The following is a 144,179-nucleotide window of genomic DNA, read 5'->3' on the forward strand; positions in this document are numbered from 1 at the left end:
CTTTGTCTTCTGCATATTCATCATGAAACCAATTCTTGCACTTTCTCGATGAAGGTCCTCAATCATTTGTTGTACTTCCTCTCCATTGTTGCTCAATAGGACAATGTCATCTGCAAACCGAAGGTTGCTGAGATATTCGCCGTTGATCCTCACTCCTAATCCTTCCCAGTCTAAGAGCTTGAATACTTCTTCTAAGCATGCAGTGAATAACATTAGAGAGATTGTGTCTCCTTGCCTGACCCCTTTCTTGATAGGTATCGTTCTACTTTTCTTGTGGAGAACCAAGGTAGCTTGTGGAATCCTTATAGATATTTGCTAAGATATTCACGTATGCTTCCTCTACTCCCTGATTACGCAATGCCTCTAAGACTGCTGGTATCTCTACTGAATCGAATGCCTTTTCATAATTATGAAAGCCATATAGAGAGGTTGATTGTACTCCGCAGATTTCTCGATTACCTGATTGACGGCATGGATATGGTCCATCGTAGAATATGCTTCCTGAAGCCAGCCTGTTCTCTTGGTTGACTGAAGTCAAGTGTTGTCCTGATTCTATTGGAAATTATCTTGGTGAATATTTTATACAATACTGAAAGCAAGCTAATGGGTCTGTAATTCTTCAATTCTTTAACGTCTCCCTTCTTATGGATAAGTATAATGTTGGCGTTCTTCCAGCTCTCTGGTACACTTGAAGTTGTGAGGCAATGCGTATAAAGGGCCGCAAGCTTTTCAAACATGATATCTCCTCCATCTTTGATTAAATCTACTGTTATTCCATCTTCTCCAGGTGATTTTCCCCTGGTCATGTCTTTCAAGGCCCTTCTAACTTCATCGCTAGTTATAGAAGGAGCTTCTGTATCCGGTTCATCACTATTTCGAATGAAAGTAGCTTGGCTGTTTTGGCTACTGTACAGGTCAGTATAGAATTCTTCTGCTGCTTTTACTATGTCATCGAAATTGCTGATGATATTACCATGCTTATCTTTCAGTGCATACATCTTGCCTTGTCCTATGCCTAGTTTTCTTCTTACTGATTTCATGCTGTGTCCATATTTTACGGCTTCCTCAATTTTTCCCACGTTATAATTTCGAATATCCCTTACTTTCTTCTTGTTGATCAGTTTTGACAGTTCAGCGAATTCTATCTGATCTCTTGAGTTGGACACTTTTATGTTTTGTCGTTTCTTTATTAGGTCCTTTGTTTCTTAGGAGAGCTTCCCTACAGGTTGCTTTGGTGCCTTACCTCCCACTTCAATTGCTGCTTCTGAGATCAGCCTAGTTACGGTTTCATTCATTAGCTCTATGTTATCTTCATCTTCCTGTTCTAAAGCTGCATATTTGTTTGCGAGCTCCAACCTGAATTGGTCTGCTTTCACCCTTACTGCGTCTAGGTTGGCCTGTTTTCTCTTGACTAATTTCACTCTTTCTCTCTTCAAATTGAGAGAAATCCTAGACCTCACTAACCTATGGTCACTGCACTTTACCTTACCTAACACTTCTACATTCTGCACTATGCTTGGATCGGCACAGAGTATGAAATCTATTTCGTTCCTTGTTTCTCCATTAGGGCTTTTCCAGGTCCACTTCCTGTTGGTGCGCTTCCTGAAGAATGTATTCATTAGTCGGAGCCTATTGCTTTCCGCAAATTCCACCAACATCTCACCTCTTGTATTCCTAGAATCGATGCCGTAGTTTCCAATTGCTTGCTCGCCAACCTGCTTTTTGCCCACTTTTGCATTGAAGTCGCCAATGACTACAGTATACTGAGTTTTCATCTTTCTCGTTGCTAATTCCACATCTTCATAAAACTGTTCTATCTTTCATCATCGTGACTGGAAGTTGGGGCGTAGGCTAGTACTACCTTCATTTGGTACCTCCTATTCAGCCTTATTATGACGACTGCTACCCTCTCACTAATGCTGTAAAATGCATCAATGTTGCCCGCTATGTTGTTATGGACTAGAAATCCTGCCCCGGATTCTCTCTTATCTGGAAGACCTCTGTAGCAGAGGACGTGGCCGTTAGTCAGCACTGTGTAAGCTTCACCAGTTCTTCTAACCTCACTAAGGCCAATAATATCCCAGGCAATGCCTGATAATTCCTCAAATAGTCCTGCTAAGCTAGCCTCACTCGAGAGGGTGCGCGTGTTGAACGTTGCCAGGTTCAGTTTCCGTTGGCGGCCTGTCCGAACCCAGAGATTCTTAGCACCCTCTGCCACGTCGCAGGTCTGACCGCCGCCTTGGTCAGGTGCTCCGCAGCCACTGGGGACTGAGGGCCATGGGTTAATTATCGGAGTCATCAGGGAGGTGGTGGCCGAATACTGCACCAGGGAGACCAATTTCCTGTTCTTGTGAGGGAGTGACTTTGATGAAGCTAGTGGGCCTGCCTAGTTTGGTTGCATCTGAACTAGTATAGCCCCACTAGCTCTCGGCAATATGTATTTTTTTGCCGGTGTCAGGCACCACTCCATGCCTGAAAATGTAGTGGAATGGAGCAGGATTCGAACTTACGACCTTCAGATTTGAAGTCGGGTGTTCTACCTCTACTGCACGCCACAACAACAATATTATGGTCGCTCAAACCAGGTAAAGCATGCACATCTGATACAACACCAGGCTCATTACTCAACAGCAAGTCCAAGACATGGCCCGTACCATCATCTCGCGACGCACTAAGAACATACTGTGGAAATGCATGAGTGTCCATTAGGTCAAAAAAGGCCGTGTATAAACAACCACTAATGGTATTTCTGGGAATCTCGCATGACCAGTCAATTTCAGGAAGGTTAAAATCACCTCCGATCAAGACACGGTCATTTTTCATACTCTCAAGAAACTCAGGAAGCCCAATGAACTGCTCATATGACGCGTTTGGCGGCCTATAGTACGAGCCAATCACCAAGCCCTTGCCATTCGCCAGCCGCATCTTACAAAAAACCGTCTCGACATCAAGCATGCCACTTGGACACAGAGTATGCTATTTTTCACAAGAATAAAGACACCTCCCCCGTGAGAATTTCGACCGCGTAGAAAACAGTGGTAGCCTGCCGGGAAAATTTCTGAATCAAAAATAGAAGAATCTAGCCATGACTCCGTGCCCAGAACAATCGTAGGCTGAAGAGTGCATAGAAGGCATTGAAAGTTGTCAATTTTATTCTTTATGCTTCGGCAATTTATCAACAAAATTCTGAGCGGCTGCTCTGTTTAACCCAACTGCGAAGGTCACACCTGTGCTACATCTCCCGTTACATTATCGAGTCGAAAACGCTTTCCCTGGAGATAAATCGTATCATACTTCAAGACAGCACTCTCACCTTCCTGCTTGTTTAGCCTCGCATAGTCCCATAGCTTCTTTCTTTTGTCCCTAATTGAGCGTGAAAAATCTTCAGATATGCTGTAACTGGTGCCTCTGAGTTTATAAGCTTTCAACAGCACTGATTGACGGGATTTGAAGGAACAAAAATTTTCTATTACTGGACGCGGTTTTCCTGCCTTATATGCCCCTATGCGGTGCGCATGTTCAATACTCAGGCCTGTGATACCAAGCGTGCTTCTGCATAATTCCAAAATAAGTTCTTCAGATTTGGCTGCTGTCTCGTTTGCAGTAGAATCTTCTATACTGCGGAAGACCAAATTGTTCCTTCTTTGTCTGTTCTCGATATCGTCAATCTTTTCTGTGAGAGCCGTCAACGCGGCACGGTCATCCCTTTGTTGGCCTGCAATTGTCGCGAGGGCATTGCGTACGTCATCAACTTTGTCGATCTTAGCTTCTAGTGATAGAATTCGACCCTTCAAGTCTGTAACGTCTAGAGTAAGTTGGTTTTGTTTTTCTTCAATCGAATTTAGCTTCGGCATCATTTTACTCTGGCCAGCTAGAAGCTTTGAAAATTGCTCTTCGGTTGGCCCTGGGTTCATTTCGATATCCCCACCACACAGCAACAAAAGCAATAAATAATGCGCTGAACTGCGAAAAATTACAAAATGCTGTGTATGTTGCGTTCTTTTCGAACGTGACCGAGAAGAAAACATAAAAAACAGCACTTGGGGTGGAACCGGCACCGCAGAACATGGTTTATTGCAGGAAATTGCAAGAGCACCAACCTGCGTAAGCAGTAGAAAACTGGTAAGCACTCCCAACATACCGCCGGTTCCACATCCCGTCATCGAAATGACGTGGCAGTCTGTTTGTACCCATGGTAGATGACAGTCATTGTTATCAGGCGCACATTGTTGTCCTCATGAGTTGAGGAAAACGTCAAATTCCGCCGTGGGGGAGCATACTCGAAATGACTCCGGTAAAAGACCAGGCACGGCCTCGCTCGCACGACGAACCGGGCACACGTCAACGGGAATGGATGCTGTAGGCTTTGCAGAAGAAATCCCGCCAAGATCCTCGGGTACATACTGTCGCCGAAAATTGATGCTGAAAACATCGCTGCCGAGAAGCCATGCGCCCAGATAGCCTGCGTAAGCAGTAGAAAGCTGGTAAGCACTCCCGCCATACCGCCGGTTCCACGCCCATGTAAATGCGGAAGGCAGCATCACAAGCCTTCTCCAAATAGGTTTTCTGGGAAAGATGTTTCCTTTCTCTAATCACAGAACTTAAGGTAAAACATCCTGTAGTAAGTAGATTGAGTGTTGATGGCCATAATATAGTTATAACATCATATAGCAGTTCAGTTAAACCTCGATATGCAGAACATCAGCATAATGAAATTGTCGATATAACGACCTATATAACTTTTCTTAACATCTTGTTCATGGAGCCCCATGTATTTAGAGCTTCAATATAACGAAGTCTGTTTGTACGCGATTTCAATATAACAAAATTTCGCTTCCGCCGCGAAGGAATACCGAGAGAATAACTGGAAACTTCCACGCACACAGATGATCAAATGATTGAGTTACAAGCGGCTGCTTCCGAACGTAGCTTTCAAATCGCGCGCCACGCGACAAAAGCGACCGCCGAAGTCCCGTATAAAGTCCCAGTGCGATAAGATCCTATCGCACCAAGGGCACTGTGTGCTTTACGCGTCAGTAAAAGCGTTTGAGGGTGAGACAAGAAAGATGGTGGCTCCACGAGTGCCACCTTCCCGCCCGAGCAAAGAGAAAGAGGGGGTGGGGAGTGAGCTCCTGCTAAAGGCTGTTGCACATGCTGCGACTGGAGCGAAAAAAAGCGGTGCGATCGCACGCGTCGCAATGCGATTTTTGAGGGCTCAATTCGCATGATCGCGATTTCAGCAATGCACTGATGCGACGCCCAGGGTTGCTGATTGCCAAATTTTGTGGCATAACTTGTGTAATTTTTCAAATGAAATGGAAACACCTGTGCGTTACAAAATTATTGACCAGTCTTTAATAGGAGAAAATAATACGCGTGTTTTGTATTTTAAAAACGCTTCAAAGTTTAATTTGTTTTGGAGTGCGTAACAGCGGTTTATGAATTTCAATACGAGGAGACATGGCGGACGTAAACAGCTGTTCGTAGCTGGTCGTTCAGCGCTGCGTGCTGTCTCGTGTGGCTTTTATGCCCGTATCGTTCTTCCTGCGATACAACAAATCACAAGAGGACCGATCAACAAGCCCATATAGCTGTTGTCATCGCATATGCAGTATTCGGAACGTGGCTGCAGCGATGTCAACGCAGAGTGACCCTCGCGCTACCCGTGCTTAACGTCAGCTTCTGAAGAAAGGATGTGTGTGTATTACTCGTGATTGCGCATAAGTGGTTCCTGCTCGTACCAATATTCTTGCACCAAACCTAGCAGCAAGCACCAACCCAAAATCTCACGTCTGCCAATGAAGGAAGCCGCAAATGATCTGTGTGTAATTGCTGAACGTGGAATGAAATTTGTGTTGTGAACTTTAACCTTAGCGCCAGCCAGGTTCGTCCGTCGTGGCGCGTATGCTGTAATTATTCATACAAGTGCTCTCTGAATATTTCGGAAGGCGTAAAAGCCGACACCACATTTTTTTAGGAGCTGCAGGCATTTGTGCACGTAGTATCATAACATTTTGACAGACATGGGTGTCGTCTACTTTCTCGTCCTGTTTCTCGCGCTGTTAGTGTGCTGTGAATGTGTATCAAGGAGCTTAATATGGTGCAGTGCGTAGCGCGGTCGCGTAGCCCCACGGCTAACACTAAATACCTTGTTAGGAGTATGTTTGTTTGTTTAATAACAAAATCGAGCACTAAAATTTTGTACTCCTTGTATTCATAGCGGCAAGTGTAAAGTAAGAAGTTATCGAAACTAACCACTAATAGCAAGCATGTGCTTCTACCTGCTTGATCGCATTATCTTAAAAGTGAGGCTGAAGACCCCAGATAAACAAACACATATGCAACTGGAGCAGGGACTATGGTTCCTTTTCTGGCAATGAAAGCCAGCATCTAAATCTGTTAAGCTAGTCATGTACTTATCCTACATTAGACCAATGTTAGAGCATACTAATTGGGGCCATTTCAAACTAGATTATTTGACCAAATAAGAAAGTGCAAGGAAAGCGTCAAGGTACAATCTAAGCTGGTATTCCCGAACCGATTGCATTACAAAACTTCATGCCTCCCTGAATTGCCTGCGTTAACCCATGCTGAAAACAGGGGAAGCTGATTCCCTTTCTTGCTGTTGAAAAGCTGCTCGAATGTCAGTAACAGACTATATATGTTCTGAGCGAAAGTGAGGGGCACTGACCATATCTCTAAGCTTTTGTATGAGCTTTCACCTTGAACAAGAATGGAATCAAAATGTTTACCTTTGGGAGCCTCAGAATCAAATCATTCTCAAGTTTTTGAGGAGACCACATAAAATTTTTGTGATATAGACAATAAAAAGTGTGCCTAAGTGCATGTACACACTGAAGACACTGAATGGTTGAGTGGCCAGCTGCGAATGCAAAAGCGTCCATAGCTCATGTCCTACCTTGAGGTCACTGCTAGGTTGAACGGGTGCTTCAGCTATATCCCCTGTACCTGGCAAGGGGAATGGTTATGCGTGGTCGTTGCAGCATTGGCCTGTGCTTTTTCTTTCTTTTTTCAATAGGTGGTGGCCAACTGATTCAATCTGTTTATGTATTTAGCATTTGTGTGCATCTTATGTGCATGTGTTTGTATCATGTTCTGATTGTTGTACCTGCAGTGATGCAAGCATCTTTTTTGATGTATTGCACCACAGTCCTTTATTCAACCTTTTGTTGAAATGTACAATATGTAGCCACCCATCAGTGGCCAAGATAACCAGTAGCATTGGCAAAATGTATGATGCAGATCCAATGCACTTGCTGGAACCGATATCAGGCAAACCTTTCCCCGCAATGGTCAATTAAATTCTAGAAAATTAACTGCATTGTGTACAGTTGTCCTTATTTTAAACGATGCAACACGTACTCATATGCAATGTTTGCTTGTGCATCACACAGGTCACATAATGTAATGTATACATAGCTCGTTTAACTCAATCAAACGTCGGCTCACTAATACTTTGAACTAACTAAGAGTCTGAGTTCGTGTGAGCCTGGCTGAGTAAAATTTTGGTGAATACGAGTAAGAGCAAGCTCACTTGAGTAAACTTTTGGTGAATATTGTCACGTGCTAGTCAGGGCAAGCTCAACTGAGTGTAATTTTGGTGAATATAAGTCGAACCAAGCTCGGCTAAGCAGATTTTTGGTGAATAGGACTAAATGAAGCTCGCCTGAGTAAAATCTTTGTGAATATTAGTCAGAGGAAGCTCGTCCGAGTACAATTTTGGAGAAATTTCAGTGAGAGCAAGCACGGCTAAGTAGATTTTTCGCGAATATGACTCAGCGCAAGCTCGCCTGAGTATAATTTTATTGAACATGAATCAGAGCTAGCTCAGCTGAGTGGAATTTTGGTGAATACGAGTCAGAGCAAGCTAGGCTAAGTAGATTTTTTGTGAATATGACTCAATGCAAGCTCGCCTAAGTAGAATCTTTGTGAATATGAGTGAGAGGAAGCTCGTTCGAATATAATTCTGGTGTTTATCACCCAGAGCAAGCTCGGCTAAGTTTGATTTTTCGTGAATATGGCTCAGTGAAAGCTCGCCTGAGCAGAATTTTGATGAATATGAGTCAGAGAAAGCTCAGCTGAGTAGAATTTTGGTGAATATGAGTCAGAGCAAGCTCGCTTAAGGAAATTTTTGGTGAATATGGGTCAGAGCATGCTCAGCTGAGTATAATTTTGGTGAATATGAGTCAGAGCAAGCTCGGGTAATCTGAATTTTCGTGAATATGACTCGGAGAAAGCTAGGCTGAATAATTATGGGATATAGTTATACGAGTTTATGCAGTAATACATATAATTGCAGACTCGTTAGCAACATTACCTCCATCTTGATGGGCAAGGCCTACGCCTCGTGATGAGCCTGCACACTTTATGAGCTGTGGATATGCAAGAACCTACCTCACTTGAAAAGATGCTATCATTCACAGGAAGGTATGCAACCGGCTGACTTGACTGCGCAATTTTGATCTGCTTTTGTTTAATGTGTTATCTAGTGCTTATAAAAACAAGGTGTTTGCCTGCTTTTCGCATTGTCGCATGTGTTTCAAAGGAAGTAGAGACAGGGTATCAAGGAACGGCAGGGATGATTATAGCGAAGTAGTTTCTTAGAATACTGCGATACGTTACGACCGGCATACACAAAAGAAGTTCGATGCACTGAAATAAGCGAAATATGCAATTACCTTTTAATGTGAGGGTTAATACAGCTGCAGTAAGGATACAAAGTCTACAACACATCGAAGGGTTATTGGTTTTTGTGCAGGAGAAAAATGATAACACAGGAAAGTGAAAAAAAGTATTTAAACAATGCTTCGAAAACAAATTGACAATGCTGTTTGTTACCAGTCAAAGCGTTAAGTATGGTATTGTAGAACATTCATTACGATATACAGTTTGCACGTACACTTTGCGAGCTTCATAAGCAGTCGCGTCTCGCAGCGGATGTAACAGAAACTGGAAATGAGATAATTCATTGGGGGAAATGCGCATGAAAGCCCAAACCAACTGACTGCAAGTAAATTGTCGCACGCATAGCGTGACCATTTGACCATAGCATTGTCCGTAGTTGCATATTCTTTAAATTGTTCCGTCCGTAAAAGCATACTGCGCTACAACTGTGGCGTTTTCGTATATCGCGAGTAGCTTATACAACCAGAAAATTGGGACGACATCCGAAGGTCGTGTCTTCCGGTGAGGGACACCTCGTTGTATTTACCAACTCGCAGCGCGTGTGAATTACGGAAAAGCAGGTAAAAGTACGTACTATCAGCACCCGAAGCCAACGTAAAAAAAGCGTCACGTGATTTGCAACTTAGCGTGTCAAGAAAAGCGCATAGAAATCACAGAACCGAATCGGCCCTACGAGTTTTTATCTGCGCTGTACGCGTGTCGGTGCTGATGGTACGTACCGATAGCGCAATCCACGGCTCCACTCAATTAGTTGCACTGTTCGAGGCTTGTTGAGGCAAAATTTACAGACAAGAAGGTGTTTATAAACGTTATGCTGAGCGACCGACGCCATTTTCCAAAACAGACCGCGAAATAGCTCTCGGCATAATTTCGACGGAAAATCGCAGCGATCGCTGCGACGTGCGCGACGCTGCGACCAACCGGTTGGTCGCAGCCGGAAATTGCAGAATCGGCCATGCGACTCCGATTTTCGTCGCATGCGACGGAAATCGCACCTGTGGTGCGATGAAAATAGCATCATGTGCAACGGCCTTAACGCTATCAAGCGCGCGCGTCTCGGCCGTGGTTGCGCCTCGCTGTAAGCGCGGCTGAGCGCGCACGCAGCCGCGCACCCCCTGCATTAGAGGTAATCTGCCACGTGGGCAGAGAGTGGGCGTGGCGAGCCGGCGTAGCATCATGCAAGCTGCCTTCTCGCACGTTTAGTACCGCAGGAGGTTGCGTAATCTAGAGTTTTGGACACTCGTTGACGCGAGAGGCCGACTAAGCATTCTCTCCCCGCTGCCAACGCTCTTCATGACAGCGTCGGCCCAAAGTAGGCGACGCTCTCAGCCGCGGGGGCGGAGCGGACGCGACAGCGTGGCTGGCTTCGCCTACTTCGTACCACCGATCTGAAGATATCGTCAACGTGCCATGAAACCGTTTCATTCATCGCCGACACTGAAATTAGACAAAATAAATTGTTTTCTCATTCAAATTCGCTCTTTTTTGAAAAATCTTGTGGCCCCTTCCTGCGCAAAAAAAATGATCAGCGACTGCACTTATTCGCATAAAAGGTTGAATTTCAATAGAGCGAACTTTCGATAACGCTAACCAAATTTCCGATTTTACCAACTTACTTATATCGAGGTTTCATTGCGTTCGAAAAATACTCTACCGTCCTCTTGCACCGTCTGTGACGATGCAACGCCAGTATGAAATGATGCATATTTTACGAAAGATTATGGCAACAGTATGCTAGTTCAACATTCATTCTGCTCGATATGCAAGATTAATATTGACGTAATCGACTGCGAGCTTCCTTTAATAACAACTGACAAAAGTGTATTCTGATTTACAAGTGGTCACTGACGCTACGTAGATCGAGCCTTGCAGGCACGTGTCAAAAGTTAAGTATTGGAACTGAGCATCCATAGCAACAAGCAAGCCGCTAACACGACAACAAATCATTTTTGCAGAGAATAAACAGCATTTTCAAATTGCGTATAGTTGGCACAAGACAACAGCAGACCAAAAAATGTGGCAAATAAAAATGCACGTCTAATTGTGCTCTGCAAGCAAAACAATTATAAAAAAAACGGCGATTGCTCTGTGCCATCACAGAATTTCCGTTCTTCTTGCAAACCAGGTCATAGAATGCATGCGTGTATCCATAAAATCAGCACGAGTCAACTTTTATTTGCAGTAAACATTACCCAAACTCGTATGAATGACGGCTTCATTCAAAGACAGTTTTCCGGAAAACAAAAAAGGGTACCGAGCACGACGCCGTGCGGCGCCTAATATAATAGAGAAAATATATGCCCCTAATAGTTTACTCCTATGTTTCTTAATGACGTAGTCATGTGACCCGTACGTTTTTTTTCTTGTCTTTTTACTATTTATTTATTCTATTAAAAAAGGTCGGCTTTCTGATCAGATTTAAAAAAAACACCGTTCCTATGTACGAAGTATTTTGATGGTGGTTATAGTGCTACTACATTGTCATGGGCTAAACACATGCATTCAATTTGAAGGGCACTATCTAGATTGAAGGGCATCATATAGATTTTTAACAGTAAATCTAAATAAAAACTTGTCAAACGGTATACAGTGCATAGCTTCAGGCTACACCTGACCTTGCTTTATGAAGTGAGCGAGTTGGCACATTGTCTGGTTTCAACAAACCACTCTTACAAAGGTGGTTTTGGAATTTCTGGTGAGCTCCAAAGTCGCTCCTTATAAAGCACCAGAAATTATTCCCAAAGTCAATATGCCATGTGTTCCAGCACCTACTTCTCTTAAAAGGCTTCCATTTCAGAAACCACATCAGCTTCTTTTTTTTTTTTGATGAATAACACTTTTTTCAGTGGCGCCTTATGGGCAATATAATACTTTGTTTAAATATTAGCTTCATAAGCAACCTACAATTTAGAGCACACACAAGGTTTCTTAGCGGGCAGGCAAATAAGCAAACCTTATAAGCGGCGCCTGATAAGTAATATCAAATGTGTTATACTATTATCTTCCTAGAGCCATACACCTCAGAACACAAACAATGTTAACTTGGCGGGCAAGCTATAGGAATTTTATTGTAGTGCCATAAAGTATCGTTGCCTATAGTAACTTCACTGAACTATGCAGGAGTATACTTCTTGTTGGACTGGTTGGTGAAATCAAGCTATTCACAGACATGATGAGGATGGGACCAGCACTTGCGCTGCGCTCATCCTGTCCACTTCATGTCTGTGTGCGTTAACTTGCGCCCCTCTTATAGAAGCTAAAGCTCTTATAGAAGCAATAGAAGCACGCACGTGTGCCAGCGCTGGCTCTCTCCTGGCCTCTTCTGGTTAGACGCCTTGGCAGACTTTGAAGCTATTGATAGCGCTTCAAAATTCGGAGGTTGGAAGTGGTTACTATCCGTCGGTCAAGCTGGTGCATGACAAAACTGGCCCACACCACGCAGCAGGATCAGACCCGAGCGCGAGCGCGCTCAAGCAATGTCATGCTTAAAGCGAACGCTTTGCATACGCCCCAAGGCACGCATGGTAGCGAAGCTGGCATACAACCCCATATGTCCTGCAATGGCGTCTTGATAATGAGGGTGACGATTTACAACCATCCGTCTTGAAACAGGGCGCAGACAAATAGTCACCTAGACTGCTTGATTTATTCATGAATGCTATACATCATTTTTTATCAAGCATTTTTGTGTACATTTCATTATTGTTTCTTTTTTCCCTCACAATCTACCTTGTAGCGCTACCTATGGCTGTAAGAGATGAGATCGTATCAATCTCTTCGCTGTTTTCTACCTCTCGGTCCGCGACGATAGATCGCCGAGCGTTTAACCCATTGCGCCACAAACGCATCTGCAGAGAGCTACACAGACGCGCCTTATATATCTAACACTCCTCCGTGTACCCGCGCTCTTGCTCGGGGCGGTGCCGCCGCCTACGAGCAGAAAAGAGAAGTACTGCATTATGACACTAACGCGCACCGACAGTGAACGCTTCGGTGGTCTCAGCACAACGACGTCTCGATGCCAGCATTCGAAGGGACGCTGGCATCAAGAAGCACTACCAACGCCACCTAGGTGGTGGCGTTCACCGTACTCAGCACAGCGGAGCTTGGCCTCCGCAATTAGCGCTGAAAATGGTTCTGAAGTTGATCGCGGAGGCTGCAATTACGACGCGCTGTACGCGCTGATTTGACTCGGTGACGATTCAGTTACGTGCTTTGTCTTGCGCGTTGTATTGTGTGTCAGTTACGTGCTTCGTCTTTCGCGTTGTGCTAGCGTGTGCAGCGTAGTGCAGCTTCCTTTTCACCAATAGTCTAAGCGTCTCTTGCTAATCTCGACTGCTGGCGGGTTGCTGCTTCCGTTCACTTTAAACCCAAGCGCTTCAGGAATGTGTACGTTACCTTCCGTTCACACTGGGTGAATCCCTTCGCATTTCATTGGGTCAGCACATTACATGGGGCCAACTTAGGCCGATGTTGATTTTCAGCGGGCACTGGCTGGCCTGCGAAGGCCCGCCGTTGCCTCCTTAATGCCAGTGCTGGCAAAGCCACGGAAACATACAGGCAGCGCTGGCCCTGCCTTGCCGGTGAATGCCCGTTAATGACTAAGCTCAGCAATGCAACTGGCTATCGCGAGCCTGCTTTGCCCTTAGAGTGCCGTCATTGGCGATACGTCTCTAAACATTGATTAGAACGCTCGTTCAAAGCTATAGACATTACGACATTGCTTAGCAGTTCTGATAGACCCGTCAATATCAGCCTGTTAAACAGAACGGCATTTCAATTTTAGTTTTCACGTAGCATTCGCTGGCCATTGCTGATTATATATGTTATACAGCACGCAAAATTTATTGCAATTCATTTCAATTCGAAAGTCAATTTGTCCGCCGCTGCTGGCGGGCTTTCTCACTCCGGCATTTTCACGGCGACTTTCCGCAGTCATCGAACGAGATGTGTTCATGTTTACCTCTGCGCGCGTGACACCGTGCTTGTCTATTTAGTTAGTAAGCGAATGTTTACAAAATTATAATCATCATCATCAGCAGCAGCAGCAGCCTGTATTTTTATGTCCACTGCAGGGCGAAGGCCTCTCCCTGAGATCTCCAATTACTTCTGTCTATTTATACGGCCCATTAAACTACTATCTTTGCTTCGTATAGCTCTCTACTAATTTGCTATCGCCATCCATGCTTCGCCTTTCGGGCAAAACTACGACTTTTTTCTTCATAAAGAGCATATCGCACTGTGTAGTAGTGTCTCCTGCGGCCATCCTTACTGAAGTCTTTGGTGCCGTTCCCGGAAAGCTCTGTCTAGCGTTTTTCTTTATTTGTTTTATTGTTTTTTTGATGCCAGATGATTTTATCAGGCCAACTGGCACAGTAGGTGGGAATTCCTACCCGCAGAAAGAAACGGGGGGAAAAGAAGAGGCACCATCCTCAAGAAGCGGTTCCTGTTGGGCTATTCGGTACATATTGCTTAAAGGAATAACAGCAAAGAGAAGGGACAAGAATGTGTGACAAGCGCAACGCTTACTTACAGCTGAATGTGTATTTTGCGTGACGCCCGCTTTATATGCACTGAATAGGAGGGAGAAGGCAGAGAGGCTGCGAACAGAGACAACGCCACGACAGACAGGGGGAGGGGGGCGAGTTTGGTGAGACGAGCCACGACGACTACACAAGGCGCTCTCTGTTGAAAGGGAACAGAAAACAAAAGTCGCAGTTTTGCCCGCGAGGCGAACCATCAATTGCGATAGCAAATTAGTAGAGTAGTAGTGTTACCGGCTGTATAAACTTGGACGCCTTCGCTTACTAACTCATTCATCAAGCTTGGTGTAAGGGGTCACAAGCAAACATGAATAGATCACATTCGATGACCGCAGACAACTGCTGTCAAAACACTGGCGTGAGCAAGCACGGCTGCAGCAGCAAGCGAAGGTTTGTGGGGTCTATCGCTTCAATTGAAACTGAGCGGCCAAAGCACAGCGCACACAAAGGTAGGAGCCATGTGCAGATACGGTGCGCGCGACCGGCCACAGCCACGTAAAGTATAAGTACACAGTTTCCGGCAGAGTAGAAGCAACACCCCCTCCTTCCCGTGCTGCCATCCCGCTTTGCGACATTGAGTCGGCATTTGACCTTGCGCCCGGCCGTAAGATACGCAGTTGGTGCCGCAGCACAACGTCACCTCCTCTCCCTCCCTTCCTCCCTCCAATTCCCCCACTGTCTTTCGCGTGGCGGAAGACGTCGCGTTTGCTCTCCAACGTGCGTTCGCTCTCCGTGAAATTGCACGTCCCTCGTGCGCTTTCACTCGCACCTACAACGCACGGCGCGTGGCGACGATTTTATCGCCCTTGGACTTTATACTGAACCTCACGGCAACGATGACGCCGACGGCAGAAATCCGCTTGAAGTGTCCGTATAATTGCTATCGCAATAAAATAACCGGCATGTTAACGGCCCGCCGCACAATTGCGAATCATGACGGACAGCTTAAGTTGAAGTTACCGACCTAAACAGCATTTAGGCAAGGCAAGGACTGAGAACGAAGATCGAGGCTAAGATTAAAGGAGTATAAAAGAATATAAAATGGTACAAGAAAGAAAGTGAACGCCACTGGATACAAATGTAAGTTACTGACTGAACCTAATGTCCCAAAAAAAGAATTTTAAGCAAGCACGACCTAGCGTAGCAGCAACCAAGGTAAACACCAGCAGCAGCCACTAAGACTTGAAGATCGACAGTTTCGCTGTGCGTAAGCTTTGCACGACCGAGTGCAAACTTGCCCGTCTTTTTTAACAGTGGAGCTGTTTATGCGGGCCGTAATGTGTGCCGCCTGCCACTGCGTTGCCAAGCAACCACCTCGCGGAGCGTCGCGCGCTATACTCGAGAGAGAGAACGAGAAAATGAGAGCAAGAGAGAGTGCACACTATGCTCGTTAGAGAGAAGCAACCAGCTCGCGGATCGTTGTGTGCTATACTCGGGAGAGAAAGAGAAAATGAGAGCGAGAGAGAGTGCGCACCTCGCGCGCTATGCTCGGGACATATAAAGAGAAAATCAGAGCGAAAAAGAGAAAGAAACATATTCTAGCAGCACCAACGAGGCAACGCGCACAGGCGCTGCCGATGCCATCCGCGCTTCTCCATTTCCTTGCATTAGCGCCGAACGCCCGTAGTGTGCGTGACTGCAGCATCCGCCTCTGGTGGCAGATAGGGCGGAGGGGTGGATGGCGTCACTGCCCGCTCACTGTGTGTGGGCGGACAGCCTGCGGGAGCCGTTTTGTGGCTGCTTCCTGTTGTGCCACATCGGTAAAGCTGTTGTCTGGCAGGTACGATAATCGCCTTTCCGCCTCCTTGAACAATATACTTTCCTTCAATTTGATTGCGACAATTTCTTTTTCCTTTTTCCACTATGGAGAGAACCGCGAGTAACCAGCGTGCTCACTATCACAGTTTACAGAGTGACGAACGTTCTCGCATGATTCAGCCGGATGCTAAATGGAGCTACATTTGGAGCAAGTCAGTCAGCCTTGGCAGGAATTCTGTAAACTGCGGCCAAAGCTCTGGCACACAAAGAAATTGCCATAACTTAGGCAGCAAAGCCAGCTACCCACCATCAAGCCCAACGAATGGACGCTACAAGACCTGGAAAGGACAGGACGTGCAAACACCAGCTCTAACCCACTACAATAACCAAATATAGAATAGCCAAGGCTGTGGACTCACACGAGGTTAACCCTTGCTACCCGGAAATTGGAAATAAAAGGAAATATAGAGAGGACCGGAAAGATTGAAAGTGAGAGAGAAAGGCGAAGATTGGGGAGGAGTGTGGGAAAAGGCAACTACCGATTTCCCATAGGTGGGTTAGTCCTCAGTTGCCGTCGAGGTCAAGCCGAGGGCGAAGATCGAGGGGTGTCGCCTTCGCCGAGGGGCCATAAAGGTACAAACACCAGGCAGCCGCTCCAACCCCAGGAACCCCTTGCCCCCGGACTAGGCTAAGCCGCACACGGTTAAACGCGGAGTGGAGGAAGAAGGGTGTTCCCAGCCCCATTAACCATACATTAATGGCTTACCGTCTAACATTCCATCCTGCATGCGAGTTTTCGCCAGTGATTGCATTAAATTAAGAACTATTAAATGATCTGATGACCACATCTGCCTTCATAATGATCTTAACATAGTCTATTCCTGTGGTTGCAATTGGCTAATGACCCTGAACTCGTCAAAGTGCAAAATAGTCTCATTTTATCGTAAACAATCGAATTCAAACTTTTCCTACAAAATAAACAACACTCCAGTGGCTCGCGCGCAGTCATATAAGGACTTGGGCTTAAATTTCACGCATAATTTTTCATGGAAAACCCATATCATGAGCATATGCGAAAAGCATCCCAAACATTGGGTTATTTACATCGCAACCTAAGTAACTCACGTCCTAGCACAAGCAAATTAGCTTATGTAACCTTCGTTCGTCCTCAGCTTCAATTCGCCTCGTCAATCTGGTCACCTCATCAAGATTACATAATTTCAAAGAAAACAGAGCCACCAGATTCATCTCATCCAACTACGACTGGTATTCCAGTGTCACTCGAATTAAAGTAGTCTATTCCCTTGAAGCATTATGCACCAGTTCAAAAATCGCTCTGTTATGTCTGCTACACAAATACATTCACGGCACAACGCAACACAAATTACCCCTAGTAACCCCAATACGTACTTCTAGGCGTTTTCATAATCACCTCAGCCTCACGCGAATATTTGGCAGAACCAAAGCGTTTCCTTCATCAGCGTTGCCACAAGCCATAGCACTCTGGAATGATCTTCCTGGTAACCTTGTTTCCATCACTAACCGTGAAACATTCCGCGAGCATTTGCACTCTCACTTCTTGTAAAAGTCGTGTTCAGAATTGTATAAAATTTTTGTAGTCATTAATAATGTTCGCTTCTTCCTGTTTATTCTTTATGTAATTTTGTTGTATTTCATTCCCGATCATTCAATGTTCCGATTGGAACCTGTGGCATATTTATAAATAAATAAATAAATAAATAAATAAATACATAAATAAATGGGCTCAGGCACATGGTGTTAAACACACCAAAGACCTGCTGACGCAGACGCCCCTGGCTGGCGTGGCACCATTTGCAGAGACACTCTTTTGCGCTCGGCGTTATCGTCCTGATCCATAGTGCAATCATCGACAGTAGCTTAGAGTGAAATTCAGTAATAATTTGCTATAGTAACACCATTTCGTAGAAACGTAGCTTTATGCGCTACAAATGAAATGGACATGGGGTAAAGTGAGCAACTCAACGGGTGAAAGCAAACTTTGAACTAAACCACAAGTGATTATTTGCTAATATGGTAGCACAAACGTGCATCGAAATTTCCTGGGTCTCCATTAAGAAAACTTAGCATTCGTAAATGGCATTTGCACTCTCCTGCCATCATCGATATAATTTCTTATTGAGCTCAGTTTTCTGCAGGAAAATCGGGATAGCCTTCATTATTAAACGTTGCTCTACGCTGCTTGACTAGGTCCCTGAAGATCCTCACAGTGGCACATACAATGCTAACAAAACAATGCCGTCAAGAAAACAAAAATAAGGATACCTACTTAGAATGAACACTGCATCAACAAATGAACAATATAATCATCGAAAATTATTTACAATAGCAGAGCTGAACTCATCGTTGTAATCTGCGCACTGTTAATTCACATATTATCTTGTCAATTATTACAAACAAGTTTAAAACCCACACTACAGTTATCCACCTCCTAACCCAAAATTAAACAGATCTCAGGCGCTTGACTGGAGGCGACTTCAAACCAGAACTTACACGAACCCGGTACATCTTAACCGCATATTTCCAGATTTATACCCTGAGGCCAAATGTAAGGCATGTGATGATAGAGGATCCACCCTAGAGCACATACTCTGGGATTGTGAAATAGTTCAGAGGAGAATTTCAGTCCCCCCGGATGAAATATGGGCCCTCCAGCATGCCCGGGTAGCTACCCGAGAGACAGGGTCTCCATGCTGCCCCCGGCGCGACCTAGACCCAGGCCATCAATTTGCAGGATATTTATTAAAGTTGTCTCACACACACATACACACTACAGGATATAAACGTACAAGGAATGGACTATAAGTACACATTGCAAAGGAGATGACCAGTGAAACACAAAAATAAACAAGGTAAAACAATTATGCGTGGGTCTGCTATTCCGAACACCAGAGACCACCGGAGCCGGGGAAAGCCTAGTAAAGTACTGGCAAACCACACACTTAGTCCAACTTTTTCTTGGCTTCCCCTATCTCCGCTGGTCTCTTGTGTTTGTTATAGCAGAGCCACGCATATTTTTTTTCCACTGCCAGAAAGACGACCGCCGAAGCGAGTGCCCGTTAGCACCGTTAGTCCTAAGTCGTTGCGTGTTGCGAAAGTTCCTGAGCGCCCTCAACCCAGGATCTTCCAGTGTCCTCTGTTTCCTGGCGTTCAGGATTTCTTCGCAATGTTCTGCGTAGTATCGCGATGAATTCAACCAGCCACATTGACGAGCCTCCGGATCTTTGTTTCTTCGCCTACGCGAACTCTCGGCTTCACTCAATCTAAACTCGGAATGTTCTCTTCTGCGACGCTTGGTTTCAGCTTCACTAGCTCTCGCCTCAGTCTTTCGGAAGCGACGAGTGTCCATTTCTCTGGTACAAACCTCCCGAGCCGCCGCCAGAGGCATCGGCTGCAGTCACGGACACCGGGCGCGTTAGGTGTGAACGCGGTGAAACGCGTTCGGCGCCGGCAGCAGCTCTACGCGTCCCACTACCACCTGCATCACTCCTCCTCTCCACCTCGTATCCGCTATACCGCGCGATGCTATTTTTATACTTTGCTTTCAATCTCTCTCAGCTCTCTTACCCCCAGCTCGGCGAAGCTGCGGACGACGGAATGATTATTATAGCAAGGTTCCAACACGTCCGCTGTAAAAGCGTATACGAGTAGGGCTTAAGTTGACCACCCCAATAATTGCAAACTCAGAGTGATCGTTCACGACAATAGTACAAAATGTAGGCACGACGTGTGGTGGAGCTTAGATAATTCCTGGAAATTCATTCGAAATTACTAATAAGCGAGAACGCAACACTCGTGATTCATTGTTAATTTGAGAACGAGGTACAGCTATAACTGTCACGCAGCCGTTCTTACGAACAATTCCCAAAAAGTTTTTTTTTCTAAATAAGGGTCCAGGTCTCTGCGGTTTCCAAAACGTTCAATAGCATAAGGGCGCATATACAACAGTTAAATGACTGCGCAGTAAATATCACTACCTTTGGAGAACCGGTTAACTATTTGTTCTCATCCCGTCCGTGTCTGAGCACTGCTTTCACTGATTATTGTTGCTGCTCTTGCAATGATGCATGCCATTTTTATATTATGATGTTCCGACAAAGAAAAAGAGAACTCAAGAGACAAGAGGGACACGTAGGAGAAGAAGACCAGGAATCAGTCAATAGGGATCCTTGTAAATAAATGAGTGTATTTTAACTCCTACTCAATATTTGGCTCAGTGGACCATGTGGCTTCGAGTAACGTTGGTAAGCCGAGCAGACCGGCATGCGACCGTGAAGACCTACCAGCTTGATGGCGAAGACCCAGCGCTTTTTCAGTAATCATCGACTTCATCGGAACTCATTCGCATCATCACTGAAAAGAGTCAGCTGAGTGAGGAGGCCCTTGTCAAGAAAGGTGCGGTACGCATCGATGCTTCTATGTCCGAATTTGAGACTTTGTTTCCGGCCCATTCAGATATAGACTGCAAGAACGAGACTGAGCACAGGAATAACGTTTTGCTGCAAGCGTTGTTGCAACAGCAGACCAAGCAGTGCAAGCAGCAGCTACGGATTACGGAAACAGTTCGCGACTATCTAAATGCACAGAAAACATATAGAAAGACATTAAGCCTGGTAATTTCGATGGGGCGTCCAATGTATCCAATTAGTGCCTCATATTTTATTAATACGCATGTACGCAAAACCAGTGGACGTTATCGGACAACAAAGCGTGTAACATGCCCCGAGTTTTACCAGGAAATGCCAGAAAATGGTATTACATGCGAATCGCAAGCCAATGCTGTGATCCGTGGCACAAATGAAAATATAGATTTTGTTCCACTTTCAACCGAACTCCGATTGACAGCTGGGACGAGGCAATAGCGTTCAGAAACAAAGAAGGGACACTTCTGAATTATGAACTTTTTCCGGAAGAGACGATTACTGTACATTGCTGAACCTAGTCTTTAGAACTCTGCAATCCTGACGTCGATAATTCAAGGCATGACTTACGAATCGCAAAGAGGCGTTTGTGTGCACTGTACAAGCTCCACAAATGAGTTACTGCTTGCTTTAAATGTGTCTTGCGATTGTCTGATGTGTAGTCCCCGCAAAAGGCGTCATACTTTATCACTGAACACTGACGAACATTGCGGAACGGTCAAATATTTGAATACCGAGTCTGACCATTGGGAAAATATGAAAAATGTATACCTTGTGAAATCAAACTTTTATAGGTTAAAATAATGGTAAATGGAAAAAGTGTAGAATCTCTGGTAGATACTAGAACATCCATAAGCCAGGTAAATCAGTAACTTGACGAAGCGACCAAGGTGTATGAAGGAAGAATAGTTAAAGTTCAAAGCTGTGATGAAAAAACTAGAATGTTGCAAAACGGGACGGAAGTGGAAGTTACATTTGGTGGCCGTCTTCTGAAAGTGGAAGCACTGGTCATGCAGGGTGGTCATTTCGTGTTTGTTTTCTATAGACCTGATACGAAGCGATTAAAGATAAATATTTCTTGGAGAGACGAATGACTATTGACGGATCAGCTAAGCCTAGTATGTGTGGAATGTCAAATCCACATCGATGAGTTAGAAGTGATGATGAGAAACTGGCAAGTCTTCCGTAACTAATTTCTGTCGAGACGTACCCGCCAGCAGCAGATGTACTTGAGGTACCTTTTAAGCTTTATGACAACACCTTAGTGTGTAAAAGCCGTACAGTTTCTCCCACGAGAAAACGATCTGGCTAAAGGCCGAACTCCAGCAAATGTTAAATGCCGGTATTATAAGGCCTTAAACATTCACATTTGTGTAGCCAATCACCATAGTACCGAAAGATGATGGCTCATTTGCTTTGCGCAGATTATAGGCAAACAAACAGGCAGTCTGATCTGTTTCCTTTTCCCATGCCCCGAATATACAAGATCAATGAAACTGAAGGATCAAATTTTATCTCTCGAATTGACCTCTGTAAAAGATACTGGCAGGTGCCACTACAAGAAGGCCACAAGCAGTGCACTGCTTTTGTAGCGCCTTTTGATGTGTACGAGTACAACAGCTCACTGTTCGGTTGGAAGAATTCTGGAGCTTGGTTTCAGAAAATGATGAATGGCATTCTAGATGAGTTCCTGAGAATGTTTTGTAACGTGCGCATTGACGACATCATCATATACTCACGTACACGAGAAGAACATTAAAAACCCATTTCGGGTGTGTTAGAAGCCCTCTGCAAGTCAAAGCTAAAAATTAACAAGAAAAAGAGTGAATTTTTTCAGACGAATGTTATCTTTCTGGGAAGAGATTTTGACGGTAAAACTGAAACAACCAAAGAACAACCTGTATAAAGAGATGAAGCCGTACGAACTTCACTCACTCCATGTTTTCCTTGGACTCGCCAGTCATTTCCGTGCGTTCATTAAGGATTACGCTGCAAAGACACGGTGCCTCACTAAGCTGACGCAAAACGATGTGCCATTTGGGTGGAGTGAAGAGTGTGAGAAGGCTTACCAGTACCTGGTTCAAGCTATATCGTTCGATCCTGTACTTGCTGTGCCCCATTTTAACAAACTTTTCGAACTGTGCACTAACGCTTCACAACAGCAGTCACAACCGTACAGGGGCCGTTCTATATCAACGAAACACTAAGGAGCAGCAAGCACGGAAGCTCAAAGTGATAGGACATAATTCTTCCACGTCCTGAAAACCCCAAGAACATTACACGACCACAGAAAAAGAGGCTATGGCTGTTGTGATGGCAGTCCAGTATTTCAGAAGCTACATAGAGGGTCGCCACTTTCGGCTTTTCACCTACAATTGAGCATTAACCTACCTAGTGGGTTTAACTCAGCCTAAGGGCAGGGTGGCGCGTTGGATCAGTGAAATACAACAGTTCACTTTCGAGGTAGGCCATCGACCCGGTGACAAGCTCCCTGACACAGATGCTCTTTGCCGGCTCCACATCACAGAAGTCAACACGTCTGCTCACGTACACGTTTACAGCTTGTGGGAAGGCACCGAAGACTTGACTTGCGATAATGGTAAGTTCTGAGTGCCAGAAAGCTTGGTGCCAAAGGGTTTCAAGCTGTATCATGACAGTCCAGAGTCAGGTGGACAGGACTGATTCCGGAACACTTATCGGAATATGAGAAGTCGATTCACATGGGAAAATATGAAAAGAAGTTATCAAGAACTACGTCCAAACCGGTCACCAGTGTCAGATTATCAAGGCGAAGTATCGTCCAAGAGGGAATCAAATGGTGATTGCTTATGATTCCCAAGTACCCTTTGAAGTAATTCATCTAGAAATCGATGGAATCAAAAAGTGGGGCGAGGTAGTCAGTAAGACTCAAGCATTCCTTATTGCCATAGATGACTGCACACGCATGGCAGCCCAAAGCTAGGAAAGGAAGATGCCAATTCTGTTGTGACGTTACTAAAGCGAAATATGTTCAGGAACATCAAGGTGGTGGTGTCCGACAACGGACCAGCTTTCCTCAGTAAGAAAGTCCAGCAATGGGCCCGTGAAAAATGAATTACCTTTAGCATATATATTAACCATCTAATGGATGGTGTTTAGAAGACTTTGTTGAGATCTGCAGCATGAATCCCCGACGCGACATTAGAACATGTGACCAACGAGAAAAGACTGAGTCAAAGATAGCGTGATTATTGGTTACTACGAATTCGAAAGCTAGCACGAATTCAGAATGTGTAGTGCATAAACATTAAAAAAGTCGTGTTAATGAAATAACAACCACCTAAAGTTTTAAAATATTCTGCAATATGTGTTGTGAAGGCGGCCGTCAGTAGGAATCGCATTAAAATTATTTTGTTAGAGACCGTTGTTCCTCCTAATAATCCTCACAGGTACGCGCTACAAAAGGTTAACACCAGCTAGCCGTGAAGTATCCAGCGTTCAGGCATAAATAGTGGCGAGCAATGTGGCTTCACTATGTGCGAAGTGTCAAATATGGTTTTAGAACATGTGACATAAGGAAGCATAGCGGGAAAAATACTGCCGCTGAAGCTACATATTGTCCAAGAATGAAACCCCAAGTGCCACATTTTCGGCAGGCAGGAGTGTCTGAGGTACGTTGTGCGTGACTCATAACCATTGCTATTTTATTGAAGTGGAACCTCTAGACAAGTTTCGCTTGTCTCCTGCCATCCACATTGTTTGACTTCAAGTGAACGTCTAGCATTAAACATTTCACATGCCTAGATATCTACAATGTATATTAATTGTTGAAGATTTATTAAACTGCGCAACCTCCAACACTAGGTTTAAGATACGCGTGGTTTCTAGCACGCTTGTGGAGTACACGTTCAATAGTTCTCAGGGCTCAAATTTAGAGGAAGAACTTTTTTTCAATAAACATACATTACTATTGTTAGTGTGTCTGAATTTTCTCTTTACAACCGCATCTCATTAGTTGAAATGGCGTTACGGCCTTAAGTGTTACATAAACAAAGTATTTCACGTTCCACCAACACGACGGTCTAAAGTGGTCAATGGGTGTCTCTTTCTATAGTTTTATGATATGCAGCTCATTAACTCGAGCTAGAATTGCTCCAAGCAAAACCATCGCCTCCGTCACAATGCCACATAACAGGCGCACGTCTTTTTATTCATTACTAACGTCATTTATTGCCACTTTGCGCGCCCTATATAAAGCAGTCCTTGCATCTAACAACTCACCTGCAAACAGCAATTGGTCTGAGAAGAAATTCTAGAGGTTCTGCGACAAGGAACAGTCATTTCCTACCACGACATTGCAGGCTCCTTTTTACCTCGCCATGTTGCTTATTTGGCTGGTGCTTTCCGCTGCATGCGCAGCAAAACTTGCAGTGGCAGACGATGCTATGAAAGCTGAATGGGAAGAGTATAAGAAAATGTTTAGTAAGTTATTTAATCACATATAATTCTGTGTGTAATTGAAATTTCAGTACTTTTATGCACGAGACTTTCTAGTTGTGAAGTGGGATCATGTCATCATGTCAAGGTAAACGAATTCCAATTGATCTATGTATCATAATTTTATGTTCAGTACAACGGCTAGTACAACATTTTGTTCGGAATAGTTGAGCTCAATAACATGTTAACTAGAATAAAAAAAAACGGCAGGTCCCACGCCCTGTGGTAATCGATGTTATGCGAAGCAGTGTGTGGCGAGCCTACCAAGTTAACGAAATGACCATGAGAGCATCAAGACTTAGGCGGCTATTTCATGACCTACATGACACGCATGTCGTGACATTCATGTTATGAGTCCTGAGGAGTCCCTTTAGCTAGGCCTCAGAGAACTTAAGGCGAAAGCCTTAGTCATGCTCATGAATATGACTTCGACCATCAATATTTAGCATTTTCCTTCACTTAGTACCACATACGAACCCATTACGTTTTTTAGTGTTAATCTTCATTCGCTGAGTCATTAATTTTTCCTGAGTCATGGTCACGACTATGGCTCCTACCACCATCCTTTACTAAGTGAGTGTTCCCCTCACTTAGTACCCACGTGTGAACCAATTTCAGTGATTTTTGAGTGTTAATCTTTTTTTCCTAAGTCATTGTCTTTTTTGCTTAGTCATGGTCGTGGCTAGACTTCTACCACTATCCCTTAGTGTTTCCCTCACTTAGTAGCCACGTCAGCAGCCATTTCAGTGGTTTCTGGGTGTTAATTTTTTTTTCGCTTTGTCATTGTCATTTCTGCTGAGTCATGCTCGTGAGTAAGACTTCTGCCATCATCCTTTAGAGTTTCCATCACTGAGTACCCACGTCAGAACCAATTTTAGAGATTTTTGAGCTTTAATCGTTTCTCGCGGAGTCATGGTCGTTTTTTGCTGACTCATGCTCATGACCATGACTTCAGTCCCATTTTGCCATGCGCGGTATACTTTTACCACGGTGGCACGAGAACAGTCCACAAACATAGCCGTTTCGCAAATGCTTCCACCCTTGGCCCGAAAGCCAATTATCATGCCCTTTTGGCGGTAGGATAAATCGCTCTGTTCTGCATTGCACCAACGATTGCAATGTTTTCCGAAGCCTTTATATACGCTCAACTGCACTGTGCTACGACCTGCCTTCGGCAATTGTTTATTTATGGTCGACCTCAAAAGTACGTGGTGGTCACATTAATGTGACTGGACTGTGTATGTTTTCACTGGGTCATTGTCATTTAAGGTGGCTTTTTCATGACCTAAATGCACGCATGTCATGTAATTCACATCATAAACTATCATTTATCTTTGTCATACACTCTTGTCATACTATACCAATTTTTCTAAATACCAAGTTAACGAAACGACCATGAGAGCACCATGACGTAGGCAGCTGTTTCATGACGTACATGACACAGATGTCATGATCTTCATGTCATAATCTATCATTTATGTTCGTCGTACAGTCTTGTTGTACTATACCAATTTTGGTAAATGCCATGTTAACGATACGACCTTGAGAGCACCAAGACGTATCTGGCTATATAGATAGATAGATAAATAGATAGATAGATAGATAGATAGATAGATAGATAGATAGATACTGTCAACGTTGCAAATGTTTGCCAAAAATGCTTCGCATTTAAAACTCGCGGAAATACAATGAACACATTGCAGCGCAAGCTTTATAATATAAAAAAAATTACTTTTTCCGTATAGATAAGCGAACCTTCCACGAAACTGATTTTATAATGTTTATTGCTTTTATTTTTCAGACAAAACATATCAATCAAAGGATGAGGAAAGTTCCAGATTCAAGAAATTTTACGCAAACAAAAAGTTCATAGATGAGCATAACAAAAACTTTACCAATGGTGGTGTGTCATACTCCATGGGATTGAACCAGTTTTCAGACATGGTGAGCGAAACGATATTGTTGCAAAAGGAAGGCAGGTACACTGGTGTAATTTAAGTACACCGGCGTGTATTTAAATAAGAAGGAATTGCCGCCTAGGCAGTGGCAACAGTCTACGCCGTCGTTAGCTCCAGTCACTTTTCGTTCTCTTCAGCGCAACACCTTCTCGATGGGGCTCGCTCTGTCCCGGTGTAGGTTAAAGCCATTCGTTCTACAAAAAAAGATACATTTTTTTATCTCGTTGTCAATCTACGTGAGTGGACGACAACTTCAATGTGGCGCTCTGTTTAGTCCAGAAGCAATCAGCGGGCGACACGCGCCTTGCACGGGTCAATCGTTCACAACCAAAGCACACGTTCAAGACCAGGCGCGCCCTTGTATCCTACATGATGGTCGTTCTGCTCGGGAAACTTGCTTTCGAAAAATACGGCTGCATTTGTGCGACTCCAGCAATAACAAGGTCAGTGAAAGACTACATTCCATTCTGTCATAAACTAGGTCATATTCGTTCACGTTTCAAGTCAAATATACTATTCTACTGGGCCCCTTCGACAGTTCGTGACAGTCCGAGACGCTACACAGACAGCGCTCATTGGCTTAAAGCATCACGTCAGGCAGTCCGAGGCTGTCAGGGAATGATAATTGAAGAGGCCCATGGCCGCCCAAGATGATGTGATATCGCCCGCGGCGGAAGCTATTGTCGCAGCCGGGATCTTGTGTATTTGCTCACGTCAAAAGTAGGTGAAGAGCGAACAACTTTAAAAGAGTCACCGAACTCCTGTGTTCGCTACCTGATGTTTTACAGGTGCTTAAAGTGACACAGTGAGCCAAATGTTCGTTGTGCGAGGGCGATAATGCGAAGGCGTCGAAAGAATGCCCCAAGTAATTGCTTCCCGCTCGACGCTCATCGCACAAGCCGCGCAAGAAACAGGCACACAAAGAAAACACGACGGTGGAACAACAGGGCGAGGGTTGCAGCAGCGATCGCGATCTTGGGCCCGCTACAAGTCAACACCCAGGGCAACATGAAAACAACGAGGCGGCAGCAGATGCAGGTCAAGAGCAGAACCAGGTGCGGCAGTAGGGTCGGAAACCCTAAGTCACGCGATCTCCAAGAAACAACAGGGGAGCTGGGCCAATGCCTCCTCTATTTTTTCAATGCCAGTGCAATCGCTCGCTCTGCAATGGGAGCCACTGGTCCGCTTTAGTTCAGTGAGTGGCCGCTATGTGACGCTACCCAGAGGGTACGACTGCTTGCGTCACACTACGACTGCTTGCGCCACGCGTGCGTCTGAGCCACTGAGCGCGCGCCGATGCCGTTCCGGAGGAGATGCGGTAGACGCTTCACACGTCTTTCAGATTACTTCCATCGACTTCCGTCGTGAGGCGCCACAGCAGAGGGTACTCTCCCCCACGACCGTAAAGCAGGCGCGAGCACTAGCCGACGGGAGAGAGTAGGAAAGGGTAATCGGAGAGGGTGGTGAACCGCCCGGGTGGTGAACCGTTGGATCAGTCGCATCTGTCTGGCATTGTAAAAATAGAGGAGGCGCTGGCTGGGCAGAACGCTGCCTCCCGAAGTCACAGAGACAACATGACAAAACGAAGCAACCCATGCAGCCACCGCGAAATGAAGACACAAACTAGAAGAACACTGTACAGACGCTTGTGGCCCTAGGGCAGGAACTGCGCGTAGAGATAACCCAATCGCACGCACAGATAAAGGAGGAACAAAGCCGAAACAAACCACCAGCGCAAGAAAGTTCGCCCGAACCCCGAACACCACCACCACCTCCGTGGCGCGCGTCCACTATCTCGGTAGTGAAGGAAAAGATCGCGAAAATAAACACCGAGACGCCGCCTGAGCCAAATCCAACAGAGCAACCGTTTGAAGCGAGAGTAACGGCCTCCGAAATGAGCTAGTGAGGAAAACGTGCAAGCCATCCTAGAGCTTCATCTGCAAATGGTGAAGGGTTTCGACGAGCTCCGACGGATGATAACTCAAATACACGAACTTTTGACTGCTCTGATAAACGACCAATGCTATGAGAACCCGCAAGTCAATCCCCACAGAGAGGCAGCCCTCCAGCAAATCCTACAAAGGATGAAAAAGGCCAGAAAAACCAATCATGAAAGCGAACGGATGACCATTTGGCAGTTGAATTGCCTTGGCTTCACTATTAAGAGGGAGATGCTGCTTCAGTACACTGCCAAACAAGAAACACCACCGGACGTAATAGCCTTAACTGAAACCGGAAAATCAGCGATAATCAACGGGTACCACACTCGTGCGATAGCAGTAGCATGTACGACCACACTCACGAGCGAACACCTCACCACAATAGACCCCACTTATGCGCACACGGGAATCGATCACCTGTTCACGGAAATAGTGCCGCAGCGCAGGGGAAACACGAATCTTTTTTTAATTTATTATATAAAGCGGGCCAAAGGAAACGCTGGGATCTCTAGACAGCTTCGTGCAGCAAGCGAGGCAGCTAGCTGGACAAAACGGCCTCCTCATATTAGACGACTTCAACGCGGCACTAGAGGCGTGACAGTACGTCAGACACACCAAAAAGGGATCAACCTTGTACAACATCATACATCACCGACTTACGCTAGTGACGGACCAGACATATCCGACGAGACACCTGTCCCCATCTTGCGCACGCGTCCAGACTTCAGAACGTCGACCCGGAAAACACTAAGGGAGGTTAGGAAGTGACCACTTCATACTGGGCACCGCAGTACACGCGGGAAACTTTCCAAAAAGAAAATACACTCCACAAAAACCACGAACTGTGCAAAGTTCCTGAGCGACAGAGAAACTCAAGATGCCACGCGATAAGCGATCTGGAGGGCTGGGTTAAAGAACTGCGGCAATCGATGGCCAAACACTCCAACAAGGTTGCACTCACCACTGACAATCTGGCAGTGGACCTGCGCCTCTTACACAAGTGGGAAACGGGCAACAGTGCCACGACCGAGCGCAAACTCGGTCGTGCGAAGCTTAGGCACAGCGAAAGTCTCATGCCGCAAGTCTTACTGGCTGTTACTGCTAGGTATTACCTTGGTTTAAATTAACTGTGCATGTAGGGAAGGTATTCTCGAGCTATCATTTTCGGTGTTACCTTCTTTTTCACGACATTTGTCATAACTAGCGCTGGACACGTGGGCGCCTACGAGCGACAGCATTCCTGGCATGCTACAAACGCGGGCAGGCAGGCAGGCAGGAGCCGTGTCTGTGTCGGGCGAAGCGAGGGCGCACCTGTGCCGGCGGTTACTAGACAACTCGAGGTGACGTCATCGCTACTGCTTCGACGCATCCACTACTAGGCAACGCGCGCGGCGTCGGCAGCAGCTGTGCGCGTTGCCTCGTTGCTGCTGCTACAACTTCGTTCTATCTATCTCGCTCTTACTTTCTCTTTCCCTCTCCCGAGCATTGCGCTCACCGCGCGCGTGCTCTCCTTCCCTCTCCTTAACGTCCCATGTCAAGGCAACATGTGCACGGCACGCACACGAGGCGAGGCACACGTCGCTCCGCGAGGTGGTTGCTAGGCAACGCAGTGACGTCACAGCTCGGCGAGGTGTTGCGACCGGAGGCGCCACTTTTTACGGTTAGCTAGAACAGCTTCGCTGTTAAAATTCGCATCGCGAACCTAATGGACATGGCACAGCGCTACCCAGCGCCACTTGCACGACAGAACTGGGACCAGTTCTCTAAGTCCCTCCAAGGAACGCTGGGCACTGCGAAGACGTGGGCCATACTCAGACATCACTAGATCCGACCCAGAGCAATATCGAAAGCAAGCAGACGATGAGTCGTGTACTACACAACTACGGAGTTAAAGACGATAAGCTATTGTGTGCCCTACAAAGTACATACATTGGCCAGCCGATACAAGGTGCACAGCCCGCGGCTGACTACGCCGGACTGGAAAAGAGCGAGCTCGACCAGGACATAACGCCTTCCGAGCTCACGCGAGCGATGGCCTGACTCACTCGAAACACCACCCCCGGCAAGAACGGAATAACCTACAAGTTGCTACGTAACCCGGATGATGCAACCGTACAGGCAATGCTGGAACTCTTCACTGTATACTGAAGCAGAGGGACCTTAGCCCCGGAATTCAAGCATGCGGAGATTACGCTGATGCCAAAGCCGGGAAAAACGCCCTGCCTGGAGAACTTCACACCCACTTGGCTCACTTATTTCCTCGGTAAACTGATGGAACGCGTGATCTTAGACAGGCTACAGACGCATCTCGAAAAAGGCCAACTGTTACCGAACACAATTCTTGCTTTTTGGCCCAACTTTGCAACGCAAGACATGCTTCTCCAGCTCAAAGAGGAGGTACTGCGTGGAGCAACTCCATGCTACTCGAAACCAATTCTTGCACTAGACCAAAAGGGGGCATTTGACAACGTCGAGCACAAAGCCATACTAGCCAATCTTTTCACAAGAATTGTAGCCGACGCGTTAGCCATTACGACGAGACGAGCCGACACGTTAGCGTTAGCTATCACGACGAGACTACGGAGAGAGTGCGTCATAGTTGTGATGGACTCTCAGACGGCATGGAGAAATTTTTCCACGGACAAAACTTCTACGGTCGCACATCGCATGCTAAATGGAGCGCACCAGCTGCCACCATATGTACAAATCATGCGGACTCCAGCGCATGAGTCCTTACGCGGCAATCAGCAGCAAACGCCAATGCCCGAGCGCATGCACACCGGGAGCCGCGAGAGAGCCGCGCCAAGCAGTTCCTTGCTGAGCCCATTCCATTAACCTACTCACACATCCTACAACACTATCGCATTTCACAAAGAACACTAGCGTCGCCTCATAATCCTCTAACACAAGAGGAAGCCGTAATATGGCGGAAACTCTAAACAAGCACATATCCCTACTTGAATATCTACCACACCATACTCATACAAATGCGCACACTGTGATCATTGCGCAACGCTTTACCACATGGTATGGGCTTGCACAAACGCGCCAGGGCTCACACCCATAACACACGCCAACACACGGCAATATTAGGGCAGCGCTGTCCATCTCGGACTCGACGAACAAGCTCAACCTGGTCAACGGAGCGAGAAAGGCAGCTAGCGCCGCTGTACTCCTGGACTGAGGGGACTACACACTGCACAGCGGAAGCGCTCGTGTGCTCTTTCGTATGAAGTTTATTCTCGGCGCTTCTGTGCCTGGCGGAGGCACACGGCAGGAAAGATCCCGGCGCCCTCTAGCGAGGAGACATGGATGAATTGAATGTCTGGCGGAAGAAGGCCTGGAATGCGAGTTGGCTTCAAGGCGAGCAACTTAATTATATTTCACCCTACTTATAGGTAAGGGACAGACATGTAAAACTAAAACTGCAAAACATTCACTCGCCAGGCTCCAGGCGGCGGGAAGGTGGGCCTCACGACAGTGCGAGATCCACAAGATGTGTTTGCCCTTTCATTTTCCTGTATACATTCCAAACTCATTGCTTTCACACCTAATCACCTCCACTCCCAACCCGTGTCTCTTATCCACAGGATATATTCTTCACCACTCCATTCGCCGCATGAAAGTTCAGGCGCCGGTAAAGCAAAAAAAAAAAAAACAGTTACAATGCCTAAGGCCACAAACCTTGCCGTTCTCCACGCCTACAATGTCTCCCAATCTTTTCTTTTATTTTCTTGCCTCATTTGATTTGTTTACTACTGTGTACACAACCAATTACCCAATGCCGCGAAAAGTTGAACCAACCGTTATTAACAGGAATGAATGTGACCCAAAGTATCAAGAATATCCACCTATATTAATATCACCGAAAGCGTAGAAGACGTGCGCTGGTGCAAATGAATTTACTTCAACTGAATTCGTTATCTAAAACAGAGTATTCTATGCGCTACGTGAGGTGATTTTTTCGCAAACGCACCTAGCGGCTTCGGAGCACAAACGCAACCGACATTACATCCTGAAGGCATCACACAGCCACGAAGAACTCAAGCGATCAACCGGTTTATTCAAAATGTAAAGCCGCCTTTTCTATGTCGTACCGTAGCGTCCTACGTAATCTTACCTGAGACATGGCTAAGCGAAAAACGTGCCAGATATCGCAGCTACACATATACAGGACCCCCTTGTCGTGCGTACGACTGCAATTATTTCAGTGAAGCTGTTAGCCTCTAGTTGGAAGGGATTTTCTATGGGCTCGTTCTTTGCTGCAGCAGCTGATGATGATGGTTATTTAATAGCGTCCCCTTTGAAACGGGGCGGTGACAGATAGTCACCTAGCCTTCTTGATTTATTAGGTATGCTATACACGCTCTTTATCTACAATTTTTGCGTACATCTCCTTAATCATTCTTCTTTCAAAGTGCTCTCCAAAATCTTTAAGTGCTCACGAAAACCAGTGCCGTTATTTAGCGGCCGCGGCGACTCAGACAGACCTCAAACGGCAGCTGGAAAAGGGCTTTGTCTTTGAGTTTCCGCGTAACCGAAATCCGTTGTCTCGTATATTCGAATTACAATCCGAAGCTATCATGTCCATAGCTTGTTTGTGTAATTCGTACGTTACGAATTCTTCAGATAGTTCAATAAGGCACTTGCGCTTGGCGGAGGGCCTAGAAGAACCAGGATGTATGCTTCACTTCCGCTCGCGCGCGTCCGCGCATGATGTACGTTGCTTGTGGGGGTGGTGCTTGTCTAACGTCGGCAACAGCTTCGCTGTAGATCCATTTTCACAAGATGGAATGGAGGGGATTTTTGTTCGTGATGTCCATTGTTTCTTCTAGTTAATACTGAACAGCGCAATTCGAGATTTTTCGGTACCCATATAAAAAAATAATAGTGCAAATTTTCTACTTTCACGGTTAGAAAGAATCCAAAGGTTTCGCGAGCTGAATAAAAACACATCGCGTTTTTCGTCTATTCGCATTCGGCGTGGTATTTATTTTTAGGTCGCAACAAACAACACAAGCGAGAAATTCTGAGGAACTATTACAATGACCTCGGAAATTACTCGTTGTATAATAGGCATACGATGAACTCTGAAACATTATTGGTCAGCGTTAAGATGGAGCGTGTATTTAGAGCCCTTAATTGACGGACCATTCTCGACAGCCCACCACGGTTGAACACGCATATTTCGCTTAGCCTGGACCAGTAACACCGACGTCCGCAGTTAGCACCGACGTCATTGTTAAATAAAACGCATCTCTCTGCAAAAGAAGCTAGCGTCGACTTAAATTAACAAATGGTATGCCTGTGAAGACTGCCGTCAGAACATAAGTCTTCAAAAAGCCGTTAGGTGGACATTGTTTGTTCGTGGTAGCGCACTCTTATCCTGCCGATTTTCAGTACCAGCTGAACTACCAAAATATTCTTGCATTTTAGAGGTCTGTGTGGCGCTACCACATAGCGATGGAATCGCTGATCGTCGTAATGTACAGCTGCACCTGCATTACGCCTTATGAAGTGGGTCTAACCTGAGTACTTAGCATTTTGAATATGCCCTATCGGCTCTTGCAGAATTCCGTTCAGTAGCCAACTTATTCTCACGTCCTTACAGTATATTAAAATTTTTGTACGCAGGATCACGAGGAGTACGTACAGCACACTTCCTGTGCTAAAGTCGGCAGCAATGACGGCCCAATATACAAGCCAGCTGCTGATGTTGATGTTGCCACACTGCCGAAGAGCGTGGACTGGCGCAAAAACGGCTATGTAACGCCGGTGAGAGCTCAGGGTTATTGTGGGGCATGCTACGCATTTTCTGCGGTAAGTAGACGGTTTTCGTTTCAGGTTATGCGAAAAATTGTAGAGCCTATACAGTATATTGTGAGCGCTATTGGTGCATATTATGACGTCTCTGTTGGAACGACGTTTACTTGAGCCGAGTACTCGGCATCGAACCAGCCAAGGCAACACCCGATGATGATGATCATACGGAACTGAAGACGAGGGTCTTCAGTTCCCCATTAAATTATGGGGGTTTACGTGTCAAAACCACGATCTGATTATGAGGCACGCTGTAGTGGGGGACTCCGGAAATTTGGACCACTTAGGGCTCTTTAATGTGCACCTAAGTCACGAGTGTTTTCGCATTTCGCCCCAATCGAAATGTGGCCGCCGCGGTCGGGATTCGATCCCGCGACCTCGTGCTCAGCAGCCCAACACCATAGCCACTGAGCAACCGAGGCGGGTAAGCCCAGCGTGACAAAAACAGTGACGTCAAAATCACCGCGGCTTACTCGGAAGCATCCACATTAGATTCTAGGGCAGTCGGGAAAGGTAGCGTGACGTCACGGATCGAAATGCACTGACCTTGTGCTACCTAAGAGACGTTGGCCAAGCGTCTCAACGCGCTCGATTTCCCGCGAGTTCATAACTTCAAGGACCGCTAAACCGCGTTCAATGGACACCAATGTTTTCGCATTCACAACTCATAAGAAGTGCTTAGATGTCCTCAGATATTTAATGCGAAAGCATTATATGGCTCATGAAGCGGGAAATCTGGCCGCGCCCCCCGGAGACAGCCGATCGAAGGGAGGCGCGTGTCTAGTGGGCGGCTGGATTCCTTGACGCACCACGAAATGGCACTCATCGCCGCGCATCCCGGTCACTCCCTCGAGTGACGCCGAAGGGAACATGTTCCGAGTGGAGAAGCCTTCTCAGCACAACAGGTGCAGCGTGCCAAAGCGACAAACATTTTATTTGATATTTCGCTCATTTGTTTCTAGGACTGTTAGGCTATACGTTCATAGCTATCGGTAGACCGACGTCTCCCATTCCTTTCGGAACCGGAAGTTTCCGGCTATTCCGAAAGAAGTTAAGGTTTGATCAATATGTTAATGCATTTATCTGCATACACGTCACTTTGACTTGGTGAGGTTTTGCGTTTTCGGAACGTCGCGTGGCACAAAAGCAAAGTTGGCGCATCCCAAAAACTTCTGACCAATAGCGGAGGGTTAATGCGGAAAAACGCATGGAATCAGAAATAATTATTTATCTTTCCTTCGCTATGCTTGCTTTATTGTCTGCTTGTATTGTTCACTTTTTATTTTGCTCGCTATATCAGTTTCCCAACGTCGTGTGACAGACAGCGAAGCTAGGTTAGCTCGAAAATGTTTGACCAATTGGGGATGGCTGATTGCAGAATTGGATTAGAAACAGTTCGGAATATGCTTAGGTTATAGCGCCCTGCATTGCGCTCGCGCGAACTGAAACTGACTCGGCCTCGGAATTGCTCCTACATTGCCGTTGGAAGAATTTCTTGGCGCTCCTAATCAAATTAAAGTGATCCGAGAGAACCAACCTAATGTAGTCGAGGCGTCCTGTTTTAACCACGCGAGCACGATGACTACCTCTGGAGAGCTGCGAAACAACCACCGAAGATGCCAAATGTATGCGCCCCCCAAGTTTGACCGCCCCGGGGCTTCCTCCCCAAATTCCCCACGGCATCTTTTCTTAACATGCGGTGTTTCCTATTGCGGGCTGACTTTAGCTGCGCTTAGACCAACTCCCACAGTGCGTAAAATCCTAAATATTTTAAACCTTATGTACCATGAACTATGTCGTGGCGCCGTCGCCACGTCGTTATTGTCGCGCTGACGTAATTATGTCATCATGCCATCTCGCTTATTGCGCCGTCGATGTCGCACCTTCAGAGCCTCTGTCGTCGTCGTTCCATCTTGTTATACCGCCCTTGTGCCGTTGCCGTCATCGCCGTCGTACGGCCATGCTGTTGCCAAATAAGTAGACGATACTTTGTACTGCCGCCATCTAAAACCGTGAAACGACGTAAGCAGTACACTTTGGAACTATTGCTAATGTGTGGGCTTAATTTGTCTAGTCCGCATAGGCTATTCGCGTACTTAGAAAATCACCTGCGATGGTTCCTGCACAATCTTTTAGTTCGTCACGCGCCTCTGTTTCACATTGTCACATTTCCCCATTCATCTTGCCAAGACAGTCACAATCCCTAAAGAAAGTATACGTGTGACCATGCTCAAACACAACACAATAGCTGTTTGGACCGCGACTATCCATACATATTTGGGGTCATACTATCGGGGGTTTCGAGTTAAGTGGACTTAGATAAGTGCTTCAATTCTAAGCTCCTGTAGGCGTTTCTAACCTCAGGAATTCGTCGTCACTTTTTTTATAGATGGAGTGTTCCGTTTTCCACAAGGCAATATTTGTCCTTACGAAGATAATGGCGGGCAGGAGTATCTTACCTTATACTATGTAGTGCATAAATGATGGAATAGCTCTTGTGAACAAAAACCGTGCGCTCTATGCTGTTCCAGGTCGGAGCGCTTGAAGGCCAACAGTTTAGAAAGAGCGGGAAGCTGGTACCCTTAAGCCCACAAAACATCGTCGACTGCTCGAAGAAGCAAGGCAACCTAGGTTGTAAAGGAGGTTGGCCATTCGATTCTTACAATTATGTCAAGCAAAACAAAGGAATTGACACTGAAAAAAGCTACCCATACATTGACGGAGTAAGTATTTCAACATAATATGAGAGCAGTTTAGCGTTTTGGTAGGTAGATGAGGCAAGAGTAAACAGCACAAGAGCAAAACAAGGACAGAAGAAGCTACGCATACGAACGCTGTCGTGCTTACTTCTGAACAGTTAAGTTTAACTTAATAAGCTTCTGCCACATTGTGATAAAAGGCGACCACTAGGATTATAGAAACAAAAGAGAGGACAAGGGAAGCCACACATCTAATGCTGTCAATTTACTGCAAATAGATTTCACCTATTCGGACATTGACAAATCATTTCCTGTCAACTTGTCAACTTTTACGTGTAAACCGAGCGTTCCCGTTTTACCTCCAAAATTACGTATGTAACATGACAGCAATAGAGTAATATATGCACATTTGCTGCGTGGTAAGTTATGTAGAGCTATAAAAGGCAGAAGGCAGGAAGTGCATGATATTAGGGCGGTAAATTGTGCATGAGTACCTCTGAGAGGCTTCAGCCTTATCAGGTATTCGCATCGGGTGATTAAGAACGTTGGCAAATGAATCTCTTATCATTACATATATACTCGAACAGCATCCGGCATCGTTTAAAGCACGTCTAGGTGATTGCACCAGTAAACCTACACTATTTATTCTGCTCAAACGAATCAGTGCCTCGGTTGTCTCTTGAAAGTTGCCTGTATATGACTGTGTGAAATTAGTGTAGGCGTCAGACTATTTACATATAGAACTTATAGACAGCGCCAGCAATTATCAAGAGACGGAGGCCAGTGCGCCATAGAAAAAGGTCAGCAGCATCTTCAGTCCTAATGCCGTTGTCTTAGTCTCCGAGTATTATAGAAAATGAACTCCCGGCAGCAGGAACGTTACCCCGACGATCATAATACAGCCATACTAGATAACGGGCAGGAGTATAAAATTAAACATGAGTGACATGAAATCAAAATGGAGCTAGCGATTTTTATTTACGCTCTAGTTCCAAGAAAATCAGTTCTACGGACGCTCGCAAGGTGGTGAAAGGTCCATGAAAGCGAGAATTCATGTATTCGATTGCAGCTGAAGCAACCACGCTGAATGCCGTTGGTCCACGGTTCGATTTTCGGGCCTGGACTCATGGTTTTTCAACGGCCAAGCTTTCTGTCTGGGAAACCTGTAGGTGGTTTATTTCGAGCTTCGCTACATTTGACTGGGGCACTAATTTCTGTTTCATGACACAGTACTTTAGGCCAAAATACGGGCCCAAAACTAGAAAAAAAAACCACGAGCCTGTGCTGTCTTTTTTTTTTCTCGTTTCTCTCTTCCGTCGCATGTTGGACGCGAGCCCACCATATGAATGGCACAATGTTTTGAAGTTGTCAAGATGAATGACGGCGCGTGCCAGAGTTAGTGTTCAGCGTAGTGCAATTTTGATAAAGAGAACGAGAGCAACAGATAAAATTTCTTAAGAGAAAGGTGGAGGGTTGGCCTGATTGACGTGCCTCTAGGCTTGCTACTCTCATTCAGGAAGTTGTAGGAACAGCACGGACAGGGTAGGGAGGTGAAAGTATAGTGAAGAAGGTTATGATTGGAGCTGCTCCACAGACTACTGTTTGTGTGCAACACACACACGGTTCATGCGCTGCATATCCTTCTTGACGAAGAGGAATAAAAAAGTATCGATTCAAACCACATTAAATCTGTTTAAGTTCATTTGCATACCCGAAGAATAAGTATAGGTAAACAGCACAAATATATTTTGTACGAGTTCTCGACGCTGCTGCTAAGCTGCACGGAACAATTACACGTGCTGTCCTCCAGGCAGCACATATTTTAGTAACAAAATAATGGTGCACGTCCAACACAAGTGCTGGAAATTATCTCAAGCGAAGATTTAGCGAGAGAGAGAGAGATAACTTATTGAGAAAACGTAGAGCGTCCTCTAGCACACTACTCGTCTCTGAGAGGGAAGGGGGGAAAGAGGGAAAAAAGAGGTATGAGGAGTCAGTATGAAGTCTAGGTATCAGGATAGGCAGTAACATGCGACTTTATACGTGTCCTTGTCCGGAGGGTTCATTCACTACCTTGAAGTTAAGCCAGAGTTAAGTGAAAATTCTGAGAGAGCCTCGATAGTTTCGTTCATCTAATTCAACAAAATCAGTTTTCCGGCCAAGGACGGGCACCGTTTTGACACCTGTCAGACAGGCACTCTTTTTCGAAGGCAAAATTTCTTGTTATAGCGGTCCAGACGCATCTACAGATAGCTGTTTGAAGTTTGACATCAGAACGTGAGCCGACATTTTGCACCTGGAGTATAGGATTGCAAGATTATAAGCAGTCTACTCGCAGCCCTCGGTCCCGCAAGTTTATTGTAACATAGGTGGTCAAGAGGGGAGCCAGAGCACAGAAATTAATCGGGACCCTGGACTCTCATAGAATATTTCTGTGAAGCAATTTCCGTTGCACAATATTGACTTGCCCTGCCTTAGTCTAACCGCTGCTCTATCCCATGCCGCCTAGATCGTAACCGCCAAGGGGGCTGATCTTACTTGTTTATTAAAATTAAAACATTTGCAACCGCCTGGTATACTCACCAAAAAGAAAGCTGCATTTTAAAAATCACGTTGCAGAAGCACGTGAAAAAAGTCATGTGTACGGCGGCAACTTTAACTTAACTTGCCATTAGGATCAAAAAGCACCACGAAGCTAGCAAGCACTTGTAGTATATTTCGACGACCATGCATGTCTCTCAGCAACGGATAAGTATATGATTGTCACGAATTTCAAGGAGTGCATTGCAAAAGCGTATGCCCCCCCCCCCCCCCTCGCAGCTTTAATTTGAAATAGGAATGGCGCTGCTACATCTAGAATCCCGGGACGATGGCGTGTATTTAGAAATGGTGTAGCGTAATTTAGCCACAAGTGCACGAAATGCACGGATGAAAAGATGCAAAAAATGGTTGAAGGCCTGCACCAAACACCGTTGTATTTCTTTTTTCAGTTGCGCTCCGGAGTGCAAAAAAATGTTACGTTCTTCTTCAGTTGCGCGTCAAGGGAAAATAAACCTCGTCGTCGGTTTTCGTTTAGTTCCGGTTCGATGCCCTTCTGACGGCATTCTCATCGAACTATCTCAAATATAGTTAGATGTTGCTGCTGCAGGCGACCAGCTCAGCTTTCAACCAACAGGCAACTCCGGTCGAACACAATCGGAGATGCTGAAACATCGTGAGAAGATTATCTGTCTTTACAGGATTCGGGTCAACGAATCCTTCCACGTGTGAAACATGTTCGACCGGAGAGCAAACGGGGCGTCGAACTGTCGCTGATTCCTGGGTGACGTTCGAGTTCAAAGTCCTTTGAGAAGGAATTCGGGCTCATTGGCCTGACCTACTCATCTTTTCGCGTTATGAAGAGCGCACTCCTGTGCTCCAGCACTTGCCAAAGGCTGTGTCCCAATTCCAAGACAAGGTCACAATCGATAATGTTTCAAGGGCATAATGAAATTATAAGTAGGTGGAGACACAGGGGCTAATTTAAGAACAGTGATCCTCCTTTAGAGACTTGGCATTCGTAGTGCGTTATAATCTTTTGATGAGCAGTGTAATACATATTCACTTGAAACTGTAGCATTATGCAGTGAACGCTGGCGTAAGTGGAGAATTCATGGGAGATTCATCGGTCAAAGCAGGCCAAGATGGACGGCGTTGAGGAGAGGGTTAAACAGGTCCATTGCTTAGGAATTCTTCACAGCTGCCGGTACCCTTCCCCTGTTTTTAAACAATGTTTCCTCCGCTCAGGATCAACCTTGTAAATTCAGAAAGGATGGCGTGGGTGCAACTGTCACAAGCATAAAAATGATCAAGAAAGGCTCGGAAAGCGATCTGCTGATTGCGGTGGCTACTGAAGGGCCAATCTCTGTCTGTATAGATGCCACACGAGACTCGTTTCACCACTACAAAGGCGGTAAGTACCACTGCTACGTTAATATTATACGTAGAAAGTTTTTTGTATGGCCAGGTCTGGTTATGGCATGGAATGGTTTTCTACTTGGGATGCATTTTTCGGGCAGCATTTTATCGCATTATTAGTTTATGCAGTTGCGCGAACTTTCCAAATAAAAATTAAAATAAATTAACACCTCTGTTCCCTAGGTAACATCTGTCTGTCTATTCTCGAGAGCGAAGGCAAGCATTGTAAAATATTCGAAATGAAACAAATAACCGTAGATCAGGGGTGAAGTGTTTCCGCAGTATAGTTTAGACGCGTCCTCTGAAATTTTGTTCAAGTCGTTCATTGGTCGCTTCAAAGAACAGAATCGGTACTGCAGTGACATAGACAAACGCAAAAAAAAAAAAACGATTCCATCTGCCAGAAGAGCTCAAAGCTTACAAAAGAGAAGACATGGTGGAGGTAGTCCACCGAAGCCAACTTACACTTATATTGAAAGATGGCCGCCACAAAAGATGGTAGGCGACCCTATTCTTTGGCTTAGGTGCCTCCTAGTGGCACTCGCGCCTCGGCGTTGGTGTTCTGTGCATTGGTGTGCGGTAATCAGTGATTTCTAATATCTTTTAATTATTCCAGACAGTTCAGTAACTCAACTTGTAGCTAAAACGTACGCTGTGATAAATCTATAACGAAACCCATGAATTTTGTAGTGTACTGTTTTTCATTTTTTTCTGAATTATTTTAAATTTCGTCTCACCTAATTAATTCTAATTTTTCCAGACACTTAAGTAACTCAACTTGTAACTAAACGTATGCTCTAATATAATATCTATACTGAAACCCACGAACTTCGCAGGCACTGCGTAATTTTTTTTCTATTTTTTCTCATTTATTTCCAATTTCGTCCCCGGTTGTCACAGTTAAATCATGTTAACTATACTAGACACTTGAGTAACTCAACTTCTAATTAACTTATGCTCTGATATCATATCTGTAATGAAACCTATGAATTTTAGAATGTACTTTTTTTTTCGATTTTCTTCTGATTCATTTTGAATTTCGTCCCCGGTCGTCCCAGCTAATTAATTCTAATTATTCCAGGCACATCAGTAACTCAACTTGCAACTAAGCTTATGCTCTGATAATATATCTATAACGAAACGCATGAATTTTATACTGTGCTATTCTTATTCTATTTTTCCTAATTTATTTGGCTTTCGTCTCAGCTAATAATTCTAATAATTCCAGGCACTTCAGTACCTCAACTTGTAACTAAACGTATGCTCTGATATATCTATAATGAAACCCATGAATTTCGAGCTGTGGTGTTTTTCTTTATTTTTTATGAATTTCGTCCCCGGTCGTCTCAGGAGGTGAACCAGAAGTGCTGCGCAAGAAGCAAGAGTGTCTCTCGATGTTCGTACCACTAATAAATTCGGTCTAGGTTGGTTTTCACGCATTTTCCCGGCCCGAATGACGCTGAATGAAAGGAATAGGTCATGCGAAAACTTCACGGGAGGCTAAGAAGTCAGAAACGTTATATTTGCCTCCTGTGTTCACATTTGCACAAGTTTTTTGTATAATGTATAAATTGTAACATAGCTACAATGCAGTGCTACATGAATGTGAAGCCAGTCATAAACGTGGGCATCACTCCCATCTGAATAACTAGGGATGGAGAAATTATGTTTCTCAGCAACCACTGCACCAACTTTGACGTTTCTTGCATATAATAGAAAAAGGTGGATTCTAGTGAGCATAGGAAGCGCATTTCTGAATTAGGCCTTCATTAACATCGGAGAACTTGTTGACAATTCCAAAAATGGTAAAAAGTAACCTTTAGAGTTAACAATAGTTCCTCAGCAATGAAAACATTTATCATAATTCTGTAAACTGCAAGTAATATTTCATCTGAAGTCGAAATTATCATTGATACCATGCAGAGAACTATACCACATACGTATGTGTGAATAGGGCGTTTGGAAAACTCTCCTCAAAGTTGAAGTACCATTATATAACTTGGAAATTCATATATCAGATTTGTCCACTTTGATGATCCAGGTTATGTAGAGTACAAGACGACGATATCTGTTTTTTCAGCAAAACCACGGCTTTGTAAACATCGTCGTTTTTTCAAGAGCAATTAGCACTAATGATTAAGCTGCATGCACTTCGCGATATATCGGGTGTTCAAAATTAAGCTTTTTGGTTTTCTTGAAATTAGGCACTGGAGGCACGCGAAGATCACCTATGCAAATACGTTGTGTAGCCAGGAGGAGACAAAGTGAGATGATAATTATCTTTGTGAGCAGCCGAATTAACTAAAATTGAATAATTACCTTTTTATTGACTGCATTAAGTGTGTATGTTTGTATTCAAAAGTTAGAGACAGTCGTGTTTCTAGACAGTTTCACTTGGAAGAATTCTAGCATGTCTGTGCTCCGAGTTATCTGATTCCAAATTTTAATTGTCTTTCGCATGATTACGCATGCGAGAGAGTGAGGATAGGCGCAAAGCTCCTCACTGACGTGACGCGGCTGTCGCAAGTGGCGTTTAGTCTAACAACAGGGAGGAGGCGCAGGCAAAGATGATAACTTTACCCCTTCCCCTCTCGGCTGGCAAAATCAAGATAGGACAATGCGGTGTACCGTACGCAGTACGTATGATCCTGGTAAACGCGCTAACAGGAGATAATTTTGGGCACATTTTTGTATTACTTGAGATCGCACCGGGACATCATCTTGTGAACGCGCTAACTTCACTGTCATCTCCTAGAGTGCTTCTGGAATAGCGGCGCCTCTGTACGGAAGGATAACCAAGAATATCCACGTGGAGCCCCTTCGTGCTAATAATGGCTGCTTTTCGCGGGACGAGATATTCTACCGAAGAAAAAATAGACGTGGTACTTGCAATGGCTGAGATGAATGGCAACGCTTCATTGGCAATGCGGCTGTGCGCGACTTAGAACCCACACCACTTCCTTCCAACTAGGCCTACCTTCGTAAGCGTGCTTCGGCACTTTCGCACAACAGGGTCAGTCCATCGTCAGAGGTAGACCAGGACGACAATCGTCGAAGAAGATTTTGAAATCGACGTTGTCGCGTGCGTAACGTAGATGCCAGAACACAGCATCCGACAGATTGCCAATCGCTCTGGTCGCAGCGTTGGAACAGGCGCAAATTTGTTAAGAAAGCATAAGGTCCATCCCTATCAAGTTTACCTTCAGCGGACTCACATGAGGCGGACTTTGAAAGGCTGGTTGACTTCTGCAATTGGGCCCTGATCAACATTATAGAAGAAAATTACTTCTTACACAGAATAATTCGGACACATGAAGCTCGGTTTTTCCGCAATGGCATTGTGAATATTCACAACGCGCATTATTGGTCGCAAGAAAATGCCTACTGGTTCAGGCAGTACAAGCATCAAATTCGCTGGAAGGTGAATGGGCGGTGTGTCATACTTGGTTACAGGATCATTGGACCTTACTTTTTGGAGGACAACTTGAACAGAATGATGTACACGGAAGAAATATTAGGTGTTGTCGCCGACATCGTCTCCAATCTTTCCCTGAATGACCTGCGCCAACTGCGGTTCCAGCACGACGGAGCACACCAAATTTCTCTGCCACAGCAAAGAGCTGGTTGGACAAACATTTTCCACGACAGTAGATCAGGCTTGCAGGAACGATGTTTGGCCGCCGAGATCCCCTGATCCCCCTAGATCCGCTCGACTTTTTAAATGCAAAGCATTTCTTCGCGAACATTTGCTACTTTATAATATCTATCTATCTATCTATATATATATATATATATATATATATATATATATATATATACCTATCTATCTAGCCGCCTACGACTTTGTGCTCTCATGGTCGCTTCATTAACTTGGTATGTACCAAAATTGGCATACTATGACAGGAGTATATGACGAACATAAATGGTTTTTCATGACATGAATGTCATGACATGCGTGTCATATAGGTCATGAAACAGCCACCTACGTCTTGGTGCTCTCAAGGTCGTTTCTTTAAATTGGTAGGTACCAAAATTGATATAGTATAACAGGAGGGTATGACGAACATAATGATAGATCATGACATAAATGTCATGACATGCGTGCCATCTAGGTTAAGACAGTGACCCAGCGAAAAATATTAACACTCCAAAACCGCTGAAATGGGTTCTGACGTGGGCACTAAGGGAAGAAAACACTAAAGGATGGTGGTATAAGTCATAGTCATGAGTATGACATAGCAAAAATGACAATGACCCAGCCAAACAAGACGAATGCTCAAAACCCAATGGAATGGATTTGGATGTGGTACAAAGTGAAGCAAAAGGCTCAAGTTTGATGGTAGAAATCAGTCATGAGCATGAATCAGCAAAACCGACAATGACTCAGCAAAAGATATTAACTCTCAAAAACCACTAAAATGCTTTCGGACGAGGGTACTAAGTGAAGGACACACTAAATGATGATCGTAGAAATTATAGTCATGAGTATGACTCAGCAAAAATGACCATGACTCTGCGAAAAACCCTAACACTCAAAAACCACTGAAATGGGTTCGGACGTGGGTACTAAGTGAAGGAAATACTAAAGAATACTGGTAGAATTTATAGTTATGAGCATGAATCAGCAAAAATGACAGTGACTCAGCGAAAAAATATTAACACTCAAAAACCACTGGAATGGGTTTGGATATGGAGACTAAGTGAAGGAAACACTAAAGTATGGTGGTAGAAGTCATAGTCATCAGCTTGACTCAGCAAAAATGACAATGACTCACCGAAAAAATACGAACACTCAAATACCGCTGGAATGGACTCGGACGTAGGCAATAGAGAGAGAGAGAGAGAGAGTGATAAATGAGATGCGAAAGGCAGGGAGGTTAACCGGAAGGTAAATGTCCAGTTTGCTACCCTACATTGGGGAAGGGGTAAGGGGAGACAGAAAGATAGTAAAAATGCACACTTAGAAGGGGAGATTAAAAAAAGAAAAGAAACACACACACACACACAAAGGAACTCAGCGTCACTGTCGTTCAAACAGGTCGCTTGACCGGAGGAACTTCAGTAGCGCCCTCGTCGCCATGTGCTGCGAAGACCGTATCAGCCGGCATTCTAAAATCGTCTGCTCAGAAAGCGGCCGGTCGTCGAGGCGTGCCAACTCCGATACGAGCGACTGTCTCTGGGGGCTGTAGCGGGGACAATGACACAGGATATGTTGGACTGTTTCCTCGCTGCCGTAAGTATCACAGGCATCACTGTCAGCCATTCCGATGCGACAAGCAAAAGCATTCGTAAAGGATACTCCAAGCCACAGTCGGCAGAGAGCAGTTGTCTCGATTCGAGGAAGTCCAGATGGAATGCGTAGTCGGAGGGATGGGTCCAGGCGGTGCAGTCGATTATGTTGGAAACCAGGTGTGTTCCACATGGCTCGTGTGGAATCACGCGCGATTATGCGAAGCTTTGTTGCTGCATCGGCTCTTGATAACGGGATGGGTTCCTTCACGGCATTTTCGTGAGCCCTCCTCGCAGCTTCATCGGCCTGTTCGTTGCCCATGATGTCGCAGTGGCCTAGGAGCCACTGAAAAGTGATGTCATGTCCTTTTTGTGCTAGTTGGTGACAAAGGTGCCTTATTTCCAGCACAAGTTGGTCTTGTTGTCCACGACGTAGAGCGGATAGCAGAGAATGCAGGGCGGCCTTCGAATCTGTAAATAAGCTTCATCTTCGGGGTAAGTCTTCGTGAATCATGTGAAGTGCACAGTGAAGTGCAGCGAAATCCGCCGCAGTCGACGTTGTCCGGTGAGAAGCTTGAAACTGAAGGGTCACAGCTTTTGCGGGGAAGATCACAGCCCCTGTAGATCCGTCAAGAGTTGTCGAGCCATCAGTGTAAATGTGAAAATGGTCCTTGTATGTCTCGTGCAGCATGAGGAGAGATAGTTGCTTGAGAGCTGGGGACGAGACTCCTGCTTTCGTTCGAATCCCTGGTACCGAGAGTCGAACTTGTGGACGAGCGAAACACCAAGGAGGTGATAGCAGTCTCTCGGCAGGCGTATAATCTCGAGGGAGGCAGTCACGGTACGCCGATATCGCCTGGCAAGAGGAGGCAATAAGTGAACGAAACACTCAATGATGATGGAGAAATCAGTCATGATCATTACTCAGCAAAAATGGAATTGACTCAGCGAAAAAGAATAACACTCAAAAACTAATGGAATGGGTTCGGATGTGGTACTAAGTGATGAAAAAAGGCTAAAGGTTGGTGGTCGACGTCATAGTCATGAGCATGACTAAGGCTTTCCCCTTAAGGTCTCTTAGGTGTAGCTAAAGGGACTCCGGGGAACTCATGACATGCGTGTCATGTAGGTCATGAAAGAGCCGTCTACAAGACCTTGGTGCTCTCATGGTCGTTTCGTTAACTTGGTAGGTTCCCTGCACACTGCTTCGCATAACATCGATTCCCACAGGGCGTGGGATCTGCCGTTTCTTTTTTTTTCTTTGGGGCTGCGTTCAAGACCGAGTTTACGCAGCAGAGTCGAGTGATGTCAGTGATATGAAGCACATGATAATATCTGCCTGTGGGAGCATCCGTCCAGACGTACTGCGCAGTAATGGAGTTGACGCGAGAGTGGTTTATTCTTGGCGTTGCAGGGGAAGGGAGGCATTTCAACATTTTGAGGGCATGGACATCTTGATAGGTGAAAGTTTTTCATGATATTTGAGCATGACCACACTAAACTTAAAGCGGCAGTGTGAAATATTCGTTAGGATAGCCAGAACTGTTTCTGCTGTTGATGGTGCAGTTGTTGCTCTTGATTTCAACAAAGCTGACAGTACGTGGAAATCAGCAGTCACTTTATTTGCGCAGCCCAGGCAAGGACCATTCCCGCTCGTCTAGTCACCACTAGGCACGCGCACTGCCCTCCGGCTTCTCCGCTCGCGAGATTATCTCGTCATGGCAGCTGCCGCCATCGTTACAGGCTGCGCGGTCAAGGCGTGGTCGCATGTTGCGACAGCGGTTCCGGATTCTTCTATTTTTTATTTCGCCAGCCCAGAGGCTTTGCCAACGCCTTCGCCAACGCCTTCGTCCCGTTGTCAAGACTAAACGCCGCCCGCAACAGCCGTGCCACATCAGGGAGGAACTTTGCGCCTGTCCTAACTTTCTTGCGTGCGTAACCATACGAACGACAATTAAAATTTGGAGCCGGGTGTCTCGGAGCACAGACACGCTAGAAGAATTCTTCCAATTGTTACTGTGTAGAAACACGACTGCCTCTAACATTTCAATACAAACATACCCACTGACTGTAGCGTGAATTATTAAATTTTATTTCGGCTGCTCACAGCGACAATAATCGCTGTGAGGAATAGAAGGAATGTTTTAAGCTTACTTGTTTTCGGGAACACTGTCAAACATTCTCGGCTTTAAATCAAAATTCTGCTTCCTACTGTCGCTATATTTTAACTTTTTGTATCAAATGCGACAAATTGTATTCAACTGGTCAAGTGGTTGCCTCAAAAAGGCATTTCTGTCAGTCTGGGTATTTCTGGGTATTAAATTTATATTTTAACTTTTTCTATCAAATGCGACAAATTGCATTCATTTGGTCAAGTGGTTGCCTCAAAAACGCATTTCGGAGTAATAAATTTATTTGAGTAGCGAAATTAGAGCTGACCCGAGTTAAAGCTGCCTCTTATAAGCAAGCTTTCGCTAGGGGCGAACACCAGCTTCCCTATTCAAATGCATGTAAAACGTCGAAGCGTTTCTAATCACGGCTACTTACAGCTACTTATTTTTGTGCCTAGGTTAAAGTTAGCTGGGACACCCAATGTATGCCATCGGTTGTCTGCATTGGGCGACCCGTACGTGTATTTATGCAGTGCTTGAAAGAGCTACGAAGACAACAATTGTATAGGACGCTTGCGCGTATGGCTGTTAGCCATCCCGTTTTGCCGTGCCTTTATTATAAATGTTATGTAAACAAATATTTCGCCCGTATCTCGCCTGCATCACACTTTAGTGTTGGCACGGGGTCGGTCACGCCTCGCAACGGAACTGCGCAGTCGCTGTCACTTCTGACGCCTTTCTCCAATGACGGAAGATGTGGCACCTGCATCAGCGCCCGCCACATAAACGGTTGTGCGTCTGTACCCTTGGGATCCTTTCACGTTCTGCCGTTCCGGTGAAGTAGACGTTAAAGACTGGCTGGTGGAATACGAATGCGTGAGTGCTAACAACTGACCGGATACTACCCTGATGTTGGCAAATCTTATATTCTACCTCAAAAGCACTGCGAGAGTGTTGTTCGATAACCACAAGGGCGAGCTCTGGACCCGTGTAAAGAAAACTGATAATTCTCTGGGAAGCACACAGATTGAAAGATCGCCGCGAAAACAAAATGTTCCTGTGGCACGTGCGCAGACATCTACAGAATTTAACGATCGTACATAGAATACGTGTTAGCGCAATGCCGCTAGGCCGAGGTGGTGGAGGCCGACAAGGTTGGGCATATCCTTGAAGGGATCGCCGACCTTCAACCTATTTATGTGTAAGAAATATTCTATAGTCGCCGTCACTATAGAGGAATGCCGACGCTTTGAGCAGGCTAAAAGCCGGTGCATTGGCCAGGCATTTGCCCAACTTCCTGACACGGTGGCTACTTCCTCTTGCGAAGGTCACTGTTGTATTTCAAGTTACGTACAGGGGCGTGACAGTGCGCGAAAGCAGTGATGTGCATAAAGGGAATGGTGCGGCGATGACAACTTAGCATCGAGAGCGATTGGATTAGCACAAGAAGACAACGACGATGAAGCCACGCGCACAAAATCTCACGTGCCTTCGGAACAAAATACAAAGAAGAAAGCGACCGGAGAAAATGAGCGTCCGCAGGGAGTGAGCTGTCGGACCGTGGGCCCGAGCTTCCAGACTCCGGCAGAACCTCAACTGCTGGCAGAACCTAAGCGTGCCGAACCACCTAAGCCCAATACGAGGGCTCATCTCGTGATTACTTGGAGTTTGCTCAAGGAGCGACCAGTATCTTCCGTTGACGACGACTCGGGGCTTGTCCCCTGCGCGACCGTGTGCCATAACTGTTGGTGAGCCGCGCCCCGCTCTCATTCCACTGTTCTAGTGCATTCGGAGTCTCCTGGCAACTATAGCGTTTGAATTGCACTTGCCGGTTGACTGTATTATTCGATGTCTTGCTTTAGTTAATGAGAACTGTGGTTATTACAAGGAGTTAGTGGGGAGCTTCCCTGTGTACGTTTTCTTTCCACTTTCTATATGCAAATATGCATTCTTCCTGCATTAATCAAATCAAATGCTCTCATCCTTCATTTTAGTAGAAAACATGGTAACAGATATTATTTCATGTCGCTTTCCTTAAAGGAACCATGCCAACCCCATGACAGCACAGCAGTCAGTTCTGTCCGATGAGGTGGCTAGAATGTACGCCTTGATTTTTAGGCTATGGCACTTGCCACAATTCAAGCCAGTGACTCAGGCTCGAATAAATCTCCCTTCGTCCAAGTCATTGTCTGGCAGGAGTTCGACGACATGGGCATTCACTTTGCGTGTACCGTGGTAAGCCCAAGAAAAACTTCGTGGCGTCCCCTCTGATACTATCAAGACTAGAGATGCCCTGTACGATATTGCGACCCCGCTTTGTCGAGAACCACTCAAGACCGACCGATAACATTTGACTGTCAGCGGGCCCGCCCAGTCCCTCGCCACTGCGCGGCTGACTGGTCCTCGCCGCCTCGAACGGCCTCGCCGCTGGTCTTCGCCGTGCAGACAGCAACCACTTCCGGCCTTCAACCAAGTCGTCCTTCCCCAACGTAGATGCTCCCTCACGGATGAACGGCGCCACGTGGTCATCAGTCACGCTCGCCTCCAGGCCATCAGTCACTCTCGCCTCCAGGCCATTGCCCTTCATCTCACTAAACTCATACTCGCCGCTCGTCGTCCCTTTAGCACTGAACGTGTCTCTTAGTGTGTCTTCTCAAGAGAGTGAGGCATGTGTGTGTGCAGGAAAAATTCGTAGACAACTAAGCGCATCTTATAAAATGCGATTCTATTTACCCAGCGAGACCTGTAGGAAACGTCCGTCGTACAGAAGCGCTTGGATTTCAAGCTGGTGGAAGCATTAACCGGTCGGCAGTCGAGAGAAGTAAGCGACGTTTAGAGTATAAGTGGAAAAAAAGGAGACAACAAATAGCGAAGGAAGAGTGTGTATTTGGACATAGAAAGTGGAAAGCAAACGTGCGCATAAACACAGGGAAACCACACTACACTCCTTGTAATAAACACAGTTCTCATTAACTAAAGTAATACATCGAATAATAAAGTGAGCCATTCATTGCAATTGAAATGCTATAGTTGCAAGGTAGTTATAGATGTTTTAGGGAACAGAGAAAATATTAAGGAGAAATTGGCAAAAGGCTACATTGAAAACTATGTACAAAATATGTGTGGTATATATAACAGGCATGTGGCGCAGAAAGGAAGAAGAGGACGACATGCGCCTATCGGTACGAACGGCAAGAGCCCTCGAGGCACGTGACCCGAGCTGTGATCCAGGGAGAAGCGACGCTGAGCTGGCATTATAGACGTGGCTCTGAGGCAAGAAGGTTGTGGCGTCAGCATCGCACTGGCGGCGGGAGCCAGGGAGGTTCGCTCAAGTCCGTGACGCTGGCAGTCCGGGGTGTAGCCGTCGACCTCGGCGAAGTTCGAACGAGGCTCCTTGTATCTGCTGCAGCCACTCACGGCAATGCCGTGCATTCCAGGAAGGATCCCTCTTCAGCGGCCGACCAGCGCGTACGATAGCCCCGGGACGTCTCGTCGGCACTCGAAGAAATAGCGGCGTAACCCGGAGTTAGGCCTAACCTGAGGGGCAGAGGTGCCACGTCACCGACGGAGTTCGGGACACTGGCATCCGAGACAGACGAGTTGACTGGCCTACACCAAGGCAGCAACGTTTGCGGAACACTGACCATGCGGAAGATCCGACACGCTTCTGTTTTGGGAGATACGTGCGACAACAAAAGTCGGCAAGAATGGTGCTTGCTTGCAGCATCTCAGCCAGAGGCTAGGGTTGCCTGACTTTCACGTAGAAAATGCCAAAGACTAACGTAGGCGGACATAAAGACGTGTTTAGTGATTATTAAGTAGGTTCTATCAGTGTTATCAGTTATCACTTTTATCTGCATTGTGTTTAGCCTTAGTTAGTTTTATTTTTATTTTTGCGTTTGAGTGTAATTAAATTCTGTTTGCTGTGCTGCCATGCGTCTCCCAACCCCATCTCTCTTAACACCAGCGCACTCCATAGATTGGTGACACATGACAATTGGCGAGCCTGCCAAGATACGTTCCATGATACGTTTCAGGATTATATTCCGGCCCAGTCACTGATACTCGGGAGTTGCAGAGATGGAGTGGGAACGTTTTGCGGCGATAGCTAAAGATTTAAACATGTCGAAGGTCAAGGCGATGACGTTTTTTGAGTATGCTCAACAAGAGAAAGAAAAGCAGCACGAATGAGCGTGCAAAGAGTACGAACGAGCACGCGGAGAGCACGAACGAGCGCGCGAAGAGCATGAAAGAGAAAAAGAAATTTTGGAGTAGAAGATAAAGCTAGCAGAGATGAACGCGGGCGCTCGTATGGGCACGAGTGCACCCGCATCGGCGTCATCTGACTCACATTCTTCCAGGCCAAGACAAATTTGCCCTAGGAAATTGATGGCATATTTGCATCGGTTTTAAAGGATAGCAGTCAGGCAAGGCTGGTAGAGAAGCGAGTGGGCTAACGTTTTAAGCCTGTGCTTAGTGGGCGAGGCTCTGAGTGTCATTGGTCGCATGCCAGCGGAGGAGTTGTTAGATTATGACAAGGTGAAGACAACTTTATTGCAGAGATTTATTTATTGCAGAGGGAGAAGTTTAGGTCATGTAAGCCTGATTAAGATTCATAAACAGGCAAACGGTTCGAGTGCAGTCTAAAAAATTATTTCGAGGGGTGGATACAGCCGTCGGCGACGGACAAAACGTATGAATGTGTTCGCGGCAATGTTGTGGGTGAGCAATTTCTTGCCCTGTGTAGCAACAGTTTGGCGATATTCATAAAAGAGAGAAAACTACAAACTGTGGAGCATATTGCAGAAAAAAACAGACCAGTTCGTAGAGGCATAAGGATTCAGAAATTTGGAAAAGGGTGACCAAGGTGCGCACACGACAGCAGTAGGAGAGATAAGGAACCAGGGGCAAATTAGTAGACGAAGGGGACCGCAGAGATGTTTTCTATGTAACCGTTTAGGTCATTTAGCGGTGAAGTGCCGGGTGAGAGGTAATCGTCACGCAGCACTGGTTGTTTGCCAGCTGTGCCAAAAGAAAGGGCACCGGGCGGACGAATGGAGGACTAGTTCTGTGGATACGACGGCATGTATTATGAGGTCAAGAGAAGATGGACAGAGAGAGCAGGACATGCCCGTAGGGCAAGGCGAGGTACATGGGTGCAAAACTACAGTCTTGAGAGACACGGGAGCCAATAACGTTTTAGTCTAGTACCACCGAGAAGTCTAGTGCCACCAGAAAGCATGACCGAGTACTTTAAACCAGTAATCTTGGTAGATAAGTCCGTTAAATATCTGCCAGGGGCACGGATTCAAATATCGACACCCTTTTCTACAGGACCGGTCACAGCTAGATGTGGGGAGGACCCCCTTTATGATTTGATAGTAGAAAATGTACCTGGGATGAGGAAGGCAGATGACCCAGACCCAAGTTGGAAGATGACAGCGAAGGACGTGGAAGAGACGGAACACTCAGACGCTCAAAAAGAGGAGATACAAGTGAAAGACGTAGCGGCTGCAGTACAAACACGAGCAAGCAGTAGTAGTACCAAACCTTTGACAGCATTGCAGGTTACAGACATTATTGGGGTAATTATAACCGCAGCAGAACTTAAAGAATTACACAACAAGGATGAGTCAATACGAAAATGTGAACAGAAGATAGGTGAACTGGTGCAAAGGAAAAGGAGTAGGACAGTAATGCAGTTTATAAAGAAGAATAACATATTGTGCCGGAGTTGTGTGTTTAGTTTAGGTAACGAAGTACTACAGATGATGGTCCCGAAGGAGCTGAGGGATACAGTACTGAAGATGGGGCCTGATAGTGCAATGGCAGGTTACCAAGGAATGAAGAACACGTTAGAAATGATCACAGTAAACCGTAATCTTGGCAGATAAGTCCGTTAAATATCTGCCAGGGGTCAAGATTACTGGTTCTTTTGGATCGGGGTGCAGAGTGATGTGAAACGCTATGTGAAATCATGCGGTTTATGCCAAAATACGGTGGCTAAGGGAGGTGTAGGAAAGACGCCTCTAGAACAGATGCCCATTCTTGAGCTACCATTTCACAGATTGGCCATTCATATTGTAGGGCCTATTCCTTTTCCGGTCCCATGCCCGGAAAAGGAAAGAGCTATGTGCTCACGCTGGTGGATGTAGCTGCTAGGTACCCTGATGCTGTAGCGCTGAAAACAGTGGATACCATTCAGGTTGCCGGAGCATTCTTGGAGATGTTTGCCTGGTACGGTGTACCAAGGGAAGGTTTGAGTGAGAGAAGCTCGAATTCCACATCGGAGGTTATGAAGGAGGTAAATAGACTGTTGTCCATAGATGGAAAGCTAACCACTCCATACCACCCGATGGCGAATGGTTTCGTAGAAGAGGCTTAATGGGACGTTGAATACAATGATGAGAAGGATGTGTCAGGAAAGACCAAAATACATGGACAGGTATCTGCCAGCACTCTTGTTCGCTTACGGAGAAGTGCCACAAGCTAGCTTAGAGTTTTGCCCATTTGAGATATTTTACGGGAGAGCAGTTAGATGACCAATAACCATTCTGAAAGAGCTGTGGTCTAGAGAGGAATTGGGCAATGAGGAAAAGACCACATACACGTATGTACTAGAATTCTGAACCGATTGGAGGCAATCTGCAAATGGTCCCACGTGAAGTTGGCGCAAGCGAAACAGATACAGAAGAAATATTATGACCGCAATGCAACGCACTGAAAGTTAGAACCGGGAGATAAGGTGTTGGTACTACTGGCCAGAGATAGTAATAATATGCTTATGCAATGGAAGTCACCTTTTACGGTTACCCAGGAGAAAAACGCGTTGGACAGAGATCTCAGTGCAGTGCAGTTCCACGTCAACATGTTGAAAAATATGAAGAGAGAAAGGAGATAGAAATGGGGAACAACGAGGAGAGGACTAAGGTTTGCGTGATGATCACCGAAAAGGAGGAGCACGGGGAGGTGCACACATATATCGATACGAAGACCATCGGGGTAGAGAGAGTTGGGTTGAACCAATCCCTAGCGGCAACACAAGTAGAGGAGTTGAGAGGGATGATTCACAAGTTCGAGGAAGTGTTTTCAGATCTCCCCGGGCGGGCAGAAGAAGTGCGGTGCGAGCTACAGCCAACAGAGGAACCAGTACATGTAAAGCAATATCCACTACCACTTGCAAGGCAAGAGGTGATCGAAAGTAAGATAGACGAGATGTTGAGGCAAGAAATCATAGAAAGGGCTAACTCCCCTTGTCACGCGCCAGTAGTGGTTAAGAAAGCCAACGGTTCGAATAGAGTATGCGTCGACTTCTGACGTCTGAACAACGTATTGAAAACAGACGCAGAACTAATCCCCGGGATAGACGTGGCAGTAGCAGGAGTGGCAAATAAGACATATTTCTCGAAACTGGATTTGTCTGAAGGATACTGGCAGATCCCTATGGAAGACGCATCCAAAAAAAGGCAGTTTTTGCCTGATTAAAAGGATTATTTCAATTTAAGTATTTGCCATTCAGGCTAAAGACAGCGGCGGCAGTGTTCACAAGACTGATGAGACGGTTCCTACATGGTGTGCCGCACATTTAACACTATATTGAAGACATACTGGTTGCCACTGATGCGTATCCAAGGATTATGGCGTTGCTCAGCTGGCATGTCGGTGTATGTAAGAGACGAATAATCGTAGCTGGAGACAGACGCAGCACCATACTCATCGGGCAGTGGCGAGCGCGAAAGAGCGTCGGCATCCGAATGCTTATGGCCGGACCGGTAGACAACACAGATGTCACTCCTGTAGACAAAGCGCCCAACGAGCTAGGCGACCAGAGGGGTCCTTTAACGACGACAACCAGCACAGGGCGTGGTGATCAGTCACGACGTCAAATGGACGGCCATATACGTAAGGTCGAAACTTGGTGATCGCCCAAACGATAGCAAGACATTCTTTTTCCGTGACCGAATAGTTCGTTTCCACTTTGGTGAGAGTGTGGCTGGCGAAAGAGACGACGTACTCTTTGAAGCCAGACTTACGCTGGGCAAGAATAGCGCCGAGGCCTACTCCACTAGTGTCCGTGTGGATTTATGTTGGAGCATCTGGGTCAAAGTGGCGTAAAATAGGTGGTGCTATCAAAAGATGGCGTAATGTGGCGAATGCGTCTTCGCAAGCTGTAGACCATGCCGAGCTGCCTTGGCTGTCGGCAAGCAGCTGCGTTAAGGGGGCAATTATGGACGCGAAATTACGCACGAATCGGCGAAAGTACGAACATAGGCCGATAAAGCTACGGAGTTCTTTCAGCGTATACGGCCTGGGGAACTTGGCGACGGCGCGAAGCTTTGCAGGGCCGACAACATGGCCTAAGATGGTAAGTCGGTGGGCGGCAAAGTGGCACTTGTTCAAACTAAACTGCCATCCAGCGTCTGAAAGACAAGTCAGGACGCTTGCAAGGCGGTTCAAATGGGAGGCAAAGTCCTTCGAAATGACTACGACGTCGTCCAGGTAGCACAGACACGTGTGCCATTTGAGGCCTCTAAGAATGTTGTCCATTATACGTTCGAAGGTGGCAGGCGCATTACAAAGGCCGAATGGCATCACGTTAAACTCATATAAACCGTCTGGGGTTACAAAGGCAGTCTTAGGATGGTCAGGTTCATTGATAGGGACCTGCCAGTACCCAGATCGAAGGTCCAAAGAGGAGCAGAACTCTGCTCCTTGCAAGCAATCGAGCGCGTCGTCGATTCTGGGCAGCGGATAAACATCTTTTCGTGTGATCTTGTTAAGGCGCCTATTATCAACGCAAAATCTAATGCTACCGTCCTTTTCTTTTACCAGCACAACTGGGGAAGCCCAAGGGCTGTGTGAGGGCTGTATTACGCCATGATGAAGCATGTCGTTGACTTGTTCATGAATGACACGGCGCTCAGCATGAGAAACTCGGTATGGACGCTGGCGCAGGGTTGCATGGGTGCCAGTGTCAATGCGATGAACGATGGCGGATGTGCGGCCCAAGGAAGACTGCTTATGATCGAACGACGTCCGAAAGCGGGCGAGCAGCTCCAAGAGTTGGGTACGCTGTGCAGGCGGGAGTGTGGAATCAATTGACGGGAGGAATGCCTCTAAGAAGGACGAATCGGCGGAGGTAGCAGGAGTAATGCTGTCGCCGAGAAGGCCTATCGTGTCGTCAGGCAGTTGAGTAGAGTATGTGGAACCAATATCCTCAAGCCGGCCTATACATTCACCGCGGTATATCGTGGCTGTGGAAGACAACCGATTCGTGACGTAAATGGCGCTGCAAGAGGTCTCTTACATACACCGACATGCCAGCTGAGCAACGCCGGGATCCTTGGATAGCCTCTCTTCTGGAGTATTTATCTCAGCCGTCACCACACACCACCGACCGCTCGCTTCGGCGCGCTGCTCGTCACTTTGTCATCCGCGATGGGCTTCTGTACCGCCGCAACTACCTCTCTGACGGCCGTAAATGGTTGCTAGTGTTTCCTCGCCATTTACGTTCCGACATATGTATACCTCTTTTCATGCGGATCCGCAATGCGCCCATGCCGGTGTACTAAAGACGTATGCACGCCTCCGGCTTCGATACTACTGGCGCGGAATGTACCGCTTCGTTCGGCAGTACGTCCACTCGTGCTCCAAGTGCCAACGCCGCAAGAGCCCATATAACAAGATTACAGGGTCGCTCCAACCATTGCCTTGTCCCTACCGGCCTTTCGACCGTATCGGCATTGATTTGTATGGCCCTCTACCGTACACCCCAGATGGCAACCGCTGGGTTATCGTCGCTGTTGACCATCTCACGCGCTACGCTGAAACTTCAGCGCTTCCGGCGGCCACAGCACGTGAAGTCGGCTTGTTCATCCTTCGCAACCTTGTTCTTCGACATGGTGCGCCTCGCGAGCTACTGAGTGACCGTGGTCGTTCATTCCTCTCCGAAGCTGTAGAAGCCCTCATCCGGGAATGCAACATTGTCCATAGAACTACACGCGCATATCATCCGCAAACGAATGGTATGACTGAACGCTTTAATCGTACTCTCGGCGACATGCTCGCCATGTACGTTTCCGCTAACCACACTAACTGGGACCGCATCCTTCCCTTTGTTATGTATGCTTACAATAGCGCCACTCAGTCTACCACGGGATTCCTTCCCTTCTTTCTTCTTTATGGTCGCGAACCTTCCTCGTTTATGGACACGATTCTTTTGTATCGCCCCGATGCTTGAGAATCTACTCCTCTATTCGAAGCCGCCACTTATGTCGAAGAATGTCGTCAGATTGCCCGCTCACTTACCGCGCAAGATCAGACCAGCCAGAAAGATAGTCGCGACGCAGGCTTGTGTTTTACATCATATTCACCTGGAACGCTGGTATGGCTCCGCGTTCCCTCCTCTACTCCCGGCCTCTCAACAAAGTTCAGATCAAAGTACGCCGGCCCTTACCCGGTTCTCCGACAGACATCCCCGGTCAACTACGTCATTGAGCCTATTCACCCATCTACGGACCAACGGCGTTGCGGACGCGAAACTGTTCCTATCGGCCGACTGAAGCCGCACTACGACTCACCAGTGCTACCTGTTCCATAGGTCACCAGGATGGCTCCTTTTTCGCCGGAAAGTGATTGTAGTGAGAAATACGGGCGCCAGCAGAAGAAGAAGAATAAGACTTTTGTTGTTAGTGCTTGCGCTCGCTCCGTTTGGCTGTTGCCTGTTTCGACGCATTCATAAAAACGCCGAGCGTATCTACTATTAAACGCGCACTATCAAAAGTAACTCATAAAGATTTCTACCGTTTGCCTTTCATCGATGACGCCCTCGAATGCCTTCATGGAGACCTTTGGTGCATCGACTGTCGGTCAGACAATTGCAAGATTTCAGTCGACCCCATGAACAGAGCAAAAACAGCCGTTACCCTGCTAGACGGCCTGTACGAATTAAAGGTCATGCTATTCAAAATTTGTTCTGCCCCGGCAACTTTCTTACGTGTGAACTCCAACAAGTGCCATTTCGGGCGACACCTGATTGCAATGCTCGGTCACCTTGTCAGAATCAGACCGTTGGCCGGTGTGCAACCAGACCCGAGACAAGGTGCGAGCAGTGCAACAATTCTCAGTGCCGTGTTCAGCAAAGAAGTCTGGAGTATGCTTAAAGAGCTTAGGAGCACAGTAAAGAACTCCAGGGGTGCCATGCAGGATGCGCTGAGTTTCTCGTTCGCACAAGTTTACCCGAATTTGCTCGATGGCACTCAGCGAACGGAGATAGTATGGAAAGCGCATTTAACAGCAGGCAAAAAAATTGTCCAGAAAAAGCCGTGTATGACAACATGAGCCCATCCGACGTGAGCCCACGACTCATGATGGCCGGTACAAAATGTAGTTTTAGGAATGTGTACTCCTGTGTTTAACACTGTCTACTAACAGTAACCGATACTAAGCCTCATATCTGCAACATAAAGCTACGTAAGAAAATTTTATTGATATTACGCGCGCACAGATTGATCTGACTGGGCTACGTAGGAAGAGTTCGTGCAATCGGTTGGGCTCGCTCCGGCTTCAAGCACTGTGCGTCCACCGTAACACATCATCAGTTAGGTCAGGCGGCGTCATTGGAGTACTGGGGCACCTGCAAGGACCTGACGTTCAACCCAGACCAACCAGCCTGCGAAGGCGAAGTGGTCACATCATATAGGAAGACTCAGAATGGGCGCCGGGCTGCCTTCCGGTGCAGGAGGTGCCAAAAACAGTTGTCGCTGCTACACGGTACCGCTGCACTGCACGGGCAGAAAGGCAAACAAAGTTACTTCGCCAACACGGGCCGCCTCCGCCGTCCGAACCTCCACCTCGCCAGGCGGCAAGTGATTTGGCTCACCTACTGCGTCAGCAAAAGCGTAGACGTGTGGCAGTTGGGTGGATGACCGGCGACTTGTTTCCTCTCTCAGAGCGCGCCAACGCCGACTGCAGGAACTACGCCCGTGAGGGCAGGAGGGACGAGCTAGTGCGCGACCTCCACTCGGTGGCCGCGGGAACATAGTGCAGATTGATGAGTGCTTTCTTCGCCACAAGCGAACGTAGAATCGAGGCCACCTGATGACGGGCGACAGCGTTCCACTAAGCTGCCAAATCTACAGTGACGTTGCACATCCTGGACCATGGCTCCGCGAGGCGGTTGCTAAGCCACGCAGTGACGTCATAGCTCGACAAGGTTTTGCGACAGCAGGCGCCACATTTTACGGTTAGCTAGAACCGCTTTGCTGTTAATGAAGCGTAGTTTTCTGATCCTTTGCTTGTATGAGTGCTTTCTGGCATTCCCTAGTGTTTACACGGTAAGCAAGCGGCAAACCACTTCTGCGCTTGCCGACGCTCACTTCGTCTCGAAGCCGTAGTTTATCGCGAACAACGAGCAATCTGTTGAGCGCCCTGAGGTGAAAACCAGGCGAACACCAATCTGTGCTCGAAAATAAGAGTGCAAGCACGTAGCGAGCCACGCCAGTCCAATCCAGAGGAAAGAGGGGGAGGGGGCGTTCCCTCGTGGTATAACGAGAAATGTAATAAATTACAAAATAGTCTAATACAAGTTCAGTATATATCTTGTAAACGTTAAAATGCTTATAAACCACATTGAAGTGACTAGTAATGTTGTACTAAATGCATTTATTTTATAACTTGCTTGCTGGTGCATGCACTCGGTGGAAAGGCAAGTGAAAGAAGGCACCGACCATGCACCGACGGTATGATCATGTGGACCCCAGTTTGTCGACCGTTCCTCAAGCAATCCCCGAGGGGTGATAGCCACTAAGAGTGAATTTAGATAGAGCAATGAAACTGGATGATGAATAAACATTTATTAGGCCCAAAATATATTGGTGGTGCCCACAGGTACCAGACGGGGTGGTTCCCTAGTTACGGGACCCATATGTTCCCAGCAGCTCCTGGCCCCTGTCCGTCAGTGCAAGCTGAATCGGTAGGGCGGGGCTGGATAACAAGGTCTCCCATCGCTCAAGGGGTTGGGGATTGGGGGTGTTGGCGGGAAGGGGAGGAGGGCGGGTCTTGAGTTTTGTGCACTCGGCCAAGATGAGGCGTGCCGAAGGAGAAACTTGTCTTGGTGCCATTAGTTCTTTCAGCTTAAGGCATCGCCAGAGCTCGTGAAGATACCGAGTTTCGTCGAACTCGTCGCACCCTGCATATCACCCCAGGTTGTCAAAATTATTCCGGAGTCTCCCAGTTAGGCGTACTTCATAGTCATATCGTGGTTTGGGCACGTAGAACCTCATAATTAACTTTTGTTATATACATTTGCCGATGAAACAAGTTAGTGGAGTTCCTCAGACCAAATGAAATGCGCACAAAGTCTGCACACAGATACCCTTGCACGGTGCAAACACATTTTTTACGCCTGCAGTATTTCTGCAGGAATCCACGGGAGAGAACGAGCAGACGAGCATAAGCATCGTTTATTCGCGTAACCGCTGCCAGCGAGGCCCAAGGGCTTGTTGAAGGCTGCACGGCACTTGTGTCAGTAACCTCCTGGAGCGCCGGTTATGAAATTGCTCACTCGCGCAATCAGCGATAACGACTTTTCAGATTTCAAGAGTTGAGTCTCTCGGTTAGGAACGCGATGGCACTACACGGCTTTTCTGCTGGTTTCTTGGGTGAATCTCTTCACCTTTACTTTTGTAAGCGTGATCATCTTCACACTCCTCTCTATGAGAATCAGAGGAACTCCAAAAGCCTGAAAGTCGAAATCCTTGATGGCGTCAACGGGTTTCCAGAATTTTCATAATTTCACAAATCTTTTATTGAGCATGCCCTAGGGTCTTGTATCGTGAGATTTGCGTCGATCCGTAGCGGCGCATTTTGAGCATTTATCGGTTGACTGTAATCAACGCAACTTGCGGCATTTACACTAAATGTATTGTTTATTTCATGTTACTTTATTAGTCTTGAAATAGTCTGTTTGCTATTTGCTTAGCTCAGTAACACAAGCAATAAAGTAGAAAAGAATGCGCTGCGCTAAATTATGAAAAAGAAAAATTCAGAAATAATGTCGGTGCTGATGCCATGAACATGTTTTGTAAAGAAAGCTAACAATTCAATTGTCGTTCATTGGAATTGAAAGAAATGCTTAACATGAATTCCTTAGTTATCTTGAGTTACCGAAACAGGTCGCTCATATCTAGTGGAACATACCGAAGGATAAAGCGGTTCCACAATGGGAATAAGTGGCCAGCGGGGCATTCTTATGGCTAACTAAAGCACGCACGGCGTTTTGAAATGTTGAATTAGATGCACCCATACTTTGCAGGGATCATTGATGATCCAGGCTGCTCTTCCAGTACGTCAAATCACTGCGTCCTGGTTGTCGGCTACGGTGAGGAGAGTGGGAAAAAGTACTGGATAGTGAAAAACAGGTAAGGAGCAAACGCTTTTTTTAAAGGAACTTGGCAGAAATCTTGTAGCCACTTTCCCAACGAGACAGTTCTTGTAGCGTTAACAAGATAACTAAAAAATCACGCCGGTAAAATTACACATACAGAAATTAAAGAGTGTCTTGTGTCCGTACGAAAACGCGAAAACACAGACCGCAGTTTCGTGCTTTCGGAACATCACACAAAATATCACTTCAAAGAACATCACCTCAAAAATGAAACATCACCTCAAGGACCAAAAGTACATTTTACCATGTTTCTTTTACAACGACACTGTCACTGCCACTAAATTGCTCGAAGAAGTTTTATTCCAGTTTTCGTAGTGCCCTGAAATAACTGGACGTTTCACCAGTATTACATTAAGGGCAAATGGTATGCATGCTACAGATGATACACAGACATTCTTTGAAGCATGTTTTAATGCGTAAGCATTTTTGGCGAGCTTCCCAGCCCTGTCACACGTTAGGTCGTGCGAGGCCGCGCCATGTGCTGTTGCTGCGCCGCCTCCCTCCCTCCCCTCCCACCGGGGCCATGCGCATGACGAAATACGGCGGGTTTCCACCCCGTTTTCCTCCCTCCAACGCAAGAGATAGAGCCGCGATCGTCGGCGCCGACGGCAAAAATGCGCCTACAGTGTCCATATGATTGCTATCGCAATAAACGTGGGACACAAACGGAACGATTCGTCGTCCGATACAATCGTACCATCCGGAAGCCATATCGGATGCCGAATCGTACTGTCACTCCTACTTCACGGCAGCAAGTTCAGGATGCGTTTATTACACGGGAGAAAAGAATTCAGATTTTGACGACTAAAGTTAGGGGTGCGTTCATTACGCGAGTAAATACGGTATATGCCATCCTCGCTGTCATCATGTACGCGAAATCCGGTCTCAATCCTATTCATCAACCTTTTCATTTTTAACAGGCTTTTTAACAATGCACTGCGTTAATAGTTCTGTGTAAATAATATCTGCTTGAACACCCTGTGTGCTCTGCGTGCTAATGATGATGATCGTTGGATTTTATTGGTGCAAGGGCCAGGTATGGCCAAAGAGCGCCAAAGCAGTGTTAGTGAGTTCGTAGTGGAGTGATGAAATCTGACAAGTACATGAGACGTGGCTGTATAAAATTAGTTGCTGTAAAATGCGTAAGATCTACATGTATTAAGGTTATGGCAATGAGTAATAAGGTGTACTATGACCATGAAAAATGTGCTGTGAAATAATGCTACGATACGCAAATTATCTCAGATACAAAAAAGTTGTCGCAGTTTCACCCGAAAGGCGAAGCATCAATTGCGATAGCAACTTAGTAGAGAGCTATACGGAGTAAGGATAGTAGTTTTATCCGCTGTACAAACTTGGACATGCAGCAGCACCCGCAACACACAGCACTGTTGTCGACACCGTCGGCGTTTTGCCCGCGTTCGCACAAAATGCGTGCGGCGTTGGTGACTGTTGCCGGAGCCTCTGATGTAAATAGGCACTTGGTGCCGCAGCTAAACGTCGCCTCCCTTCCCTGCCCTCCCCCCCCCCCCCACGGCCTTTCGTGCGTCAGAAGAAGGCGCGTTTGCTCTACATATATGGTGATTTTAAAGGAGGAAAGAGACGCCTACTTCTGCAGCCCTTAAGGGAGCACGGCACAGAACGCGCGTTTTTTCTCCGCCGTGCGTTCACTCCCCGTGAAAGCGCGCGTCCCTCGCGCCCTTTCACTCGCACATACAGCGTTCGGCGGCGCGCGGCGACGATTTCATCTCCATTGACGTCATACGGAACCTCACGGCGACGGCGACGGCAACGGCGACGGCGACGCCGACGGCAGAAATCTGCTTTGGAGTGTCCATATGATTGCTATCGCAATAAAAATTGCCAAGAAGCACAACTGCCTAAACAGCGCCATTGAAACACAAGGGCCTGAAGAAATGTGCTATGCAAAACTACTATCACAGAGGCATCCTCTTTCGAGGATGCGCTACGAGTTTATTGGGCTAATAATGTTTTGGAGAGGGAAAGAGAGAGATAACTTTATTCGTCAGAGTGGGGAGCTAGTTCATGGGCTCCTCTGGAAGGCCAGATAGCCGCCAGGCGATGCGACCTCTTCGGCTCGCTCCACGGCTCGGAGTTGTACGTCCGGACTGGTGGAGCTAAGCAGCACTTCCTCCCACGATGAAGGTGAGGGAGAGGCCAGGATATCGGGTGGAGGGGGATCCTCTTCGCAGTCCCAGAGGATGTGACTGAGCGTAGCTAGCTCGCCGCACAGGTGACAGTACGGACTTAATCTATCCGGGTAAATGTAAGAGTATAAGTAGGGGTTCGGATATGAGCATGTCTGTAACCTGCGCAAGGTGACCTCCTGACGCTTGTTTAGTTTACTGTGTGGTGCGGGCCTAGTGTATCGTATAAGACGGTAGTACTGGGTTATGTCGTGATATGAGTGCAGGACTTCGTTTGAGGTCTCCGGGTACGGGATGCCTACCGCTCGGCTGACGAATCCTCGAGCATGTTGGTGGGCCGCTTCGTTCCCTGGATTCCCCGCGTGAGCCGGGACCCATATCAATTCTACTGAGCGTGGTTCTCCACTGTTTTGTAGTGACTGTAGGAGCTTTAGTGTAGTGTGTCCCACTATTCCTCGCGCAAAGTTTGTTATGGTGGTTTTGGACAACATCGTTCAAGAAACCTTTGTCTGCTTTGGTGCTTTGGTCCGTTTCGGCTTCCCGGCACTCCAGGAGGACTGTGCTCTGCGTGCCATCTGTTCAACTACACCTAAAAAAATCACCGACCCTTCCACTCCATGAAGATTGTCGTATAGCGAAGCTCTGTACGGCGCTGCTTGCGGGGGGGGATGGGACGCGTCGGCGGCCACGAGCGATGGCGTTCCTAGCGCATTGGGGCGGATTGCACGCTTCGGCGTACACGGGCGACGGCGTTCCTAACGCGTTGAGAGGGATGGGATGCGTCGGCATCCACGAGCGATGGCGTTCCTGGAGGGTTCCTCACGCTTTTTCTACGACGTTCCCAGACGAGTCCTTGACCAAAGCTCCGTGTATACAGCCATCGCTAATGCGAACTTTTATTGCGATAGCAATTATATGGACACGCCAAAGAGGATTTCTGCCGTAGGTGTCGCCGTCGCCGTGAGGTTCCCTATGACATCAACGGCGATGAAATCGTCGCCGTGCTCCGGACGCTGTATGTGCGAGCGAAAGGGCGCGAGCGACGCGCGCTTTCATGGGGAGCGAACGCACGTCGGAGAGCAAACGCGCGTTCTGCTCCGTGCTACCTGAAGGGCTGCAGAATTAATCGTCTCTTTCCGCCTTTCCATACATAGAGAGCAAACGCGACCTTTTCCGTCGCGCGAAAGGCTGTGGGGGGACGGGAGGGAGGAAGGGGAGGCGACGTTTAGCTGCGGCACCAAATGCGTATTTATATAAAAACGCCGCGCGCGTTCGGTGCGAACGCGGGAAAAACGCCGATGGCGTCGACAACAGTTCTGCGCTTTGCTGGTGCTGCTGCATGTCCAAGTTTATACAGCTGATAAAAGTACTATCCTTACTCCGTATAGCTCTCTAGTAATTTGCTATCGCAATTGCTGCTTCGCCTTTCGGGTGAAACTGTGACACTTTTTTTCCTACACCGCCATTAGTTGGCGCGCCTCACTCTCTCCCCCTCTAACGCGAGTATTGGACGGCGCGACTTACGTCAACCCTCCTGCCCACAGGGGCGTCTGCGTCAGCAGGCGTTTGGTGGGCTGCGGCACCACGTACTCGAGCACACGAGGGTTGTACCCTCCCGCTTCTAACCGTGCGCGGCTTAGCCGTATACGGGGAAAACCGCGATAAGAAACAACATAACCTACAGAATCTAGTGTCGTTCGGAGATTTTCCTGTGACTGTTACCCCGCACCGCACCATGAACGAATACCGCGGTTTTATTTCTGATGACAACAAGTTGGAGCTCACTGAAGGTGAACTTCTGGAAGGATTTAAGGAAAGAAATGTTTTGACTGTAAAACGAATCAAGATGAGGCGCGATGGTAAGGAGATTCAGACAAAAGACAATTCTTACGTTTGGTTCAAATGTTCTACCCGAGACCATTGAGGCTGGGTACGTCAAAATAAGTGTCAGGTCATACGTGCCGAACCCGCTCCGATGCTTCAAGCGCCAAAGATTCGGCCACAGCTCGCAGAACTGTCGAGGCCGACTGATGTGTGCTAAGTGTAGTGCCCCCGAACACACATCTGAATCGTGTGAAAACTCTGTGGGCTGTGTGAACTGTGATGGGGAGCACGCCGAATACTCGCGGTCCTGCCCATCCTGGAGAAAAGAAAAGGAAATTGTAACTATAAAAGTGAAAGAGAATATTTCATTTAAAGAGGCATGAAGGTGGGTGACCCACCTACCCGTCTAAAGCCAGCTTTCCCGATGTGGCATGTTAGGGGGCAGCGTCACAACGGCCTCCGGCTGCTGTCCGCCCCACACGTAGTGAGCCGGCGGTGACGCCATCCGCGCCCTCGGCGGCTGCGGCTACTGCTTCTCCTCCGTGTCACAAAAAGGGTCCATCGACCTCCGGGCCGGTAGCCTCAAGAGTCTCGTCCATCGAGACGAGGCCCTTACAGCAAACACTGTGCTCACAAGAGCGCGTGTCCAGCGCCTCTCAAGAGCTGATGTACACAACAACCGGCCAGACGGCGCCACCAGTGCCTAAGGAGCTCCGCGTACCTCGCGATTGCTCCAAAAAAGAAAAACTCGACACCACAGGGCCCGACAAGGGCTCTATAGACTGATTTACAGTCCCTTCACACACTGCATGAACCTCTTTTTCAATATGAACACGCAAATATTGCAAGGGAACGTTAGTGTACTTCTCCATAACTTCGATGACGTTAAAGAGGTCCTTCGTAAATATAGTCCGTGGGTGCTGTGTGTCCAGGAGACGCATCTGAAATCAGAAAACACAAACTTTCTAAGGAAACACGCCGTTTTTCGTTAAGACCGTGACGAAGCTACCGCCTCGTCGGGCGGTGTCGCTATAGTTGTCGGTAGAGGTGTTGCCTTTCAGCAATTAAACCTCCGAACTTCCCTTGAAGCAGTTGCTGCCCGAGCAGTACTGTTCGGTCAGCTAGTCTTGATTAGTTCGATTTACAATTCCCCCTTGCTATCAACTTTCCAAGACACAGTTTCAAAATTACATAAATGAACTTCCGCTGCCATGCATAGTTCTCGGAGATTTAAATGCACATAACCCTTTGTGGCGATACACTCGTTGCGATGCGAGGGGGGGCCTAATTGAAAACTTTCTGTTTTCTTCAGGCGCATCTATACTTAACAAGAAAGAGCCAACGTATTACAGAGTTACACATAACACATACTAATCCATTGACTTAAGTATAGTATTGAGTGCACTAATTCCGTAGCTGGAGTCGTCTGTTATCAAGAGCCCCTTAGGGAGCGACCACTTCCCTATTATGTTAAACTCAACGAAACAAGATGGATGCTCGCCACGTTTCTATCGATGGAACGTGGACTCGGCCAACTGGCAACTGTTCCGAGAGCTTGCATGTCTAGGCGGAGATGATATTGCTGATTTTAATGTAAACGACGCTGTGGCATATCAAACATGTTTTATTATTGACGCAGCTACGAGATATATTACGCAAACTAACGGACTGACTAAGAAGCGTCGCATCCCATGGTGGAACGATAAATGTCGGAAAGCGCGCAAAAGCCAAAACAAAGCTTGGGGATTGCTTCGCAATTCTTCAACCACCGAAAACCTCGTTAATTTCAAACAGGTTAAGTCAGAAGGCAGAAGAACACGTTGACGTGCAAAAAGAGATAGTTGGGAGAGGTACTTCTCTGGTATAAATTCTTACACTGATGAGGCGTAAGTATGGCATAGGGTGAATAAATTGAAAGACCGGGAGTCGAACCCTCTACCCTTAGTAAGTACCCAATGAGATAGCCTGGAAGATCAAGCAGATTGTCTGGGCGAACACTTTTAATATTGTTACGTAATATTGTCACAAGGCGGGACTATTTACACTGTATTTACACTAGACAGACACAGTAGCCAAGATGGTGGACAGCCACCAGCACCCGACAGAACCGTCTTCTTTGTCGTCTGCCCCTGGCAGAATGTGTCTCTCGTAGCATGTGTCTCTCGTAGCACTACCCCCGGCGGTGGAAGCGCCGTCTCGGCGCACTTCAAACATTGTCGTCAGAAGGAGGGTGGTATGCTTTCAGCCTGCTGACGTGAACAATGTCACTGGGAGCGATCGCAGGCGGCAAAGTCGGAGAGACGGGAACAATCTCGTAGGTGACGTCCGTGACCTGGCGGATGATTCGGTAAGGACCCGTGTACCGAGATAACAACTTCTCGGATAGGCCCACACGACGGAATGGACACCACAGGAGAACTAAGGCACCGGATGAGAAGCGAACGTCATGATGCCGGCTGTCATAGAGGCGCTTTTGGGTCGCTTGCGAGGCCGACAGCCTAGAGCGGGCGATCTGACGCGCATGATCGGCACGAGCGATGGCATCACGTGCATATTCGCTAGGCGGCGCGGCAGCAGCCGGAAGTAGGGTGTCCATTGGCAACGTCGGTTCACGGCCAAAGAGCATGTAAAAGGGTGAATAACCGGCGGTATCGTGACGCGATGAATTGTAGGCGAAGGTCACGTAAGGCAGCGCCAGGTCCCAGTCACGGTGGTCGGAGGAAACATACATTGAGAGCATGTCCGTGAGGGTGCGATTTAGGCGCTCGGTGAGGCCATTTGTTTGAGGATGGTAGGCGGTGGTCAACTTGTGCTGCGTTGAGGAGGAGCGCAAAAGATCGCCGATTACTCGGGATAAAAATGCACGGCCTCGATCTGTGAGCAATTGGCTAGGGGCGCCATGGTGTAGAATAACATCGTGGAGCAAAAAATCGGCCACGTCAGTAGCAGTGCTGGTGGGGAGCGCTCGAGTGATTGCATACCTGGTCGCATAATCGATAGCAACGGCGACCCACTTGTTGCCGGATCTTGACTCAGGAAAGGGACCGAGAAGGTCTAAACCAACACGGAAGAATGGTGCGGTCGGGATGGAGAGTGGTTGAAGTAGACCAGCAGGGGGTGCAGCAGGACGTTTCCGACGTTGGCATTTATAGCAGGAGGTCACGTAACGTCGAACAGACCGGGCGAGACCACGCCAAAAGAAGCGGCGCCGGACACGGTCGTACGTGCGGGATACTCCAAGGTGACCAGCAGTTGGTTCGTCGTGAAGCTCATGCGGGACCGTTGAACGCAGATGTTTAGGCACAACGAGAAGCAGCTCAAGGCCATCGGACTGGACGTTACGACGGTAAAGTGTGCCATTCACGAGGACGAACATGCGCAGTGAGGCGTCGTTAGGTGCCGATTCCAGCCGGTCAATGAGCGATCGCAAAGAATCATCACGGCGTTGTTCGTCACCAATCTGGAGAAACTGATACATGGACATAACGCAGGGGCTATGTTCGATTTCCGATCCGTCTGGTTGGTCAACAGGGTAGCGGGACAAGCAGTCCGCGTCCAGATGGAGGCGGCCAGACTTGTAGGTAACTGAGTAAGAGTACTCCTGAAGGCGCAGCGCCCAACGACCAAGTCGTCCAGTAGGGTCCTTCAGTGAGGCAAGCCAACAGAGAGCGTGGTGATCTGTGACAACACGAAAAGGGCGGCCATACAAGTAAGGACGGAATTTCGAAACCGCCCAGACAAGGACAAGACATTCCCGTTCCGTAATCGAGTAATTGCGTTCAGATTTCGAAAGGAGACGACTTGCGTACGCAATAACACGATCAATGCCGCGTTGGTTTTGGGCTAAAACTGCACCGATGCCGTGGCCACTAGCGTCTGTGCGTACTTCTGTGGGAGCAGCTGGGTCAAAATGGGCAAGAATAGGTGGAGTCGTTAGGGCGGCGATGAGCTCAGAGAAGCCGTTAGCTTGTAGAGGACCCCAACAAAACGGGACGTCTTGCTTGAGAAGGTCAGTGAGTGGACGTGCGAGCGCCGCAAAGTTTTTCACGAAACGGCGAAAGTAGGAGCACAGCCCCACGAAACTACGAACGTCATGGACAGATCGAGGAACGGGGAAATTCGTGACAGCGCGTACCTTCGCTGGGTCTGGTCGGACACCGGAAGCGTCGACGAGGTGGCCCAGCACAGTAATTTGACGAAGAGCGAAGTGGCACTTCGAGGAATTGAGCTGGAGGCCAGCTCGTCGGAAAATTGCTAGAATGGTCGAAAGCCGCTCAAGGTGTGTTGCGAAAGTGGGAGAGAAAATTATCACGTCGTCCAGGTAACATAAACACGTCGACCATTTAAATCCTTGAAGCAGTGTGTCCATCATTCTCTCAAAGGTGGCTGGTGCGTTGCAGAGACCGAAAGGCATGACCTTGAATTGGTAAAGGCCGTCAGGGGTCACGAAGGCGGTCTTCTCGCGATCAAGGTCGTCTACAGCGATTTGCCAGAAGCCAGATCGAAGGTCCAGGGAGGAAAAGAAGGTGGCACCATGGAGGCAGTCGAGGGCGTCGTCGATACGTGGAAGAGGGTACACGTCCTTCTTCGTGATTTTGTTGAGGTGTCGATAATCAATGCAGAAACGCCAGGAGCCGTCTTTCTTCTTGACTAATACGACGGGGGAGGCCCAAGGACTAGATGATGGTTCGATGATGTCCTTCGCAAGCATTTTTGCCACTTCTTTTTGAATAACATCGCGCTCTGATGCGGACACACGGTAAGGTCGACGGTGAATGGGCAAAGAGTCGCCAGTGTTGATTCGGTGGGTGACAATCTTAGTCTGACCCAGGGGTCGATCACGAATGTCAAAAATGTCGCTGTATGAGGCCAAAACCCGACAGAGAGCGTCGGCCTGGTCAGGAGAAAGGTCTGATGCAATCATTTTGCGAAAAATGCTGGCGTCAGAAATTGGTGACCGGGAAACTTCAGCTGCTTCAGGCGCAGTTATTGCGACAACCTTGACGTCATGGTCTGTTATAGCGGTGAGGTGGGCAAGTGACATCTTGTGGGGCAACACTTGAGGGGTCAGACCAAAGTTTAGTAGCGGGAGGAACACACAGTTATCTGAAAATGTCGCGATGGTATGTGGCACAGTAACATCGCGCGTCAGGCGTACGTCAGTAATCGGAGTGACGATATAGTCGCCGTCAGGAACGGGTGGGGTCGATGACAAACACACGTACGTAACGGCTCGAGGCGGTAGGCGAACAAAAGCGGCGGGGCTTAAGCGGCTGACGGTCGTTTCGCAGGCATCTGATAGAAGAGGAAGATCGAGACAGAGTGTTTCAGAGGAACAATCAATTAAGGCCGAGTGTGCTGAAAAAAAGTCAAGGCCAAGGTTAAGGTCATGGGGGCAGTGAGCAAGGACGGCAAAAAGTACGACAGTGTGACGACCGGCAATGCTAACACGGGCGGTGCACATTCCGATCACTTGAACAGCACCACCATCGGCAACACGTATTGTCTGTGTCGTAGACGGAGTCATAATCTTCTTCAGGCGGCGGCGTAAAGGGGCGCTCATAATAGACAACTGTGCACCAGTGTCGATGAGGGCGGTCACAGGAACATTGTCGACTTTGACTTCTAGAAGGCTATGGTGAGTGGGCAGAGTCAGCAGAGGATTTGCAGGGGACAACGGCATTGCAGCTTCACCTCCATAAGCTGCACTATCTAGTTTTCCGGCGGCGAGCGTCCAGAGAAGGACGGCGAGGAAAAGCGGCGAGGCTGCGGAGAGCGGGACTGGCGGCGTTGTGGCGACGGGGAGCGGGAGAAGCGGCGAACAGGAGCAGTGGCGTCAGAGGGAAGAGGCTCGTGGGAGGACGACGAGTAGTAAGTAGGGGAACCAGCGGCTGGACGTCTAAAAGGAGTAGAGTGCATGGAGGTCTGGCGAGATGCGTAGGTCCAACGGCGACGGCAATAACGAGCAATGTGCCCGGCTTGATGACAGGAGAAGCAGATGGGCTGATCGTCGGGCGTTCTCCATTCCGCAGGGTTGCGGAAGGAGACAGGAGAGGTGTAGGATCGTCGAGCAGGTCCAGAGGAATAGGGCTGAGCGTCAGGACGAGTCAGTGGGCACGCCGATGGAAGGCCGAGATTGGCAAACTCCTGCCTTACTACAGCTTGAATGAGGGACACTGATGGCGGCGTTGGGTCACTGGCGTGGGATGTAAACACGGGTGGTGGAATAGGTGCAGGACAGGCAGCTTCAATCTCGCGACGAACAATACGGGTAATGTGGTCACAGGTTGGCGGCAGGCGAGCGGCATCACACGATGAACTTGCAGCCGTATTGGGCAGCCGGGTGAATCTCTGTGTTATACGGCGGCTCTTGGCATGTTCAAACCGCCGACACTCTTTGATGATTGTGTCGACGGTATCAACGTTGGTGTACACGAGCAGGTTAAAGGCATCGTCAGCGATACCTTTGAGCACATGAGAAACCCTCTCGGACTCAGGCATGTGCTCGTCAACCTGGCGGCAAAGAGCGATAACGTCCTGGATGTAAGAGACGTATGACTCGGAGGATGTCTGTGCACGAGTCGCAAGTTCATTCCGCGCAGCATGCTGCCGGCCAGTGCTGTCCCCGAAAAGGTCGCGTATCTTCTCTTTGAAAGAGTCCCAGCTTGTAATGTCCGCCTCGTGCGTCTCGAACCACACCCGTGGCGGGCCATCGAGGTAAAAAAGCACGTTGGCGAGCATAAGGGTCGGGTCCCACCTGTAGCTGGCGCTGATCCGTTCGTAAAGGTTGAGCCATTTGTCGACGTCAACCCCATCCTGGCCGGAAAAGACTCCAGGATCACGAGCAGGAGGCAGAACGATGTAGGTGGGAGCCACGGGAGGGGCAGCGGGTGAAGACGTGGTGCCTGCACCGACTGACATGGTCGGAAGCGTGATGAAGCGGCCGTTGCGGAGCTCCGTGATGGAAACAGGGAACTACCCAGCACCTCCACCACAAAGATGTTACGTAAAACGACACAAGGCGGGACTATTTACACTGTATTTACACTAGACAGACACAGTAGCCAAGATGGTGGACAGCCACCAGCACCCGACAGAACCGTCTTCTTTGTCGTCTGCCCCTGGCAGAATGTGTCTCTCGTAGCATGTGTCTCTCGTAGCAATATGTATCCAGCGCCTTTCATTACACACAAACATTTATGAGGTTGGAAGAACGCGCAGAGTGACAGCGCCTTAATCGGAAATGTGCTCGAGATGAAGATTACAACCGCCCGTTTAGTTTAGCTCAATTTAAAACTGCTCTTGCTTGTTGCAACAGCTCGGCAGCAGGTGCTGACCGTATCATGTATGAAATGATCAAATACCTACACCCTGAAACACAAAAGACACTCCTCTCTCTTTTTAATGTGATGTGGGCGGCTGGGTACATTCCATATTCTTGGAAAGAAGCTATAACAATCCCCATACTTAAACATGGCGAGGACCCGTCCTTACGTTGTAGTTACAGACCCACTGCTTGGACAAGCTGTCTGTTTAAGCTCTTCGATAAGATGATTAATCGGCGCCTTGTCTATCTCCTAGAAAGCAACGGAATACTAGATCCGTACCAGTGTGGCTTCCGAGAAGGTAGGTCGACTATAGACCACCTTGTCCGTAGTGAGGCGAATATAAGGGATGCCTTCATACACAAACAGTTCTTTCTATCTATATTTCTTGACTTAGAGAAAGCGTATGACACCACATGGCGCTTCGGTATTATCCGAGACCTATCCCCTATGGGTGTGCGCGACAATATGTTGAGTACTATCGAAAGCTACCTCTCTAACCGTACCTTTCTTGTAAGGGTGGGCCGGGCCTTGTCGAGGTCTTTCACCCAGGAAACTGGTGTCCCGCAAGGCGGTGTGCTTAGCTGCACACTGATTATTGTTAAACTGAACTCTCTACTAACAGCTATCCCACGAACAATGTTCTACTCTGTATATGTAGATGATGTCCAGATTGGTTTTAAATCGTGCAACCTTGCTATCTGCCAACGACATGTCCAGCATGGCTTAAATAAATTAGCTATATGGGCCGGTGAAAACGGCTTTAAGTTGAGCCCACAGAAAAGTACACGCATCCTTTTCACAAATAAGAGAGGAATAGTACCAGATCCGGCTATGGAGCTCTTTGGTAGTACATTACCTGTAACCACTGAGCACAAGTTCCTCGGCATTATGTTGGACTCAAAACTGACATTCATGCCGCATATCAATACTTGAGGGCTAAATGCCTGAAAACTATGAACTTGTTGAAGCTTCTATCGCGTAAGACATGGGGCAGTGACATGAAATGTACTTTGAACTTTTATAGATGCCTTGTTGGCTCGCGACTTGACTACGGTGCGATAGTGCATCAGTCTGCTGCACCCAGTGCTTTAAAGATGTTGGATCCCGTTCACCATTTGGGAATCCGACTCGCGACCGGAGCCTTCAAAACAATCACCGTTGAAAGCCTTTATGTAGAGCAAACATGTGGTCGCTCCACCTTCAGAGGTCTTATGCCAGTTTTACATATTCCCTGAAAACAAATTCAAACCGTACACATCCTACCTATTCTACCATAAACGATACCACATGTGCCACACTATTTCATAATCGACCTAGAGCGAAGCCGCCATTCTCACTACGTGTGAGAAACATCAGTGAAAAAAATGGGTATTTCATTACTTGAACATAACCTAATGACTCCAGGGAAACTGCTACCGCCGTGGCAGTGGCAGCTGGTAGAATGTGACACATCGTTGATCGAATTCACAAAACACGCGCCACAGGCACACATTCAAATGCATTTTTTAGAATGAAAGTCGAAGTACTCTTGCCCTGAATTTTACATGGACGCGTCAAAGTCGCATGCAGGCGTGTCTTATGCGGCAGTCGGTCCGTCCTTGTCGGAATCCGATGTATTCCACCCCCACACAAGCTTCGTTACTGCAGAGGCCTATGCAGTACTATCCGCGGTGAAACACATCGGGAGAATGAAACTACAAAAGCCAATAATATTTACCGACCCATAAGAGTCGTTAAAGCTTTGATGTAGCCGCAGACAGACAAAAACTCTATTATTACCAACCTCTATTCACTGATCTGCTCTGTTTATGCATCCAAACAACAACTCATAATATGCTGGGTGCCTGGGCATAAATGCATCGAGGGTAATATTCTTGCCGACAATATTGCCACGTCTATAACAACGAAAGGTTGCATCTCTTCCGTGCGTATTCCCGCCACAGATTTCAAGCCTTACCTCCGGAAGAAACTGGGGAGATATTGGCTAAGCATGTGGGACCGCGAAACACTCAATTAACTCCACATGCCCAACCTAGGAAATTGGCAGCCTATAACAAAAACACGACCAAGCGAGGTTATTTTTTGTCGTCTTAGAATAGGCCACACTTTGGGTACACACTCATACTTGTTGATTGTTGATGAGCCACCTGTCTGTGGTAACTGTGGCGCTACGTAAACGGTCCTTCACGTGTTAATCGAATGTCGTGAACGTCGTGAACCCTTCTCCCTGTTTAACTCTTCTTTTCCGCTCCCCTCCCGCTAGGTCACGTGGCCCGTCTTTAGCGAAGTCTGACAACGACGGCACAGGGTCCGCATAAGCAGCTTATCTGTAATAAACGGTATCGAGCCCTGAGTATCGTGGAAGTTGTGCGGCAGCACGATCGCGCCTCTCCAGTCAATTCGTGAGTCGGTGGCGACGCAGGCCTTAGCCGTCGCGTTGCGTTAACCAGGTGGTGTTTACGGAAGCGCCGGAGGCGAGGGTTCTTCATTAGTCCGTGGCAGTGCGGGCGTTTACTTGCGCGTCGCGTTAAGCAGATGATGTTTACGGGAGGACGGGTTGTGGTGGCTCCCTCAGCGCCCAGCTTCGCCACTGCATGCTTAGAAAGTCAGGCATCGGCTCGAGCATCGGAGAGCAGCGTAGTAGTTTAAACGAAAATGCCGTAAAACATCATTTATACTGAAATGTTATGGACGACTTGGGACCAGTAAATCTTAAGGCGCATCGTCGAGCTTTAAAGCAGGAGCTAAAACACCTAGCGCGCACTAGAGCTAAAGCTTAAATATTTCGCATTGCACACGCGTAAACATCGTGTATTTCTTCGTTTAGTTTATTTTTTCTGCTTGGCATCCGCCCACAACATGTCGCAAACACATTAATCGTTGGCTGTAGAACACTGAATACGTATCGTAACAGAAATTATCTACCAAACTGTCCATAAGTAGATAACAGCAGGGGTTTAGCCGACTTAATTTTTTGTTTTGTAGGGAGTGGTATGGTTTCTAGTAGCTGCAGACAGCATTTACATGCGAAAGGAAGAGAAAAAAACAGTCAGCAATGGCTATAACACCGACCCATGCCCCCTTTCCCTGTTTTGCGCCACCCGGAGAGCAGTTGAAGTACAAGAAAGCTAGGAAAGGAAGCGACAAACGTGTCAGGTTGAGTCGGCCAAGTTTAACACTTAAGGCACGAAGGAGCACAGGGCATTGCAGGTCACGTGATCTGCAGACTTTCAGAAAGAAAACAGAGTGAAATGGCCAGAATGTTTCACATGCGAAGGGTGGCTGCGTGACGTCCCTCAGAGGGGTGGTCAGGGTCGACGGATCAACCTTATGCGTGTGTATGTGACGCCACGCGTGTTTACTTCGATTTGACTAGCCCTTAGAATGCGAACCTAATTTGTGTTATATTAATGTTACATGATGCACAGGCAGAAAGTAATTTTCAAGATATAATTTAAAGTGTCACCGCAACCGCGATCAAAATGGCGATCGACAGAAATAGGCACCACTTCGTCTTTCTCCTCTTCACTGCAACCACGCTGACGCAGTATTTCTATGCAGCGGTCCCGTATTATGACACCCAGCGGTAGAAGCACCCTCCCGGCGCATCATAGACGCATTGTGGTTGAAGGAGTGTGGTAGGACTTGAACCTTGCTGCGTCAACGATGTCACTTGATTGATGCTTACGATGACGCTGAGAGACCGCACGAGACGGTCTCATATATGACATGAGTCACTTGTCGTAGCACGTGGTATGGACTGATGTATATCGACCGCAACTTTACGCAAAGCCCCACGTGGCGGGTTCGGGACCACGGAAGCACCAGAACACCCGGAGAAAAGTCTCGATGTAGGCAGTCAATGAAGACAAGCGCAGGCGACCTGTCGTGGGTGGTCAGTGCGGGCGATGGTGTCGCGGGCATATTCACTGGCAGAAGGTGCAGTCGAGGGTAGCAAGGTGTTCAACGTTCATAAACAAGCTAGATTGGTGAATTGCCGGCAGTATCGTGTCGCAGTAAATTGTGGGCGTAGCGCGTACTTTACATACAATAAATGAAGGTCCCAGTCCTGGTGGTCGGCCGAGAGCACTTCGAGAGCATTTCGGCGATGGCCTGGTTGAGGTAGTGAAGCCGTTGGTTTGTGGGTGGTACGACGTGGTGATATGTTAGGACGAGCATGAGCGCAAGATGTCATTGTAGAGAAGAAGTTACGGTGGCGGTCAGTGAGTAATTGGCCCGGAGCCGTGTATGCCCAGATATGTTCATTGAGGAGGAATCCCTAACATTAGTAGTGAAGCTTGTTGGGAGTTGTATAATTACGTACCGTATAGGTTCAATTGGTAGCGATGGCGAGCCACGTATTTCTGGAGGCAGAGAGAGGGAACGGGCCATTAAGGTGTAGACCAACTGTGAAGAAAGCTTCAGATTCGATGTCCATCGGCTGCGTATATACAGCTGTCAAAGCAGAAAGCCTTTTCAGGCGTTGGCAGGGCTCACAGGTGGTGAGCACTGCCTTTCTATATGTACGCAGCCTTCTACCGAGTCGTATGTCACCTATATACAAGACACCATCACTCTTTGCCGAACAGCGAGAAAGAAATGCCCCAGTGAGACAACGCTGGCCACACTTTCAAGGGCAGCGCGGATGATGCGTTGAACTTTCTGATTTATGCCAACCTCTCTACCACCGACTCCATCATCAAGGAATGCCGGTGCTTCAAGCAAAGCAAGAACCGTTGTGTAACTGCTCGGGTTTCTCGTCTCCAAAATACGGCTGCTACATCATCTTGCGCCGATTGTGTCTGTGCTCCCACTTTGTATGAGAACGTGACACATCCTTCGATCGACGCGAGCTTGAGACTCAGTGTCCTGGTCCATACCGTTCCCAACCAGAAGACCATACTACTGACCATTCTGCCCTGCTATCTCACTTATACAAGCAATTGTGCGACATGAATTTGCCTACCTGGGTTTTCTTTCGGCCTGTTTTACGTCCCGACCTTAAACCCGACCGGAGCTGATTATTGTGGCCCGCAGTGACCCCTACTTTCCGTACCCGTTCCGTAACCCGGCTGAGTGGAGATCCCCCGACAACAGGCAGATCTGCTTCCTTGCCGTCGAATTGGACATCCAGGTACGTATATGCCATCCCGCCACATACACACCTGCTGGTTTCCCCCACCTTGGAACAACTTTGTCCCACTTTTCGCCCGTTCACTGACTCCCGCCGCTATTCGCCACGCCGTACGCAGCAAGACTATGGCGTCCCTGTGGATGATCCCCTCTCCCCTGCCTAGCCCTCGCCTCAACGCCGCTAAGCTTGGTCCCCTTACCACTGCACCGTCGATCTTGTTCGCCGTCGTCCCGTCGATTCCCTCTCCGACGTTTCAGCACCGCAAAAGTAGTCATGCAGTTTCTAGAGGTGGAGCTACAGTAATGACCTTTGCAAGGAATCCTCACTTGACTGTACCCGCTAAACACAACGTGTTGGCCGTTCTTGGGGGCAGCATTACTGCAAGCTGCATTACTGAGCGAAACTGGATCGCACGTGTCTACTATGAGCGCCCACTCTACGCCATCGCCTCAAGAATGTCCTTACGCCTCTACCGAACCGATCTGTAAGAGTCGTGAAAGGCGAGTAAGTCGCTGTTATTGGCATGTGCCTTGCGCAAGTAACCATCCCAAATCGACACACTGTCGTCCTTTTTACTGTCGTAGCCCACAGCGCTCATGAACTCAAACTTGACCTCGATTTTCTTTCCACCCATTCTGCTCTCATCGAATGTTCGGCGGCGGTATCCGCCTTGTCATGTCCCTTTTCTACCTGCCTCGGTTGCATTGACTTCACTTGCCTGCCCCCTAAAGGTGTGACACACGTTGATTTGTGTTCCTCGCCCGCTGAGCCTGATGATGACTATGTGCTTACATTGATAACCATCGTGATGCTTATGCACGGTGTCACCATTCCGCTCACAGTCCTCACGAGCACCTGCCTCCCTCTTGTTTAGTTCGCTCTCACCGTTCAGTGATTTCGCAAGGATTATCACTGGCCCTTATTTGCGCCACAACGGACCACCCACTCGAGACATTTTCCGTCAGCGCGCTGTTGTGACGCTGACATTTGGAACATAGTTGCGACTCGCCACCCACCAGCTCAAACTCAAGCCCACCGCCGCGTTCTTGAAGGCTACCGCGATCTCTTTGGTCTTAACAATTGGCTCTTGGGTCAAACTTCTATCGTGATCCTTCGTATCAATACTGGCCATGCGAACCCCATTCACCAACGGCACTAGCGTGTTCTTGCGTCGAAGCACCGGGCAATGCAACAGACAATCAAGAAGATGCTAGCAAAGGATATTGTCGAGCCTTCCTGTAGTCGTTCGTTGGCATCTCCCGTCGTACTCGTGAAAGAGAAGGATGGAACGTGGATATTCTGTATAGAATATCGCCACTTAAACAAAATAACAAACAATCATGGTTGATACCTCTTTCATAGTAGTCGGTAGAACGCGAAAGTAAAGCGTGTCTTCTCAGAACCTGCTGCATGTTTGCTTCGTGAACTCAATTTGCACTTCAGCGAAAGCCGAACGATTTGAATGAACTGCTGCACCCTTTAGCGCAACAGTTCTCTTAGGTGGTGCGATCGCACGCGAAGCAGTAGGTGATGCACTGCTGATGCCCGCTGAAGCCGCAATCCGTAGCTGACGAAGCGCCGCAGGCTGATCCGACGCTAACTGCATACACGAGGCCACAGAAATACATGGATTTGTCTGATATTCCTGCTTGTAGATTTAGAAGTTCTTGTGGCTTTGTTCATTGCGCTTATATGCCTTCGTTGTCGTAAATTGCCAAGCAATGCATACTTTTCGAACTGCAGAAGACGCTGTGAACGCGGACAATCGTTACTAATTACAACGGCTCATCTTGGCGAGGTGGCCAAATCAAAACGCGCCACGCGTCTCAATGCACTGGCTTGCCCCTGATAAATTCTTAAGGTTGTTTTATGTCGCGTGTAGAGGCACGTGTCGAGTCATTTCCAGAACGCTGGAATGGGCGAAAGCGATGTATTCGTTGTCGACCTCAGGCGTTCGTCTGTGGCCTAATGGTTTCAACATCGGGCTTCTCTTCCATTGTTCCTGTGTTCGAATCCTGCCATCGGGCAATATTAATAAAGTTTGATTGTACGATTATTTACTGTTTCATTATTACATAAAACTATACACGAGGCTATATGTCGCATACAGTGTACTTGTGTGATATGATTTCCCTTTCTGTCACCGGCCCATATCGCGATCACGTCACCCTCGCCCCCATCTATGTGTATATAATCGCTGGCCGCAAGGCTGGGGTGTGTATTTTGTGCTTTGTATTCATTGGCTGTCGTTCTGCCACGTTAAGTTGCCGCCATGCAATAAAGCGTGTTTCAAGTACACTCTGCCTCTTCGTTCACGGAAGCCCCACAGCACGGCACTGTACTTGGTTTTTATCCTATGGCTACAACGCGTTGGACCCTCCGCTGCGCCGTGACTACCGAAGAGCTCCCTGTCGGCAGTCGTTAGTGCCACAACGCAGTGCTTCGCTTCACCGCTCATAGATGGAGACTATCACATCCGTTACATTCGTTGCCGGAAATTCGTCGTGAAACTTGTGATAAACAATTTCGCGTTAAATAGGGCGTTTGTCCTTTGCCGCGCGTACAGAAAGCTTAAGATTACTGTACGGAGGCTGCCTACTTTTCCTCCATAGTGCTACGATCAGTGTATTAGCACATTTAACGACATGGACCAGGAGAAGACCGCAATTGTCACCCCTGACGGCCTTCATCAGGTCAATGTGAGACCCTTCATTCTCTGTAACACGCTGGCCATCTTCGAATGATTGATCGACGCCCTGCTCCATGGGTTGAAATGGTCGGCGCGCTTGTTCTACCTGGACGACTTGATTGTTTTCTCCCCTATGCTTGACAAGCATCTAGACCGTATATCAAAAGTTCTTGGGGCGTTTCGCAAAGCTGCTCGTCAGTTGAACTCCACCAAGTGTCACTTTGGTCACCGCGCAATCGCCGTCCTAGGCCAGCTCGTAGACGCCACCGGAGTAAGACCCGAGCCGGACGAAATTCGCGCCGTCACCAGCTTTCATGTACCGAAGTCCACCAAAGACCACCAAAGCCATTCATATTTTGATAGGGTTGTACTGTTAATTCCACAATTTTTGCGAAAGACATTACGATCATTGCACGCCCCTTTACCTACCTTTTAAAGAAAGACGTTTCGTATTCGATGGGTCCTGATCACGCCGCCACTTTTTCGCAGCTCACCACTGTCCTTACTACGCTGCCAATCCTAGCCCACTTCGACCCATCATCTCCAACCGATGTTCGGACCGATGCCAGTGGTACCCGCATAGACATAGCCTTAGCTCCCCGCCAGCGAGGAGACGACCGCGTTATAGCCAGCACCAGCCGTCTCCGGTCAGGCGCTGAGCGCGATTGTTTGATCACTGAACGTGAGTGTCTCCCACTTGTTTGTGCAGTCGCTAAGTTCTGTCCACACCTATACGGACTCCCGTTCTCCTCTGCGTGATCACAGACCATCACGCGCGCTGATAGCTCTCCTCACTAAAGGACCCGACGGGTCTACTAGCTCGCTGGGCTGCAAGAGTGTACGTCATCGTCCTCAGCAGCACCTATTTATTTTCATTGCAGGACGAACGCCTCTCCCCGAGATCTCCAATTACACCTGTCTTGCGCTTGCTGATTCCAACTTGGGCCGGCAAATTTCCAAACTTCATCACCCCAGCTAGCTTTCTGTCGTCCTCGACTTAGCTTCCCTTTTCGTGGCACCCATTATGTAACTCTGATGGTTCACCGGTTATCTACCCTACGCATTACATGGCTTGCCCAGCTCCATTTCTTTATTTTAATGTCAGCTAGAATATCGGTTATCCCCGTTTCCTCTCTGATCCACACTGCTCTCTTCCTGTTTCTTAACGTTACGCCTAACATTTTTTTCTTCCATCACACTTTGTGTGGTCTTTAACTTGTTCTCGAGCTTCTTTGTTAACGTCCAAGCTTCTGCCCCATATGTTAGCACCGGTAGAATGCAATGATCGTGCACTTTTCTTCTCAACGACCGTGGTAAGGTCCCAGTCAGGATTTCGCAATGCTTGCCGCATGCGCTCCAACCTAATTTTATTCTTCTGTAAATTTTCTTATCATGATCAGGTGCTAAGAATCTCTGGATCCGGACAGGCCGCCACTGCAAAGGGAGCCTGGCAACGTTCAACACGCGAACGCTCTCGAGTGAGGCTAGCTTAGCAGGGCTGTTTGAGTAATTATGAAGCATTGCCGGAGAGTATACATACTCAGCTGTATACAGCTTGGGCCACTTGCACCAGGATGCAGAATGTTTCGCCACTACTCCATGAAAGAGCCGGCCGATATCGACGCAGTCACCAGCGTTTTCTCCGTGTCGCCATTAATTCAAATCACTGACGGTCAGATCTTCAACTGGTTATGCTTTCCTGTGAGTGTTCCTTCTAAAGAATGGCACCTTATACTTCCATAACATTCACCCTGACGGCCTTGACCTTCTCTTTGTCATACCAACGCTCCTACATTCGACCATTCTCCGTCACGACATTCCCATGGCGTGGCACTTGGGCGTTTCACGCACATACGACCACGTGCGCCGTCACTTCTTTCGGCCTGGTCTTCCCTGCTCCGTGCGTTATTGGCAATCGACAGAGATCGGCATCACTTCCACTTCCTCCTCTTCTGTGCCGCCGAGCTAAGGCGGTGCTTATCTACGGTGGTCCGCTATCAATGTAATGCATCGATATGTAATCTGACAATTCTTCGGCCATCGTGCAGAACTGCGAACTCTTTTTTGTTACTATGCCATTTTGGAAGCAGCAAGAACAGTTCAATAATGGCCGCACTACATGTAAACTGCTTTTTGTCTGATCCCTACTGCTTCTTTTGTTATTAGGTATGATTTTGTTCAGTGTGGCGTTTACTGTTGTTGTTTTTATCAGTTCGCCTTATCTCCAATAACTTCAAATGTATAGATGTTTCCTCCCTTGCCCAGAATGAGTTACCTTATCTGCGCTGCCGATGCAAGCAGTGGACGAGTGTGCCGTCGTCTTCATAACGCCATTCTCTCCATTATTACTTACCACAATGATCTATCAAATGGGCTATGGTGCAGGCAAATCTTTTTTTCAGATTAGCTGAGGAAAGGTGCCTGAAAATTTTATTAGATAGCGAAAGGTAGTAAACCCGTGCAACACCATCTCGCAGTTTCCCAGAGGTGTGTCAGTCTGGTATTCATTATTTTTGTGAGAAACTCAGGCCGCCCATATTTCGTATAAATACATTTCGTCAACGCTTGATTGATCTCTGTAAACTGTCAATATAAAATTGTCTACATGGTAGTGGTTTGTCCAAATGTCCGATTTACAATAAAATTAGTGTGATTAAAAAGTGCCATTGGGGTTCCTACACGTGTAGTGATAGCTGGATTCTTTTGTGTATGAAAGATTCATTTAAGTGTAAGTTTGCATCATGCTTTTGAGCCGTCAGCTGTTTACTTTTGGCAGGTAGTGGAGATTAAAGTGTTATGAAAGTGCAGCATTCTATGGTGCGCCTTCAAGCAAAAAAAAAAAACGAAATGGGAGTTTCTGGTGTTCATGCACAGGGCATTAATTATTCGCCCTAGTTAGGCTTGATAACTTGAAAATGAAAACGTGCGCTTTCGTTTGTTCTTCATGAAAAATTAAGCAATAATAATAAAGGCACCCCTATACCCATTCCTTGTTCCCACCGCAAGGAGTTATTAAAATGACGATTGCAACTTCATGTGAAGGCGCTATCGACTAAACCTTTTGTCCGATCACTTAATTCGCATTCCGTCCTAGCATGCAAAATGCGTTGCCTACATTTTCTCGCTATTTATTATGGGTCAATGATTTCGCTTTATTTAACATTGAATTTTCCTCTCTTGCAGCTGGGGCGAGGGATTTGGGCAAAAAGGTTACGCCTACATGTCTCGAGACAAGAACAACCAATGTGCCATCGCTACCTTTGCCGTGTTACCGGTTGTATAGACATAATCTTACAGCTCAAATAAATTGTATTAGGCTGAAAAATAGCGCTGATTGTTGTTCTTCTCTGCCATAATCTACAATATTTGTTACCATACTTTATATGATAATAAATAGTTAAAGAGCCATAGCTTCAATGACACATTCGAAATTAGTAAAAACCCGGAGCTTTATCTATGCAGACATTAAAGCGAATGCTTTTCGGGGGTGAACGTTTTTGAGCTTCTGCAGACATGTAGATACGTGTTTTATAGAACGGGTTCCTAAGCACGCAATATAGCGTATAACATCACTGGAACAGTGCCCTGCTGGTTACGTCTATTTGAGTACTTCGCTGCGGAAACGCTTATTCCTAAATCCAAATAAAAAAAAAACTGCTGGCTTTCTTTTATTTTGAAAATTGTTGAGATGTCTTACTCATACTAGGCATAAACGGATTTTACTAAGCATACTGCTCATCTTGAGCCGGACGCACACTCCCATCGCATGCAGTATCAATCCTCAATGATAGCTGTTGAGAGAGTGGCGCTTTCGTTTAAACGCGAAAAAAATGTATGAAACATGGTTGTAGGGTAAAGTAATCATAGTTACTAAATACAACGAAAAATACAGCTTGTAGTGTTACGAAAAATGCTGAAAAGACAGCGTAAAAGCTGAATATCCCAAATTAGCAAGGCGGATATTCGCAAGGAGGAGCCAATTCCACTAAGTAGAAAAAAAAAATGTCATCCTCATGACAACATATAACGAAATTACGCAGCACTTTTATCTCGGCAGGAGAGACTTTCCCCTTCCTCACAAGAAGTTAAATAGAGCGCAGGCATTGACCCTCAGATTATTGCAAACAGGCTCGTATCCCAGCCCGGCTTTATTACACAAGCTTTATCCCGACACTTATGCCAGTAGTTCTTGCAGGCACTGCAATGACTTCGCTAGCCTAGACCACATGCTCTGGCGTTGCCCCTCGTTGCGAGGCACGGAACAAATCAATGAGGACAAGTGGTTCTCCGCTATCAGGAGCCCCGATGCCGGGGCGCAACTATGGGCTGTCCAGAGGGCCCACGATGCGGCGGTCGGGCATGGCCTTACTGTCCCAACGTGGGAGCGGCCCGCTGCGCGCTGAGTCGCGTACCTCAGGACTTTTATTAAAGTTTTACACCCATACATCCATCCATCCTCATGAAAGTAGAACAAGCATACAATAGAACTATATGCAGGTTTTTCAGAAAGGAAGCTTGAACTGTGGATTTACGCAGAACTGGTTCACGACATTCAACGTGGCGACTTGGCGATCAATCTTGTGGGTAATGCTGCGGTCCATAAATAGTACATTGTCGTGCCCCCTACCAATGGAATGTTTTCCTTCAACCTTGTACGCAACCATATGTTGGCGGCAACTTTATCTCAATAGGAACAACTTTTATCTTATATACGTAACTTAGATGAATAACACTTCCTGAGAATGAATGAATGAAAAGCTTTATTTCATGAGCTTTTCAGCGCATGCGCCGGATGGAAGTGGTTCCCACTTCACGGGAATTCATATGCTGTTCTTGCCGCCTAACCCCTGGTTACGAGCCAAAGCTGGTATTCCAGGGCGGGGCTGGACAGCAAGATCTTCCATCGCTCTCTAAGTGGTTGGTGGGTAGGGGGATCATGCTGGGGTTAGGATTGGTGAGAAGTGGGACTTCCTGAGGTACACAATAACACCTGTTGCTAATTTCTGAACGCCACTAAAATGAAAAGTTGTTTTTTTCACATAAAAGACATCGGACAGGCTTGTACACATGATTTAGTAAATTTTATTCAGAAATAGAATGCACGATACAGCGAACGCTCACTGTTTTCTCTGCCAAGTCACATGGCATTCGATAAACGGTTTCAAAGTCATATATAAACTCGAACCGTTTGCGTAGTCGAACGTTCAATGAAAGTCGTTCTCATTTAGATCAACATTATGCTCACCGTACCACTGGTCGAACAAAATTATGTTTGCCCCTTCGCATCATCACATATTTGGACTAGCAACAATGCTTTGGCCGGTGCAGGTTAAAGCCGAGATGAGCATTAAGAATAGAGAGTTCCTGAACGCTCCGTGGTTTAATGTTAATTGTAACTGTGAAAAAGCCTAACAAGCACGTAAAACGCAAAGAAGAAAAAGGTCGGAGCATGGTGGTTACAGTGCATGTCAGTACTTCGTGGCCTTCGTTGTCCCCAGACAGTGCTCCCGTCACGTCATTCACTGGATGGATTTTTCAACAGATAACAGCGCAGTAATCGACCTGAGGAGGAACTCGATAGTGTTTTCTGCTGGCCATGCCCTATTGCCAAACAGAAACGCCGCAAGCCCAGCCTCCCTGAAAATTGCTGGCGAGCTCGTAAATCTCCCACCCTATTTAAGCAGGACGATTTCTGTCAGCACTTAGCAGGCGGACAATTTTGGGGGTGTTGTCGAAGGCAACCGATGCTTGCTCCTTGCTGGGGATGTCTCGGTACCGCGGGGCATCTGATGAACACTCGCGCCGATGGGCTGAATCAATCACTGTCGCCCTTGAACGACTGCTAACTTTTGCTGCGCGGTAACTAAGCTGGACGGCGTCGGCCGCGCGCGCCGGAGCCACGAAGGAAGAAGTTCACTCTTTGGGATCCGTTTCGAGACTGGTTTGTTGTGCAGTATTAAATGACTAGAGTGTTAACATCCTCCACCGCAATGAGCACCGGCTCATTCCTGGCCACCATTGTCCACACAGGCTGGCAATTCATTGAGCTCGAACGGGTACAAAGCTTGCATGGGTCATCGCAGCTCCCTTTGGTTTGGAGGAAGGATTCTGCAAGCGCGTAATCGGCCGTCTCTTCCTGGAAAGCTTTCCGAAACACGACACATTTGTCACATCTGGCGAGAAGCCCGATTGTCCCCGATGAGAACTATCTCACCTTTACTGATGCTTCTTCCTCTGCCTGGCTTGGTGACATGCACTGGGCGAAGCTGCAGCAGGTATTCACGTCTCCATCGTTGCCAAAACGAGTCCACAAGCCCGGGGCATCGCTTCCATAGGCGTGTTTGTATCTCTGCACTGTCGATTTCACTTGAGCGGTTTCTCGGAAGGGAGGTAAACTCGTTAGCCTGCGACCGACGAGGAAGTGGGCTGGGATCAAGGGCATAAGCTCCCCCCCCCGTCCGAAGAGACGAAAGTCAACGTACGAGAATATACGGCAGCGTCGGCTTGTGTTATAACCGTGCAGAGGCTGCCACAGTCAAGGCAGCTCCTTCCGAGCACTCTACGAAGGGTGGCCTTCAGGGTTCTGTGTGCACAAAGAAGGACCAGACCTCGCTTCCCTTAATGGCGTGAACTATTTGGTTCAGATCTTTATATGCGCGTTTAAATGTCAGCGCATTGTCGGACAACACGGTATTGCCTATTCCCCTCCTTGACACGAATCTTTTGAACGCCATCAGAAATGACTTCGCGGAGAGGTCCTTAACAAGCTTTAGCTGAGCGGCTCGTGTCGTCGCACAAGTGAACAAGCGATATAAGATTTGTGTTCGGACCCGCTATCGTTGTAGAACATAGGCTCCGCAAAGTCGATACCCGTTGTTTCAAATCAATCAGCCTGGGTGAATCGGTATAGAGGAAGCGGGGCAGTGGGCTCTTCTGCGGCTCGGCAACTCTGCTTGTGACACGAAAGACAGCGTCGAATGACCGATTTGATTGCCTGTCTTCCTCGAACAATCCAAGAGCGTTCTCGAAGTTGGGATAACGTGTCCCATACTCCTGCGTGCAGTAAGCATCTATGCTCCCAAGAAATAAGCAAGCGTGGGAACGAATGAGACGGTGACAGTATTACGGGATGCTTAGCGGCTTCTTCTTTTGTGTTGTACTGAAGCCGCCTGCCAACTCTCATTATACAGTCAGCGTCCAAGAATGGTTTCAAAGCTATCACTGTCAATCCCCGGTCGAGCAGCCTGGCGGCACGTAGCGCGCGAACGTCGTTTCTGAACGTGTCTAGTTGAAAGGCTCTTTGCCAAATTAGCGCTGCATCGCCTACTTCTTCAGCCGTCAACTCTCCCGTCAGCTTCGACTGGCTTCGACAGTTTTGAATGAACCGTCTGACCCATGCTGTTGTGCGGAGCACTCTCGTCAGTGCGCTGCATGTGGTCTTCCAGGCATAGGCGGAAAGTTTTCATTTCTCCAGGGGGGGGGGGGGGGGGTCTGGGGCCTGACCAGCTTACCGAACCCCACCCATGTATACATATATATATTGTCACGTGCCTTGTGAGAGAACGGGCGACGCGACGTTTATTGAGGGTAGCGGCTCCTGAAAAGCACGGCGCTGGGGGCTGGCTATCGAGCGGGCGGAGAAGCACGCGCACTTCTTCCTTCTTGTCCGTGCCCGCCTCTTAGCACTGTACCCACTACTGCTGGTGGCATATCCCCCCTTCCTCGGAAAGAGCATCGGCTCGATGCTCAAGAAGCGGTGTTAGAAAAGGAGGGGGAAACAGCATGGGCAAGGCAGGTGCTCGTGCAAAGGACGCAATCACAGCTAGAGGAGAAACAAAAGCACAGCAGCCGGGAAGCGCGACGGGTACAGTCTCAAGAAACAGAGAGGTTGCAAACAGTAGCGTAAGTAGAAAGATGAATAAAAAATAATAATCACGAACGCGCAACATATGGTTTCATGCGCACAACGTGAACTACGTCAGGGCGAGGTTGTTGTCTACGCCGTGTTTGCGCCGCACTGTCTGGTACGACTTCGTAGTTCACGTCACTAATGCGGCGCAGCACTTTGTATGGGCCAAAATACCGGCTAATCAACTTTTCACAAAGGCCACGGCGGTGAACAGGGGTCCACACCCACACTTGGTCTCCGGGACTGTAGCGCACTTGCTGGTGACGGATGTTATAGCGCCGTGCGTCTGCATGTTGCTGCTCACCGATGTGCAGCCGCGCGAGCTGGCGGGCTTCCTCAGCGCGCTCAGCAAATTCTTCGGCGTCAGTCGTTAGGTGCTCGGTGTCGTGACACGGAAGCATAGCGTCCAGCATCGTCTGTACTTCGCGGCCGTAAACGAGGCGAAATGGTGCGAACCGCGTCGTCTCTTGTACGGCGGTATTATACGCGAAGGTCACGTAAGGCAAGATGCGATCCCATGTTTTGTGCTGGACGTCGATGTACATAGAGATCATATCTGTGATGGTCTTGTTTAATCGCTCCGTAAGTCCATTGGACTGCGGATGGTAAGCAGTCGTCTTTCGATGCCTGGTGTTGCTCAATTGAAAAATTTCGTCCATGAGCTGTGCCGTGAACGCCGTTCCTCTGTCTGTGATTACAGTGGATGGGGCACCATGACGCAGTACAATGTCGCACATGAAGAACTGTGCTACCTCAGAAGCCGTGGCTCGTGGGAGCGCCTCCGTCTCGGCATAGCGGGTTAAATAGTCAGTGGCGACGATCACCCACTTGTTGCCGTCGGTTGACAGGGAAAAAGGCCTAAGGATGTCCAAGCCGACTTGGTCGAATGGCTTATGAGGTGGTTCGATGGGTTGCAATAACCCGGAGGGCTTCAGGGGTGGTGACTTTCGTCGCTGACATTCACGGCAGCCTTTAACATACTGTTTTACGCTTGCCGCAAGCCCGGGCCAGTAATACATCTCGCGCACTCTAGCAAGCGTTCGTGAGGAGCCGAGGTGGCCAGATGTAGGCTCGTCGTGGCAAGCGAAAAGAATATCGTCCCGCAAGTTTTTGGGAACTACTAGAAGGTAGGCTCGGTCATTCGGGTGGGAGTTCTTCTTGTAGAGCAGATTGTCTCGTAGACAGAAGGACGTCAAAACGCGGCGTAGATGGCGTGGTATGGATGTGGGACGGCCCTCGAAGTGGTCGAAGAGAGGTCGAATTTCAGCGTCGTCACGCTGCCATTTGACCAAGTCCGACGTAGTAAGGGCGCCCAGGAAGCCGTCGTCGTCCTCTGGCTGTCGACTGACAGATTCGGCGGGAGCACGCGACAACGCGTCGGCGTCTTCGTGCTTGCGGCCAGACTTATAAACTATAGTGACGTCAAATTCCTGTAGCCGCAAGCTCCATCGTGCCAGTCGGCCTGAAGGGTCGCGTATGTTCGCCAACCAACATAGAGCATGGTGGTCTGTCACCACTTTAAAGGCACGGCCGTAGAGATAAGGGCGAAACTTCGTGATCGCCCAGATGACCGCGAGACACTCTTTTTCTGTGGTAGAGTAGTTCGCCTCGGCACGGGACAGCGAGCGGCTAGCATAAGCTATTACTCTTTCAAGGCCGTCTTGACGTTGGACGAGTACTGCGCCAAGGCCGATGTTACTGGCGTCAGTATGCACCTCGGTGTCAGCCTCTTCGTCAAAATGAGCCAGGACGGGTGCTGACTGCATGCGTTGTCGTAGTTCAGCGAAGGCCGCCTGTTGCTCTGCGTCCAGGCAAATGGCGTGTCATCCCTGGTAAGGCGAGTCAGGGGTTCCGCAATCTTCGAAAAGTCGTCTATGAAGCGGCGATAATACGCACACAAGCCCAGGAAGCGTCGGACGGCCTTCTTGTCGGCAGGAGGAGGAAAAGCTGCTACAGCGGCAAGTTTGTCGGGATCGGGTCGAACTCCTTTGGCGCTGACGACGTGTCCGAGAAACTTGAGCTCTTCATAACCGAAGTGACACTTTTCTGGTTTAAGCGTGAGATTAGCCGATCGGAGCGCTTCTAGCACATGCCGCAGGCGATGAAGATGTTGCTCAAATGTTTCAGAAAAGACAACTACGTCGTCAAGATACACAAGGCAAGTCTGCCACTTCAATCCAGCGAGGACAGTATCCATAATTCGCTGGAAGGTTGCTGGGGCAGAACACAAACCGAAAGGGAGCACTCGAAATTCGTAAAGGCCGTCGGGAGTCACAAAGGCAGTTTTCTCGCGGTCTCGTTCGTCGACCTCGATCTGCCAGTATCCACTTTTCAAATCGAGTGACGAAAAGTACTGGGCACGCCGCAGCCTATCTAACGAGTCGTCGATACGTGGCAGTGGGTACACGTCCTTTTTAGTTACGTTGTTGAGCTTCCGGTAGTCGACGCAAAAGCGTAGCGTTCCGTCTTTCTTTTTAACAAGAACGACCGGGGACGACCATGAGCTGTTAGAAGGTTCGATCACGCCGTCTTCAAGCATCTCTTGTACTTGCGTACGAATCGCTTCACGTTCCTTTGCCGACACGCGGTAGGGCTGCTGGCGTATCGGGCGTGCGTCGTCGCATGTGATGATCCTGTGCCTTGTAACTGAAGTCTGGCGTACCTTAGACGAGCTTGCGAAGCATGCCCTGAATTCAAGCAAGAGCTCGTGCAGTGCCGCCTGTTTGTCTGGAGATAACTCTGAATTAATGTCGACGTTGCCCAGTGACTTGTCAGCCATCCTCACTGGTTCAGGGGTAAAACATATATATATATATATATATATATATAGGGGCAATATATATATAGAATATTTCATAACAGTTGCCCTGGAAACTTCGTGTGTCCTCTTAAGGTTGTTCACTGATGTGACGAGCATATATGAGTATTTGCAAGACCTCAGAGTAAAAGACAATTCAGTTTTACAGCCCGCCTCCCCACGCACCGGCAAGATACTGGCGTCTCTTGGTTGAGCCATGCAACAAGCGACTTCAGTTAAACGCGTCAAGGAGACACATGTATTTTGCGCTTAAGTAGCACGAGTACACATCTATCAAAAAGAAATGTAACGCCTTGTAAAAGACTTAGTACAATAGATACAATCAAGAAATCTTTTCATGACGAAAGGTCAGTGATTGAGAAGATATGACATAACATATAGAAAGATTAAAGGATATATAACAATTTCTGAACGCAACTTATGACTAGAATTATTAGCATAAATATAATGCGATTCCATAACGCCATAGTTCCATTACATGTCAAAGCATGCCTTATGCCAATTTATTTTCCGGAGGCAGAACAAAGGATTGCAGAGTAAAACTTATCAGGTGCTCAAATAAATAAGCATATTAATCAATAAATAAGACAGCGATATCTCAAAAGCGCAAAAGGACTCGATAGCAAATATAGGAACAACGTAGATTGTGTTATTGAGAGGCAGATGCAGCATACGACGAATAAGAATTAATAAGGAAAATGCACAGATATACTAGGGAGTTTTACAAATAGCGCAACAAAGCGTCTTTTCTTACCCAAATGGCCTTACTCTGCTTGCGCTCTTATGGAGTTTTGTATAACTTTTTGCGTTGTTTTCTAAACAAGGTGGTTTGCTTTGACTTGTAAGTTGGGGCCTTTCTCTCTCCTATTAAAGACATCAATTCGTTGTCTGGTGCGATGATTTAAAGTGTTCGTTCGGGCACTTGATCTGGAAATGAAGTCGTCGGCAATCTTATTCAAATTGATTTTGCGGGAGAGTTCTTTGTGGGCGTGAAAAAATTGCCAGATGGTTCAAACACGCTTGTCCAGTCGTCGACCGCAAGTACATTTTCAATCGCCGAAGGCAAGAAAATGACCTCTCGGATGTGGTCGACGAGACCGGTATGGCCAACGCAATTTGTTTAGCTTGGCCATTTCCGGCAAAAGGTTTCGCAGGTGTTCGCCCTTGCCCCCTGTAAACATGTGCACGACGTCCCCAAATGTTTGTGATGCCAACCTTTGCTGGCTTAAAATGTCAATCAGCATATCTCTGTGCAAAATCAGGCGTCCTGGTTCAAGCTCGTCACCGTATAACTATGTTATATATGCTTCGTCTTCCTTCCCCATGGCAAGCTGCTCAATGTGGGACATATGCTGCCACATATCAGGTGGATACGAGTTGTTCAACGAAGACATCACTGTGTCAAGTACTTCATAGAACCTCTGGCGGTTCATGTCACTCGCTGATGGAAACACGTGAGCTGAGGAACCTTCTTGATAGCAGCATGGAGTCTTCTTTCGCCTAGCGGCTAGAACACACGGGTCCTCAACTTCTACTTTTCCTGCCTCTGCCATACATATGTGGGTCACGCGCTTCATTTTGGAGTTAATCTGTGCCGAGTTGGCTTGGGCTATATATTAGTGAGTACATGTTACTACAATTCATATAGGCGATATAACCAACGTACAGACTCGTGTGGAGGCTGCACTTTGTTGCCGCAATTTTGACGAGCCTTACAAGGGACCGCCCATTTTATCTAATTTTTCCAACTACGAGTATGAAATCCGCCGTAAACCTCCGCGATCGCCTCCTCTCGCCATCTATAGTCGTGTACAACTTTAAGAGGCAGTGGAATTTGCCCCTTAAAGGCGGGTGCACACCAATGGGTGCGCACTCTAACTGACGTCATGAGCCGGACGGCCGGGGACCCCGCGGACGGAGGACATGGAAGCCCGCGCTTCGAGCTGGGCCGAGTCGCGTCAGCGGCCCTATTTCTTTAGTCGCGGTGGAAATCGGCTGCTGCGCTTCAGTGGTCAGTGCGGGGTGCCTCTCCTGTCTTCTTAAGTTATAACCGACATTTTTTTTATTGTTTCGACGCGCGAAAGTGCGCTGCGCGGGAAAATTCGCAGTGGAGCGTGATCGGAATCGCGCTGAACGCGATTGCTTCTCTTTTGGATTTAAAAAAAAAATACTTGGTTTCAAGTTGGGGGTGCGGCTCTTACACGGATTATTACGGGAAGAATCTTTTTCGTGTAATTGTTTTATGCTTCGCTATCATTCATACTGCTTCGCCTTTCCGGCAAAACTGCAGCCTCTCTTTTTTTCTGAGTCCTAGTAGAAGCTCTGTTGCGCATGACTGCTATTGATTCTGATTTCAAGTGAATCCGGCTTAGCCTCACTTCGGTTGCTAAGTTAATTATATATATTTTTGGCCTCTGCATGCACGTTGCGATGTTTCCATCCCCAATAAAGGTTGTAAATTATTATCAGTTCTTTTTCATGAGTCGCTAGCATTACCTACTGGAAAGAGAAGCAATGCTGAGACACATCATTCACGCGCATTTCTCTAATAAAAGACTCTACCGAAGGGGTCACTGAATTCTGCAGGTGTTTTTCAGTGTCAAAAAAGTGCGCAAAGCCATTTGTAGCAAATTGAACATAGAGCAACATATTGGCTCTCTAGACATAGGCTATCCATATCATTAGAAATAATTGTTAGTTGGCTACCTCTTTCTCTTTCAAAATATCATAAATTTTGTCCTGTGTACACATTGAAATATATTATGTCTGTGCATGGCGTTCAGACTAGAAATTAAAATAATATGTCGAAGTGAAAAAATACGGATGAGCGAGCCGCCGTGGATGCTTCTAATGCACATGTTTTCCAATTGCCAGAATTTTCGGAAATAAAGCCAAATTATGAATAAAAGCCATGCACGCCCGCGTCAATAATGAGGCAGTTAGCTTTTAGCTGCAATAACATGTTAAGGGAAAATGGAGAGGCAACTCAAAAGAAACCATAAACAGTTTGGGTAACAGGACCCTGGTAATGACATTGTAGGAGTTGGGGGGACTTCGGCATCGCCGGGGAGCGCCCCACCCCCTCCCCCCAGGAAAACTCCGGAGGGGGCTCGAGCCCCGGAGCCCCACCTTAGTCAACGCCTATGCTTCCAGATTCATTGGTGGCTCTGGTGTGCTCTTGTTGTCAGTCAAGTCTGCCACGTTCTCTCTCCACGGGAGAGTTACTTCGTATCTACCGTTCTTGTGCACGATGCTTCCCAGGCAGCACGTCAGCTCGGACCAACGTTCTATGCGTATTGGCACTTCCTGACCGAATGTGGCCTAAGATTAGCAACGCGGTTCCAATATGGTTATTTTCAGTTATAGCGCAAAAACGTACACACACACACACACACACACACACACACACACACACACACACACACACACACACACACACACACACACACACACACACACACACACACACACACACACACACACACACACACACACACACACACACACACACACACACACACACACACACACACACACGAACACATGTCTTCGTGTGTGTGCGTGTGTACTTTTTTGCGCTATATCTGGCTGTAACTATGTTAGACCAACTGGCCCAACAGGCGGTCCTTCTGTTCCAATATGGGTTATGCCGTTCTGATTCCTAACCCAATCATGTTATAATATTAACAGCGTGGATCGAATATCGGCTGGACCATTCTGATAAAGATCCTACACTGGCCCTCTTTGCACATGCAGTAAAAAATATTAGTACTGCCGTTCATTAAGGCCGGAATTATTGGACCACCATTCCTGTGGATTTGCCAACATAGGTTACTAAGTTGGCTTTCATGGAACAACATAGGGCTTGCAGTAAGCAAATGTTTTGTTCCCGATTTTTTAAACGTATTTTTGTACGACTTGGTAAGCTTAACTGACGTTTCAAAAATTGTCGCAGTTTCACCCGAAAAGCAAAGCATCAATTGCGATAGCAAATTAGTAGAGAGCTATACGGAGTAAGGATAGTAGTTTAGTCAGCTGTATAAACTTCGACATGCAGCAGCACCAGCAACGCGCAGAAATGTTGTCGACGCCGTCGGCGTTTTGCCCGCTTTCGCAGCGAACCCGCACGGCGTTGGTGACTGTTGCCGGTGCCTCTGGGGGCGGCTCGGATGTTTTCGACGAGATCAGAATGGGACACTCGTCGAACTGCGTCGGAAATCTTACCCACCTTGAATACGCATTTTGTGCCCCAGCTAAACGTCACCTCCCCTCCCTCCCGTCCCCCCGCGGCCTTTCGTGCGATCGAAGAAGTCGCGTTTGCTCTCTATGGTGATCGTAAAGGAGGAAAGAGGCGCTTAATTCTGCAGCCATTCAGGGAGCACGGCGCAGAACGCGCGTTTGCTCTACGACGTGCGTTCGCTCCTCGTGAAAGCACGCGTCCCTCGCGCCCTTTCCCTCGCACATACAGTGTCCGGAGCGAGGCGACGATTTCATCGCCGTTGACGTTATACGGAACCTGACGCCGACGGCGATGCCGTAAATCCGCTTTGGAGTGTCCATACAATTGCTAACGCAATAAAAGTAAATACAAACTTAATACGTGGGATTGTAGGTACCTAAACCACAATATGATTATGAGGTACGTCGTAGTGAGGGACTTGGGATTTATCCTAACCACATGTGGTTTTTCCCGTCGACCCCATGTATGGTACACCAGCGTTTTTGCACGCCGCCCTTACCGAAATGCACCTCCCTAAAATAAAAGCCAACGCACAACGTAGCAAGGAGGAAAAATCGTATATCGGGCAAACTAGCCGCTCCTTTACGGATCATGCAATGGAACATGAGCTTTCGATACGAAACAACGGTATTGCGAATTTGCCAGTGCATTGTACATTTCGCATGTGCGCTCCGCGGATTTGGAGAATAAAGATTCTGGGCAGAATCAAAAATTACACTGCCAGAGAGCTGATGGAACCGTTTTATTGCGATAGCAATTATATGGACACTCCAAAGCAGATTTCTGCCGTCAGCGTCGCCGTCGCCGTGAGGTTCCGTATGACGTCAAAGGCGATGAAATTGTCGCCACGCGCCGAACGCTGTATGTGCGAGTGAAAGGGCGCGAGGGACGCGCGCTTTCACGGGGAGTGAACGCACGGCAGAGAACAAACGCGCGTTCGGCGCCGTGCTCCCTTAAGGGCTGCAGAATTAAGCGTCTCTTTCCTCCTTTACAATCACCATATATGTATAGCAAACGCGCCTTCTTCCGACGCGCCAAAGGCCGTGGGGGGAAGGGGGAGGAAAGGGAGGCGACGTTTAGCTGCGGCAAAAAATGCCTATTTATATAAAATAAAATGTCACAGTTTCGCCCTAAGGTCGAAGCAATGAATGCGATAGCAACACAGCAATGTCATACGATGTAAGGTGAGCGGCTTTGGTAGCAATATGAATTGTAGTAAACATGAGCTGATTAAGTAAGCAGGTGTGCTGCGGCGTAAGTAGACCGACATGAAGAGAGACTCGATGACCACGAGAAGGCGCGTGTGAAACGGTGGTGTTGATGAGAAGCGCTTCCCGTGGGCAGCGCGCGTGCGAAGGGACACACCTGTAGCGCTGCACTGCCGATCCGGGCAGCATTACATGTGTAGCGTGCGTTGGAAAATGTGGCCCGACTATTACTAATTGAATGAACAAGCGTGGTGTGAGCGCGCACAAACAAACATGAATAGATCACACTGAATGACTGCAGACAACGACTGTCAAAACGCTGGCAGCAAGCAGAGGGCGAAGGTACGTGCGGTCTATCGCTTCAACGGAAACTGAGCGTGCATAAAGGTCAGAGCCGTGTGGAGATAAGAGACGGTGCGGCGAGCGACGAGCGCGGTTGCTGGCAGAGGAAAAGTGCGCCCCCCCCCCCCCCCCCCCCGCTCCCTCCGGCGTTGGCTGCCCGCTTCCTTGCTTGCGCGTGGGAGAGATAAGAGACCGTGCGGTCGAGCGACGAGCGCGGTTGTTGGCACAGTAGAAGTGCACCCCCCCCCCCCCCCCCCGCTCCCTCCGGCGCTCGCTTCCCGCTTCGTTGCTTGCGCGTGGGAGATCGAGTGGTTCGCTCGCCGTGATAGCGCGCGTCCCCGCACGCTTCCGCTCGGGCATACGGCGCGCGGTGACGATTTTATCTATACGGAACCTCACGGCGACGGCGACGCCGACGGCAGAAATCCGGTTGAAGTGTCCATATAAGTGCTATCGCAATAAAACGTTGTGAGGCGAGAAGGTGGCGAAGACTTCCGACGCTAATCGACGAGTGTCCCGTTCTGATCTCGTCGAAAACCTACGAGCCGCCCCCAGAGGCTCCGGCAACAGTCACCAACGCCGCGCGCGTGTTGTGCGAACGCAGGCAAAACGCCGACGGCGTCGACAACAGTTCTGTGTGTTGCCGTGCTGCATGTCCAAGTTTGTACAGCTGATAAAACTGCTATCGTTACTCCGTATAGCTCTCTACAAATTTGCTATCGCAATTGATGCTTCGCCTTTCGGGTGAAACTTTTTAAATTGCCTCGAGATGGAACGCATGTGTTAGTGGTGGTGGTGGTGAAAACTTTTATTGAACAAAGAGAGAGGGTGAAGCCCGTTAGCTCCATGAAACTAGGTGTCATCCTTAGTCCGGGACGTCATTGGTCGAAGCCGCCACTCGAGCCCGTTGGACCAGAGCTCGTTGTTTCTCTAGTCCGGAGCTGTTGAGCACGGTCGCCTCCCAGTCCTCTCGAGTTGGGTGGGGAATAGGGGATAGATTGGGATTCTGTTGGCAGGCCCAGACCATGTGATACAGATCTGCCAAATTACCACAGTGCTGGCATTGCCCATTGATTTTGGGATCGAAATGCTTTACTATAGCTGGGCAGATCAACGTATTAGTTTGGAGGCGCCGTAGGACGCGTTCTTCAGTTTCGGATAGGCCTTTTGCCGGAGGGGGGTACACCCGGCGCTGCTCGCAGAAGTAATGTCGAATTTCACTGAACCGTAGTAGGGGAGTAGGACATTCAGGGCAACAGGGATGTTCCCGGGGAATAAGTGCGCGGGCTGCTGCGTCTGCAGCTTCATTACCTCGAAGGCCCTGATGGCCTGGAGTCCAGATTATTCGTTTTGGTGCGGGATCCCGATCCCTGATGCAGAGTCTCAGAATTTTGTTGGCTAGTGGAGAGATTTCCCCTGCCAAGTAGTTTTCACAAGCCCTTCGAGAGTCTGTGAGTATGCATTTGGATGGAGGGTGTGCAGCCGCCAAGGCGACAGCGACTTCTTCTGCTTGGTTTATATTCGCGGCTCTAAATGAGAGTCCGTCCACCTGAGTTCCCTGATGTACAACCGCCGCCGTGTAATATCCCCTGGGCGAAGGTCCGGCTACATCCACATAGTAAACCCCAGTACGGGAGCCAAGCTGTCTTTCTTGCGCTTTGGCACGCGCCTGTCTTCGTCCTTCATGTGTTTCTTTCGTCATATTACGAGGGAGTGGGGGCACCCAGAGTTTGGTGCGCCACAGCTCTGGGATGCGCTCCGTGTGTTCAGGTTCGCAGTTGTGTTGAATGCACAGGCGGTCTAGCAGGCGACGCCCCGGGGCGGTCTGCATAAGCCGTGTGTATTGATTTGTGAGGTGCGCCTCCCTGAGCTCCTGAATAGAGTTAAGAACCCCCAAGGCAGATAGTTTCTGATTGGAAGTGCTGATGGGCAGGTCTAAGGCGCGTTTGGTTACTTTCCTGAGGATTACATCAGCCCTGTTCTCGTCGTGTTTAGTCATTCTTAAATACGGAGTTGAGTAAAGAATCCTGCTGGTTACAAAGGCGTGGGCGAGCCGAAGCGCGTCTCTACCTCGTAACCCCCCGCGTTTGTTTGAGACTCGGCGGATCATACGTCCTACCTGTTCCCCTACTTTGCTTAACTTGTCCAACGTAGTTCCGTTTTTTGTTCTCTTATTTATGCGAAGGCCTAAGATTCGGATCTCAGAGACCACCCGAATGGAACCCCCTGATAGAGTCAAGTCCAGGGTCGTTCTGTCTTTTACGTTTGCTCGGATATGTAGGAGTTCGGATTTAGCTGTAGCGCACTGCAATCCGCATTGAGTCGCGTAGGCGTCCACGATGGAGGCTGATTTGCCCAAATTGTGACATCATCGGCGTATAGTGCGTGATGTACCCCCTCTATCTGTGCCAAAACCTGCGGGAGATTCATCATAGCTGTGACGAGCCGCACAAGAACGGTCCGGTGCAGTGTGGTGAAGGAAGAAGAAGTTCGAAATAAACAGAGCTTCGCACGACCGCCATGTCTCCTGCGTTACACTAGTCGACAGGATTTACCGTGCCCTACATCATGACAACATCCAAGAAAGCCATCAACATTCCGAAGTACTCGGGAACACCCGAGGACGTCTCCTTTGACAAGTGGCTTCGGCTCTTCGAGGTGAAGACTGCGGCCGCTGCATGGACAGAGCGAGACAAGCTGTGCAATTTCTCCGATTACCTTGAAGGTGAGGCCTTCCGATGGTACCTTACCGAGGTTTTTGACACTGAAGCATCTTGGGAGACCCTCACTCAATGCATGACGCAACGCTTTACAAGCACCGTCGCGGATCCTTTCCGTCAGTTCATTCATTGTCAGCTAAAACCGGGCCAGAGCCTGAAGGACTACTACAATGAAAAAATGTCTCTGGGACGTCTTGCCGACCTAAAGGACGCGCACCTTATATCAGGGCTCATCGACGGCCTTCCCGCCGATATGGAGATGGCTCTTGCTGGGCTTAACCCGTCTACACCAGCGACGTGGCTTTCAGCTGCGCAACGAGTAGAGTCAACTATGCAGCGAGTTAAATTACAGCGCGTCCTATCAGAGCGAAACACGCAGATCAACGCAGCAAGCGGCAGCGCCCCTCAGCGTCCGCCTAATACGCGGATACGAGCACCCGCGTCCGAATGCAGACACTGCACAATGCATGGTTTGCCCCGACAGATGCACTGGCATAATGAATGTCCACGACGCGCAAGCATTTCCGCCCTCGCTACCAACCAGGGAAACGAGGAGGGCGACCCAAAGCTCTGTTAATTCAATTTGATGCACTCATTAACGGGTACCCTGTCAGCGCTACTCTTGATACGGGAGCCACGATTACCTGTATCAGCGAAGCAGTGTTGGCGGCTCTTCACCTACAAATAATGAGAGATTCACGCATCAATGTTCAACAAGTTACATCATCTACCAAAACTTTGGGTCGCGTCAATCTAAAGATACAGATCGGAAAAATCATAAAGGAAATTCAGGCACATGTTCTACAAGGCATAAAGAGCAACCTACTTCTTGGCTTGGACAGTGCCTGCCTCTTTAACTTGTCTCTGGATCTTGATACCCTGACTTTACGCCAAGGGAGTGACATTCTCCACCCTCGCCCACAAAACCATTCCACGGCTAACATGGACGCTTGTTTACAGGAAGTTGAAGTTCGTGATTTTGTGCATCTAAATGAAACTCAGAGGATGGCATTGAAGCAGCTTGTCCATAAGTATGAGGACATTTTTTCCAAATCACAGACTGACATTGGGTGCATCACTAGCGAAACGCATCACATTCCTCTCACCAACAATGTTCCCATCCGCAGGGCTCCCTATCGATGCTCAGAAGCCGATAGCGTCGAAATGGACAGACAAATCAACGACCTTCTCACGCAAGGCGTTATAAGACCGTCTACGTCACCGTACGCTGCGCCGGCACTTCTGGCCGAGAAGAAAGGAGAAGGACGCACGCGTTTCTGCATAGATTCATCATCATCATCATCAGCCTATATTTATGTCCACTGCAGGACGAAGGCCTCTCCCTGCGATCTCCAATTACCCCTGTCTTGCGCTAGCGTATTCCAACTTGCGCCTGCGAATTTCCTAACCTCATCATCCCACCTGACTTTCTGCCGTCCACGACTGCGCTTCCCTTCTCTTGGTATCCATTCTGTAACCCTAATGGTCCACCGGTTATCCATCCTACGCATTACATGGCCTGCCCAGCTCCATTTCTTCCGCTTAATGTCAACTAGAATATCGTCTACCCCCGTTTGTTCTCTGATCCACACCGCTCTCTTCCTGTCTCTTAACGTTACTCCTAAGATTTTTCGTTCCATTGCTCTTTGTGCGGTCCTTAACTTGTTCTCGAGCTTCTTTGTTAACCTCCAAGTTTCTGCCCCGTATGTTAGCACCGGTAGAATGCAATGATTGTACACTTTTCTTTTCAACGACAGTGGTAAGCTCCCAGTCAGGATTTGGCAATGCCTGCCGTATGCACTCCAACCTAATTTTATTCTTCTGTAAATTTCTTTCTCATGATCAGGGTCCCCTGTGAGTAATTGACCTAGATAAACATATTCCTTTACAGATTCTAGAGGCTGACTGGCGATCCTGAATTCTTGTTCCCTTGCCAGGCTATTGAACATTATCTTTGTCTTCTGCATATTCATCTTCAACCCAATTCTTGCACTTTCTCCATGAAGGTCCTCAATCATTTGTTGTAATTCCTCTCCCTTGTTGCTCAATAGGACAATGTCATCTGCAAACCGAAGGTTGCTGAGATATTCGCCATCGATCCTCACTCCTAATCCTTCCCATTCTAAGAGCTTGAATACTTCTTCTAAGCATGCAGTGAATAGCATTGGAGAGATTGTGTCTCCTTGCCTGACCCCTTTCTTGATAGGTATCTTTCTACTTTTCTTGTGGAGAACCAAGGTAGCTGTGGAATCCTTGTAGATATTTGCCAAGATATTCACGTATGCCTCCTCCACTCCTTGATTACGCAATGCCTCTATGACTGCTGATATCTCTACTGAATCGAATGCCTTTTCATAATCTATGAAAGCCATATAGAGAGGTTGATTGTACTCCGCAGATTTCTCGATTACCTGATTGATGGCATGGATATGGTCCATCGTAGAATATCCCTTCCTGAAGCCAGCCTGTTCTCTTGGTTGACTGAAGTCAAGTGTTGTCCTGATTCTATTGGAAATTATCTTGGTGAATATTTTGTACAATACTGAAAGCAAGCTAATGGGTCTGTAATTCTTCAATTCTTTAACGTCTCCCTTCTTATGGATAAGTATAATGTTGGCGTTCTTCCAGCTCTCTGGTACACTTGAAGTTGTGAGGCATTGCGTATAAAGGGCCGCAAGCTTTTCAAGCATGATATCTCCTCCATCTTTGCATAGATTACCGCCTCTATGCATAGATTGCATAGATTACCACCTCTGCATAGATTACCGCAAGCTAAACGCAGTGACGGTCCCCGACTATCAACCCATCCCTCGTATCGACGACATTCTTGACTCTCTCGGGAAATCGACGTACTTCTCGACATTGGACATAACGTCAGGTTACTGGCACGTGAGGATGCATCCGGGAGACATCCCGAAAACGGCCTTTGTCACACGTACCGGTCACTACGAATGGCTTGTCATGCCTTTTGGTCTCCGGAACGCTCCAGCTACTTTTGAACGGGCTGTCAAGTCCATCTTGACTAAACACCATTTGGCGCACGTCACGAACTACTTCGATGACATTGTCGTCTATTCTGACACGTTTCCAGACCATTTGAAGCATCTAGATGCGGTTCTAAACGCTTTTAGAAGCGAATGCGTTAAACTGAAATTGAAGAAATGTCAGTTCGCACAAACTTCCATTGAGTACCTGGGACACAGAGTTTCAAATGGCACAGTCACTCCGAAACAAAGCAACGTGGAGGCAATCCTGCGGTTTCCCACGCCAACACGCCCTAAAGAGTTACAGCGTTTTCTCGGCACCGTCAATGTTTACCGTCGGTACATCGCCCGCTTCAGTGAAATCGCTCATCCATTGACACGCCTACTCAGCAAAGACGCCACCTGGAACTGGGACCCTGACTGTGAACTGGCTTTCACTCAGCTTAAAAAATGTGTAACGGAAGAACCCATCCTTGCCATCTACGATGCCACCAAACCTTGTGTGCTCTACTGCGATGCATCCAACAAAGGTATCGGCGCCGTCTTGAAGCAGGCTGATGATGAAGGTCAAGAGCATCCAGTTGCATATCATTCTCGCAAGCTGCTCAAGCATGAAATCAATTACGCCATCACAGAACTTGAATGTTTAGCGATTATTGATGCCATAGATAAATGGCATTGTTATCTACATGGAAAACCTTTCACTGTGATCACCGATCACGCGGCGTTGCAATGGCTTAAGAACATCAAAAATCCTCGAGGCCGTCTGTTCCGATGGTCCTTAAAGCTCTCCATGTACGACGTAAACATCAAGCATCAAAAGGGCATTAACAACATCGAAGCCGATGCACTGTCTAGAAACCCTATTATTCAGCTCCTATCTGCTGAACAACTGCGAGAGCACCACCACGACAAACCGCCTTGCAAGCATACCATTGAGAATGGAATGACCATAGTGACACGCAGAGGGATACGAAAAGTCTACGTTCCTTTTGCTCTCCGGTCTTCTCTTCTTCGGAAGGCTCATGACGCTTTCGGTCATGTCGGAGTAAAGAAGACATTGCGACTTCTCTCTCCACAATATTATTGGCCTGGTTTTGGTTCCTTAGAGTCATTACCACCCGCGGAGCAACCATTTGATCTTCTGGCCATGGACACTATCGGAGGTTTTGCCAACCACGGGTCCTCCAAAAGGTTCATTCACTTGGCCGTTGACCACGCCACCCGTTATGTGTGGGCTTTTGCACACAGAAATGAGACCTGCGACGCCTACATTACCTGCCTGAAGAGTATTTTCATTGCTGGAAAGCCTCGGAAGTTCCTTTCCGACCGCGGCACAGGATTCACCGCTGGCAAATTCAAGCAATTCCTCAAACATAACAACATTCATCAGCTGTATACAAGCTCACAACGCCCACAGTGTAATGGCTTAAATGAGCGCACTAATCAGTCCATCGTCACTCGCCTTCGCTGCAAGATCAACGACGAACCCCGAAAACCATGGACGCGTCTCCTCTCTGACGTTGTCGACGAGTACAACAAGACACCCCACGAGGTCACGGGCTACCCACCCTGCTTTCTTATGTATGGCACACCATCCTACCCTCAGCTCCTCTCCAACGTTACCGAGAACCTGCAGGAAGCTCGCGCAAACGCGGTCCGCAATTCCCTGGCATATCACGAGAAGAACAAGCTCATATATGACAAGAAATTTCTTCCCTCAGAGCTTCAAGTGGGAGACTGTGTTCTGTACGAGACACCCTGGCACCCCAACCGCGGTAAACTCAGTGCAATAATGGAAGGACCGTATACGATCATACGCAAAATCTCAGCTGTCAACTACGAGATCGACCGCAGCGTGGCCCCACTCGGTCGCCAGACTGACATCGTACATGTGGGGAGATTAAGACGATATCATCCGCCCCTACACCTACGACTCTCTCGGGGGGAGGGAGAAGCGTGTGACGAGCCGCACAAGAACGGTGCGGTGCAGTGTGGTGAAGGAAGAAGAAGTTCGAAATAAACAGAGCTTCGCACGACCGCCATGTCTCCTGCGTTACATAGCTATATTAAATAGTAACGGGGAGATGACCGTCCCTTGCGGGGTCCCTCGCTTACCCATTTTAAAGGGTCCATGTTCCTCATCATCTATGCGGAGAATCGCCAGCCTATCTGAGAGGAAGTCTCTGATATATGCAAAGGTTTTCCTACCGCAATGAGTGTGGCTTAAGTTGGTCAGAATGATCTCATGTTTAACATTATCGAACGCACCTTTAAGGTCGAGAGCAAGAATTGCCCTGTCATTGTGTGTCGAATAGGTGGATTGGATGATGTCTCGATTTAGTTGAAGGAGGACGTCTTGTGCAGACATATGTGGCCTAAAACCAAACATGGTATCCGCGAAGTATCCCTTACTTTCGAGGTACGGAGAGAGGCGGTCTCTAACCATGGCTTCCATGAGTTTGCCTACGCACGAAGTAAGTGATATGGGCCTGAGGTTGTCTGTACTAATTTGCTTGCCGGGTTTGGGAATGAAGGTGACTAATGCTGTTTTCCAATCGATTGGAAGCGGTTGGCCGTCCCAGATCGCGTTAATGTATTCCAATAGATGCCAATAGGTATCATCCGACAGATTTACTAAAAGTGTTACAGTGATATGATCTCGGCCCGGGGCGGTGCCCCTGCGCATTTTGCCCAGCGCCGCTTTCAGATCATGCATGGCAAATGGAGCATCGAGTGGATGGTTTTCCCTGCCCGCGTATTCGTATGCAGTCTTGTCCGGGTCCAGCATGCGGCATAGGTATTTATCGCAAAGAGCATCGGCTAGCTGGGAATTGGTTCCATGAAAGCCTTGCAAGGCCCGGCGGAGCTGTTTTTGTGTTTCTCCTCTGGTTTGTGTGGGGTCAATGAGACTGCGGAAAAGGCGCCATGCGCCCTTCGAGTTCATCTGCCTAGCTACCGCATTGCATCGTTCTGTCCAGTTTGAGTCGTTGAGTTGCGCCGCGTATTCCGCCGCTTGCATGCTCAGCTCAGCTATTCGAAGTTTGAGCTTGCGGTTGAGTTTGTTTTTCCGCCAGCGTTTGGTTAAACTCCTGCGGGCCTCCCAAAGATGGAGGAGGTGATTGTCTACTGCAGGAATGTCTTCCGTGGTGTGTAGGATTGTGACACACTTCGAGTTTGTGGCAGTGAGTTGTTTCGCCCATTGTGTGTACCCACCCGCTCCGAAAACAGAGGGGATTGCATGAGAGCGAAAAGCTGTCCAATTTGTAAGCTTGGCTTGGCTCCACGTTGTGCGGGCCACTTTAGCGGAAATAGTGATTTTGAGGAGACAGTGATCGCTACCGAGTGTATCGTCCAAGTTTTCCCATGTTGCATGAGATATATTTTTAACCAAAGTTAGATCCGGGCATGTATCCCGGTTTACAGAATTTCCAACTCTAGTGGGTTGCATCGGGTCTGTAAGGAGCGATAGACGGAGCGTGGAAATGAGTTCTGCCAATTTGCGACCTTTGGCGATTTCGCGAGTGTAGCCCCAATGGTAGCTGGGGGCATTAAAGTCACCCACGATCACTAGTGGATGCTTATCCGCTTCCCTAACTGCTTTATAAAATATTTCGTTGAAGACGCTTCGCTTGCATTTGGGGGAACTGTAAACATTAAGGACGTATACGCTAGGGTCTCGTCTTTTATTAGGTAGGATGTTGACCATCGTGTATTCATGCCCCTCCGAGAGATCGAGGTCTATCTGACGAGCGGTACACTCCTTATGTACGAGAATACAGGTGGACGTACCCCCCTGAAATGAATTGTATCCAGGCAGTTTCGCCTGCAGTCCGGTTTCTTGTAAGGCTATGACCGCCGGCATTGAATTTAGGGTCTGCAGGTAGAGATGGAGAGTGGCCCTCTTTTTCCCATCTCTAAAGCCCCTGCAATTCCATTGGATAATCTCTAATTTCGCGTGTTTGGAATTTTTATGATTAACTTTAGAAATGCCTGCCATCATGAATTTTTTGTTGAGGGGGTGGCATCATCACCACTGGGGCCTGCGTGGGAGCCTGAGTAGGCATGGAAGTCTCGATTTGATGTGCAATGGGTTGCTCCATAGTGCCCTCGGATTCAGGGTTTGCCGGGTTACGATGAACAATTTTGCGTCGACGTTGTTCCGGCATCTTAGTGCTAGCTTTGATTTCCTCCAATTGGGGAGTGAGCCAATTTTGGATGGTCTGAAGTATGCTGGCCGTGAGTATCGGCACGAGACTCTGCTTCAGGTCCTGGATCGCTGCCTGGACTGCAAGGTTTACCTGTTGTGGAATAATGTGTTCCACCATAAGTTTGTTTTGTTCCATTATCATTTTGTTCTCTTCCTCAAATTTTGTTGCCAGCCTGCTAAGACGTGTCTCTATGCCCTCCGAGTTTGTTACGACGGTTTCGGTTTTCGAGACGCTTGTATAACCTGATAGGTCCGACCCAGACTCCTGTTCCTCGTCCGAGCTGGCCGAGGCCTGCATAGACTCCAGCTCCGTTCGTTGTGGAGCCTGCATCGCTTTCAGCGCCTGGTTTTCGCGTTCTAGAGTGGCAATTCGTTTTTGCATAATTTCTAGCTGTTTGCTGATTTCGATTTCGGAAGGGGAGGGGGAGGTGGTAGCGGGAGGCTGAGAGGCGACCCCTGCCCAACTGCTCACCTTTTGCTGCGGGCTTACCAGTGGGGGGAAATCCCCAGCCTGGAAGGTAGGCGGCTTCGACCTCGGCCCGGCCTGTACATTGCTCGGTTTGGGCTGTCCAGTCTTCCTTTGCTTGGAATTCTGTGGCTTTTTTACGCCATTCGCGGGAGGTGCTGGTCCCCCTTGTTTGTGGTGTCCCGGTTGTCCATGTTTCAGATGGGGTGGAGTGGGCTTCCATGCCTTCCTGAATTTTCCCACACATTCCGCAGAGCCAGTGAAGTGGTTTCCGCCGCAAATGAGGCATTTGGGTTGGCAGTTGTGCTTAGTTGGGCCTGACGGGGTGATGTTCACATTCGCACCACAGTGAATACACCGCTGATCGTCCGGGTTGGGGCACGCATCCGCTCTGTGGCCCAGCGTGCCACACCGGTAGCACGCCGGAACCGTTTTCTTGTAGTAACGCACTGGCACGTTTTCGGAACAGTAGTGAATGAATCTTGGAACGCGACGTCCCTTGAAAGTCACCACTGCGACGTTAGATGTTCCTAGTTTCCGCACGTACAGGATTTCGCCGTCGATCCATTCTAGCTTGTGCCGAAGGGATGCCGAGGTTTCGGTGTCTGCAACGGTGATGACGCCTTTGCAGGTTTCTCCAGCCGATTTTAAATGTCCGTGAAACGGTATTTGGCGGTCCCCGATTGTCAGCGTGACGTCCCCGATAAGCTTCGAGGCCAGGGCTTCTGTCTTCACTCCCACAACAACGATGTTTTGATCCCATACCGGCCACACGGAGACGCCAGCGTTCGCGGTACTACCGGTGAGGCCTTGTACTGCGGTGCCGATCCCGCCTGGACCGAACGCAGCACGGAGATCCACGTTAAGTCTTGGCTTGAGCACAATCACCAACTCATCTGGCCGGATCCGAGGTGTTTGTGTCGGCTTCCATTGCACTTGCTGCCCTCCTTGCCTTGGAGAATCGGAGGCAGCGCCAGCTGCGGGAGCCAATCCTGTTTTGGGAGCCTGTTGCTGGGCGGCTGGCGCAGAGCCCGTTGGCTTCGTCTTGGCGAGCTTCTCTTGCATTTGGCGAACCATGATCTGAAGATATTCATCTTCTCCGGGTATAGGGTCTTGCCGTGCTTCCGCGGCCTCGAGTTCCATCCTCTGCGTCGTGCTGGGGTCATTGCCTGCCTTCGCGGCCACCGCCATGGCTAGGAAGCCTCGGCGTTCGCCCCGCCGGCGTTTGTCTTAGCCAGGCTCGTGCGTGGCGCGAGTTTCAACCAGTCGTAAATTGCTGAAAAAAGGCCCACCTGGACAAATATGGTATCCAGAGGTTCCTGGCAACTTCACGGAGACGGTGAGACCAGTTTCGGGTGGATGTAGGGCAAATTTTCACAACACTCATCGATTTCCGACGGAGCCGACGAGGCATGCGTCCGACCGCCGCGTCTTGACAGACACGTCTCCCCTGTGTTAGTGAAACTTCTCTTTTTTGTTTAGCAGCGAAGAAAGGTTCATGCGCGCATGTTGCGGTGGCGTAATAATCATGCTCATATGACAATGGGTTTGTTTATTGCTTCATTGCGCATATGTGGTAAAATCCTTATATGGACGCCTCGAACGGAAAAAAATTACTTAAAATTTGCGCTTGTGCGTGTCGATACCCTCTCGTCCTTGCCTGTCTTTGGTGCATAATGTTTCTTTCGCTTTTTTTTCTGTACTTTTCCGTCCGTCAACGTTGCCACCCCCCCCCCTCCCTCCCTACTTCACACACCCACGTAAGCCTGGTCAAAGCAATGAATGAAGCACTCAGGCAGCTACATGCTGCTAAATAAAATCGGCTGCTAGAGCAGCCACGGTGAATGCGGGAGGGGTGAGGGAGGGGGGGGGGGTCACTATTGTCCCTCTTGTCTACCTCCGTCGCTGCCGCCTGAAGTTCGCGGTGTGTCTAGGTCCTGCAGGGCAGAGTGTGGTGTTTACGCCGCTTTCTTCATTCACCCTTTCCTCGTACCCTTTTCTTCTACGCATAGCTAGCATACCGACGGGTGGCATGACTGCTTCAAGTTGCAGACTTGCCCGTTCTTGTCAGTGCACTGCTATCAGGAAAAGAAGCTTGCTTGCGGTCGCCGTTCCTACTGCAAATCCTACATCTTAAAATACGCGGCAAAGTTGCCACGAAGTTTTGAGAATGTTGGAACTAATCATAGGCAAAGGAAACAAGTAAAAAAAAGTCGGCGCTGTCGGCAACCGTCTTCGATTTGGGATGAGCTCAGAAACACAGGAACATGGATCTTACAACGGTAAGTGCATGTGTTTTGCGTATGTTAGGAAACTGCGCATTGAGTTGTGTTTTACAAGCAAGCTTCATTCAATGAAGTAGATTTCAGGATACCACATGTTGCCTTAAACTTATGTCCAGCTACTCGAACGCTTTTTCTTGCCGCCTTAATTCGATAATTTGTGTGCATATTACTGGTGAAGTTTTAACATTTATAATAGTTTTGTTGCTTCCTTAACGTTGCATTTTTTTCCATTCATGTTGCTCTACACTGCATCGATTTGTCGATTTGGGACGGTCTGGAGCACGGGGTGTCGTGGCGATTATAATATTATCTTGCGTTTGCCTGCTGTAATCTTGATGCAGTGATGTGCGGATTATAAATTTAAGTTGACTAGAAATATAAAACAGCTATATATGCGCAGCAATTATATTTCAAATGTGATATTATATATTTTCCGATGCCATTTAGTTACACGAATACATTTTCATATAAATGTTAGATCGTTGTTGAGTTCCCCGTAGTGGGAGAACGCAATGATTTCAGGAAAAAGCTGGCAATTCAAAGTAATGGTGGTCTTCACTGCTGCAAAATGCTGCTGTCGCAGTGAGTGCAAAGCCGAAACAATCACTGAAATATCCTACCGTATTTTACTTAATTTTTTTTTGGTCGCGTGAATTTAGGTGCTGATACATATTTATGGTGTATATCCATCAACGTTTACTGAACAGAAACTCTGTGAGCTGGATTGACAATTCTTTTATACTGTATTACGATGAATATGCTATAAACTGCTGCCAACCCAAGCATTATTGTGCGGTATGCTACTGAAACAGCTCTGACTAAGGTAGAGCGCCTGTAATTGCCTAACTTCTTTTATTAGCAGCCTTTGAATAGAAACACGTGTAAATTTCTGTTTGTGAATGTCCCCCAATTCCAGGACCTGGATTTTATAATGCCATAGGTGCTCCCTGATCCTGCTAGTCATTGCCAGGAACCGGGCTTGTTCTCACTGTCTCACTGTTCTAGGTAAGCATAATTTCCCGCAAGCGCACGCGGCACGAAGGCCGCATTGTATCTACACTACTTGAAATTAGGCATTTTTTAGGCTGTAACAAGTTTTGTTGCACATCTTTAATTCTAAAGTGCTATGTTGACTAGGTGTGGGGGGTAAACAAGACGGGCGGATCCTGCGCATTTTGTTTGTTGTAAATCTTCTCTGTAACACCTACGAAAGATGCCATTTATGCTGGAATAATAAATAATGTTGCCTCACAATTTTTTGCAGCAAAATTTACTTACTCCTTCGAACTGTCTGCTGAAACTTCTATCCCCGCTTCAATGACATTCCTGAGGGTCAAGCGCCTCCAGCATGAATCATCCCCGCCAGCAACGCCGCCTCCACCCCACCCTTTCGCCTTTTCCGTCTGTCAAGAAAAGGTGCCCAGTCAACTGTCTCCCCACCACACCTTCCGCTCTCTCCTCTCTTCCTTCTTTTACGAAGAACCTTTCAAAAAGCTGCACACGGCCACCTCCGAAGAATACGCCCTGAAGAAGGAGCCGAATGGGCTCCGAAACGTCGGGCTAATAAATTCTCTTATTTGGTTCGAGTCACTCTCAAAGTCTTAATTATTTTCCCAACCAGACAGGTTATTCTGTCGAAATGTCTAGCTTCAATTCCATTTTTGCAGTATGGTGATTTGTCAACATGAAAACATTGCCACATGCATTTGTCATTTCGTCAACTGTGATAATTTTTGTTTTTATTTTCCAGCGCAAGCATCTCCTCCAAATGAGGGGGAAGTCGCTGTGGGAGGTGGCAGTGGAAGCAATGAAACCGCTGCATTATCGCAGTCCTCAGGGGCCTATACCAGCCCGCCGTTATCCGAGCGCTGACCAACCAGTCTACCCACGTCAGCTCCCTGCCCTGAAAGCCCTGGCCAGCACACCGTCCCCGGCACCTTGCCTAATTCCTATCCTCAGGGCTCTGCCTAACCCACCATCATCCACCTAGCTTCACGAGAGATGGCTCTTTGGCAATTGCTTGCAAATAAACTGTTTTAGCACAACCCAGTGTCACCCATTTAGGTTGACGGAAAATGCCCGTTGGTGCTTATTTATTTGCAAATAAACTGTTTTAAAATTGTCTTTCAGTATTCTTTTATTATTATTCACATGTGTAGAGGACTTCTGATTCCTACTGCAAAGCCTACATCTTAATATACGCAGCAATGTTGCCACGAAGTTTTTCGAGTGTTAGAACTAATTATAGGCAAAGGAAAGAAGTAAAAAAACGTCGGCGCTGGCGGCAACCGTCTTCGATTTGGGAGCACAAGCTATTACGCTAAACAGTTCATTGTGCCATATACATATATCGCGTTTTCCTAGCGACAATTGATATAGCCAGTATATGAACAATTGCTATTTAAAATGCCACTAGCAATAGGCTCGCGCTAGTATTGGCTGCAATGTCTAGAGCCAGCATATTTACAGTATTTTTCATGCAAGGGGGATTGGCCAAAAGCTGCCATTAATAATGGCAACGAAATGGCTCATCGCTGGTACAACGCTAGCAAAACAATCGCTGCTGCATTGGCATAATACTCGGCCTATCGTGGTTTAAACTCTGGGCCAGCCTTTGATTGGGTTGCACTTGGCCAATATACCAGCATTGGTTAAGGACTGGTACCAAGTTTCTGCCAGAATCGGGCTATGCTAGGACCATTGCTGGTGTGCTGCCTGGGTTTCTTCAAACGCCCGAAGAACGTTGTCGTCTTTGGCAGTCAGCTGTGCATCGTCTACCATCCCAAGGTGCTCCAGCTCCCAGAATGATCTCAATTTACGAGAAATTTCGTCGGGTTCTGTGGCCACGCTTACCCGCATCACTCCGGTGCTCGTTAGGTAGGCTGCGACAGACGATGTAGACTCCGTTCCCTGCAGTGTCCACCAAAACGCAGTCTCCATGGTCACGAAATTCTGACAGAGGCGCTTGACATTTCCTCTTGTTATGTTCCAATAGTTATCTGCCCCGATAAGCAGCTCAACTCCAACACCAGGATGGTAACCGTCAGGTAAAGTGTCAGCAAGCTGGAGGCTTCATTCATTTGCGATGCTGGCCATGCAGTCGTCAGGTGGTGGCAGGAGGTCTCAGCAAATCTTGGAGCACCTCTAGAGCTTAGGTTCGGACTCTGGTATTGTTGTACCAGTTCCGTAGCCAGCATTGCACGCGATGACACCTTCTTTCCTCAGACGGCTTCTCGCTTCCGAATGCGTAAATAGCGAGCTTCTCCCCTCCTGTGACGCGAATATTGAGGCGCGGGGAAACGTCCTGTCGTGTAAATGTTCTCTGGCTGCCACCGTCAAGCAGCATACTCACCAGAGCACTCTTGTGCTAGCCTTCCGTATACGCTCGTGCCGTCTGTAGAAGCACACGGGTCACTCCCCGTGTTGGTCCCACCTGACGCGACGATTGCACTGTTGTGCCTGCTGGTGCCGCATCTTCGAATGAGGGAGGTCGTGTCAGTGGATTGAGTTCGCAGAGGCCTGTTGCGTTTCGTCTACAGCATTTGGTGCACCTCAACCACCTTAATGTCCTGCACTCAGTCCTGGTGCTTCTTTTTCGCACACTTGTAACAGTGTCTCTCCTTTGCCATCACCTCCTTTTTCTTATTTATGGGTGCGGGAGGGACACAGTTCTCTGGTTTATGTCCTTCTGCATCACAAAATGCGCATTGCACCTCGCCGCCGGTTACGGTGAGAACAGATACCGATGGATTTTGAGGACGAACGTCCCCTTTGATCGGTGCTTTCTGTTTGATAGCGGCGTCCTGCACATGGCGTAATGCACTCTAGGTTCTGTCTCTGCTCTCAACTTCCTCTCTCATGAAATCTAGGAAACCGAGAAGCTCGTCTTCGGGCGTTTCAGGTGAGGCGGCCTTCCGTTGGAAGTACGCCAAGCAAAGTTCACTTCAATGCTTTTACGAAGAACTACGAGAAGCAGCGTGCCGTATGTGCTCGACGACACTCCCAGTACCTGTAGACTTCGGACTCCGGATCGGATGTCATCTTAGAGGGGCCCCAGTCTTTCGATGTCACGCAGATTGTGCACTGGGAAGACGTCAAGCAAACGCGACATGTGATGCTCAATTATGACGTCCTCTTTCCCAAATCTCTCGATGAGCGTCTTCACCACGATGTCGTAGTTTCGATTGCTGATCGACAATCCTTCTATAGCAGCGGCGGCTTTTCCAGTTAACTCGTCATTATTGGAACTTCGCTATACAGGCAGGGTGCTGTTCTTGTGAATAGTTGATTCGAATTGGTTCCAAAATTTCTGCAACGAGCGCAGATCTCCGCTGAATTTTGTGATTTCCCACTTCGATAATTTGGTTGTTGCTGATGGTGGCTGGAATACCGCGCCTGGGACGGAACCAATGTGCTGTGCTTCCTGATCTGAAGTGTTGCCTGTCACTGACGGAGTTGTTGACCTGCTCGTTGGCTGTCTGACTTCTGAGAGCTCTCTTGAGTTTTGTTTTGAGGGAGCATATCTTCTCCGTGTATGCAGCGCAAGGTTTTAATTCTGAATCTAATTCTTGAAGATCTATCTTCTTTTCTATGTTCTCGTTTACAGATTTCAACTCATCTGATTGTTCAAGAAGAAGGTCGAGGTGTTCCTCAAGCTCACCGACTTGGATGGTTGGCGATTGCAGTGGGTCGCTGGCCACTGCGATGATCTTGTCTATTGCTTGTCGCAGGGTGGCCTGCTTCTTTTTCAGGCGTTCCATGGCGCTTTCGATGTCAGCAGGCGAAGTAATCCCGGATTTCGGCACCAAAATGTGATGAATACTCGCGCCGATGGGCTGAATCTAATCACTGTCGCCCTTGAACGACTGCTAACTTTTGCTGCGCGGTAACTAAGCTGGACGATGTCGGCCGCGTGCGCAGAAGCCACGAAGGAAGAAGTTCACTCTTTGGGATCCGTTTCGAGACTAGTTTATTGTGCAGTAGTGAAGGACTAGAGTGGGGAAAGGAAAGTGGAAAGAGAGAAGTAAAGAAACACAGTAAAAGGGCGTGAGTCCGGCATGTGCAGTGCCGTGCAGTGGCCACTGTCGGGTCAGTGACAAGTGACACGGTGGTATTCACAATTAACTTGCTCGGGCAGTGCTGCTAGGGGCCGCCCTCGGCTCTCGCTTCTCGGTAGCGTCTTCGCGGTTGTCATCGAAGGTCTTGTTAGGCGCCCCCGCCTCCGCTCTCTCTTCTCAGTAGCGTCTTCACGGTTGTCATCGAAGGTGTTTAGAGCATCGACCAGCGCCCTACCTATGAGCTTTCGTGCGGAACGGTGACGGCTAAACAAAGGAACCTCCGTGGCTTCTTTAGAATAAGGCGTCGAGGCGAGCGGTATTCTCGCCCTTGACAAAACATCATCAGTGACGATCGGCCCGCCAATCGACCCTACCTCTGACGTCAGCTTCGAGTTAGTAGCACAAATGAGCTGGTACCGTTACTCCACCTGCGTTACCGCGACTTCGCCGACCAAGCAGACGCTGCTAACCAAACACCGCATTATAAATGACGACACAACGAGGCCCCTGATGAATCCACCATACCGGGTATCACCGAAGAAACGCTGTTCAATCAATCAGCACAACAACGTAGTGCAATACTCGGCTAGACCGTGGGACTCTACAGTTGTGCTCGTGAAGAAAAAATCGGGGTAGCTTGCACTAGTGGCGCAAGGCTAACGACACAGCGGAGCCTATCGGTTCATAGCTGGTCCTGGCTATACGAAGTGATGCTAAGTTATGCGAAGTAATACCAAGCGATGCTGTTATACGAGGTGTATAAGCGTTTCCTCGTGGTCCGCGGCATAGGGCACGGACCCTATGCAACGCGCACTGCCACAGACATTCAAACGTGCACCGCCTACTTTCTGCTTCCAAAACAACTTGCTCGTGAAAAAGATCACCGATTCTACGGCGATCATGTCCCCTCTTGTAACCCCATCGTGTATGCGAGAACTAATCCCAGCATGTCACGGTGACGATAACTACGGGCACCAGGAAGTGGTTCGAACCCTTGGGAGGATCAGCAACCCGTGGCCTCGCCTGCAGCCCCGGTGACCAGCTAAGCCCGCACTTGCCGGGATTGTCAACGCCGCAAGGCGCCACCTGTTAAGCCCGCTGGGTTACTAAACCTCATTCTACCAGCATCAGCGCCGTTCCAGCAGCTTAGCATGGATTTTAACGCGAAAGCGTTAAGGGTCCCGTGTCGCAGAAAATCCGGTGCCGGTGTTGGTGTCGGCGTTGGTGTCAGCGCCGGCGCCCGCGGCCAAGAAAATGTTCCCCAACCACGCAAGCCCTCCGAATATATTTAGGTACATGTATATGCCACGCCTTCTTACATGACATGCGGTATATGCGGGTGATATTGCTACACCATTCCATCATTATTGTTACTGTTTCCTTGTCTTGCATTCTAGGTAAAGCTATTCCTCAGAATTTTGAGAATGACAATCCACAGACAAATGTCATGAAACAAAACACCCACAGCGCATGCCTTTTATGTTAAATCTTCTCAGACTGAAATATTAAAAGTACGAAACAAAAACGAAAACGTGAAAATCACTAAATTTTTTTTTGCGCGGCTGTGGACAATCTCCGAGATCGCCCCACGCAAGAGGCCACGTTTCTACCAGAAAGCACGCCTTCGTGCTTAGCGTTCTCCGCCAGTGTTTCTCGGTAACCATTACGGTTGCTTAAGCTGCAGTTGTCGGGACGCGTGAGAAGCAGTCAGGGATCTTTGAATGCTATCGCGTTCCAGTCTTAAAAGCGAAGTCTTAAGCATCCTCTAATTTTTTCTTGGGTCATTCCCCACGTCGGCATCACAGCATAGCTGGATTATCGTCGCAACCGATTATATGGCTCGCTACACATAAACGGCTGCACTTGCACGAGATACTGCTGAACAGGCCGCGAAGTTCGTTGTTCACCAGATACTTGTGCACCATCAATCTCAAGGAATTCTAATCAGACAGGAACACACTTAATTCACGGCCAACCTTATGCAAGTCATTCTCCACTGCAGCCGTATAGCTCACCATATAACTACGACCTACCACCCACAAAGCAACAGGCTCACGGAACTGCTTAATAAGTCTTTGGCGAGGATGCTTCGTGATATGACTGCTTTGGATGTATTGGAAATGATCGTATTGATGCCATAAGCAATGTTTGCTTGCCTCTTGTTCATAATAACCTTCCCTAACACGAACAAAAGCAAAGGACAGACTAACCTATTTCAGGTACCTTTATTTGCACTGATTATGTGTGTACACGAAACATTATTAGAGTATATAAGGCACAACTGCATGGAACCTGAAGACAGACTAGTGCCTAGAGCACTCACTCTTACCAGTGTAAATACACCTTAAAATACTATGCATTCGAACTCTTCTTCTTTATGAGGTTTTACGTGCCAAAACCAGTTCTGTTTACTAGGTACGCCGTAGTAGAGGGCTCCGGATTAATTTTGACCACTTGTGGTTCTTTAATGTGCACTACGACGCACGCACACGAGCGTTTTTGCATTTCGCCTCCATCTAAATACGGCCGCCGCGGCCAGGATTCGATTCCGCGATCTTGTGCTCAGTAGCGCAACGCCTTAGCTGACTGGGCCACTAATCGGAAAAATCAATGTGGTCTTCTCTTATGACTTATCTTTATGACTAGATGGCAAAGTGACTGAAAAGGCAGGACTTAAGCATACCCTGGTAACAACTAACTTTGAACATATTATTGAACACACGTAACAATATGAACACTTGAAGCTGGCTTGGATGTGCGAATCCACAAAAGAAAGACTCCTGAACACCTTCCATTAAAATGTTTCACACACCAACACAACACTGCACTATTTACGGCTACCTAGGAGAAGACAAAAGAACAAGAAGACTGGAGACGAATCACTTTACCTAAATACATACAAACACTTGAAACATGAGTTTCCGTCGAGACAGTTTTTTTTAGGTAAACTTTAAACTTTTGTGTACTGAACGCGGTTTATCTCCAAGGCACAAGTCAAGAACTGCATTGCATTGAATTGCTCATGATAATTTGGGGTACAGAAGATTTTACTGGTGGAATTTACTGAATTTAGTGAGCTCATTGCCAGTGATTTTTGTGCACAAAGCTATATACAGCAACTAAGTGGTACCTCGGTCAATAACGGACTAATTAATGCAAGGCTAGCTAATACTCTCAATGATATAACTAACCGACAAAATATTTATTTAGCACAGAAAACTGGTAACACACAGCTAACACAATTCAAAACAGCAAAATAAATGGTCACCTGCACTTGCAGCATCGAAGGTCCCAGAACTACTCATTATAAAGCAAGAGAAAAGGTTGCAATGACTAGACAGACAGATTGGTGAATTGTGAAAACAAAAATAAATTCCCATACAGGCCACCATTTACCTCACTTGCGCAGGTAAAATATAAATAAAATTCAGCAGACATTTTGCAACCTAAAATTCCGGTAAAAGGCTGGAGCAAGTGTAGCACAGCTGCACAGCTGCACACCTGCTGCAAAATGATTTCTCGGGGTTCATTAGGCTCTCAATGCCTGCCTAAATGCCCTGAAAGGCAGCGCGTCTTGAAGCGCAGCTCATGTGTTTATCGCAACGTGCCTTCTATTGAGAGGCTGGTACAAGAGCAGCGCAGCTGCACACCTGTTATAAAATTATTTGTCACGGTTCACTTAAGCTCGCCGTGCCTGCCTAAATGCCCTGAAAGGCAGCATGCCTCTAAGCACAGCTCACGTATATATCGGAATGTGCCTTCCGCTAAGAGGATGGAGCAAGTGTAGCACAGCTGCACATCTGCAAAATGATTTGTCGCGATTCATGAAGGTGAATGCCTGCCTCAATGCCCTCTCACGTATATATCAGAACGAGGTAACGAGAGCTGGGAAGGGCAGCGTGAGACCCTATGAAAGGGGGTGTGACCATTCTGCAAGATGTTTATCGTGCAGAGACGCTGCTCGTTGTGTTGCTAGTGTATTTTCTCATACAAAGTAATGCTAGCTAAGGTAGTTCTTAAGCAGGAACAAATGAATGCAGTTGTACGCACGTGGGGCACCGCTGCCTCTTCTCCGCCTTCCATTGTTTCAGCTGAAGTAGCGGCGGCAGCAGCAAGCGCTTGTTCAGCGCGCTTTCCCTCCAGGGCATATGGTTTACCTAAAGAAATTGGATGGTGTGCTGAACATCTCATGCTCATCAAAGTAAAAAAAATGAGAGAGAGAGGCTATCTGCTTAAGAACACCAAATTACCTATGTGCAGCTGTTCGGCTGCGACTGGTTGTTCGCCTTCCTTCCATTATAGACATCATGAATTGTGCCACGAAACTCATCAAAAGTGCCTGGCTCGGACGTCATTTGAAGACCAGTAGCTGGGTCAGCTAACGACTTCAACGGATAAACTTCCCCCTTAACGTCATTGAGACATTTCACTAAAACGCGCATCTTGATGTCCATAAAATCAACCACCAATTGTGATAGCAAATTACTAGAGTAATACGGAGTAAATAATATGGAGTAAGGATGGTAGTTCCTCACCTGTGTGAACTTGGACGCATTCGCTTACTGACCGAATCAACAAGCACGGTGTCGGCACGCACAAGCAAACATGAATAAATCACACTCAATGACCACACACAATCGCTGTCATTACGCTGGCCTGAGCAAGCGCGCCAGTAGCAGCGAGAGAAGGTTCGTGCGGTCTATTACTTCAACGGAAACAGAGCAGCGAAAGCACAGCGCATACAAAAGTAGTAGCGGTGTTGCCGATTGCTTTCAAGATACGGTGCGTGCGACCGCCCGCCGCCTCCGCGCGAAGTTCAAGTACGAAGTTGCTCGCAGAGCGCAAGCCGCACACCCTCCCTCCCACGCTGCCTTCCCGCTTTCCTCCTCTCGCGTGCGAGATCCCAGTTCCCCTGGCGCCCGGTCTCAACATACGAATTTAGTACCACAGCACAACGTCACCCCCCTCCCATCCCTCCACGGCCTTTCGCGCGACGGAAGACGTCGCGTTTGCTCTCCGCCGTGCGTTCGCTCCCCGTGAAAGCGCGCGTCCCTCCCATGCTTTCACGCGAGCATACGGCATACCGCGTGCTGCGATGATTTTATCGCCATTGGAGTTTAAACGGAACCTCATGGCGAGGACGACGTCTACGGCGACGGCAGAAATTCGTTTGGAGTGTCTATATATTTGCTCTCGAATCGTGGAAAGCAAGCCCGCAAGCAAGAGATGTGCCTCAGGGATTGTTTATTTTACCACTATTATTTAATATTTCAATGAGCTGAATCACCATTCAACCACGTCTCAATACCTACGTTTATGCTGACGACATTGCATTTTTTGGAATGGCTAGTGACATATACTCCCTTTACGAAATTTTGCAGTCGTATCTAAGGGAACTAGAAGGCTCGCTGGAAAGGTTGCACTTAAACCTGTATGCTAGTAAGTGTGGTATCATTGTTTTTCCCGTTTAAGACCCAGTACACATATCGCTTAACTAGCATCTAAAAGAGTTCCCACAAGCACATTGCATAAATATCACAATCGTGAGTCCAGGCCCGTGTCGCCTAAGAAACGTGAAATAGCACGCATTGTCTCTATCGTCTGCCAAGTCTGTGGCCATGCGCCCAGCAAGAGGTCTTTTGACAGTCGTCCATTGTATAAATGCCTCAAGGTAGCTGCCAGTGTCAGCCTTGCGCGCGCATGCTCAGGGCACACCACGAGCACATGGTCTATAGTCTCTATAACACCACACACCAAACAGTCCGCGGAGTCTGTCCATCCAATGATGTGCCAGTATTTGCGCGTGAAAGCGACGCCTGATCGCAGTCTGTGTATCAGGCATGTATGAGGGCGTGGGATTCCCCACAGAACAGGCTATTGCATATCGGGATCCAGCCTTTTAAGGTGGACGTGACGAGCGTCTGGCTGGGCCCAGTATGTTTTCGTCGCACTCCTCATTAATTTCGACAGGAGGCATGTGATGTCCGGTCTAGAGAACGGCACTACAGTTCGCAGGCCATTGTTGAGGGAGCGCTTTGCTTGAGCATCATGAACTGACTCATACCGGCCAGTTGCATTAGCCAGCTGTGTTGGAAAAGTTATGGAACGAGTGGTCCTGGCGAGGCTCGAATGGTTTCTGGAGAGAAATGATCTTTATCCGAACATGATGACCGGCTTTCGGCGGGGTCGTTCTTCGATTGACAGCGTCATTGACCTCGTTACGACAGTGGAACATGAAAAACGTCGACGCCGACTTGTCGCCGCTGTTTTCTTAGACATCAAAGGGGCCTACGACAACATCCTACATGAAGCCATTCTCGATGCCCTAGATGACTTGGGCACCAAATTTTTTTTATTTGGTGTTTGGTGTTTTATTTGGTTTTGGTGTTCAATCGATTTTTTTTATAAATCATGAGTATTCAATATTGCATTCGATATGGTACAGTTGTATTTCTCAAATATTCATATTTAAGTCAATTACAAAATTTCACTATTGGTACGCCCCTATAAATTTCTACAGCTGCCATTGGCCATTCCTTCCACCTGCTGACAGAACCTGCGCATGCGCAATGCGCGAAAGTTAATAGCACAATGTAGCGTGTCGCCATCATAGCGCACGATGAAGTTTACTGTGCCAAACCAGTTCGTGAACTGGCTGATTTTTGCCAACCGTTACAAACTTTATTTCTCCCAACCGGAACTGAACTGGAACAAAATCGAACCGCTCTGAACCCGAACAAAAACGCATTTTTTTAGGTTGGACACCCTTGTTGAAACAAAGACAACTAAATACATACGCTCGTTTCAGGTTTATGGAGTGATTTTGCTGTAAGCATTTTATTGCAACGACTGTAGTTTGTGGGCAAAAATGTTTTATACAATATGTTTAGAAACAACAATAAATAGTAGTGCCTAAATTGTTTTATTATTTAAAAAGTATGTATCAGCAATATGACGGTATTTCTTAGTTATAGGTTCTCTATAAGCATTTATACATTTACACTATGTAAAAAATTATTCTGCGTATATAAATGTACAAGCATCGTAAGCTGGCGAGTTGTTATGATTAAATAGTTAAAAAAAGCGCCCAAACACACGCGTCAAGTAAAGAGACCCACACTTCGCTGCAAATGCACCAAATTTGGCAAACCATAAAATAGATGCATAAATAATTTCGAGGTGCACGCTGAAATGTGCCGCAATGGGGGGGGGGGGGGGGAGATTGTGTTAAGGTCTTCGATCCTTGCTGCTGATGATTCCCTTATTTTGAGTAATCATTCTACTTTGCTCGACTTTACAGGGCATAAATTGTAGGTTTTCAAAGACAATGACATGCCTTTGACCCTCACGTTGCCACTAGGGCACGAGGACAAGTAGCAGCCTTTGTGTTTATAATTATTACAAGAGCATAACCACTCCTGTTAGATATATTGCCCCGGAAAAGTGAAACTACTGCTAAATTTTCCCTCTGAGCATTCGAATGTTCTTAACAGCATCATTTTGCAGTCGTCCTTGAAATCCGATATGTTGAAGTCATGTGCACATCTCAAGAGTGACAGCTTTGATAGACATATTAACAGGTTGAGAGCTGCAGGCTATAACTATCGCAAGTTTTTATCGTTTGCTACAATGCTACTAACACGTGTTAAAGCTGGAGTGCCTCCAGGCGAACCAAAACATTAGGCGAACTACAAAGAAGATTACTGGGTATTCCATTTTTTTTTCATACATTGTCACATGCGTTACAGAAAGTGGGAGAAGCGTTTCAAGTTGCTGTTTTGTTTTCAGCTATTTGCACGCTGAAAAAAAAATGTGCAGCTTAATGCAAAATAAAACATCTAGAAACAGTGGTGAAGCAAAAAGATCTTGCAAAAATGACCACACGTGCTGTGATCGCGGCAGTTTGGTTTTGCTGGTCAGGGTTTTCGTGACTCGGTTTAGCTGCATGGGGTTATGTTGATGGTGAATTTCGCACACTTCAGCGTTCACCTCGTGGTGTTGCATTCCTTGGTATTATAGTTGCAAGTCCATGCGAACTCTTGTTCTCCTTTATTGGCACGTGCATTTGCGGGCTCGTTATTTACGGTATACATGTATGCTGAGTAGATTTTCATTGTGTTTTGACAATGAAAATATGCTCAACTTTCGGCAGAATATTTGCGCCCAGCTGGTTTGGCGCTGTTTGAGAAACATTGCCCTCAGTTGAACCAAAAATCTTCACTCGACATATTTTGGCGAAATGTTTTTTTTTTAGCGTACCAGTTGTCATATGTTCAATGAAATATGAAGTGGTAGAGAAGTTGGTACAGGTAGTTGACGTGTTGTCACCCTAGCACATTGGCATCAATCGGGTAGACACTACTAGATCCATTTATCTCGCCCCTAGTATTATCAACCTGATACATAGTGCAATGTACGGAAACTTGGAAGGAATTTCAGTAGCATTTTGCTATACTAGCCCTATTTTGTCCAAATGAAGCATTTACGAGCTACAACTGCAATGGGCAAGGCTAAAGCTCTATAAACGGGCCAAAGCACACTTAGAACTAAGCCGCAAGTTACGATTCCCCATATGGTAACACAAAGGTGCATCAAAATTTCCAGCAGTCCAATTAATAAAAGTTTTTGTTCGTAAAAGCTCTTAGTACTTGCCGATAATCTTCGCTTTAATTTGCTATTATTCCTTATTTTTCTATCAAAATCCCAATAGCTTTCAGGCCTAAACGCTGCTCTAGGCAGCTTGACTTAGTCTTTGAGGATCCTCAAGTGGGCAGCATACAACAGTAACATAAAGAATGCAGTCAAGAAAACGAAGATAACAACCCGTACTTAGAATGAACACGGTACCAAAAAATTACAATATTTCACCAAATATTTTCCACAGCACACACAAACTCATCACTCTATCTGCGCGCTAAGTTCACAAAATACATCGCGTATAATAAAACAAGCAAACTTAAACCCAACTGTTAAAGACTTACAGGTACAAGGTATGCACAATACGTACACTTCGCGCAAGAGATCGCCAGTCAAAGAAAATAAGAAACATTGCAAATACAGTATGTAAATAAAGCATAAGTGGACCACTCCAATATTTGCAACTTATGAGTCATCGTTCACGACAAAGAAGCAATACGTAGGCACAAAAGTTGGTGCACAGCATAGATCATTACTGGAAATTCCTTCAAACTTATTATTAAGCGGAAAGGCCACGCTTGCAATTTATTATTTTGGAAACGAGGCACGGGAACAGCCATGTTATATCAAACATCCAGATTGGCTGGCAGCCATTCTTGCGAACGGTTCTAAGAAAAAAAAATATTTTTTTCCAAATAAGGGTTTATTTACAAATAGGGTTAAATAAGGGTCTATATGGTTTCCAAAGACTCGAGAGCCTTAAGTCACGTACACAGCAGTTAATAGACTCTGTAGCCAGTATCACTAGCTTTGGAAAGCCAGTTAACCGTTTGTTCTCATGCTGCGCGTGTCTGAACACTGCTTTCCTTGGTAATTTTTACGCTCTTGAAATGACGGGTACCGTTTTTATATGAATCGTGGAATAGATGCTGGTTACAAAGAACTACATTGTTGGCACTTGCTGCAACACTTCCCGGCAAGACATTAGAGCACGTGACAACGGAGAAAGGGACTGCATCAAAGCTAGCATGATCATTGGTTTTTGCAGATGCGAAATCATGCGCGAATGCACAATGCGTAGTGTATAAACGTTTAAAAGGACATTTAATCAATTCACAACCACTTAAGCTTTCAAATATTCTTCATTATGTGTTGCGAAAGCTGCCATCAATAGCAGTCGCATTGCAATTAATTTGTTTGAGAACGTTGCTCGTCCTAATAATCCTCACAAGTACGCGAAACGAAAGGAAAGACACCAGCTAGCCGGGAAGTATGGAGCATTGTGGGATAAATAGCGGCTATCAGTACTGCTTCACTCTATGTGAAACGTCAAATATGGTTTTAGAACAAATAAGAAGAATCATAGCGGGATAAATACTGCCGTTGAAGCCACATATCGTCCGACAATGAAACCGCAAGCGCCACATCATTGGACAGCATTGTCAGAGGTACATACATAGTGTTCGACTCATAGACAATGTTATTTTTATTGAAGTGGGGTCTCCAGCCAACTTTCACTGCACTGCTGCGGTCAATATTGTTTGAATTTAAGTGAACTTCTCGCATGCAACCTTTCACATGCCTGGCTATCCACAATTCCACATTGTATACTTATTTTTGAAGATTTATTAAACTACGCATCCTTCAGCTCTGGGTTTCAGATAAGTAAGCTTTCTAGCGCTCTTGTGGAGTAGACTTTCAATCATTATTTCAACTCACATTTTGAGCTAGAATTTTTTTCTGTGCACGTGCATTGTCTTATTGTAAATGCAGGTGTCCGAATTTTTCTGTCTACAACCACGTCTTATTAACTGAAACGACGTCACGGCCTAAAATATTGCTATTTGCACATACAAATTACTGGATGTTGCACCAACAGAAAGTTCTAAAGTGAACATTGTGCATTTTTTCTATATTCTTAAAAAACATAGCTTATTACGTCATTCTCCAATTGTTCCACGCGAAGCAATCCGCTTCGGCCAAATGCCGCATAACAGCCGCACTTTTATTCATTCATTCTTGCTGCCTTTTATTGCGACTTGGCGCGCCCTATATAAGCTAGTCGTTGCGTATAACAGTTCGCCTGCAAACAGCAATTGGCCTAAGAAGACATTCTGGACGATCTTCAACCAGAAACTCCCTGCCACGACATTCCAGGCTCCGTTTTACCTCACCATGTTGATCATCTGGCTCGTGCTTTCCACTGCATTCGCAACAAAATTTGCAGGGGCAGAAGATGCTATGAAAGATGAATGGGAAGTATACAAGCAATTGTTCAGTAAGTACTCTAATCACTTATAATTATCGGTGTAGTTGATACTCCAGTATTTTTACTGTATAAGAATTTCGACTTCTCAAGTGGTATTGTGTCGTCATCTCAAGATAAGCGAATTCCATTTGGTCTATGTAGCATAAATTTTTGTTCAATATAACGGCTGCTAAAAAATTATGCTCGCAATAGTTGAGCTCAATAACATTCTAACTGGAATAAGAGCACGCGGTAGTACAACGAAGACATTGCAGCGCTAGCTTTATAACATAAAAAACCGCTACTTTTTCGCGATCGATATGCAAACATTCCAGGAAACTGATTTTACAATGTTTATTGCGTTGTATTTTTCAGACAAAACATATCCATCGAAGGATGAGGAAAATTCTAGATTCAAGAAATTTCGCGCCAACAAAAAGTTCATAGATGATCATAATAAAAAGTTTAGCAATGGTGATGCGGCATACTCCCTTGGATTGAACCAGTTTTCAGACATGGTGAGTGAAAAATATTGTTGCGGGAAAAAGCCGGGTGCACAGGTGCAAGCTTGCGTGCATTTAAATAAGAATTGCTACCTAGGTAGCGGCAACAGCCTTCATCGTCGTTAGCTCAAGCAACCTTCTTTGTTCTCTTCGCCACCACAACACCCTCTCGACGTGGGCCACTCTGTCCCCGTGGAGGTTAAAGCCCTTGGATTTCCAAAAAGTAGCGGAAGTCTTTCATCTCGCCACCAAGGTACCTGATTGGACAACTGCAGTGTGACCCTTTGCTTAGTCCAGGAGCAGCTAAACGTCGACGCGCGCCTTGTACATATCGTTCTTTGTTCACAACGCACGCACATGTTCAAGCCCAAACGTTGCCTTGTTACCTCATTGACGGTTGTTCGGCTCTGGAAATTAGCTTTCGAAAAAGATGGCCGCCTTACGAGCGATTGCAACGATAACTAGGCCATTGAATACCTGTTTTTTTTAATCTGTTGATGGTCGTGCATTATGCTAGAGAAATATGCAATGCCACTGGGCCTCTTCGATAATCCGTCCGTGACAGTCCCAGACTGGCCGAAAAGCTGCCTGCGCAACACTAATTGGTGGAGAGCACCCCCCCGGGCGGTCCGAGACTGTCAGGGTTGATATCATATCGCCCGTGGCGAACGCTATTGTCGCAGTTGCCAGGCTCTTCTCCGAGGTTAGGTGAAAGGAGCGAACGGTTTTAAAAAAAGAAAGCGCCGAACGCCCATGTTGGCTACCTGATGTCATGCGGCTGCCTAATGTGACACGTTGCGTCAGGCGTGCGAAAGTGAACTTTTTTTTTCTGTCGGCCAAATCAAGAGGCGCTGCAGGCAGCTGTTGCTGCTTTTAGAAGGTTCAGCGGCTTTAGTGCAGGTTATGGAACAAGGGCACCGGCAACATAGACACCTAAGGCTTTTGCCCTTAAAAACTAAATGACTTGTAGTAAAGAAAATATCAAATAAACAAAACCGCAGGGTTCCTTAGCGCTGGTAGAAGGGCTTATGACGCACAGCATGGACAAATTCAGATCACCAGTGGCGCCGCTGTGTTTGCGTAATGCTGTCCGGCAGGACCTGACATTCCAGTGCGCCAATACGTCGAAGGATCTTGTTTAGGTGGCGTTTAGGTGGCGTCGGATGATCTTGTTTAGGTGCCCGAGTGCAGTAGTATAAAAACGCTAAAATTGTCACATCTGTTCCTGAATCACAGCAATGCAAAGTGCAAAAACAAATAGAAAGGAAAGAACGAAAAGCAAGGCAGACATCAATTAAGCTCGGCCATCTACGACAAGCTACAGGTACAGAGACAATGAATAGTACGTGAACATACGCATTTTTTAAAACAAGTCGGTAAAGATAAGTACGGACTATAGAAATGACAAGATCAATAGATAATGATTTAGAAAGTTACAGAAGAAATAAAAGTACAAATAGACTGAACGGTTGAGACGACAAAATGTTCGTGGCAGACCACTAGGCAGAGCGCCAAAGCTGCCCCGTATTTACCCTTTGAAAATCTTCTGCAAGAAGTCAAGACACAGGCAATACCCGCGTTGAGATCTCGCGGGGTTTGGCTTCTGCGGCAGCCTCCAAGGGCACCGGAGCCCTCGGCTAAAAGAGGCATTTCGGGGCAGCCGCGTGTGCCCGCCGGATTACACTTCGTTTGGGTGCGGAGCACTTTAGGGGCCCGGGATGTCGTCCATCGTCGGTGGGTGTCACCCACAACACAAGGTCTACGTAAGACATAAAATTGACATCAAATTTCCCAAAAAATGGATCAGATTAAACCAATTAGGTATAAAATAATATACAATAAGGAAACGATTGTTAATTAACGCATTCATTACCCAAAATTAATGAAACCGCGATCGAATACGCCAAGCTGATACCAAAACTAGTCAAGACAGGGTGCCACAGCCTCACAAGTGGAAAGATTCCGCTAGGGAGCGCTGAAAGAGCCGTTCCTAGAGTTACTGCATATGCTCCCCTCGGGGAGCAGAGTTCCGCATTTGATTGAACACATTCCGCATTTGATACACCGCTCGCGCCCCTATTCACCAAATCTGGTCACATGCGCAAAAGCACCTTTGGAGGGAAAGCCAACTTCACGGCTGCGCCTGCACCATAGAGTTTCTATGGCCTACAATGCCGCCCTCCGCGCCACCGTTGGCGCGAGCCTCTGTGCACTGCCGCCCGCCGCTCCACCTGGCCTTCGCGAATGAAGGAGCAAGCACACTCGGCAGCTTACCCGCGCCGTTTCCTGAATACGAGAGGAGTGGCTTTTCTGCTTGAACACGGATGCGTCGGCGGGAAAGATGGCGGACCCATACGCAACTCTGCTCCCGCTGTGAGCATAAAAATTGGAGGACGCTTAAGCTTCGCCTTTGAGAGTGCAACGCAATAGCGTTATCGGGCCGTGTTCACATCGCACTTTTCTTTGAGCAGGCTTCACTGCCAGACAGAACGTGGGAAGCCAGCTTATAAAGACCAAGCTTACACCGATCCCCTTGAAGTCGCGTTCACTTTTAAACAGAAATGCATTGCTGGGGAGGCGTTTTTCCAGGGGCAATATAAGTCGTCTTATATTAAAATGTGAATGCCCTAGAACCTTTTTTATTATTTTAATAATTGTTTGCGCTTGCCCCGACGGGCGCGCGTGTCGAAAACAGTTTAGGCAGACCAAGTCCCAATTTGACCTACCGAGGATGCGAGCGCCATCTGGATAAGATTTTCGCAAGTAGCCAACCCGAGCGCGCCGCTGTTGGTATGACAGAAATTCTGGCAAAAAGGGTTTGTGTTTTAGTTTCCTCGTAACAGAATTATGTTTTCTCGAACATTCCAATAACAGACCGACGCCACCATTTCTGTAGGTTGGGGTTAAGTCGCACTTTACCATTTTCCTCACGGATTTAACTGTGAAAAATTCAATTTTTGTTCACTAATACCTTGCACCACGCGGAGGGACTGCGCGTTCGTGGTGGTTCAGGATGTTTTTCTCCTCCACGGACACCGACATTCACGCCGACACCAACGCCAATTTTCTGCGACACTTTGCCCTTAACGTTATCGCGTAAAAATGTAACACTAGCCGTTCCCACGCTCCGGGACGCTCTTTCCCACCATGGACGCCAAGCAGCGAGCACGCTTGTAGCGACAGCGGGCGCTCGCCCGTGAAAGACAGCGCCGACGCAGGGCTGATCAAGCGGTGCGCGCCCGAGCAGCTCAAGCTGCTCGCCAGCCCCGGCAAGCTAATCCCAACATCGTGAAAAGAATAGCTAAACACAAGATAGACACACGGGAAACATCGGCAAATCACTGCTCCGCCCTTCCCGAGCTTTCACGTTGAGTGGAACTGCACTTTTATTTGTTGTGGTGTCTTTGGTACTTGAAGAACACCACATGAACTTCAGAAAGCGCGCATGATACTGGTATTTGTTGGGGACCACGCCGAATCGGACGACAGGAGCAAAACCTGGCTCCGCGCTTAATCTCTGAGGCCATGGTAAGGGAACGCGTACTGCAATATACACTGCCCACAACACTACGTGCTTTCGCGTAATATTCATATGCCATACAATTCTTTATTTGTGACAAACCGCGAGTTCTTCTCGTAAATAAGTCCTAAACTGGGCATCAATCACAGTAAGCTTACAAAACTAACTATAAGTAATCCTGACGCCAGGATTCATAGTATAGCACCCATAACAAGATACCTGGCATGGCAGTAATTTTTTGTGGACCCCTGTGAATTTTAACTTCATCTACGGTACCTACAGGCCTGGCAAAAATGAAGCAGCTAGCCGAAGCTCACGCAGTTTAAATCATTATGTAAACTAGGTTGCTTTAGTTAAGTATAATAGGAAAACCGTGCAACGCTATAGTACATTATTTTAAGTGTATTCTGTGTCATGCAGAGGTATATCAGTCCGCATATATTCAGAAATAGAATCTATGCGAACGTCGCGACTACATACATGCACGTAAGATGTGTGCACACCGCTTATGATCAACTTCGATTAACTGCACTGCTGTCGGAACCTGCACTTTGGGACGGAGGTGCAACCTGTTTTCTTGTGGCTGCAACGAAGCTGGGAAATTTCACTACATTACAAATGCGCAGAAATTTAAGAGCGAATCAGAAATTGAGTCCTCTGTTAAGTCACGAGTCGGAGAACGGAATAGGTCTGTCACAAGCTCAAACACCAGGGAAATAGAGTTAAGTAGAGAATTTCTCGTCATAATTTGGGGTCTAAGAAAAATCACCACGAATATTTGGACGTATCAATATCAACTAGGATCTTTACCGCTTCTCCATAATCGAACTGCATTGCCGGCAAAAAAAAAGATTTCTTATAACCATGCACTCCCACTACCGAAAATATTTCGTTGAATAACACTGCCAGTAATATCACAATGTAAACAATTCTTCCCTTAGTGTTTCAGCTTTTCAAGGTTTACGACGCCAGGCGCGGAAGCTGCCATGATTTTTCCATTCAGGCGCATCACAATAAAAGTAGCGTCAGAATATATTACGTCACTTGCCTTGTAACAGGTCAGCTGCCTACAAAGTAACGTTAAATGAACAAAATGTTGTATTTCATGAAATACGAAGTCACTGTCTTACAAGATTCAAATCAAGCTTGTAACTACCCTTAAACAAATAAAATTTTGCATCGCAAGAACAGCGAATGCATTGCCCACGATATGTGCTGATATGTGCTAGTTTGATGATATTCCATGCATGTCCGAGACTTTGAGGGGAGATGCAAACATACGTTAAAGAGTTTATATTGAACCTGAGGAAAATGACTCAAGCAGGTGTGTTCATTTATGTACGCTTAGCTTAGTCGCTTGAAGTGGAGACATACGACAATGCGGGCAGGAAAAACACACAAGGGTATGGAGTACGTGCGATTTGAAATAAGCATGCTGTTGAAGCCAACATCTTTGTCGCGCAGGGAGAAATCGCTTTTCAATTCATAGACGAGCATTAAATCAAGCTATACTTGCGATTCTGAAATCATATTGGCTCAAATGACTTTAATTTCCCACTTTCATTTCATATTTTGTATTGACTATCTGTCACCCTATTTTGTTCTATATGCTTGAAGTGTGCCTGTGAATAATAAACAGTATAAGGTTTGCCCACGTGTGTGTCTGTTACGTTTGTTTTGCTCTTTTTGTGAACAGTATAGTGCAGTACGCATAAAGATATATGTGTCACCAAGCATGGTACTGGAGCAAGTCCTGCGTTTTTGTATGCTACGTTCACCAACAAAGACTGCTTTGCCAATTAAATTAGTTGCATGTTTCCGTGGAGTGAAAGAGCACTGCATTTTCGCGTTCTTCTACACACATGCATAGAAGTAAAACGTGCTTCCACATGATCCTGTCAGGGTCGACCTATGCGATCATGTAAAATATGCTCAGTCTGAGCACGTCTCTCACCACACCGACACAAAGCCATTTACACCCTCCTTTATCCATTCCAAATCAGGGCATGCTAATGTATGTTTACAAAGATGGCACATAAGGTGAAAAGGAATGAATTCGTGTACGGAGGAACTTCACTTGTGTTCATGCTTTTTTTACAGAGGTATTCAGGAAGAGAGTGGTTGTCGAAGCGAGTGCAAATGCAGATATGATGATGATGTGTGGTGTTTTATGGCGCAAGGGCCAGTTATGGCCAAAGAGCGCCATGCCAGTGTTTGTGAGTGTGCAGTAGAGCGATGAATTCTGAGAAGTAGATGAAGTGTGGCTGTAAAGGGGCCTAAAAATAATCGCTGTAAAATGCGTAAAATATACATGCACTAAAATCATGGCAATGACTAATGAGGTGTACTATGAAATGAAGAATGCACTGACAAAGAATGACACGATATTTAAAATATTTAAGATGTAGTAGTTGGAAAGAAGCACTACTGCCTAAACAGAGCCCTTGAATCACAAGGGCCTGGAGGCATGTGCTTATACAAAACTACCATCACAGCGGCATCCTCTGGAGAGAGGATGCGCTATGAATTTGTTGGGCTTACAACATGCAGTACCACGTCATTTAAGAAAGCGAGGACTGCTTTAGTGCTAAACAGTGGTTCCTCACCAAGAAACATACTGGGATGCAGAGGGACATGATAGCGGTAAGCTAAAGGGAAATGTTTTTTTCTATCTGCTTCGGCATCCCGACACTCCAGGAGAACGTGGAGGACGGTTAGCCTCTTACCACATCTACCACAGGTTGGTGGTTCATCCCCGGTTAACAAAAAACTATGGGTGCCAAATGTATGACCTATTCTGAGACGACAGAATAGGACATCAGTTCGTCGTGTTTTCGTTACGGGGGGCCAGAAACCTAACTGTGGCTTAATCAAGTGAAGCTTATTATTTGTTTGTGGATCCCACAGACGTTGCCAATGGCTTCGCAATTTCTTACGGAAGAAATGTTTCAAATCTGTTGCAGAAACAGCAGCTGTAGGATTAGTAGCGTGCGATGTTATTGACGTATCCATTCGGTCAGCTAGCACATTACCCTCAATGCTTCAATGGCCAGGCACCCAGCATATAATGATATGCTGGTTAGATACATATGCTCTACACAGTACGGAATAGAGCTCAATGAGTGTAGGATTTTTCTGTTTACAGGGTGACTTTAAAGCGTTTACGACACTTAGAGAGTCTGTAAATATGATTGATTTTTGAAGTTTAGATTTCCTTATATGCCTCACAGCTGACAATAAAGCATAGGCCTCAGCCGTAAAGATACTTGCTTCCGGGTGGAGTACACCGGATTCCGAGAAGGATGGGCCGACGGCTGCATACGACACCCCGTCACGTGACTTAGAAGCGTCTGTATAAAACTCTGTGCATGTGTACTTGGACTGGAGTTCAAGGAAATGCATTTTGATATGTGCCTCTGGTGCGTGCTTAGTGACCTCCACGAATGATGTGTCACACTCTATGAGCTGCCACTGCCACGGCGGTAACAGTTTCGCTGGAGCCATAAGACAGTGTTCAAGCAACGGAACACCCATTTCCTGACTAAGATTCCGCACACGCAAAGAGAACGGTTTTCTCGATGCCGGTCGATTTTGAAAGAGTGTGGCAGTGATCATGTCGTTTATGGTTGAATAAGAGGGATGTTCAATGTTCGCGTGTACTCTAAGAAAATATGTAAAACTATTGTATGAACGCTGCAGATGAAGTGACCACTGATTCGACTCTACGTAGAGGCTGTGGATCGGACTTGTTCGGAAAGCACCGGTCGCGAGGCGGATGCCCAGATGGTGAACGGGGTCTAGAATTTTTAATGCACTTGGCGTTGCGGAATTATAAATTATAGCCCCGTAATCAAGGCGTGATCGGACAAGACTGTTGTACAAGTTCAGTAGGCATTTTCGGTCACTACCCCATGTTGCGCGCGACAAAATTTTTAAAAGGTTCATCGTCTTCAGACACCTTGCCTTCAAATATTTAAGGTGGGGGATAAAGGTGAGCTTTGAGTCTAGAATTATTCCCAGGAATTTATGTTCACTGCTCACGGATAGTTCCTCTTGATTAATCGTGAGATTTGGCACTGGTGTCATGCCTCTTTTGTTTGAGAAAAGTATGCACGTACTTTTCTTTGCATTTATTTTAAATCCATTTACATCAGCCCATTTAGACAGTTTGTTTAATCCAAGCTGTACCTGCCGTTCGCAGATAGCAATGTTGCATGATTTGAAACCTATCTGTACATCATCGACATACACAGAATAAAACATGCTGCGTGGAATAACTGTATACAGGGAGTTCATTTTTACAATAAAGAGCGTGCAACTAAGCACACCCCCTTGTGGCACGCCAGCCTCCTGGGTGAATGTTCTAGATAAAACATTGCCCACTCTTACGCGAAACGTCCGGTTAGACAAGTAGCTTTCGACTGTGTTTAACATATTCCCACGGACCCCCATCGCGGAAAGATCTCGCAGAATCCCGAAGCGCCATGTCGTGTCGTACGCTTTCTCTAGATCTAGAAAGACCGAAAGTAAAAACTGTTTATGTATAAACGCATCTCTGATGTTTGCCTCGATGCGAACAAGGTGGTCTATTGTTGACCTACCTTCTCGGAAGCCACACTGGAAGGGGTCTAGTATTTTGTCATTTTCTAGGAAACAGATTAGGCGCCGGTTTATCATTTTTTCATACAACTTGCACAGGCAGCTTGTTAGCGCTATTGGCCTGTAGCTGCTAGCTAAAGACGGGTCCTTGCCTTGTTTAAGAATCGGGATGACTATGGCTTCTTTCCACAAGGAAGGAATATATCCAGCCGCCCACATGGCATTAAAGAGAGAGAGGAGTGTTGTCAGTGTTTCGGGGTGTAAGTACCTAATCATTTCGTAGATGATACGGTCGCCACCTGGCGCTGAGTTGTTGCAACAAGCGAGAGATGCTTTAAGTTCGGCTAAGCTGAATGGTCGGTTGTAAGCCTCATTTGATGAACCTTTGCGATTAAGGGGCTGCCGCTCTTCGCGTTCTTTGAACTTCAGGAAAGATTGTGTATAGTGCGATTCACTCGATACATATTCGAAGTGTTTGCCTAGAGTGTCCGCCTGGTCTTCCAGGCTATCACCTTGGCTATTTACTAAGGGTAGGGGATGTGACTCCCGACCTATTAATTTATTCACCCTATTCCAGACTTTCGTTTCATCTGTATACGAGTTTATGCTGGAGATGTACTTTTCCCAGCTCTCTCTTTTAGCACGTCTGCGCGTTCTCCTGCCCTGCGATTTTGCTTGTTTAAAATTAATCAAGTTTTCGGCTGTTGGCGAGTTGCGAAACAATCCCCAGGCCTTGTTTTGCTTTTTACGTGCTTTTTGGCATTCCTCGTTCCACCAAGGCAGGCGACGCTTATTAGCTAGTCCATTAGTTTGTTGTATGCACCTTTCTGCAGCGTCAGTGATAAAACGTGTTATATACGCCACAGCATCGTCTATGTGAAGAGACGCAATGTCATCCCGGCCTAAATATGTTATTTCTTTAAAAAGTTGCCAGTTAGCAGAGTTAACCTTCCATCGGGGAACATGTGGCGAGCAACCATCTTGTTTTGTTAAGCTTAGTATAATTGGAAAGTGGTCGCTCCCAAAGGGGTTCTTCAGAACGGACCACTGCAGGTACGGAATTAGTGTACTCGACACGATACTCAAATCTATGGAGGAGTATGAATTATGCGCCACGCTGTAGTACGTTGGCTCTTTCTTATTAAGTAAACATGCTCCCGAGGAAAAAAGGAAGTTTTCAATTAGGCGACCTCTTCCATCACAACGCGTGTCTCCCCACAAGGTGTTATGTGCATTGAAATCTCCGAGAACTATGTATGGCTCCGGAAGCTCATTTATGTAGTTTTGAAATTCCGTTTTATTAAGTGGATAGCTGGGAGGGATGTATATGGAACTAATAGTGATTAGCTTGTCAAACAACACCCCTCGGACAGCAACTGCCTCTAGGGGCGTACGAAGTTTTAATTCCCGGCAGGCAATACCTCTATCGACTACAATAGCCACACCACCGGAAGACACAACTGTGTCATCGCGGTCTTTACGAAAAATGGCGTATTGCCGGAGAAAGTTTGATTGTGTAGGTTTAAGGTGTGTCTCTTGAACACACAGCACCTTAGGATTAAACCTGTGTAGGATTTCTTTGACGTCATCGAGGTTGTGTAGGAGTCCTCTGACGTTCCATTGTATTATTTGTGTATTCATGTTGGAAGTGTTTTTTTGTGCTGTGTGTTTAAAAAAGAGACTAATTTAACTTACAGAGCCCTTGTCGGGCCCTGTGATGCGGGCTTTTTCTTTTTTGGAGCGATCGCGAGATTCTCGCGGCTCCTTTGGTGCTTGCGGCGCTGTCTGGCAGGTTGTTGTGTCCATCGCCTCTTGCGAGGCGCTGGACACGCGCTCTTGCGAGCAGTTGTTTTGACGGGAAGGCCTCGTTTCGAGGGACGAGGCCCTTGAGGCCACCAGCCCGGAGGTCGATGGCCCCTTCTTGTGAGTTGGCGGAGCAGCGCGAGCTGCAGCCGCCGGGGGGGCGGATGGCGTCACTGCCGGCTCACTGTGTGTGGGCCGGACAGCCGCCGGAAGCCGTTGCGACGCTGCCCCCTGACGCGCCACTTCGGCAAAAGTTTTCTTTGGCAGGTAGGATACCCGCCTGCGTGCCTCCTTGAACGTTAGATTTTCCTTTACTTTAATTGTTACAATTTCTTTTTCTTTTTTCCAGGATGGGCACGACCGCGAGTATGCGGCGTGCTCCCCATCACAGTTCACACAGTGGAGAGAGTTTTCGCATGATTCAGAGAGATGCTCAGTGGCACTGCATTTCGCACAAGTCTGACGGCCTCGGCAGTTCTGCGAACTGTGGCCGAATCTTTGGCATTTGAAGCATCGAAGAGGGTTTGGCACGTATGGCCTGACACGTAATTTAATGTATCCGGCTTCAATGGCCTCGGGTAGAACACTAGAACCAAAAGTAAGGATTATATGTTTTGTCTTTAGCTCCTTGCCATCGCGCCTCATCTTGATTCGTTTTACAGTCAAAACATTTTGCTCTTTGAATCCTTCCAAAAGTTCATCTTCGGTGAGCTCCAACAGGTCGTCATCAGAAATAACACCGCGGGTGGTGTTCATTGTGCGGTGCGGGGTCACAGTCACAGGAAAGTCTCCAAACGACACTAGATTCTGTAGTTTATCATGTTGTTTCTTATCGCGGAGTTCCAGGAGGAGGTCACCGCTGGCCATCCTCGTCGCCTTGTAACCTGGTCCTATAGTCTCTGTCAGAGTCTTTGCAACGATAAAGGGTGAGATCACTCTCACAGTCTTTTCAGTTTTCTCACTGTGTACCACGTGGTAGCGTGGAAAGTTTTCAACTTGTCGGCCAAAAAATTTAAAAACTTCTTCGGTGCGCCCCCTCTTTTGGGGGCGATCAGAAAGCGCGGGAAAAGAATTAGCCATAAAATATTCATGTTTCGGCAGAAACGCCAGCCACCCACCATGGAGTCCTACTAGGGGACGCTGCAGTGCCTGTAAACATAGGCCCTGCAGACGCCAGCCGTACGTCACCACTATAACCGAATATGAAATAACCTAGGCAGGCTACTCACACAGGGTTAACCCTCGCTGCCAAGAAGATCGGAAGGAATATAGAAGAGAGGAGAAAACAGGAAAGATTAAAAGTAAGAGAGAAAGACGAAGGTTGGAGAGGAGGGTAGGAAAAGGCAACTACCGATTTCTCCCGGATGGGTCAGTCCGGGAGTGCCGTCTACGTGAAGCCGAGGCCAAAGGGGTGTGTTGCCTCCGCCGAGGGGCCATAAAGGTCCAAGCACTCAACATCGGCTCAACCCCTAGGATCCCCTTTTCCCCGGACACGGCTAAGCCACGCACGGTTAAACGTGGGAGGGTCCAACCCTCGTGTGCTCGGGTCCGTGGTGTCGCAGCAGCAAATGCAGATAATGTTGATTCAAAACTGCTATTCAACATCTGTGAAATTATATGACTGAGGATAGCAGGTCGTGCGTACGAGTGCACGGCATTACAACACTTCGCGCACTCAATTCGAGATCCCCCCCCTCTCTATGGAGTCCATATCATATTATTGTTCTATTAGCTGAAGTCTGAAGCACACCTGGGTGCAATGAAGCTAGCGTAGGTTTAGTTACAATGCGGTAGGCCTGCTAAAACTGCCGTCAGCATTGAACACGTGAAAAAGCCGTTAGCTCGACATCGTTCATTCGTGGTAGTGCGTTGTAATCCTGCCGATGTACGAGGAGAACGTTTTTTCTGCATTTTAGAGGTCTATGTGATGCTGCCACGATAATTCGTCGTAATGTACAGCTGATCGTCGTAATGTACAGCTGCGCCAGGACTATGCCTTATAATGGCAGGAGGGTGATACCTTTGAATAAAATGATTTCTCACTTGAGTGAAGTTCACGGGACCATAGGAAATAGTTCCCTTAACTGAAAGTTCACTAAACTGTACAACCACTGGAATATGGAACAACATAGGGCGCCGCAGACATCGAGTCAAAAGTGTGAAATGCAATTTATGAAGTTATGGTTTACGGAGCATAACAGTTACGTTGCCGCCTATCTCATTTTGAAAAAAAAAACGAATTGTCATCTGCACTGGTGCTCTTAAAGCAGAAGAAGTAACAAAGCTGTCTAGAGATTGTATGTTTTTGTGCACTTACTCTGGCACAGCTTGTTGCTGAGACACGAAGCCTCGCAACTTTCCACGGCATCCTACAGCCTGGCCATAGGCGCCGACTACGGGGGGGGGGGGGGGGGCTCCGGGGCTCGAGCCCCCTCCGGAATTTTCCCGGAGGGGCTGAGCCCCCCCCCCCCCCCACACACGCCCCTGAAATGTCATTACCGAAATTCTGTTACCCACATAATTTGAGGATTCTCTTGCATTGCCTCCACATCGTCACTTTTGTTGTGGCTAAAAGCTTACGGCACCATTGGTGGCGCGGACGTGCACGGTTTTTAATTTATTATTTCGCTTTATTTCGGCAAATCCTGACAATAGGACAAGCGCATTAGAAGCACCAGCGGCGGCTACCTCATCCCTGTTTCCTCACGTTAACATTCAAAAAAAATTTCCGCTGAGAACACCTCGCACAGACACCATATATTTGAATATATAGAAAGGACAAAGTTTGTTATATTTCTTAAAGAGAAGGAGGTAGCCAACTAAATGGATAGCCTATACCTAGAGAATGAATATGTTGATTTATGTTCACCTCACTTCAAATTACTTTGCGTGCTTTTTTGACCCCGAAAGAAACCTGCCTGCAGACTTCAGTGACCCTTTCGGCAGTGTCTTCTATTAACGGCGTGTGAAAAGCACGTGAGTGATATGTTTCAATATTATTTCTCTTTCCAGTAGGCAGTGCTAACGCCTGGCGACAAAATAAAAAAAAAGCTCTTCTAATTACTTACAACATTTACGCATTAGGGATGGAAACATCGCCTCTTGCATGTAGAGGCCATAAATACGGAGTGTTTCAGCAAACACTTTCAAAAAATTTTTAAAGGTTGCGTGTCGCAGATAGCGCAATTATAATTCATGAGCTGGTCTACTCGAAGAGGCGGACATTACTTGCACAAAAAATTGAAATGCATAATCGACTAATTACCAAAAATTCACCAATGAGGTTTTTAACGTATTACCTTATGGCCCATATTGCAATTTACAAATTCTAGCCGTGGAGTTCGCAAGGCGCACGAATGCACTAGGAACTAATTCTCAGGACGGCACCACTTTAGAGATAATAATTCCCGAGCATTGCGGAGAAATACATTGACGTTCCAGTCACTTTTGTGCTTACCGGCTGTGGTTGTTTAGTGGCTATGGTGTTGGACTGCTAAGCATGAGGTCGCGGGATCAAATCACGGCCACGGCGACTGCATTTCGATGGGGCGAAATGCTAGAACACCCGTATACTTAGATTTAGGTGCACGCCAAAGAACCCCGCATGGTCTAAATTATTCCAAAGTCCTCCACTAAGGCGTGCATCATAATCAAATCGTGGTTTTCGCACGTAAAATGCCACAATTTGTTCCTTTCATACTTTTGTGCTTTCATGCATAAAACTACGTTTTGTTGAGAAAGTGACTGGCACACCAATGTATTTCTCCGCAAAGATGGAGAATTAATATTTCTACACTGGTGTCAGCCTGAGATTTAGTTCAAAGTGGATCCGCACCCCACAGCTAAAATTTGTAAATTGCAGCATGGGCCATAAGGTAAATAGCTAAAAACTTAATTGGTTGATTTTGTGAATTATTCGATTACGCATTTCAATTTTTTGTGCGAGTAATGCCCGCCTCTTCGAGTAGACGAGCTCATGAACTATAATTGTACTATCTGCCACAGGCCACCTTTAAAAATTTTGGAAACTGTTCACTGAAACGCCTTGTATATAGAATTCACTCAGGAACCGAAATGATGTCAAGCCGGATTCACTCAAAATTAGAATAAATAGAACTCGATAAGTCATGCACAGCAGCGCTTATAATCGAAATCAAAGTACTAAAAAAATAAAAAAGTACAGTTTGGACGGGAAGGCGAAGCAGTATTAGTGATAGCGAAGTAGAAGACAATTACACAAAGGAAGATTCTTACCGTGTAAATCCGTGTAAGGATCGCACCCGTGTAAAGGTGGCACCCATAACTTGAGAGCCAATATTAAAAAAAAGGCATCCAACCGAGAAGCAATCGCGTTCCGTGCGCTGATTCTGATCGGGCTCAACAGCGAATTGTCGCGCGTAGCGTACTTTCGCGCGTCGCTACTGATGTCGAGAGGAGCCGATCGCGGAGGTTAACGGTGGATTTCATACTCCTAGTTGCAAAAATGAGGTCAAATGGCCCGGTCCCATGGAAGACTCGTCAAAATCGCGACAGAAAAGTGTGGCCCTTACACGCGTCTATACGTTAGTTATAGTGGCCATATAAATTGTAGTAAACATTTACCTAAAATTAAAATAGTGAGCGCAGGCTGGCGCACATACTCGAGGCCAAGCACTCCCTTCTGGCCAGATGGAAGGGTCAGCGGCTCAATCGAAGGCTTCGCAAGAAGATTGCCGAGGTCAACAGAAGCATCGAAGAGCACTGCAAGGTCCTTTCCAGACAGCAATGGGATGCAGTTTGCAACTCTATTGATGGCCAGATGTGGAACGGGGCGTCATGGCCATCCAGATGTGGAACGGGGCGTTCCCAGCATGCTCCGACCAGCGGAGCACGCTGGGAAGTGCGCTGCACGGGGCGAGGCAAGAATCCTCGGACGAGGAGGTGATGGAAAGGTTGATCGAGAAGTACTTGCCGCTAGCCTCCGGTCCGGCGTCCCCCGTCCCAGAATATGGGGGCGTCGCGAGCCCGGAGCTGGATGCGGAATTTGGTGTCGAGGACATCCGGCGGGCCTTACACGATTTAAACGGCAGGTCGGCCCCGGGTCCGCATAGAGTTACTAACAAGGCACTGAGGGACTTGGACAAGTCGGTGGAGTACATGACGGACGTTATCAACCAGATGTGGAACGACGGAAAAGTACCGGAGATGTGGAGGAGGGCTGCCACCATCCTCATCACCAAGCCGGGCAAGCCCCCTAGTCTCGATAACCTCCGACCGATTTCACTCACTTCGTGCAAGGTGGCCGAACATGCTATCTTAAACAGGGTCTCGTGATACTTGGAAGACCGGGATATTTACCCACACAATATGATAGGCTTTAGGGCAGGACTGTCAACGCAGGATGCCATGAAGCTCATCAAACATCAAGTCATTGACCGTAACACGAGCGACACGAGAGCCATACATGGATTAGACCTGGAGAAGGCATTTGATAGCGTCTTGCACTTGTTCGTCTTGAGCCAGATACCTAGCCTCGGTTTGTGCAAGCACTTCCACGACTACACACGATCAATCCTTGCGGACAGAGAAGCCACTCTCAGGGCGGGAGACCTCGTTTTGGACTCGGTTAGGCTGGGTTTCAGAGGGACGCCACAGGGGTCTGTCATATCCCCGACCCTGTTTAACCTAACCTTGATCGGTCTGTCGAGGAGACTCTCCGAAGTCGAGGGTATTAATCACACAATATATACAGACGACGTTACCATTTGGTGTACCGGATCCAGTGACGGACGGGTGGAGGCTGCGTTGCAGGAAGCCATCGAGATCACGGAGCTCACGGAGTTCACGGATCGCGGAGTCAACCGGCCTTCGGTGTTCCCCTCGAAAATCAGAACTGCTCATTTACAGGCCCAGGCGAAGGGGGCCCAAACCGAAGGGTTGGAAGCCTGTAGAGGACGTCGACATCACTCTACGGACAAGTGAGGACGGTGTCATCCCCAGGGTGGACTCCCTCCGGGTCCTAGGTATGACAATCGAATCGAACGGCTCCAATAACCTGACGGTGTCTAAACTAGCCAAGAAAACGGACAATGCCATCAGACTCATACGGAGAGTCGCCAAACGGCAGCAGGGTTTTGGAGAGTACAATCTTGTGAGACTGGTGCACGCCTTTGTGATGTGTCATTTTATCTACGTGGCGGCCATGCACAAGAGGGCCCTCGGCCTCCCTATGTACACAAGCTCGGAGAAACGGATGTGTATCGGCATGCACAACACGCTGGAAGAAATCGCGGAAGCGCAGGAGAGGGCGTAGTACGCCAGGCTGTCCACCACCCAAGCGGGTAGGAGCATCTTGCGGGAGCTGGGGGTTCCTCCGGCGGAAATCGAGTCCCGCTTCTGCGGTCT

The 144,179-nt window shown here is 47.4% G+C and overlaps 1 protein-coding gene across 1 annotated transcript; it reads left to right on the forward strand.

Moving 5' to 3' along the window:
- Positions 1 to 26,860: 26,860 nt before the first annotated feature.
- LOC119444730 (procathepsin L-like) lies at positions 26,861 to 85,529 on the forward strand. Its single transcript, XM_037709083.1, has 6 exons — positions 26,861 to 26,887; positions 34,476 to 34,661; positions 37,193 to 37,376; positions 41,139 to 41,312; positions 62,972 to 63,077; positions 85,430 to 85,529. The coding sequence occupies exons 1-6, from the start codon at positions 26,861 to 26,863 to the stop codon at positions 85,527 to 85,529; spliced, it is 777 nt and encodes a 258-aa protein (XP_037565011.1).
- Positions 85,530 to 144,179: the final 58,650 nt, after the last annotated feature.

This window comes from Dermacentor silvarum, chromosome 3, assembly GCF_013339745.2.
Source record: "Dermacentor silvarum isolate Dsil-2018 chromosome 3, BIME_Dsil_1.4, whole genome shotgun sequence".
Lineage (NCBI taxonomy): Eukaryota > Metazoa > Arthropoda > Arachnida > Ixodida > Ixodidae > Dermacentor > Dermacentor silvarum.

What these genes read in the sequence shown, in the direction of transcription:
- LOC119444730 (XM_037709083.1), top strand. Translation starts at nt 26,861, where the DNA reads ATGGGATTGAACCAGTTTTCAGACATG. An exon ending in CATGCTACGCATTTTCTGCG is followed by an intron (nt 34,662 to 37,192) that starts GTAAGTAGACGG and finishes ATGCTGTTCCAG; the next exon opens with GTCGGAGCGCTTGAAGGCCA. An exon ending in TACTGGATAGTGAAAAACAG is followed by an intron (nt 63,078 to 85,429) that starts GTAAGGAGCAAA and finishes CCTCTCTTGCAG; the next exon opens with CTGGGGCGAGGGATTTGGGC.